This window comes from Pyrgilauda ruficollis, unplaced genomic scaffold, assembly GCF_017590135.1.
Source record: "Pyrgilauda ruficollis isolate IOZ18807 unplaced genomic scaffold, ASM1759013v1 scaffold16, whole genome shotgun sequence".
NCBI lineage: Eukaryota > Metazoa > Chordata > Aves > Passeriformes > Passeridae > Pyrgilauda > Pyrgilauda ruficollis.
Genome location: NW_024514764.1, coordinates 13,090,484 through 13,212,379, shown reverse-complemented (window position 1 = coordinate 13,212,379; position 121,896 = coordinate 13,090,484). Strand labels below are relative to the sequence as shown.

The following is a 121,896-nucleotide window of genomic DNA, read 5'->3' as shown; positions in this document are numbered from 1 at the left end:
CGTGCCCCTGGATGGGCTCCTGCAGCTCAGGCCATGCCAAGGCTGGGCCCGGAGCTCTGCCCTTCCCGATGCTGGGGACACGTGGCCAAACTCAGCTCTCTCTTCCTGGGGTGGCCAAGGAGCCAGGACAGCCCTGACAGGGCCCAAGTCACCTGGTCATGGTGGAACAGTGAAATCCACGGAGACTCCCAGAACAGGGCTGCAGGTCAGAGATGAGGCTGCAGCTGGGCAGAAGGGCCAACACAACCTTCTCCAGGAGAAAACACATCCTGTGAGCCAGCAAGAGGAATACTGCAGCCAGAGCCAAATCCCAAGAGCCCAGGCAAAGGATCCACCCAGATCCCAGCCCAAGCACAGCATCCCCATCCCCCTGAAGGGCTGAGCCTCTCACCAAAGCCCTCAGCACCTTCCCACCACCTCTGATGCTGGAACCACCTTCCCAGAGCCCTGGGGCTGAGGAGCTGGCAGCTACCCAAGCCCCGTGGCCTGGAGCACTGGGGCACCACAGAGCCAAGGACTGGAGCCACACGAGGCCCTGGCAGTGGGAGCAGTGGCTCTTCCCCTCCCTCAGTGCCCAGTCTGGACCAGTCAGCTGGGCAGGGCACTGGTGCTCATGCAGCAGAGAGAGGCATCACTGCTTCAGGGAGCAAGTTCTTTATTTGTGGCCTGGAGGAAGGAGTAAAATCTGGCAGTCTACAATCAAGTAGGAAACACAATTAAGTGGGAGAACAAGCTTCATTGAATCCAGGGTGAGCCTAAAAACTACAGCAGCAGCAGCAGGAGGGTGCACAGGAGCAGTGTGTGTCCCCCGGGACACCAGCACCAGGGACAGGGCTGGCTCCAGCAGCACCATCCGTGCAGCCCTGCTGTGGCTCCTGCAGCCCAGCAGGAGGAAAGGCCTGCATTCCAGTTCTAGCCCTTCACTTAGCCTCAGCCTGAGCATCTGGCAGGAGACAGTGTGACACTGGTGTGACAGATGGCTGTGGACAGACAACTAGACACCTGCAGTGCAGAGCAGGACCTGGGGGATCTGCCCTCACACCACCTCTGCTCCCAGGAGGGGCATCCCAGCTGTATCCCTGGCAGCTTCCCAGGACCACTGTGCCACCCAGGACCCCTCAGGGGACACAGCCACCTCCCCCTGGCAGTTTCCCCTCCAGGAGTTGCCAAGGCAGAACTGGGCCCACAATGTTGGGTGACCCCGACCAGGTGCGCTGAGCTGCTCCCCCTCCCAGAAAGGAGCTGCTGCTGCTGGGGCTCTTGTGCAGTTCTCAGGCTAAGACAGGGGAGAGGGGAGTAAGAGGATGGGTACCCATGGGTGGCACTGCTTGGGGCTTGGGAAAGGCCACAGGAGCAGCTTGGAGGGAGCCACAAAGGGCCAGTGACCATCTCAGCCCTCCAAGCTGTCTCTGCACCCACAGCCACACCAGCTCAGAAGGCAGCAATGGCACAGCACGGGGGTGGGCTTGGTCCCCACCCAGCACCCAGAGCTGTGTCCCCCAGGCAGACACGGGACTGGCAGTGTCACCACTACCACCAGTGGCCAAGGAGAGGCTGTGGCTGTCAGCTCTGGCTCTGGGAGATGTCCCCACTCGGTGTCCCAGGTCACGTCTGTCCATCGGTCAGTCCCAGGATGTCCATCAGTGGGGCTGGTTTGCTCCTGCAGCCCAGACATCTGCAAGAGAGGGTGGAGGTGGGGACAGAGCCCTGCTGGGGCTTGCCCAGCTCATGGAGGCTGCTGCCAGGTGGGACACAGGAAGGGAGGAGAGGAAGGCAGGAGACCCCTTCCCCTGCCAGGCTGCAGGAATCCATGAAAGGAAGAGGCTCTTGGGATTCTCTGTGCTGAATCCTGCTGCTGGGGCTCAGAAAATGGGCATCAGATTGATCTGGGGGAATCTCAGAGGTGTCTGGACAAGCGCCCAAAAGACACCATGTCACAAGCCAGGCTCAAAGGGAAAATCCAGCAGGTTCTGCTCGTCCCAAGGACTGTCCAGGAGGACACTGTACCCACTGCTCCAGCAGCCATGACCCAGGAGAATCATGGTTAAGAATCATTGTTTAAGCTGGAAAAGCCCTCTAGGACCATCAAATCCAACTGTTTCCCCAGCACTGCCAAGGCCACCACTAAAACATGTCCCCAAGTGCCACATCCACACGGCTTTTAAATCCCTGCAGGGATGTAGACACCATCACTGCCCTGGGCAGCTGTGCCAGTGCCTGATCACCCCTTCCACAAAGAAATTTTCTCTAATATCCAACCTAAACCTCCCCTGGCACAGCTTGAAGCTGTTTCCCCTTGTCCTGTCCCTGTTCCCTGGGAGCAGAACCTGACACCCCGGCTGTCCCCTCCTGTCAGGAGCTGTGCAGAGCCACAAGGTCCCCCCTGAGCCTCCCTCTCTCCAGGCTGAGCCCCTTTCCCAGCTCCCTGAGCCGCTCCTCACAGGACCTGTGCTCAGTGCCCCAGGGAAAAGCAGGGTTTCGCTGAGGAGCCCTGCTCCAATCCCACGAGGGGGAAATGCAGTCACCTAGAGTTTAGCAGAGGAGGAGGCAATACCCAGCAAGGCAGAGAAGCTGTTGGGGGAGGTGAGCCAGCTGCCACCATCCACGACCAGGGTGGTGCCGGTGACGTAGGACGAGAGGGGGCTGGCCAGGTACAGGGTGCTGTGCGCGATCTCCGTCTTGTTCCCCGCGCGCTGCAGCGGGATCACGGAGAACTGGTTGGATTGCTCAGCAAATTTCCCACCTAAAAGGAGCAGGAAAGAGTCAGTTTGGACCGTGGGAGGACTGTCCACCACCAGGGCTGGCCGGGCACTGCAGCACTGCCCATGGGGCTGGCTGAGTGCTCCAGGGAACTGGGAAGAGATCCTGGCACAGCCCTGGGATAAAAACCTGGGAAGATTTAAAGGAGGAGAGCTCAAACCTAGCAGGGATTTTGTACTGACACAGCGAGCTCAAGGACCTCAGAAAGCTTTAGAACCATGGATTGGTTGGAAGGGATCTCTCCTTCTCCTCCCCTGCCATGAGCAGGGACACCTTCCACCATCCCAGGTTGCTACGAGCCTTATCCAGTTTGGCCTTGGGCACTGCCAGGAATCCAGGGGCAGCCACAGCTGCTCTGGGCACCCTGTGCCAGGGCCTGCCCACCCTGCCAAGGAACAATTCCTTCCCAATATCCCATCCATCCCTGCCCTCTGGCAGTGGGAAGCCCTGTACAGCACTCCTGGAGCCCCTTTAGGCCCTGGAAGGGATTCTGAGGTCTCCATGGCTCCAGAGCAGAAGGGCTCCAGCCCTTGGAGCATCTCCATGGCCTCTGGACCTACTCTAAGAGCTCCAGGTATTTCCTATTCTCTGGTGCTGCACCAGCACTCTGCTGACGGACTACAAGAGCCAACCCCTCAGGCACGGCTGAGTTTTGGGAGAGCACATTCCATCATGGCATCAGAGAGCCCAAACTGCTGCCAAACCAGTGCCCTGGGAGGTACCAGAGCTGTGGGAAGGGCTGTTCCCACAGAGCTGTGCCAGCCAAGCCACAGCACAGCTGTGCCCAGCAGCAATCCCCACGAGCTGTGTGGCACTGGGGGTCCCTCCCAGCCCCCTCCCAGGCCCCTCCCAGCAGGGCAGTGCCACGGCAGGGCCGGGAGCCCAGGCTGCCTCACCCAGGCGTCGGAAGCCCTCGGTGCCCGAGATGGGGCCGGGGGCCAGGCTGTTCACACGGATGTTGTTGGGTCCCCACTCCACTGCGAGGTGACGGGTCATGGCATCTGGGGAAGGATTGCAACAGCAGTGAGAGACGGGGAGCAGAGCCATGCCAGCAACTTCTTTGGATGGGGAAAAAAAGCCACAGAAGAGTCTGGCTGAGAGCAAAGGACTCTGGAGGAGAGAAGATCCTCATCCCAAACCCAGACATGCAGTAACCACACCAATTCACATGCTTGCCCCTCCCCAAGGCATCTTCCATGCCAGTATTTAGGAAGAACTGGCTTCTTTCCTGGCCCCATGTGGCTCAGAGCCCCAGCAGGGTGTGTTGAGGTACCTATGGCAGCCTTGGCAGCCCCAGCGTGCACCTGCAGGGCCTGCCCTCGGTAGCTCAGGGTCGCCGTGATGTTAACGATGACCCCGCCATGGTCCTGGGGAAGGAAAGGAAACGTGGAGTTAGGCAGGGAGCAGCACAAAGGGTCACAGAGGGCTCTGAGGGACAGGAGAGCTGGGCTTGGAGGGACAGTCACCCACAGGCACTGTCAAGTCATCACTGGGGCAGCTCTACCCACTGAATCTCAGGGGAGGGGCAGCCAGCGGGGCCCTGCTGAGAGGTGGGACAAGCAGGGTACAAGGAAAGGCCAAGGGAAAGTGGCAGAGCTGGAAAGCGAGCAGGAGATCAGCTTCTCCAGGTGGCAGAGCATGGAAAGGTACTGCAACAACACAAAGCCCCAGGGCAAGGGACAGGAGGAGCTCCAGTTAAGGGCTGGGATCCCTGGAAGGGAACAGACTGGATCTGTGCAGGGAGGCTCTGGGTCCTTGCACTTCGCTGATTTCCCCAGCAGCACAGTGTGGTTTGACACTACCCCTTGCCTACAAGAGCCTCTCCTCAGAGTCCCCTGGCTCTGTGCCACTTACCCGAAAATATTTCTCAAAGAGGACTTTGGAGGTGTTGAAGGTGCCCATGGTGTCGATGTCTATCACTGTCTTGAAGGCGTTGAAGGACAGGGCACTGGCTGGGCACAGGAAGTTCCCTGCAGCACCTGAACCACAGGGACAGGCAAGACAGGTTTGGGAGAGATGTCAGGGCCCTTCTGAGACAGGGAGAGTGAGGAACAATGTCTGCATGCTGGGGAGCACATGGAGACAGCCCTGCTAAGGGCTAAACTGGTGGCTCTGGGTGCCCAGCAGCACAGTCAGCACGAGGGGAGCAGGGATGATCCACACCTAGACAAACAGGGATGGCCATGTACCACACACAGATCTCTGCTTCCTCTGTGCTCCCAGGAAAACACCCTGCCCAGCAGTGAGCCCAAACCCTGCCCCTGCCCTCTGCAGCCTCACCATTGATGAGGATGTCAATCCTCTTGAACTGCTGCAGCGCCTCGTCCACCGCTGCCGCGATGGTCTGCGGCTGCCGCACGTCGATGCACAGGGGCAGGCACTGCTGCCCTGTGGCTGCCACCAGCTTCTTCGAGGCCTGAAAGAACAAAAAGACCCTTGAGAGAGCCTGGCTGCACCCTGCTAGCCCTGGGGTAGCCAGGGAAAGCTCCTGCATGGTGTATCCCAGCCACACTGCATGCTGGGCTGGCTAAGCCCAGGTACCTGCATGGGCTGCTGTGGACACAGCACAGGCAACAGCCCAATCTCTGCAGGGAAAGTACAAAGGTTGGACCCCAGCAAAGCATTTTTGGCATGAGCCCAGGCATAATCGCCCTTTAGATCCAAAAAGTCAGTGGGCAAAAGGGCAAGGACAGAGCAGCCAGGTGTCAGGCTGTGAGACAGACCAGCTCTGCAGCTCAGGGTTTGTCACAAGCCACTCCTGTGGCTCATTAAGAACAAGATTTTCCCCAGCAAATTAAGCACAGGGGACACACAAGCTCAGCAGCAACTCCACACAATACCCAGAGCTGTTCCAACTCCTTTTTTGGGCTCTGTGAGAGGTCTTGAGCCCCAGCAACACACAGGTGCATGAGCAGCTGGAGTCTTGGACTGCAGATTCTGTGGCCTCAGAAGACTCAGGCCCCTGAGGACTAAAAACCTGCTGAGCCAGCTTCTTCTGGCACATGAGCATGAGGGGGTGGGAAATGACAGGCGACCACACTTGCACCCTCCCCTCTGCCCCAAAACACAGGATACCTGTGCAACCCACAAGCCACACAGCCCCTGGGTCTGCTCCTACTCCACACTGAGCTTTCAGTCCAACCTTGGGCTCTGCCCTGCTGACAAACCTCCCCCACAGAAAGCCATCATGATCGTGGAATAGCCCCCACAACGCAGGTTAACAGAGCTGCGCTGGAGGTGCGCTGGGTGCAGCCCCACACCCGCACCCACCCTGCCCAGCGCCACCGGAGTGCCCGGGGCTGGCAGGCTGGGAGGCACTGGGAGGCACTGGGAAGCCATTCCTCCTACTGCACTATTCCCAGGGCTCCCGGCTCTACCGGGAGAGAGCAGAAGGACTTCGGGGCTCGCAGGCTGCTGGAGGCCGGACTCACCTCGGACACCCGCTGCAGGTTCCTGCTGGCAATGACGGTGCGGCAGCCGTGCCTGCAGGGAAGGGGCAGGTGAGACGGGCCGGGCTCCTCAGCAGCACCTCGGGATCACCGGGTGCTCCCTGCAGGAATTGCTGCTGCTCCAGCCCGCAGGGCCCTGTCCCCGGAGCCTCCCTGAGCCGCCCTCGGCTTCACATCCCGGCTCTTCCAGGGCCTGGCAGCGCAGCGGGGAAAGGGATGGGACGGGGGAAAGAGAAGAGAAGGGGGTGAAGAGGAGGAAAGTGAGGGAAAAGGAGGGAAGAGCAGGGAAGAGAAGAAGGGAACGGGGGAAAGAAGAAGGGAAGGAAGGGGCAGCCCCGCCGCAAGGGCTCCCGCACCTCATGAAGATCTCGGCGATGCGGAAGCCGATGCCGGAGCCGCCGCCGGTGATGAAGGCCACCTGGCCCCTGTGGGACAGAGGCACGATCAGAGCCGGGCCCCGGGGAGGCGGCCCCGCGGGCCCCCCGGAGCGCCGGGACTCACGCGAGCAGGTCGGGGCTGAGCAGGTGCCGGTACTGGGGCAGACACTCGTCCCCGTCCTCGTCCGGGGGCACCCGCGCGGCCATGGCGGCCTCGGCCATGGCGGGGGCGGGCGCTGCTCACTGCGCCTGCGCGGGCGCCGCCGCCGTCGCCTGGCAACGGGGAGCGCTCCGGGACACAGCGACACCGAGCGGCCACGGCGGGAACTGCAGCGCGGGGCGACCAGAGCCGTCACAGTGAGATCCCAGTGAGATATCCCAGTGAGATATCCCAGAGAGATCCCAGAGAGATATCCCAGTGAGATATCCCAGAGAGAGATCCCAGTGAGAGATCCCAGTGAGAGATCCCAGAGAGAGATCCCAGTGAGATATCCCAGAGAGATATCCCAGAGATATCCCAGTGAGATATCCCAGTGAGATCTCCCAGAGATATCCCAGTGAGATATCCCAGAGAGATATCCCAGAGAGATCTCAGTGCTGTCCCAGTGGTCCCAGTGATGCCCACACACAGCGGTGTCCCAGTACCTCCCAGCGGTACTGCTGGGTATCCCACTGCTTTCCGAAGTGTCCCAGCGGCCCCCAGTGCCCCCCAGTGGTGTCTCAGCGCTTCACAGCGGCATCCCGGCGCCTCCCAGCGGTGTCCCACTGGTTCCCAGTGTCGCACGGAGCCCCCAGTTTTACAGCTCAGACCCCACCCTGATCTCCTGCAGAGCCCCTGCAGCCCCCCAGGCACAGTCCAGCCCTTCACAGGGCCTCCCATTACAGTTCCAGTGCTCCCAGGGACATCCCAGTTCATCCCAGAGCTTCTCAGCACTATCCCAGTTTCCCACAGAGCATCCCAGTACCGATCCAGTGCCCCCCAGGAACAGTCCATGGACACCCAGAGCTTCTCAGAGTCTCCCAGGGACATTCCAGTGCCTCAAAAGCCTTCCCAGTACCAACCAGTACCTTCCACGGATGTACCAGTGACACCGCAGAGCTTCCCAGGACAGCCCAGTACTCCCCAGGGACAGCCCAGGGTCTGCTGGGGTTCCTCAGTACCACCCCAGTGCCCTCTGGGGACATCCCAGTGCCTCCCAGAGCTTCCCGGTACCACCCCAGTGCCCTCTGGGGACATCCCAGTGCCTCCCAGTATTTCCCAGTACCATCCCAGCGCCCTCTGGGGACATCCGAGGGAGGAGACCGGAGTCAGAGCTGGGGACACCGGGGTTTATTGGGGCGGGGGTGCCCCCGGCCGGGCCCGACCCTAGAGCCCGTAGATGTTGTCCCTGTCCCTGCTGTCCCAGGCCACCAGCTCGTCCCGCTGGAACCAGAAGCCGATCTCCCTCTGGGCCGTCTCCGCGGAGTCGCTGGCATGGACCACGTTCCTGCGAGGGGACAGGGATGGGGACAGTGCCACGGCCCTGGGGTCCCGCCCCCGCGGCTCTACCTGGTGATGTGCACGCTGAGGTCCCCGCGGATTGTCCCCACGGCGCTGCTGTCCCCAACCATGGCCCGCGTGCACCGCACCACGTTGTAGCCCTCCCACACCTGCGGGACAGGGACAGGGACAGAGACAGGGACAGCTGAGTCCCCCGCGCCCCGCGGGACCCCCGGGCTGTCCCCTCACCATGGCCACCACCGGCCCCGAGGTCATGTAGGCGACGAGCGCGGGGTAGAAGGGCTTCAGCCGCAGCTGCTCGTAGTGCTGCTCCACGAGCCTCCGGTCCGCCTGGGACAGCGGCGGTGACAGTGACACCCGGGCCGTGTCCCCCGGCCACCCCCGCTCCGGGCTCCGGAGCAGCGCTCCCCGCGGGCCCGGCTACCTGGAGCAGCTTCATGGCCACCAGTTTGAAGCCGCGGCGCTCGAAGCGCTGGATGATGTCCCCGAGCAGCCGCCGCTGCACCGCGTCCGGCTTGGCCACCAGCAGCGTCCTCTCCTGCAGCGCCGCGGGGGCTGCGCGGGGCCCGCGGGTCGCTGTCACCACCGCAGGGGGACACAGGACACCCCCGGACACGGGCGCGGTGGCAGCAGGGCCCCGAGCTGTCCCCGCGGCACCACGGGCTGTACTCGGCCCCGAGGCTGCCGATGGGAACCCGCCCCATCCCTGTCCCCATCCCTGCTTCCATCCCTGTCCCCATCACTGTCCCCGTTCCTGTTTCCATCCATGTCCCCATCGCTGTCCCCACTCCCTGTCCCCATCCCATCCCGGGGCGTGTTCCCTGGCCAAGCTGTGCCTCTCAGGCTGCTGGGGTCCCAGGGGACGTGTCACAAAACCCTGACGGGTGTTGGGGACATGTCCGTGGCCAGGAAATAGCCTTTAAGCCAGGCACGTCTGTGCCGTGTCCCCGTGCTGGGGACTGTCCCCTGCCTGGCCCCGGGGCCTTCCCCCGGCCCAGTCACAGCGCTCCGCTGCTGGAGGGGAAAATCGGTGACCGAGGGACGGCAGGGTCCGGTCCCGGTCCCGCTGTCACCCGTGGGACGGCAGGGCCTCACCCCGCCGCTGGCCCTGCCGCGGCTGCGCCGCAGGAGGGGACAGAAGCCCCAGGGGACAGTGCATCCCGTCCGCTGGAGGGACAGAGGGGACAGGAAGGACGGGAAGGGAGAGGGAGAGAGGAGGAAGGGAGAGGACACTTCACTGCCAATCCCTTCGGGGACCGTCCTGGGCTGCGGGGCTGGGTGGCCCCGGTGCTGGCGGGGACAGAGCCGGACAAACCGAGCCCGTGAGCTCACCCGGGACTGCTGAGCACTGCTCGGCTCTGTCCCCCGCACCGGCGTCCCCCCAGCACCTCCCTGGGGACACTGAACCCCTTGGGACTTCCAGGGAGCGCCAGCTCCGGTCTCTGTCCCATCCCGGCACACGGGGACAGCAGAGCCTGGCACAGGCTCGCTCCACAAAGGGGCGACAGGCGCCCGTGAGCCGCCACCCGCCCGGCACGGAGGGACCGGGGACACTGCGAGGGGATGGGGCACCGAGGGGACAGGGTGGGAACAGGAGCGCTGAGGGGCAGCACAAGCAGGGGACTGGGGACAGGGCGGGGATGAGGAAAGGGTCCCCAGGGGCAGGACAGGGAAGGAGCTGAAGGCCCCCAGGGATGGGGACCGGGTTCTCTGGAGCAGGGGTGGGGACAAGGTCCCCAGGGGCAGGATGAGGGTGGGGACAGGGTCCCCGGGGGCAGGACAGGGACGGGGCCGTGTCTCACCCGAGCCGTAGCAGCGGGGCCCGGGGGGGCTCAGGCCCGGCTGCCCCCGCGGGAGGCTCCGGGCCAGGCAGCGCCCCAGGGAGCCCATGGCGGCCCCGGCGGGTCGGAGCCGGGCTCGGTCGGTCTGCGGAGGCTTTTAGAGCCCGGGGACGGGTCAGGCTTCCGTCCCTCCCCTTAAAGGCCGCCGCGCCTGCTCGGGACATCCCGGGACAGAGCATCCTCCCCATGCAGAGCGTTCCAGCACGGAGCATCCTGACACGGAACATCCCGGCTTGGAAGCCCAAGCCCTGCCAGGGTGGGAGCACAGCCCACACCCACCCCGAGGGGAGCCAGACCTTGCCAGGAACCAAAGGTGCCTCGTGCAGGGAGAGGCCGGGCCAGCCCATGCCAGGCTGAGCTGGGGCACAAGGGAAGCCCCAGCCCCGGAGCAGCCAGGGCAGTGCTCCCCTGTGGGGCACAGACCTGCCCTGGACACAGGGGGTGCTGGGGAAGGGGTGCAAGGCCCTGGGGGCAGAGGAACTGCCCAGGTGGGAGCCCTCTGATCACTCCCAGTTTGGGAAATTACTCTGTACTGCGCTTCCCTGCTCTCAGACACCTCATGGGAGAGCAGCCTGACAGGCTCATGGAAAAGCCTGGCTGCTTGGAGCCTGTTTCCCAAATCTGTGCTGATTTGAAGGACTGAGGAGTATCCTGAAAAAAAACAAGCTGAGGGCTGGGCTTGATCCCACTCTCCCTGTTACCACCCTGCCTTCCCAAGGCACAGGGAGTGGGGGGACAGAACCCCTGCCACAGCCTGGGGGCTCTGGGGACTGGCCGTGCTCAGCACCATGGCAAAAAACACCCCAGTGCCATCCCATGGGCAAATGGATTCAACTGGTTGTGGAAAAGACTTTTCTGGCCCCAAACAAGAGGCTGGGGGTGGGGAAAGGGCCCTCTGCAGGGCTTGCCACGCCAGGGGGAATGGGACAGAAGGGTGGCAAAGGGGAAGAGGTTTTAGGACAAGGGGTGGCAGATTGGAGCCTGGGCTTTGACCACCTAGCAGCTGCTGGCATTGACCAAGGGAAAATCTTCTACTTTCACCCTGTGTAAAACCAAGAAAGAGAAGCAGCATGAGCCTGGGGAGCTGTGCTGGGATGAAATCCCTTCAGCCCCAAGGGGAGCCACAGCCAGCAGGTGGTGGAGGAGGTGGCTGCCAGCTTCCCGTGCCCCCAGTGCCGGGCAGAGCTGCTGAGGGGGCCCAGGAGCAGCTCAGGAGCAGGGCCAGGTCTGGACCCTGCACTGGGTGCTCGTGCACCGCTACCAGCAGGAACAGCAAGGACTCCCAATCTCAGTGGAGACAGGGACACTCCAAGTGTTGTTCCAGGTGTGGCTGGCAGGGAGCTTGGGAAGGCTGGCCCCAGACCATCACCCCCCTTCTTCCCTTGTCTCTCACCCCTCTGGAGGCAGCTCAGCCCTCACCTGCACGGGCTGGAGCAGGTGAGGCACATCCTGGGCATCTGGACTCTGCTCCAGGGCAGGGAGCCCAAACATCCAGCTGGTGCCAGGTCAGAGCCTGGATGCAGGGATGGCACAGATAATCCAAAGAGCATCCCTCATCTCCCCATGGCAAATGGGCACAGGGAAGGGGCTTGTCCACAAAACTGAAACACAGGAACCATGGAGGAAGTGCTGCCCCACTCCAGCTCACCCGACACCTCCCAGCTGTCCAGGTGCAGCCACCGCACAGACGCATCTCCAAACATTCCCAGGAGAACATCTCCAGGAGTGCTCCCTTCCCAGAGCCTGCTGCTGCTCCTGCCACTGCAGCTGCCCACTTAAACATAGGGAATTAAGAATGATTCCACAGAGTCATGGAGTGGTTTGGGTTGGAAGGAACCTCAAGGCTCATCCCACCCCTGCCATGGCAGGGACACCTCCCACTGTCCCAGGCTGCTCCAATCCCCAATATCCAGCCTGGCCTTGGACACTGCCAGGGATCCAGGGGCAGCCACAGCTGCTCTGGGCACCCTGTGCCAGGGCCTGCCCACCCTCACAGGGAACAATTCCTTCCCAGTATCCCATCTAACCCTGTCCTCATTCAGCCTAAGGCCATTTCCCCTTGTCCTGTCACTCCATGCCTCTCAAATTTAATCTATTAAATATAAAAATTATATTAAATTATATTAAATATAAAAAATATAAAAATGATATAGTACTGCTTCCTGACCAGAGACCTCAAGGAAAAGAAATCATTCCCAGCTGCATGATCAGAGATCCACAAGCCCCACACAATTTGTCCCTGCCTGACTGGTGTCTGGCATTTTACCAGACAGATGCCACTACTGGGTCACTGGGCAGAGGGTGAACTTCAGCTCCAGGCTCCCTGGGAATGGGGGATTTCTTCCTGCAGGCACTTCATGTTCGATCCAGACACGTGTGCTGGAGGGGATGAATGGATCACCACAACATGTGACAGAAAACACAGGAGAACAATGAGGAGACAGCAGAAGAAGCCACCACTGATCTGCACCTTCCAGGAGCTGCTGGACTTGTTGGGATCCTTGTTGGCTGCTCCTCATTCCTGATCCTGGGAAAAGCTGTGGATCACTGCCTGTTCATTTCTACAAAATGACCTAGAGGGAAACAAACCCAGCCCCAAGTTATTTAAAACAACAAAGTAAGCACTTTATTCCCATTAAGCATGTTGTTTTAGTATCACAATGGAATGATGAGAAAACGTTTAAAAAAAAACCCAAAAAAAGTCTCTAAATCCCCGCCAACATCGGGGAGGTATTCAAGGCAATTTAAAAACAAAGGGAGTGACAGAAGTGCCAAACCAGTCCCAACGTCAGGAGACTCCTCCTCCGAGAGCTGGGCGGGGCAGGAAGGTGGAATGACACGAAGGTACGAATGTCTGAAGTGGTCTTTGGCGCTTCTGCCTCGTGTTTGATACGGACATGATGTCTCCAGACACCTCCAGATGCAACAAAGTGCTACAGGAGCAGAGGGAAAGCCCCGGGAGAGGGATTTCCCGACAGTCGGGATGCCCCGGGGTGGGCGTTAAGACACATCCTGCCGGCTCCAGCTGCGGCCTCGGGCTGGGCAGGGAGAACTCAAAGGAAGCGGTGGAGCGCGGTGAATCCAGGCCGGCTCCCGCAGCGCCGGCACGGCCCGGGAGGAGAGGGGCGGTGGCGAACCGGAACGCGGGGCTGTGCCCCGGGGAGGGGCAGTCCAGTGCAGTCACTATAACTTCACAGTCCCCGGGGGCAGGCTGTCGTTGCACAGTCTGTAATAGCGCAGGTCGTTCACCAGCCTGTGCACGTTCTGTGTGAACGAGGGCAGGTCCTGCAAGGGACACAACAACAACTGCTGGGAACGGACTCACAGCGGGCAGCAGGGAGGGGCAGGCACCCAGAGGGTGTTCACGGGTGAACAGATCCACCCTGACTCAGTCTGAGCCCGGGAACTGCAGGTTCTGGGGCAGAGATGGTTTCAGAGCCGACTGCAGGGATCCAGGCTCTGCTCCCATCTCCGACCTCTCACTGTGCAGCGAGGCCCAGAGCAATGGTCATGGAATCATGGAATGTTCTGGGCTGGGAAGGGCCTTAAAACTCATCCAGTGAGGGATGAGGCAGGGACACCTCCCACTGTCCCAGGCTGCTCCAAGCCCCATCCAGCCTGGCCTTGGACACTGTCAGGGATCCAGGGGCAGCCACAGCTGCTCTGGGCACCCTGTGCCAGGGCCTGCCCACCCTCACAGGGAACAATTCCTTCCCAATATCCCATCCCTCTGGCAGTGGGAAGCCATTCCCTGTGTCCTATCCCTCCATCCCTTGTCCCCAGTCCCTCTCCAGCTCTCCTGGAGCCCCTTTAGGCCCTGCAAGGGGCTTTGAGGTCTCCCTGGATCTGTCTCTCCCCCAGCTCTTCCAGCCTGGCTCCATGGCCAGATGCAGCACTAATTCCTTGCTGCCCTCCTGCCAAGGCTCCTGGGTGTCACACACTCCCTGACAAGGGCTGGTATTCCTGAAGAACAGTTACCTTCCAGAGCCAAGCAATTCCCCCAGGGCTCCATTTCTACCCTCACCCTTGGTCTCAAATTCCCATCCCCTCCCTCAGGACAGGGAGCACACAATGAACAACCCTCAGTAAATGGAAGCCAGAACCTGCTGCTCTGCCATGATATTCCACACATTTCCTTCCCACACACGAGAGGTTTGCAGGGACTGTGAGCCTGTGCAGGTACTCTGCTGTCCCTACTGTAACCCTCAAACATGTGGCCAGCAGCTGGAGCAAGATTCAAGCAAGGAGCTGAGCGTCCCACTTGGGAACACGTCAGGCCAGTCCAGTGAAACCTTCCTCCAGGAAACACCTTCCCTGACTCCCACAGCACTGTGCAGCCCGAGGGGTGATGGCAGCTCTGCTGCCTGCACTGAGAACTCCTTGGCTGGGGATTGCTGAGCACGGAAGTGCTGGGAGCAGAAGGCACTGCCTGGAGACATTGCCAGCGTGTTCTGGGGGAGCACTGTGCATCCTGGCAACACCACAGTGCTGCAGGCCCCTCCTTACCCTGTCCATTTTGAAGTTCCTCCCCAGCACGTTCTTCTGGTTGGAGTCCACGCCGTCGCAGCTGGCCAGGAACTCGGGCAGGAAGGCGGAGTAGAAGCCGTCGAAGTCCACCGAGGCCATGTTGTAGGTGGCGATGCCGATCTCCTCCTGCAGCAGGTCGTGGGACTTGTGCACCAGCACCTGCAGCAGCACGTTCACAAACTGGAACAGCATCGTGGTCCTGAAGATCTTCTGCACAGGGAGAGGGGCTCAGGGTTAGGGGACTTCACTTCTCCCACAGGAGGACAAACCCAGCAAGGACAGAGGAGCCACAGCTCCAGCAGCATCTGCACACCCTGGTGAGCACTGAGATGATTTTCTAAGCCAAGCCAGATCAAAAATGGCCAAAATAAGCTCAAATAGTATCAGCTTGAGAGTTAATGTTGAATTTGGCCACACTTACCTCATGGTTTGGGGCTTCAGGGAGAGCTCAGAGCCCCTGCCAGGGCCTAAAGGGGCTCCAGGAGAGCTGGAGAGGGACTGGGGACAAGGCATGCAGGGATAGGACACAGGGAATGGCTTCCCACTGCCAGAGGGCAGGGATGGATGGGATATTGGGAAGGAATTGTTCCCTGTGAGGGTGGGCAGGCCCTGGCACAGGGTGCCCAGAGCAGCTGTGGCTGCCCCTGGATCCCTGGAAGTATCCAAGGTCAGGCTGGGAAGGGTTTGGAGCACCCTGGGATAGTGGAAGGTGTCCCTGCCATGGCAGGGGGTTAAAAATAAATCATCTTTACAGTCCCACCCAGCCCAAACCATTCCATGATTCCATGCTCTGACCCAAGTTTTAAGCATTGGCAAAGCCACCAGTATCAAGTCCCACTCCAATTCCAGCCAGGTATTCCTGCACAGTGCTCTTGGGAGCCAGGGAATGTGGCCAGGGGCCTGAAATCTGCCCCAGGCACCTGTGAACACAACGGGCTGCCCTTCAGGTGTCACCACAGATGAGAAACTGCAAGCTCTGCTTTCAGGCTGACCAGATTCCCTGGATTCCAGATATAGTCCCCCATGACAGCAGCCAAGGATGGATTACAGGGCCTGGAGGATGGGTCCATGGAGATGGACACTCCCAGGGCAGTGAGCTGGGAACAGCAGACACCTGCAGCTGCCCAGCTGGGAATGCTGCAGGCACTCACTGTGCCACTGAGGGTCCCAGCTGCTGCTTCCCCAGACACACCTCACTGTCACTGGGTGTTCTCTGCTGTCCCTCACTGTCAGAGCAGGGAACACATCCAGCCTTTGCCTGACTGCAGCTGGGATCCCTCCCATTCCCAGTTCCCAGTATCAGGGGGGTGGTAACTCCATTCCAGCCACGCAAAGGCTGTGGCACCAAACCCCCTGGACTGACCTGGACTTCTGAGCAGTTTAAAAGCAGTCCCAGGACAGCTCCCACCTCTTCCCATGCCCAGAGAGCACAGGCCCAGGCAGGACCCACCTTGTGGTACAGCTTCTGCTTGGTGTTCAGTGTCTCCAGGTAGAAGAGATTCTGCTTGAACAGGTGAATGTCAGGCTGCAGGAAAGACTGGCCAAACGCCTGGGAACAAAGCACAGTGGGAGGAAGGGCATGGAGACCAGCACAAACATCAGAGCTGCCAGGCAAAACGACAGCATTTTCACCCTGACCCCAGCACAAACCCCTGGCAGCCTCAGTGCAGCAAGCTCACAAGAGACAGGCAGTTCAGATCACCTGTGCTGTCAGCAGACCCACGGGGATGACATTTTGGAGGGAACATGGGCATATCCCTGCAGAGCTGGCTCCACTGGGAACAGGCAGGCCAAGCTGGCACTGGAGAGGGCCAGGGATGCTGAGCCCAGCTCCCTGGGCAGCCAGGCTACTCAGGGAGGGTAGGGCTGCTCCTCTGGGGTGTCACCTAAGGCACCACAGCATGGGGGAACAGACCAGGACACAGCCCAGGTGGGCTCTCAGCCTCAGCCAGGAGCCCAAGCAGATGTCACTGCCCTGATTTAGGATTTGGAGACGGGCCCTGGGAGTGCAGTGAAGAGCCCAGAACAAAACCTGCTGGAGCCTGAGCTGGTCTGGCAGGGCTGCACAGTGTGTGATCACATATCTTTTCCACCCTGAACACCTCCAAAACACTGTACAAGGGATGAAGGTGGGTGAGGTCAGCTCTGCACAGAGACAGGCAGCAGGATTTTAACAGCTCCTCTTCAAGGCACTGTGAGCAGAAGAGTATATTCTCTCACATGACCTATTTATTGTCAAATGGACAAAAACGACCCAGATCCCATGAGCCAGTTCTGGCCTTAGATCTCAGGTGGAAATCAGCATACAAACTATTAATATCCCCCACATGAAGCCCTGGCTGTGGGAACATTACAGAGCATTAAATGGGAGTTTTGTATGAGAGCAACAAGAGCCAAGGAGTAAAACACACAGTGCTGTATTGTCACCCAGCCTGAACTGAGATGATTATTACATAATTATCTTCCAGAATGAGGCATTCAAGAGAGCTGGAAGTGTTACACAGCTACAGGTGAAAGAGATGCTTGGACAGCCCTGCACAGGAACCAGCCTGGGCTTCAGTAACACTAAAAGGTGGAAGGAGAAGGGAAGGCCAGAGAGAAACATGGTCCAGTTTATGTCAGTGCAAGAGCTCCCTCTCCACGTGAGCATCACAGGAGACCCAGTTTCTCCAGGCACTCCACCAGGGGGAAACTCTCCCAAAGTCCTCCCACCTGCAGTCTACGGTGATCTAGGAACTGCAAGGGAACTCCTCTGGCCAGCTCTGACTGAAGTAACACATGGAACAGTCTGTTATTCTCAAAAATTCCAATATCCCAACCTGAGAAGGTTGGAGCTGGCTCTGTGTGCATTCTGTCCCTGCCTTCCAGTGCCTGGAGGGGCTCCAGGAGAGCTGGAGAGGGACTGGGGACAAGGGATGGAGGGACAGGACACAGGGAATGGCTTCCCACTGCCAGAGGGCAGGGCTGGATGGGATATTGGGAAGGAATTGTTCCCTGTGAGGGTGGGCAGGCCCTGGCACAGGGTGCCCAGAGCAGCTGTGGCTGCCCCTGGATCCCTGGCAGTGCCCAAGGCCAGGCTGGATGGGGCTTGGAGCAGCCTGGGACAGTGGAAGGTGTCCCTGCCATGGCAGGGGTGGGATGGGATGAGCTTTCAAGTCCCTTCAACCCAAACCATTCCATGATTCTCTATTCCCCAGGGCAAAGCCTGTCAGGTGTTACCCCCTGACTCTTCCCTAACAGGGCCCGTGGTACAGCACTCAACAAGTCCATGGAAAGCAAAGGACACTCAGGAAAACCTCCCTGCACTGGCAGCTCTCCCCAGGGCCAATCACAACACTCAGAATTAAATGGGTCAGGGGCAGTAATGTATTTTTATTGCAGGATGAGGCTTGCAAAGGAATTAACATTCCTTCCTCATGCCTGCATGGCTCTGTGCCTTGTGAGCTCAGCAGCTGGGTCACTCCTCAGCAACTTCCATTTTCAACAGTTTGGGGAGGCAAAACCTCACTCAAGCTCATCTAAACCCATCACTCACAGGTACCCACGTGGGACCCTCACAAGAACAAAGACACTGAGGGGCTGGAGCGTGTCCAGGAAAGGGAACAGAGCTGGGAAGGGGCTGGAGCACCAGGAGGGCCTGAGGGAGCTGGGAAAGGGGCTGGAGCACCAGGAGGGGCTGAGGGAGCTGGAAAGGGGCTCAGCCTGGAGAAAAGGAGGCTCAGGGGGACCTTGTGGCTCTGCACAACTCCTGACAGGAGGGGACAGCTGGGGGGGGTCGGGCTCTGCTCCCAGGGAACAGGGACAGGACAAGGGAAAACAGCTTCAAGCTGGGCCAGGGGAGGTTTAGGTTGGATATTAGAGAAAATTTCTTTGTGGAAGGGGTGATCAGGCACTGGCACAGCTGCCCAGGGCAGTGGTGGAGTCCCCATCCCCGCAGGGATTTAAAACCATGTGGATGTGGCACTTGGGGACATGTTTTAGTGGTGGCCTTTGCAGTGCTGGGGGAATGATTGGACTCAATCTCAGAGGGCTTTTCCAACCCTGAGGATTCTGTGGTTCCATGATTAGTGCTCCCCTGCAGGACAGGTCCTGGGCAGTGGTGGGAAAGGTGAGTTACCTGCATGATGGCACTGAACTGGGCTTCGTTCTCCATCTGCTCCTCTGCCACTCCCCTCTGGACACTGGCCAGCACACTGGATTTGAAGAAGTACCTCCAGTTGTGGTGCAGCACCCGGAAGAGCAGCTCAAACAGCTCTGCCTTCACATCAGGGGATGAGCGCTGCCAGGAGAGGGGACAGAGCTCAGGGTGGCTCCTCTGCTGGGATCCCCCCCACCCCGGGGTCCCACCCCCAGTGCTGTGCAGCCAAGCATCAAAGCACTCCCAAGGGAGCACCAGAGCCAGCAGCTGCAGGATCATGCTGAACACACATCCCTGACTCTGAGCTGCACCTCCTGCTTTGACCTCCTCCCTAATTTTAGCTTCTCTTGAAACCCCTGACAAAATCCTTCACCCACCCTGCTTCCAATCCCAGCGGTCCCCCCCAGGGTGTTTTCTTTCCACATTTGCAGCTCTTGGAAAGTCAAAGCTTCACTGCTGCCACTGATACCTTGGGTTTAAGTTTTTCTGTTCTGTTTTGGTGTGCAGCTTTAGTTTTGTATTAAGTGTTACTAGGATTTTTACACAGGGTGGTGAAGACAAAACAATCCTATTCTAGCTGGAGACTCAAGGACAATCTCTTCAAACTTCAGGCCCAAAGCATAAACAACATGAAAAGAGGAGGGCAGGCAAGCAAGGAGGATGAAACTTCATAATTTGAAGCTATTAATTGGACAATTAACTCCTATATGCAAATGGACTAAACTTATAAAAATGTGAGATCTTGTGACCAAGCTCTTTTGCTTCCATCTTGGAGGCCCCCAGGCAGAGCCATGACTGTGGAGGATGGGTCCATGGAGATGGAGACTCCCAGGGCAGTGAGCTGGGAACAGCAGACACCTGCAGCTGTCCAGCTGGGAATGCTGCAGGCACTCACTGTGCCACTGAGGGTCCCAGCTGCTGCTTCCCCAGACACACCTCACTGTCACTGGGTGTTCTCTGCTGTCCCTCACTGTCAGAGCAGGGAACACATCCAGCCTTTGCCTGACTGCAGCTGGGATCCCTCCCATTCCCAGTTCCCAGTATCAGGGGGGTGGTAACTCCATTCCAGCCACCCAAAGGCTGTGGCACCAAACCCCCTGGACTGACCTGGACTTCTGAGCAGTTTAAAAGCAGTCCCAGGACAGCTCCCACCTCTTCCCATGCCCAGAGAGCACAGGCCCAGGCAGGACCTGAGCTCTGGTACTGCCAGGTTGCTGCTTTTGAAGGCACTTCAATAAACATCCATTTGATTCCTCTTAACTCCATCTAGCCTCCATTGCAGCTCCATAAGGCATCACCAACCCCCCAGCAACGCCTCCCCTGCCCTGCCCTGGGAGCTGAGTACCTCTGCAATGATGGGATACACCTGCTCCATGCACAGGGAGATCACACTGGGCAGGAAGGGTTTGAACACCTGGCCTGGCTCCTGCACCACCACCTGCAGGATCTTCAGGAACTTCTCCACCACCCGGCAGCCCGTGCTGCCCTCATGGAGGATGCTCTCTGCCAGCTGCTCCCTGGGACACAAACAGGCATTAGGAACATTCCCAGGGATCCAAAGGCTCAGCTGGTTTACTGGAAAAGAGGTGATCCCTCTCAAGTGCTCCATTACTACTGGCCAAGTACATGAAGGCACAGAAGGGAGGGAGGTTTGACTGAGGGTTGACAGACCTCCCTCCCCAACAAAAGATGAGTGAGGGGACACTCTCAGACCTTGGGCAGGAGCTAAGAGGGAATGTGAGAGTCCAGTCCAACACCCCACACAGCCAGGGAGTCTGTGGGAGAGCTGGGATTGCACAATGGCAGCTATGACTGATGGGCATGCACTGAGTCTCTCCAGGCTTGGAAGTGTTTTCCTCAGATTCAGCCCTAGGATGTGACAAAAGGCTGGAAACAGCCCACTTTAGGGACAGGGACCAGCTGGCAGCTCCTCAGATAAACCATCCTGAGGAGTAAGAAAGAAGTGACCAGGTTTGGGCAGTACCTGGTGAACATGTTCAGGAAGGTCTGTATGATTTGCTCAGTGAAAGGCACTCCCATCTGCACCCTCAGGCCTTGGAACAGGGTGAGGAAGAAGCTCAGCATCTCATCTGTCACATCTAAGAGAAGAGAAAAGCAACAAGAACATGTTAAGGAAACATCCAAGTGCATCAATAAGTCTTTTATGTTTAAGTCTAAAGTGTGCTCCTCCTGTTCAGGGAACCCCATTTACTCTTGGGAATTTACCAACAGGATTGTCTGAGAAACTGAAACCATCAGCTGGTTCCTACAGGGCTTCAGGATTGTTCATCCCCTTCCAAAACCTGGCAGGGATGACCAGCACAGGCAGCACCCAACCTCTCAGAACAACCAAAATCCTGCCAGCAAGGCCTCAGTGTGCTCAGAGTACTGGGACAAAACTCAGGGGCAGCTCCAGGCCCATCTTCAGTTCTCACTGCTCATACAGGGTTAACAGGAAACACCAGGAAATCCAAAGCATCCACAGATCTCGGGGTGGAAGAGACAGAATCCAGCTTGTTTTTTTGGCAGGAACTGAGAAGACCCTTCTATCCTCAGAAGTGAGCACGTGGTGGTGCAGTGAGCTGATCAGCACCCAGCTGATCCTTCACCCATCCCAATAAAGACTGGATAACCAAGCTGGAGCTGCTCAGCTCCTCCCTCATCACACAGCCTTTGATAGCCAATAAATTGCAATTGATGAGGCTGCCAGACTGTTCTGAAGACAACAGCTCCCTGGAGTCACAGCACCTTTCCTGCTGCCTTGGATCCTCTGCATTTCACTGCTTTTGTCTCCCCTCAACCCCCACTACTGAGAAAATCCCACCCAGCTCCAAGGAGAACAGGAGGAAGCACCTGATGTGACACAAAATGTAAGCTGCTGGCCAGCAGGCTGCCAAGTGACAGTCCTGGCTCCATCTCAGGGAAAAAAAATCCCCAAATCCCACATAATTTGACCCAATCTGATGACAACTATTCCTCTTACTCTTCAAGCTTCTACAGAGAAGGTAAATGGCAAATACAGCAAGAAAGGGTATTTTAAAGCTTTTTCTTGTGCTCAGGACCAGCTCCTCTTTGAAACTGTGACAATCCTGCCTGGATCCTGGCTGGCAGGGATGTCCCTTCAGCCCAGCTCTCCCAGCACACCCAGGCACAGCAAACCCACACACTCCACACCCACACCACGACTCTGCTGCTGCTCTGGGTGTCACCAGGAGCTCAGAAAGCTACTCACAGCATGACCCCTGGCCTGAGGTTATACCTGACTGATGAATGAAAGCTGGGAAGAGGGCTAGTGAGACCTGCACGGATTCTTGCAGCGACTGATAACAGATCTGCCGGGACTTGGTGGATTCTCCAGAGACACTTTCTACAATGTCTTCCAGAACGCTCAGTGTCTGGTGGATGATCACTTTGGCTGCAAAACAAGAGGAGTGATGCTTCTTGCATGTGCCAAAACTGCTCACAGGTAAGAGGAACAGAAATTAAGCTCACACACCGAGTAATTAAAACAACTGACGTGCGACACTGCAGGTTTCGGAATGATTTCTAAAGTGATCCTCAATGAAAAAAAACCCAAAATCACCCCAAACCAGGCCCAAAGAATATACAGCAGTATCCCTGCACCCCTACCAGGAGTTTCCTTGCATTCCTCCTATATAAACAAACCCTCTCCAGTACTTCCCAAGGAAGAAATTCTTACTGTCCCCCTTCACTTTTTACAACCACTATCTTTGTTAATGCTGCTTCCAGCCAGTTTTCTAATAGTACACAAGAGGCCGTTCAGTATTCCTAATGCAATCCTTACTACTTAATTTATCCCAACCCTAATCCCACCCTTCTTAGGAACACAGCACTCTACTGGAAGAGTTTACAGGTGACCTGGGATGGGAGTGCCCTGTACAGAGCAGAAAAGCCTCTAAAAGCAGAAAGAAAACCCAACCCGCTCCTTTCCCACCCTCCCCGTCTGCGAAACAGTTCCTCGGCCAAAATAATCACTGTCAAATCAGCTAAATGACACTCCCCAGTGCAGCAGGAGTGAGCAGGACACTGGTACTTACTGTCCTCCAGCTGCACCTTCCTCTGGGGCAGGCTGGCCGTGGCCTTGAGCTGGCGGTAGTCCCTGGTGAGGGCGGACACGAGGCTGGCGTGGTTGGTGGAGCGCACAGCCCACTGCTGCTCGCTCTCGGGCAGGTTGGGCCAGGGCAGCAGCAGCACGTTGGACAGAGCCCTGCACACCAGCACCTGGGCCTGGGAGGGACAGCAACCACAGCTGCAGAATGGCTTGGGTGGGAAGGGAGGGTAAAGCTCATCGTGTTCCACGCCTGCCTTGTGCATCTCTGATGTGTGGGAAGCCCTGCAGAGCTGCTTGGACACTGAGGATGGATTGTAGCTCCCAAAAACACCCACACAGGTGATATCAACCCTGAGATACTGGTACCCACAATGAGAGGTGGGAGCAGAAAGCCACCCACAAGAGCCCAGACAACAGCAGGGTTGGACTGACAGCAAAACCACTGAATCATGGAATGGTTTGGGTTGAAGGGGCCTTAAAGGTCACAAACTTCCAACCCCCTGCCCCAGGCAGGGACACCTTCCACCAGACCAGGCTGCTCCAAGTCCAGCCTGCCCTTGGACACTTCTAGGGATGGGGCAGCCACAACTTCTCTGGGCAACATTAATCAAAGAGACAGAGTTTTAACTTTTTTCCCAAGTTAACTTTTGCTAGAGCCCAAGACTGGAGTGAAGTGATATTTTATGGCTGTTGAAGACACCAGCAGTGCTCATTGTTCAACAGCAGAACATGAGCCCAAGTGAAAACTACCAGCCCTGCAAAGACACAGAGAAGCAAAGCTCCAAGATTTAAGGCCTGGAAGCAGCTCCCAGCTCTGTCAGCTCTTCCTTGCAGCAGTAAATCTCTGGTGTTTATAAAAATAAAGATGATTTTACTTTCATTACTCCTTGACTGGTTTACATGCTGAGCTTCTGCACTTGTGCAGCACTTTGTGCTTCCTTGCCAGTGTACAACACAACCATATCCCAGCACTGTGGCTTTTCAGTGCTATAAATGGAATACATTTATATTATTTACATTGCTTCTGCAATAAAAATACTCCAGTTTCACAAAAAACTCTTTGTGTAGCTCAGAATCAACGTGCCTGTACTACGAAGATGATACAGAACTGGGGATGGTGTCAACAAATGAGAAAAGAATCAGATCTAAGAGGTACAATTGTGTTTTTTCCTTGTGCTGTTCCTGAAAATAGATCATTAATTACATACAATATCACTGTCATTTGTGGATATCCACAATACAGAGATTGTTGCTGATTTTTGAGGTTATCCCTCACTACCTGAAGCACATCTTCCCAAGGACACCTGATTTCCATGTGGGACAGCTCTGGGCCAACTGACCTTGTCGGGGAGGCGCTGGGCAGAGGTGTCAGTGATCCTGTTGAACACCTTCTGCACGGCCGGGATGCTGATCAGGAACACCGGGCGCACCGTGGTGGCCAGGGACACCAGCAGGTGGCACGCAGAGAGCAGCAGCTTCTCCTGCACCTGAGAGAGACACGGGGGTCAGTCCCACCAGCACACACTGCCAGGGTCAGCTCACTGAGCTGCCAGGACCTGGCGGGTGCAGCCAGGGGGAACAGGGACAGGATGAGAGGAAATGGCCTCAGGCTGTGCAGGGGAAGGTTTAGATTGGATACTGGGAAAAGTTCTTCATGGAAAGGGTGATCAGGCATAGGGTGCTCAAGGCAGTGTGGAGTCCCCATCCCTGGAGGGATTTGAGAGCTGTGTGGATGTGGCATTTTTAGTGGTGGCCTTGGCAGTACTGGAGGAATGGCTGGACTTGATCTTAGAGAGCTTTTCCTAAACAATTCTATGATCTATTTGTCAACCAGAGCATAGCTGAGTTCCCTTAACACCACTAGAGAGAGACAGAGAGACACTTCCCTGCTTTCAAGCCATAAAATCATTAGACTAAGTTAAGTGGCTTATGCTTGTATTAGCCTGACCTGCAGGGCTGTTAGGACACTTCCCATGGCTCTGGGACACAGCCCAGCTCTCAGCCCACCCCAGCTGAGCAGAGTGCAGCCCCCAGCCCCCAGGGGGGCAGTACCTTGGAGCTGATGAGGGGGGTGATGGCCTCCAGTGCTGTGGACACCAGGGAGATGAACTGCTCGGGGTTCTGCCGGTGCACCTCGCTGTAGAACTGGGCCAGCCAGTGAGCGTAGGCCTGCAGGGCTGCCAGGGACTGGGCGTGCCTGGGGACAGCAGGGGACACAGTGAGCAGTGTAACAGGACACAGGGGTGGTGTTTCAGACAAATCTGGCAGCAGGGTTTGCAAAAAAATCCTTACTCTGTTTTGGTTTTGGTTCTGGACCCACCAAAGCAAAGGTGCAAATTAATAAAGTCAAGTTATCACCAACTGGTACCTGACTGTAACCACACCTGATAATCACACTTCTATCAGGTGAAGGTTGAGTCAGGGTGTCCCTCAGTTTCAGAGAGGTGCCTCCCAAATGTGGGACAGTGTTGCTTCCTCAGGCAAGCATTAAAAAATGGATCACAGGTTTCTTCAGGGACAGGGAAAAGGGTGAACCTGCTGACAGGTCATGGAAAACACCTCCCCAGTTACTGTAAAGCAGAAAAACCATTACAACAACATCCTCTGCACTAATTTCAGTATCACTAACTTGGGACTAATAGGATAAATCCCATTAGTAATACAGTGATATGATAAAATCTAGAGGGGGGCTTCAAGGAGCTGCTGAAAATGCAATAACAAACCAGAACAAGTGTTCAAACCTTAGATTCTGCTCACAGAACTCCAGCTGGCAGGGAACAGGTTTGTGTGCACAGCCTCAGCAAGGGAGGGTCCCTAGAAGTCTGTCACAGAGGGAGGAGATCTGTGACCAGCAGCACCAAGATTTCACACTGAATGGCAGTGCCTGGATGGCAGGCAGTTGTTTGTCCCAGAAATGGCTTGCACAGCTGCAAGGGTTATGTTTGTCTTGGAAGACAAGGATTTGAAACCCTCAACTGGGAAAAACCTCTTTTACCTGAGCCACAGATCTGACTTTGGTAGCAAAAAATCCATCAACTGGATTTATAAATAAACTATACAGTACACAGTAGATCCATTTCTTTAAAATATCCCTGTTATAACACTTATTTCCTCATTAATTACCCTGCTTTTACAGCCACCAGCACAAGGCACAATCTCAGTTTGCTCTCAGAGCTGATTTAAGGGACATTTTTCCTTCTCAGCACAAACATGTTTTCCCTTAAATGACCTGGGTACTTTCATTAGAGGAAAGACCGGTCCAAAATGCTGGCAGCAGCCTTGACTTTCATATGCTGAAAAAGGTGCTTTCCTGGGGAGCTGCCAACAGCTGGAGAGGATGAGGATCTGCCCAGGAGGGTCTGTGCAGCAGATCCAAGCCTTGCCCACCCCGTGAGTGCCCAGTTTGGGTGCAGCCCACACTCACACATCGATGAGGTCAGGTTTCAGCACGGAGGGAACGGCGGTTTCGATGTTGTACAGCTTGATTTGGGATCCATACAACGTCACTTTTACCAACCTGGAGGTGCAAACACACATGGCAGTGCAAAGGGATTGTACAAATCTGCTCCAGCACCTGAGATACTGCAGCTCTTCCCCAGTCTGGATCAATATTTAGCTGATACACAAACAAGATTTTGACCATTTAGCTTAAAATAATTCAGAGCCTACTGCACTGTCTGGGGTAAAATGGAACAAGTCAGATGCTCCTGCACAGAAATGAAAACACAAAACCTGTGTAAAGGCCTGAAATTCTGCCATTTGTAACTAAGTGATAATAAAGTTTCTTGGAGAGGAAGAGGAAAACATCTTCCCCTTCAGCTTTCACACATCTGTTCATTTAAGAGAAGAATCATGGAATCACTGAGGTTGGAAAAAACCTTGAAGTCCAACCATCAAAGGAGGTTTTGGTGATTTCGTTTTGGAAGGTATAATTCTAATCAAACTCTACATGTTATTTCATTGCCTCACAAATGCACATGCTGGAACACAAGTCCCTCAATGTTTCCAAGTGAGTTCCACCCCCTGCCATGGCAGGGACACCTCCCACTGTCCCAGGCTGCTCCAAGCCCTGCCCAACCTGGCCTTGGACACTGCCAGGGATCCAGGGGCAGCCACAGCTGCTCTGGGCACCCTGTGCCAGGGCCTGCCCACCCTCCCAGGGAACAGTTCAGTCCCAATATCCCATCCATCCCTGCTCTCTGCCAGTGGCAAGCCATGCCCCCCACCCTGGCACTCCAGGCCCTTGTAAATGATGCCTCCTTCAGTTACTGGAAGGAGTAATCAGGTCACCCCTGAGCTATTTCTTTCCCACGCTGAAACAATCCCTATTCTCTCAGCCTGGCTGCAGAGCAGAGGGGCTCCAGCCCTTGGAGCAGCACTGTGGCCTCCTCTGGACTCTCTCCACATCCATCCTGTGCTGCACCCCAGGGCTGGAGGCAGCTCTGCAGGTGAGGTCTCACCTGAGCACAGGGCCAGGGGCAGAACCCCAACCCCTGCAGCCCACCCCAGGAGCTCAGCCCAGCACACACTTTACAATTCACATTCTTGCCATCCAACTCCTTACACCTCCATCTCCTCAGGCCAGGGGGATGCAGAAGGAAGCCCTGTTTGTCCCTCTGCCGGCAGAGTGGCAGTGGCTATATGTGGGAATTGGAGAGGTATAAATCTTTACAGACTGAAGAGTTTGATTTACAGCCTTAGAAGAAGCCTAGATTGATGTGAAAGCAAGGTACAGACACTGAACAGAAAAATCATAAACTTATGTTTCTATAACTGTAAGTAAGAATATGCTTTAAGTAAGTAAGAAACTGTATTAGATAAGATGATGAAGGGTTTTATAGGGTAGTACTGTGATTGTACAGAATAAACTAAGAGTTTAGATGTTATAATAGAGACATATGAATGTACATGTAATCAGACCTTATTGGGCAGAAGTATCCACGTTGATAATGTGGATACACTGCAGTAGAAAGAAGTAAAGGTGACAGGTCAGAAAAGCCAAACACACTCTGTGGCAACTGTCCATTGGATTAGAAAGTTATAAACTGCCTGGCAACAAAGAACTTGGGACCATCTCAGACTATGGCTGACTATGCCGTCTTATAAACCTCACAGCCTCTGAGGTGATGCTCTCTAGGCAATAAACCCTTCTTAGTCTGATCCTAGTCCCATCCCTTTGATTAAAGCGACGACAGCCAGAGCTGCACCCACCTCTCCACCACGGTGAGCGCGTCGTTGAACCTGGCGGCGAACACGTCCCCGGTGAAGTACTCGGCCAGGCGGCCCACGGCCTGCAGCAGCGAGCTCAGGTCCCTCAGCGAGCAGTGCAGCCTCCTGCAGTCGTTCTCTGCTGTGATGTTCAGCCTGTGACCTGCAGGGACACCACAGCCCGTCAGCAACACAGCCACAAAGCTGAGTTTCTCTATCATCAGCCCCCGGAGCTGAAAATTCCAGCTTGCGCAAGGGGAGAGCCCCACAGCTCTGTGACTGATCCCTGCAGCTCCTGGGGATGGGAAACCTGGTGACAAAGTGACAGGAAGTGCCAAGTTTGTTCTAATTCCATTGTGAAAGTAGCTCAGCACTGGGTCACAGGTCAGATGGCAGCACTGGCCAAGGCCAGTGGCACTGCAGCACTTGAGCTCGGAAAGGAAGCTCAGCTCTTCTGACAACACTTCAAGGGCTGATAAAGATGTAAGTGACTATTTCAGCCTTTTACATCTTTGTTTCCCTCTGTATGGTGTTAATTCCTCCACAAATAGGAGCCCTTCTGTTTTCTGCTGCAATCAGGAGCATTCCCAGCTCTGGAGGAGGTAGTTTTCCACATGGACAAAGTGGCTTTCCACGTGGAGGTCGTGGCTTTCCACACGCCCTCTGTTGTTAATTCCTCCACAAATAGGAGCCCTTCTGTTTTCTGCTGCAATCAGGAGCATTCCCAGCTCTGGAGGAGGTAGTTTTCCACATGGACAAAGTGGCTTTCCACACGCCCTCTGCTGGCTGCAGTTCCAGTGATCTAGCAGCAGATTTGGGACATAATTTGTGACTTCCTTTCTGAGGTGAGGCGTGTTGTGCACTTCTATGTTTCTCAGGTACAAGAAACAATCTATTAATGAGGTTTTCCAGCGCCACACAATCCTCCTGCTGCTCAGGTGTGGACATCTGGGTTCAAACATTCCAGAGCTTCTACTAAAAAAGCAAGTATATTCTGCAACATTACCTTCTGCAACACCTGAGATTTTCTTTCCACTGACTGTGTCTAATCTCAGATCAAGCTTTCAGCAGCAACGTCTCCATTTTCTGCCATCAATACAAACACACAATCCTGTGCCACATGCCCTGGGATGAGCAGGAAGTTGGATCAGAGGCTCACTCTGGTCCCTTCCTGACCCATTCTGGGATTCTGTGCCACCACCCAGGGCTCAATCCAGAGCTGCATCCAAGCTGCTGCTGATCCAGCCCCCAGGACAGCTTCTAGCACAGGCTGGTGCCACAGCACTAAACCCCTACACATTGCTTATCCTAGGGCTGAAATGATCCTTAAACTGGGAATATTTTTTCTAGCACTGGCTATACAACAGTCACCATTCTGCCATGTCCAGCAGTATTGCAGATGTGACTGATTCCTTTCCTGGTCACACCAGGGAATTTCAGTATTACCTTAAACCTCTGGAGCTTCATTTCAAATACCAGAACAAGGCAAGAACCAAGCCAATAAGAATAAATCATAATATGAGATTTCAGTCTGCTGCTGGAGTTTAACTACTGAGCCATGAGACACCACACAGGTTTGGATCAACTGAATACAGAAAAAACAACACCAAAGCAGGTCTGGAGTGGTTTTGCAACGATGAAAGAGGGAGGAGCACAGTGTTAGAGGGTGGTTATTACCTGTTCCTGAAGTGACCACAAACTGCTGGAGCCCCAGATACACTTCCAGGTTATCCTGCAGAACGGGAAACTGGAAAAGAGAAGAATTGATTGTGATCCTGGGGCTTGGCAGACAGTAACACCCAATGACTGATTGCTCTGCCAGAGCAGAGTGCTCTCATTTCTCCCCAGTGCCTTCAGACAGACATTTGGAAGAAGGGCAGGATGGGCTCCGGGCTAATCCTGCATCCCACAACTTCCCAGGTACTGACAGCTGTCAGGAAAACAAAGATCACTCCCCAAAGGCACTTCCTGTGGCAGCTCTCCTTTGCCCCTAACCCCAGCAACCAGCCTGACAAGATAATGGTCTGACAGTGCAAGAGAGGGCACAGCACCAGGAATACACAGCTGGAGGCACAACCCAGACCAAGGAGCAGAGGAGTGGCAGAGTCTGAAGTGCAGGAGGTCTGTGCTCACCCACCTCACCTGCAAGTATCACTTTCTCAAAAGGTGATCCTTAAAAATCTCCCAAAATATTATGCAACCAGAAAGTTGAGTTCAGTGCCACTACCAGGGTACAGAAGGGAAGCAGTGCAGCACTCTGCCAGCAAGCTGCAGGCTGCAGCAGTGAAATTCCATGGGGAAAACAGCCAAAGGAATAAACACCACCGTCCTCATGCACCCTGGCGTGGGAGCAGAGTGTCAGCCCAGCTCCATCACTCAGCAGTGACAGCAAACATGCCAGATCCTGCTCATGCTCCAGCTGAAGAATTTTTCTCAACCCCTTCAGCCTGGCACAGCTCTGTTTAATTTCTCTTGGGGAAAATGGTTGAAATTGGTGGTTGGTTTGATGGAAGTTCTCTCGCCCATCAGCAGAAGGAGCTGCAGCCTTTCCTTGTCCATCATGGGATGGATCATGGCAGCTGCTGTCCACTGCTTTAATTATTTGCCACTGCTAAAACCCCTAAACTAACCACTGCACTCACCAGCCCTGCAGTCACTGGGAAAAGCACTGGGAGCTGCTGGAGAGCCTCCCACATTCCCCAGTCCAGCAGAAGGAACAATGCAGGGCTCAGGAAAGCACTCCCTACCCGGCTTCCAGCATGCTGTGCTTAATTAACAGTGCAGTGTCTTTGCATAAATGCCTGAGGGGAGTTTAAAAAACCACAGAGCCTTGCTCATGTGAATGTGTTACTCCAAGGAAGCCACATGCTCTGCTCCATCTGATCCATCTGCTCCCTGAAACACTGCTCTGCTCCTTGGTGCCTCCCGCTGACTCACAGCAGTCTCTGCTTTGTTCCCTCCTTCTAGTGACAGGCTTCTGCTTCCCTGCTTAAAGAAAAACAGCAACTGCAAAGGCACTTCAGGTCAGGCATCTTCTGCCTCTGCAGCAGCCCAGTTTTCTCTGCTTCTTGGGAATACAGTTCTGAGGTCGAGGTGTGCAGTGTTCCCAGCAGGATTAATGCACTTGCTGAGATCCCACTGCTGTTATTTCCCTTTCTCCTCACCCAGCAAAACCCCACCTGGGCTGCTCTGAATTCTGGGCCACACTTCCATCCTCAAGATCTCCTCCTCAAAATTGTTAGGATGCTACAAACCCAGACAATTTTTACACCACCAAAGGTAGTGACAGCAGCTGAACAGAAGCACTTATCCAGATCAGATCTGCTTCCCAATAGTCCAAGGCTTCTCTCCAGCATTTTTATCTAGCATTTAATTAAAATAAAGATTCCACTCTCTTTAAAGCCCTAATAATGACACTTATCTGCCCAATTCACAGCCCTGCCTCCGAGATAAAGGCCACGATAAACAGCCCAGAGGGGTTGCTGCCAAATGTTTACACTTTGAGAGGTGGGAATTTCTAGAGAGTGTCCATCAAGCTGGACTTAGACACTGAACCACTCTCTCCAAAACACACCAAGAAATGCAACAAAGCCAAAGAAACAATTCTTTCTCTTCAATTTCTCATCTCCCCTTGCCAAGTTTTGCATCCAACCCCAAATTTCCCCTTTTTTTTTTTTTTTTTTTGGCACTGAGGCATCTGTCAAAAAAAATCTACAGCAGTCGGTGCTGATTCCACGTGGCACTTGGGCCTGGGGCAGGACTTACGAGTGTGGAGAAGGCGTGAGTTGGCAGCAGCTCCATGACTTTGGCCACCACTTCCAAGCTCTGGCGCAAGTACCGCTGCCACTCCGTTTGCTGCTGCAAAACAAAGGACACTGGGGTGAGCACTGCCCTTCCCAGTGTCCCAAAAGCTCTGTGTTCCCCTGGGAATGCAGAGACAGGAGGGAGAAAGCCCCCCAAAGCAACACCTTAGAGAAATGCAACTTGCACACTCCACTCAAACTTATTCTCATATAGAATTCATTTTGTTTTCATACAGAATTGATAAATACAGGGGGACAGTGCAGGAGAAAGGAGGGGAAAGAGTGGCAATAACTTGATGGGTGAATGAAACAATTACATTAAATTTAAAGGTGAATGAAACAATTATTTTAACAGTTAAAGACTCTTTCCATGCTCAGCTACACAGGCGACTGAGAAAGAAGCTGCCTGCTACCATCATAGCCCAAACCTGCCATTAATATGAGAAGGGAAAAATGGAACAAGACACACACACAGCAACATGAGCAACAGAATCAATAGCACCATATCCTGACTTAATTTAAATAATGGACTAAAACCCTTTTCAAGTTTTATACCAAAAGCTTGCAGTCTTGCAAGTATCATCATTTGCCACCCTGTTTTGGAAGCATAAGGACAACTTCATCAGGACTGCTCTAGATAATTTATACCCTTATTTGTGACATTATTATCACCATGGAAAGGCATCCAAACATCAACATGGTCTTTACAGGGGTATGGCAGCTAATTATCCAGATGACACAAGTGTCAAATGAATTCAGAAAATAATTTACTTTGCTTATGAAATGGTGCTGCTATCAAGCTCGGAAGCTGTGATGTGACCAGCCCTCAACATCCCAGAATTTAAAAATCTATCTGATGCCATTTGTGATAAAATTCCCTCTGCTCCTTCACCAACCCTCTTGTGACAGCTGACCTGCCCTTCCAGGGCTCTGGCCCCACCCATTTTGGCCACCTACTCCACTTTGACATTTATCAGCTTCAAGGTGATTTTTATTAATACCAACTTAGGAGAAATAAGCTTAAACATAAGCACCAACAAGACACACCTTCAAGCTTTTGCTTCAGAGATATTTTAGCATTTAAATTCCCAAGTGACCAGCAAATTAATTCCAAACTAATTAAACACTTTAAATTCCAAAGGTGTTTAGACATGGACATCTAATACCTCTGACAATCAGAACACAAGGATCTAAATTTTTCCCGTCCAAAGGTGTTTAGACATGGACATCTAATACAGAACACAAGGATCTAAATTTTTCCCCCAATAAGAACCAAGTTAAACACAAAGGTTACATCTCCACTGTGACTTTTTGTAAAAAGCATTTGAAGCTGTTTTACAACTCAAACCCCACACAGAAGGGAGGGGAGAAGCAGCTGTTTAGCCCATACTCCAGAGTGCAAGCTCTGGAAAAGCCACTTGAGGTGGCAGCAGTGCAGGGGTTCACAGGTGCCCTGTCCTGTCCAGCTTACATCATCATCCAGGGTCTCGTCATCCAGCTCCTCCAGCTGTGCCTGGTTATACCTGAACTGGATCCGGTTCAACACCTCTGTCAGCAACAGAACCAAGGCATCTTCGTACCTGCAGCCACCAGGGAGACACACACAGAGGTGAGTAAAACCCTTCCAGCAAGGGAAATCTAAAACAGAGCAGTTACACCAAGCAGCTCCTGGGATTCAAGGTATCAGCTCACCTCAGGTCACAAGGTAGCTGTAAGGAAACAGCCTTGGCAAAACCCAATATCCCTCTGCCTCTGGAAGGGAAAGGGAGGACTGTCAGCAACAGAAACAGCCCCAGAGTTCAAAACAGGAAAAGCAGGAGCAGCTTGCCAGGAACAACATCAGGTGTCCACACACAGGAGGCACCAAGAGCCTCTTGCAGCCTGTGCTGTCCTCAGCAGCCTGTGCTGCTCTGCTCTGGGCACTGAACGAGGAACAGAGGAACCAGGGCGGTTGTTGCTGCCTCAGGTGGCACCTTGAGCCTGTCTGTGCTGCTGTCTCCTCCCCCACACTGAAATTCAGGCCCTTCTCCCCAGAAACAAAGCCAGCCCCTTTTCTGCTTGCCCTGTAACATGTCACTGAAACGTCCCTGCACCTCTGGGAGCCAGGGAGCTGGGACAGAGCACACCAGAGAGCCAACAGAAATAATGCCAAGCAGCAAACCCAGCAGAGCACGCAACCGCTCCTGGTCCCACAACACCAAAGTCCAGGGATTTCAAGCAGGGTTAGTCTGATTTCGCCTTGAAAAACCTCCTTCTCAAAACAGCTGGGGTCTCATTAAAAAATCCTGGGTTTTTTTCTAGGGAAAATCAGGTTGGAAAAACAGGCCTTAAAAAAGAGTAACAGACGCAGAGCATGACGCAAGCCAAGTGTCAGATGTGACAGTCAGCTGTGCCACCAGCCAGGCAGCTGCAAGCTCTGGGCAAGGTGGTGTAACCTTGCATTTGGCAACTTCTCCAGTGGTGGAAGTGGCACTGTGTACAAAATGCAAAGTTTCTGAAGCACAGAACAGGAAATGTCCTCTGTGCCCCTGCGGTGTCACCACTCCCAGACTGCCCAGCTCAGGGTTCCCACGGCTCAGGGTGTGCAGAGATGTGGAGATGTCAGAGCTGCCACTGAGGACAAACAGCACAGCCCCAACCACTCACAAGCTCTGTTTAGGATTTTGTAGTCTGACAGACCCAGAGACAGCTTTTTGTTACAATTTTCTCCATCATAAGCTGAGTAACACCAGGACAACATGCACAACATGCATGTTAGGGAGGGTACAGGAGCAAATCATAAAGTTCCAACCCAAAATCTACTTCTTGAGAAATTCAAACCCCACAGTTCCCATGCTGAAAGGAGGAGCTGTCTGCTCTACAAATTTCCACTTTTGCTTGTGGTTATGATGCCAGGCTGGCTTTACAAAACCAACTGCTGCTGTTCAGGGTGCTCAAGGGAAAGAATCTTCCTTCTGCACTCAGCAGAACTAAACATGGCACAAACCATGGTGCTTTTAAACCTCAAAAACCCAAACAACTCACCAGTATATTCGCCAGATTTTTAAAGTGGCAGCAAAGAGACTCTTCTTAAACAAAACCCACCCCTTTCAGGGTCAGCATCTGCCAAGAAAGAGCTGCCAACCACTGCTGTAACTAATACACACAGTAGCAAGCAAGTGCAACTTTTGAGTTCCAGTCTCATCTGCATTTCTCAGAAACACATCCTCAATTTAAAGAGGAAATTTAAAATCCTAATTAAATAAAATTTGTTTCCTAATTCATTAATTAGTTGTATGAGCTGTGTGAACACTAAGTAAACAACTTGTTTGGTAGTTTCCTCCTCTAATTTGTGCTAAAATGTGCTCCAGTTTTATTTTAGACTACAAAGCTTCCTTCCTCTGCCTGCAAGGTTCACACACAACATATGTAAGTGCCAGTTTGTCTACCCAAACCTGCTCAGTCTGAATTCTTGTGAATGAGTGTGAAACACTGAGGTTTATGCTTTTTATACTTCATGATTTTAGAAAAACAAAGAACTCAACCACACAGGAGGCTGCTGTAAGCAGTAGCTTATTTCTGACAGCTCTTCCATGATGACCACAAAGTCTCTTTGCTGTAGGAAAAAATCCTTCCCTGTGAGGGTGGGCAGGCCCTGGCACAGGGTGCCCACAGCAGCTGTGGCTGCCCCTGGATCCCTGGCGGTGCCCAAGGCCAGGCTGGACAGGGCTTGGAGCAACCTGGGACGGTGGCAGGTGTCCCTGCCCATGGCAGGGATGGAATGGGATGAGTTTTAAGGTCCCTCACCCCAACCCATGCCATGATTCCAGGCTGTCCCACCCTGGCAGCCCCCAGCCCTCACCTGTTGAGCACTGCTTCCTTGTCTGCCAGGCGACTTTTGATTTTGCTGGTCAGATAGTCCAAGAAGAGTGTCCAGATGTCCAAGCAAGAAAAGTAACCTTCATGTGTAGGCTGAAAGACACCAAAATTCCCAATGAGTACCATGAGCTATGGCAAGATGGATTTCACAGAGTGAAAACAGGAGTTAACATCCACTTCAGTCCATGGGAAGAGCTTCTTGCTTTACTGAAACAGTTCTAGGATGTCACTGGAGAGATTCAGAGCTGGTAGAAGAGGAACAAGAGCTTTTGTACAAGGGCAGGAACCCAGGAATTACAAGGCTGGTATCAGTGTTAACCCATCTCATGGCTTGCTACACCCGTTTCCAGAATTCCAGAGCCTAAAGGAGCTCCAGGAGAGCTGGAGAGGGACTGGGGACAAGGCATGGAGGGACAGGACCCAGGGAATGGCTTCCCACTGCCAGATGGCAGGGATGGATGGGATATTGGGAAGGAATTGTTTCCTGCAGGGTGGGCAGGCCCTGGCACAGGGTGCCCAGAGAAGCTGTGGCTGCCCCTGGATCCCTGGCAGTGTCCAAGGCCAGGCTGGGCAGGGCTTGGAGCAGCCTGGGACAGTGGGAGGTGTCCCTGCCATGGCAGGGGTGGCACTGGATGGGCTTTGAGGTCCCTTCCAACCCAAATCATTCCATGATTCTGTGATATTATAAAGCTGATTCCTTGTCATTGCTCCTGTGTAAATGGGGCTGAGTTGCACTGACAGCTTCTACAGCAAGGTAAAACCAACCTAAAGCCACAGGGCTTGGGGGTTTTAATACAAAAACTAAAAGCTACAAGAAAGCCACAGATTGAGGACAAAGAACAAAATCTCCAAACACAAACCAAGCAAGTCTGAGAGACTTCTCCACACATTGTCCATTCCAAATACCAGAAAAAATTAAAGCAGAAGCCAAGTTAAACATCTGACAAGTTGTTATTGCAGGGTGACCACCTGTGACCTCTAAATCCAAGAGCACATGAAGCCATCTCCAAGTCCCCAGCACCACGGGGAAGTGCCAGTAAGACCAGTTAAATGCTCTTTTTTTGGGTTGACTGGAGCAAACAAGCTAGTTCTGGACAACAGAACAGACTGGGAAAAACGAGGATGTGGGGCTGTACCTGATGAAAAGTGTATTTGAACAACAGGGCCAGGAATTCAACCACGGGGAACTGGGAGTAGGATTCGATCCTTCGCAGGTGGACGCTCACAAAGAGTCTGAGGAAATCTGTGAACTTCTCAATGTAGCTACAAGGGAAAGGAGAAAACACTGAGAAAAAAACAGCAAAGGTGACCCAAGGGAAAGCAATTGCATTGAAATGGTGGTAAAAGCCATTCAAAATCTTCTCATTCAAAGCAAAGTTACAATTAACCATCAGTTGAACAATTAAATATAAAGCCCTGCAACAATTACCTACAGGATGGGCAACCCTTCACTCCATTAACACCTGAAACAGCAGAAAAGACAATCTAGTCAAAAGCAACTTTAATATTCAGATAAATATTGAGTTAAACCAGGCCTGCAAATGAAAACACAACCCCCTCCACCCTGCAGAAATAATTTGATAGCAAAGGTCATTGTAGTGATGGAGATAGGATTAGTGAAATGAACTGTACCCCTGAGGAATTCAGCTGCAAGCAGGAGGTTAATGCAGCAATCAGCAACAGAGGGGTTACGTATACAGGAGGGAGCGGGACAGCCAGGGAACTGAGAGCTGGAAAGGAAAATTCCTCCTGCAGGGAAGATCAGCCATCCAAGAGTTTCTGAGCTGAGCCCAGGCTTGGGTCTGAACTGGGAAATGAAAGAGAAATCTTCCTGTAAAGCATGGGGCTCCTCAGGGAATGTACAAAGTGTAGTTCCCAAAAGGAATCTGCCACCAAATCTTCAGGGACTGCAGCAAGGGCATGACCTTGGTGCAGCAGGGAGAGTTCTTGGGGGGAAAATGGCAAAGCCCCCAGTGGGGTGAGCTTTTATTGGGGAACAAACACACCCTGCACAGCACGAGCTTCAGCAGGGCTAAAAATCATCTCCAGATCCATCAGTGCAGCAAGGGTTAAACACTCCATCAGCCACAGGAGGGATGGCAGCACCACACCAGGCAGTGCCAGCCTTCCCTCATGCCCAGACCACTGAAATGCATGAAACTACTTAAGTTTGCATTTTAAATAAAAAGTTGGGCTCAGCACAGTTTCACACAGGCATGAGCAGCCTGGTTTTACTCTACTGCCTGCTCTGCACTGCTGCAAACTCTGGGGATTTGGGTTTTTTTTGGGAATCCCCACTCTAACAAGAACTCCCTCACGACCAGCAGCACTGCCAACTGACAGAGCTGCAGCACTGGGGACTGTTGTGAGCCTTCAAAACCACACACTGCTTTGAACATGCGAAAAAGATGAAGTTCTTCTTTATTTGGCACTGCCTACATCACAGGAGATCACTGAGCACACGTGAGCACAGATCAAACACTTCAAAATCAAAGCCAGGGGGAAAAGAATTTTTAAAAAAGAATTCCAGACGCAAACATCTTCATCCTTTTAATTTTTATTTTCTAAACAGGTTCTGACCTGAGAGCAGTGAAATTCTTCCTTGGCCACCAGCCCCCTTCTCCAACACTGAGCCACTGCCTGGATCCTTACCAGCCACTTCCCATCTTTTGGGATCTTCAAAGCCAAGCACAGATGAAGCAAAAGGTAATCTCAACTTACTCTTTCCTGGACTTTCCAAAGTGTTCAGACTGACTTTTAACAGAACAAAAATAACCAGCAGCACAAGAGGAAGGCAAGGAAGGACTCCAGGGCATGAAGGTTCTGAGCACACCCCTCTACCGAAGGGGGTCTCTTCAGGGCCCCTTTCCTTCAGGATTTTGTTAGTCCAAGCCAGGATGACACCTCCATGCACTAAGTCCCTCAGTTTTGGACACAAATAGTACAGCTGTGCCCTTAAGTGACAACAGGAAAATCCTCATGGCCTTTTCCACAGAGAAGACAAGGAGAAAAGAAAGCTCCACTCCCCCAGAAGCCAGCTGGACTTTTCCAGTCTGCAGAACATATTGGTTCCATCCCCATTTCAGACCTCAGCAATGAATAAAGACATTCTCCCAACTCCAGCCACCAGCAGTCCCTGTGGATAAGAGGTCTAAGGAATGTCATGGAATGGCAGCACCACCTCTGCCCAGGCCAGCACAGCTCCACACCCTCCAATGAAGGCTGGCCCCAAAGGCTGCTGGATAGTGTCCACAAAAGAAAGAATAGTTAAAAAGGGGATTGTGTGTTTCCAGGAGAGCTTTTCTGAAATCCAGAGGGGAACTCCTGGCTCTCTGTGCCTTGCAGGCAAAGGTGTCACATTCCCACATGTCTCATTTCTAGGCAGAGTGTGACACAAGTCAAAGCTAGCAAAAAATGAGCAGCAGAATTCCCTGTGAGTCTGGATTTACCACCCCAAAGTTATGCCTTTATCTAAGGATACTGAAAAGGAGAATTCTGCAGCAGAAACGTGCAAGTCCCCTCTACAAACAGACACACAGCTTTTTTCCTAAGTGTTTTTTTCTCCTGAGTGGAAATTTACTCCTACCCTTGTGTACCCATAGTAAGATACTCAGCACTTTCACACAGTTACAACCTCTCTGCCACAGCCCTGTGACAAAAGGCAGCACCAAGTCACCACCCTGCCAACACCCAGGCTTAGCCACTCAACACAACAGCAGGAGGAGTCTCACTTTGTCCCCTACAAGTAGAAATATCTGACATAAGAGAGTGGAGCTGTTCCAGGGAACAAAAGGTGGCAGTAACAGCCCAGAAAAAGAACACACAGCTTCCCAAGGTGCTGCTGCTTCCCTGCTGCCTCCAGCCAAGCTTGTGGAGAGCCTTGGAAGTGGAGCCATTCACCACTGAACAGAGCTCCCCAAGCCGTGTTTGGTGCTGTTTAAAAATAAATTTAAAAAGCAAAAATAAAGAAGAACCAGAAATGGCCATGGCTCAATGAAAGGTAGGAAGTTCTGCTGTCTTCTCCCAGGTCATGACTCACAGGACGTGTCCCCACTCTGTGTGCTTTGGGCAGAATGGCAGATACTGACCAGAGGGGACAGAGAGAACACTGCAGTGCCTTTACCTCACTAAGCCTCTTCTGTGCTCTGTGACCACAGCTTCAGCTCTGGTGCCACCTCAGACCTGCAGTCAAACAGCAAGGAACGGGGACAGGGGAGGGAAGGGACAGCGAGGGACACAAACCTGGGCCAGCAGCTCCCTCAGCACTCAGCCCTTACCTGGGCACACCTACCTCTCTGCCCGGCTGCCCTGGCTCAGTGCTCTGAAAGAAAGGCCATCAGACACACCATGCAGGACCCCAAACCAAACCCCACAGTCCTTCAGAGGCAGCATGAGGCCCCCAGCTGCTCCTACCTCTCATCCAGCTCCTCGAGGCGGCTCTTCACCGTGTGCGCGTTGTTCTCCCTGGTGATCTTCTGCAGGAGGTAGAAGGTCTGCTGGAACATGCGGAGCAGGTACTCCTCAAACTCCATGGGCACGCAGTTCTTGGACATGAGCTCGTTGATGCAGGCCATGGCCAGCACGCCCAGGCGGCCCCGCTCCTGGCCCAGCAGCGCGCTGGGGCTGCTGCCGTTCACCGAGGACATTTTGCGGGCGCGCGTGTCGCAGCCGAAGCGCGCGAAGTGGAAGATGGTGGTGAGCAGGGACGGGGTGATGCTCGTGGACAAGGGGATCCAGCTGAAGAGGTGTGCCAGGCACTCCAGTGCCAGGGAGCAGATGTATTCACTGTCTGTGTCCAGGATGGGGATGGGCTGGTTCAGCAGTTTGGCCGCACTGGGGCTCTGCAGCAGGCTACTCAAGAGGTCACCTGGGGGAGAGGGGGGATAGTAAAAGTAGGTGACCCCTGATGCAGGAAATGATTGATATCTCACTCTAAGGCTTTGGAATGCTGAATGCTCACTTTATTAAAACTATACTCTATTACATTATATTATACTATAACACATCACACTTACTTCTAACTACAGAAAAACTCGTGGCTGTCTGCCAACCATCCCGACACACACACACGTCGATCTCGTTGGTCAATGAATCAAAACACCACCACCAGAATCCAATCAAGCAATCCCTTCAGGTAACTAATCTTCCAACACATTCCACATGTTTAAAAACACAGGAGCAGCAAATGAGTTAAGAATTGTTTTGATCATTCTTTTCTCTGCTTCTCTCACAGCTTCTCTCTGTTCAGAGAGCTTGTGAATACCACAGAGGGGTGTCAGGCAGGGCATGAACCCCCAGCTGCCCAGCCCAGGGCAGGGCCAGGGGCTGGACTCTGAGCATCCTTGTGGATCCCTTCCAACTCAGCACATCCTGTGATTCAGTGGGTTATTTGGCTGAGAGGAACTGGTGATTTCTGTACTTGGGAATTAGCCTCACACAGCCCTTCTGGCCTCACCAGACAGGGTATTTCAGGAAATACAATGCCATGGGGTGTATTTTAGGAATTTATTATAAGATTCTATCCCCCCACAAGGCTGAGTATCCTTGATGTAAGCTTGGCACATCCCTGTTACACTGAATACCACAAAGGCTTCTGCTGGCCTGTGACACTTGTGGTGATGTCCCCAAAAAGCTCACTCAGGCCAGCACCTCTTCCCAGGGATCAAATGCCACGGCAGGCACAGATCACACGCCCAAGCCTCCCAAGCACATGACAAAGGCTTCCCAAGAAAGTTGGACGCTGAAAAATTTGACACAGCCTCAGGATTTGTCTTCCATAACTTTCTCCAGCCTCCAACTGACGCCACAGAAAATTAATATTTGCAATATCTTGTGACATAGTACCACAGCTTTGTTTGGGGTATGCCAGCTGCTGGTTTCACCTTCTACCCAAACAGGAAACAGAAACAATCCCTGCTTTCACTTTCTTTGTGTCAATAGGATTCTAACGCAGTTCCTGCCCAGTTTCTTTGACAGAAAGAAGATTTTACTTCTGTTGCTACTTAGAGGGAAGCCACTCAAACCCCTCCATCACCTTTAGTGCCCTTCTACAAAGCCTTCACTGCTCCTCTGCACCTACTGATACTGAAAGAGCAGAACTGCAGCGACCACTCAGGGTGCAGATGAGCCTTAGTTCTGATACCTCAGGTTTTAGCTTTTTCTTTCTTTTATTTTTTTTTATTTTGTGCTGCTTTGGTGTGGGTCAGGGCTTCATATCAGGGGATGGTGAGCTCTCTTCACAGAGTAGGGAAACAAAACAATTCCTTCTCTAGCTGGGGACCAAGGACAAATGATCCAGATCTCAGGCCCAAGAGCACAAACAACGTGGGCTGAAGAGGGAAAACCAAGAAAGACGGGACTTCACGGGCTGGGGCTGCAATTGGACAATTAACTGCAATATGCAAATGGATCAAAACTTACAAAAATGTGAGATCTTGTGACCAAGCCCTCTTTTGCTTCCATCTTGGAGCCATCCAGGCACAGCCACACTGTGGTTCTGGTACTGCAAGGGCGTGGCCTTTGAAGGCTCTTCTAATAAATATCCTCTTTATTCCCCTTAACTCTGTTTAACCTCTGTTCCAGCTGCTTAAGGCATCAGTTCCACAGAGCAGCATGGCAGGGAATTATTCCTGACTGCTGCTGCTGTGAGTTCTCTGCAGAATGATGTGGAGAAGCTCTGAATCCTGCCTAGCCAAGGGTGAACTCCCCCTCACAGCAAGAGGGGCCACATGCACTCACCTTCCATGTGCCACCTCTAACCAAGCCACCAACAACCCAGAGACTCCCTTATCCCTGGTGGCCTTTGCTTCCTCAAAAGCTTCTGGAACCCAAGCCAGGCTGCCTTTCCCAGAGGTGCTGCCCACAATCTCCAGGCTTCCACCTGCTCAAAACTATTCACCTTCCCCAAGTTGCTCAACACACTTCTCTTCCTTGAGTACTTCATCTTTAATAACCTTTCCATCTTTAAAAATCTGGCACTTGCTGGGCTACAGAATCTGAAGTTCTTAGAGAATCTGAGTGATTTTTTATGGAAGTGAAACATCCTGACACCAGCAGTGCCAAAATAACAGCTATGATTTACTGAGCTACTTCCAAAGTACACAAGAGCCTGAGTGATGAACACATCCCTCCTTAGTCCTCATTTTTCACCAAGATTGATGTCTTACATCACTAAATTCATAATTCCCTGCCAAGCCTTATCATTGCTTCTTTCTCCTGTGCTCCAGAAACGGAAGGCATCACATGGCTCTGGCTGAGCAAGACAATCCTGCCCTTCAGTCTTAGCACTGAACCAACTGTGGGGACATTCACACCTGGACACATCTATACAGCTCATATTGTGCTTTTACAGACCCCCTGAAGCTCAGCCAGGCCAAGTGCACCAGGGCTGGGCAATCCCAAACACAAATCCAGGCTGGGCAGGGAACAGACTGAGAGCAGCCCTGGGGGAAGGATTTGGGGTGTTGGAGGATGAGAACTGCATATTCCCTGGCTGTGAGCACCCAGAAACACCCCTGGGCTGGGCTGAGCCCCAGTGTGGGATTCTGCCCCCTCAGGTGAGACCCCACCTGCAGAGCTGCTCCAGATCTGGGGCCCAGCACAGGAAGGACCTGGAGCTGCTGGAAACAGTCCAGGGGAGCCCAAGGAGATGCTCCAAGGGCTGGTGCCCCTCTGGATGAGCTTTAAGGTTCCTTCCAACCCTAACTTTTAAACATTCAGTTCAGCCAACTCCACAAAAAATCAATGAGAATTAAAGATTCTCATCTTTTAATCCATCCCCAGCAGAAACTCTCAATTACACTCCTGTAACTCACAGCAGCTGGTTCAAGTGCTTTGCACACAGTTCAATCACTGAAGCTCTGAGGTTCAGGGATTTTCAGTGTCTTTGCAAACAGGTGACAAATTCACAGCATCAGCTGCATTCATGCCAAAGCACAAAACTCCCAGTGACTGGCTCTGCAGCAGGAGAGCAGCCACAAATACTCCTGCTACTCATTTGTTTGCCATAGGTGAGGGAATATTCCTGAGGAAGGGATTCTTCAGGAAATGTGCTATAAATCATGCAAAGACAACATTTGGAGGCTAAGACTCTTGCTGAGTAAATCCTACACCATGGCAATAACTCAAATGTTGTCCAGCTTGAGACATTATCAGAGTCGCTTTGCTTAAGTGATATGAGAAATGAGTTTAATGTTGTCTTCAAGTGCTATTTAAAACCCATGCAAGACTTGCAAGTAACCATTTCACTCCACTTCCCTGTGCAAATGAAAAATAGGAAGCAGAGGTTTTCCAAGCTCCTAAAGAGAGTTGGGCTCTGATGGAAGATATTAAACATTTATGGGGACTCAGGAGCTGGTTTTGCCTCTTGGAACACCTTTAATCTCATCTGAATAGAAGGACCAAAGGGTGGTGGCCTCACTTAAGCAATGAAAACATTCAAGAGGCACCAGTACAAAGGAACTGAGTCTCAGGGAACACAAAATGAGCAAGTAGTGGATCACAGGGAAGCACCTGGTATTCCTTTTGGAAGTGGTGGAATCATCATCTCTGAAAGTGTCCAAAAGCCATGTGGATGTGGCACTTGGGGAAATGGTTTAGTGGTGGCTCTGGCAGTGCTGGTTAATGGTAGGACTCAGTCTTAGAGTCTTTTCCAGCCTTAGTGACTCTGACTTCAAGAAGTGGAAGCACAACCAATTTTAACACGGACACAGCAAAGACACAGCACAGAAAAACAAAACTGAGAGAGTTTCACACAAACAAGTTTGCACAGGCAAAATGAAACTTCTAAAGGCACTGCTTGTGTGGTCCTGGTTCTTAGCAATTGTCCTGACAAAACACTGTGTGAAAAGTTTGTTTGTTTTCCCTAAGAGGGGAGAAAGGAAAAGCCCAGCACAGAAGTGCAGCCGACTTCCAGTTTGGGAAACGCGATCCCGAGTCACGAGGGGAGCACACAGGTGGATGAAAGCTGCCTCAGCAAAGCCCCAGGGGACTGAGGGACATCTCCAAAAGTCTTCCATGACAGCCAGCCCAGAATTTGTTCCACCAGTGCCCTCCCCCAGCACCATTCTTAACAACTGACACCAGAAGCTTTGATCTTTTCTGTAAATATTTCCTGTCCAAACTCTTCCCAGCTCCAGTAAAATCCACTCTCCCCCTGCCAACCCAAAGGAATATTTCTTCCCTTTAAAGTTTGTGGTTTGTATATAAATACAGAAATATCTTAAGCTCCTCTACAGGAAAGGAGCACTCAAAATGCTGCTCAAGCTTCAATGTGAAAGGTTTAGCACCAAGCAAAACACTGCCAACAGCTTATCAGAGGCAGCAGTCTGGAGCTGCCTGCTGCAACCTGGCCACAAGGAAGTGATCTGCAGCTCCCAGGGAACTGCTCAAGGTCCCAGGGACAAGGAAATGTGTGCCAAGGACAAGGACACAAAAATGTGTTCTCCATTTCAGAGGTAACTGAGAAGTAGAGATGTCAATGGGTTAACATCAGATAAGCACTCACACGGAAGTCCAACAGGAACAGATAGAAAACAAACTTTCACAATCACAGAACAGTTTGGATTAGAAGGGACCTTAAAACCCACCCCCTGCCATGGACAGGGACACCTTCCAGTATCCCAGGTTGCTCCAAGCCCCTCCAGCCTGGCCTTGGACACTTCTGGGGTGGAGCAGCCACAGCTTCTCTGAACACCCTGTTCCATTTCACAGAGACTTGGCTACCTTTATTTTCCTTTTTCACAGGTAGGATTCAATTTTGCTCCACTGGCATTGATGTGCCAACAGCTGGAATTCAGGGGACAATGCCAACCCCATGCAAGGCCACAGGCTTGGGGAAGAGAGGCTGCAAAGTTGCTCAGTGGAAAAGTGTGCCCAGGTGGGCAAGAGGGCAATGGCACCTGGCCTGGACCAGCACTGGGGTGGCAACAGGACCAGGGCAGGGACTGTCCCCTGTGCTGGCACTGCTGAGGCACCCCCAGTCCTGTGTCCAGTTGTGGGCTACTTCCAACACTGAGGGGGCTGGAGCGTGTCCAGGAAAGGGAACAGGGCTGGGAAGGGGCTGGAGCACCAAGAGGGGCTGAGGGAGCTGGGAAAGGGGCTCAGCCTGGAGAAAAGGAGGCTCAGGGGGACCTTGTGGCTCTGCACAACTCCTGACAGGAGGGGACAGCCAGGGGGGTCGGGCTCTGCTCCCAGGGAACAGGGACAGGAGGAGAGGAAACAGCCTCAAGTTGTGCCAGGGGAGGGTCAGATTGGATATTAGGAATATTTCTGCATGGAAAGGGTGGTCAGGCTCTAGCACAGCTGCTCAGGGCAGTGGTGGAGTCACCATCCCTGAGAGGATTTAAAAGCCTTGCATATGTGGCACTTGGGGACATGGGCTAGTGGTGGCCTTGGCAGTGCTGGAATAACAGCTGCACTTGATGACTTTAGAGGGCTTTTCCAACCTTAACAATTCCATGATTTTAACTCACTGTCAATTAGAGCATTTTGCTGTGAAACTTCAGGGAGGTTTCTGCCATCTGAGGACAACAAGCAGCTTTGTGGGCACATTTTAATGACATTTGCAGTGAGGCATCCCCACAGTGCAATTTATTTCTTTGTGTAGGGCTTTTCTTTCCAGTCAGGAATTTGTTGGCTTGTGAAAAGCACTGGGAAAGGGTTATTAGGAGAGGTTAAGCAGAAAAGGAAGGAATCTGTGCCTGACACTGCAGGTTAAAGTACATGGAAATCCCATCTTGTAGCTTTTCCTTACCACTTTCTCCTGAAGTCGGGGACGGTGGTGGAGTGGCAGCAGTAGCACTGTGCTTATCCCAGATGCTCTCCAAAATACCTGGTCAAAGAGAGACCTTTCAGAAATGCCTTCTCAAAGACACACTGACCCCACAAACACAGCACAGACTGCAAGAGAGCTTTGGCAGTACACAGCTTGAGTGCTTTGGGAGGGACAGAAACACTCCATAACAGCTTTGGGCTCACTAAGAGCAGACAATCCCCATCCCTCTCCATGGAGGGAGCTCAGCAGCTGCTCTGCTGCACCAGTTGGTTCATATTAAGTTGACCCAAGTGCTGCAGGGCAGAGCTGAGCACTCACAGTGCAGCAGCAGCCACTGCATCACCCTCATTGTGCTCCACGGAGCCCCAGGAGTGGCAGCCCAGCTGTGAGTGCTGAGGGGACAGCCAGCTGAGTGGCACAAGGTGTGACTCATACCTGTGAGCAGCCCCAGCACCGTCTGCACCTGCTCCAGGAGCAGCTTGCGCAGCTCCTCCTTGCGGGCCACGCTCAGGTCCTCGCGGGGACACGCCAGCTCCTCCGACGTGGTTTTCAGCATGATCAGCCCCAGGGGAGTGGTCACAGGAGACTGGATCAGCTGAGGAGCACAGGAGAGCAGTGTGATGACAACACTCACTGACAGACAGGGATTAGCAACACTGCTCCGAGTTTACAACAGCTTCACCACTGCGGGCACTGCAGCTCCCACGGGCACGTTCCACTTCCCCAGACGTGAATCTCTCATGTTGCAACAGCTCGAGCCCCGTGGGAATCCTTGGGGCTTCAGGAGAGCTTTCATAATGTCATTGCACACGTTCTGTGTCCCAGCACAGTCACAGAACAGCCTGTCCCTTCTGCTTGCTGCATTCCCTGCCCAGCACCACCTCAGCAGAGCAGCTCACACCTCACAGCCCAGCCGTGTCCCCAAAAATCCCCACTTCCCACACGGCCCAAAGGCTGCAGCCAGGAGCAGAGGCCACCTGAGGGATCTGACTTCCCCTTGCACCTGCACTGGATCCCAGCCTGGAAATTGCATTTCCCCCAAAAAGAGTTAACTTCTGTCCCGTGCTGGAACAGGACTGGACAAAGAGCTGACTTGTGCCTTCATCAGCCACAGGGTTATTAAAGACTTTTTCAAGTGGGACAAAGTTCTGTTTCCAGCTGAAGGACAGCACTGCTCTCCACTGCTGCCTAGACACATCCAAAGTGATTCATGCACTGCTCCCTCTGGGAGAAAAAAGTCCAAAGCCAATCCCAGTTGCTACAAGTAATCCTTGAAGCCATAATTCTGCAATACAGGCTGACTTTGCACCTGAACCCCTGACTCTCCAAAGGAGGGCCAGGCTGAGTTAACACTGCTAAAAACACAGAGTTTGGTGAAATATTTGGGGAGAAAACAGCCCATCTAAGAGCTCTTCATCTTGGCTTTTGAAAAGGAAGTCCCAGACACAGGAGTAGATGGCAAAGAACTCAGTGAAATACCCAACTTGCTGGTAAATTGTGAAGGGACTGAAAATCATCTTTCAGGATATTTTCTGACAAACCCAGGGAGTTTTAGCAACGACCAGGACTGATACCTCAGTCAGGCTAACCAAATTTTAAACCTCTAAGGAAGCAGTACTTGATGTAGAATTACTGGCTCTTCACAATGACAATACACTACCCCAATTTACCCTTCTTCTTCACCCCTCCAGTGGTTCAGTAAAATGTTTAGAGACTACTCAGAGTACTGGGATACAATTTAATGCTGAAGAACAAAGAACATGCTGCAAATGATCTCAGAAAAAGTCCTGAGACAGGGCTTATCTGCAATTCTAAGAGCAAATCATTCTGCTCCTGTGCTACTCTGCCTTCTGTCAAGGCCCTGGAATTCAGCATTACTGGTTTTCTTCCACTTTCTCTGAACATTTTAGGAATGTGTCTGCCACATAAATTAATTTATGGAAACACTTCCCTCCACTGCAGAGCTCACAAGGAGAGGCTTAAGGGAAAATAGATTCCTCAAGTAAGCTCTGCAATGCCTTAAGATAACCCCAGACTGCTAGAAAGGCCAGGAGAGCCCAGGCTGCTTTTCAGTTCACATCCAGGTGAAATGAGAGGCAAAACTCCACATGGACACAGTTATCTCCAAGTATTTCTTGTCAAATTGACAACTGAGGGCAAAACTGCAGCAAGTCCCACTCCAGAACAGTCAGAAAAGTGATTATACCAGCCAGTGATGAGCTCTGCAGCCAAGACAGGATTTTTTTAAATATTGCAATTAATACTAGATCCACTTGCCTTAACAAATAAACTCCTGCCACTCAAGGACTTGGATTTCACTAACTGCCTTGTGGCTTGGCCGTGGGCTTTGCTGCATTCAAATCATGCAATTATGGCAGCAGAAAAAGCCTGTGCAGCACTTCAGTTTACACTCAGCCTCTTTAAGCCAATTAGGAGCAATTTTAAGGGAACTGGAGACAAAATAATCCAACAAAAAGAGGTTTGCACCAGCCTGGTGATGCTCCAGCAGCAGCCTGGCTCAGGATTCCCTGTAAGGACGCTGAGTTGCACCCAACATTCCAGCTAATAACATGGATTCAGTCAGGATCCCCAGTTCACAGCTGAGCCTTCCTGCAGGAGCCCCCCTAAACACCCCAACAACATCCCATTGGTGACCTTATTGATGAGGTACCAGAGATTTTGGGGTGTCTTTGGCTGTTGGGTGAAAAATCTGCACCAGCCCCATTGAGAAACTGCCCTTTCAGAATCAGTGACACATCCATAACTTTACTGACTTCTGTTTTGTTTAAAGAACAGCCCATACTCCTTGTATTTTCAAGAACTAGCCCATAATATTTAAAATTCAAAGTGAATACTTGTGGCACAGTATTGTTCCTTCCTCAAAACACTTTTAACACTGGAGAGAAACGTAACACGGAAAAAGCTGAGTTACAACATAATTAAAAAGGAATTTACTATTTAATTTTCACCAAAATCCCTAATCTGTAACGTGGAAAAAGCTGAGAGTTACAACATAACTAAAAAGGAATTTACTATTTAATTTTCACCAAAATCCCTAATCAAGGAAACAAAAAGATGCTTGTAAGGGAAAAGCTGGCTCCATGCATGGGCAGAGCTCTCACCTGCAGGATGTTGGTGAAGAAGTCGTGGTAGAACATGGGCCAGTCCTGGCGGCCGATGTCCACGATGACTTTGCAGAGCTTGTTCCTGATGAAGTAAGGCAGAGTTTTGTGGTGAGCCAGCAGCAGCTTGGGCAGGCAGCTCCTGATCTCCATCTTGTCCTGGGATGGGACCCCCAGCCACATCTTATTGATCAGGTTCTGCAAAAGCAATGGACATCCCAAATGAGCTCATCTTGGATATGAGAGAAACACTGAGAGAATCTGGAATCTCAGAACGGTTTGGGCCAGAAGGGACCTTAAAAATCATCCTGTTCCAGCCCTCTGCCATGGGCAGGGACACCTTCCACTGTCCCAGGCTGCTCCAAGCCCCATCCAGCCTGGTCTTGGACACTGCCAGGGATCCAGGGGCAGCCACAGCTGCTCTGGGCACCCTGTGCCAGGGCCTGCCCACCCTCACAGGGAACAATTCCTTCCCAACATCCCATCCATCCCTGCCCTCTGGCAGTGGGAAACCATTCTCCCTCATCCTGGCACTCCAGGCCCTCATCCCCAGTCCCTCTGCATCTCTCCTGGAGCCCCTTTAGGCGCTGGAAGGAGCTCTGAGGTCTCCTCAGAGACTTCTCTTCTCCAGGCTGAACAACATAAAGCAGGGACAGAGCATCTGGCAGAGCTGCTGCATCTCATGGCCCAGGACTGGCAGTGCCACAATGGAGCTGAAGTTACTGGTTTAACTGGTTTTGGGTTAAGCAGAGCTATAGTGACAGGCACAGAACAACTTCCTCCACCTTTTACCCCTGGGCACCAAGGGTTTCCCCTCTAAAGGGGGAAGTATAGCCTTGGATGAAGCCAGAAAAGAAAAACAGGGAAGGAGATTGGGTTTTCCAGGCCTCTGATCCACCCAGGTCTCCTGAAGCTGAGCTGGGAGGTCACTGCAGCAGGCACTGCCTGGCAGTGACAAGGCAGCACTGCACAGAAAGCTTTCAGTCCACTCAAAGCCAGACAAAATCCAAAGGAAAGCAGAGTTACAAATTGCTTCCCTGCCCTGATCCCATTTAGGGCTCTGGAGCATTAGGAGCTGAATCTCTTGGGATAACCCAGAGAGGAGGCTGAAGGTCCGTGCCCATCTGCAGCACCCAGCCCGCAGAAAGACAATGCTGAAGATCACAATCACAGCCTGGAAGAAACGTCAAATATCCAAAACTGGAAGATGATGTATGGTCAAAGGAGATGCTATCCTCAGCAGGATGCACTGCACACAGACACCAGCTCCCAGCGCAGAGCTACACAGGGATATTTATACAGAAATTCCTCAAAGAAGTTGTTTTTGGTGTTTCCTAGCAGAGAAAATCCACAACTACTACTTGAAAACAATGGCTCAACCAGCTGAGGGTTCCTTGATGCAAGCTCAGAATTCCAATAAAACTGGAAGATATTTTAGGTTCAATATCCATCCTTTCATGCCCACTGTGTTCTGTCCTACTCCTCCACCTGCCAGCAGCAGCTTTCTCCCTGTAAATGCTTTTGGGAAGATATTTTCATTTTCAAAAAGCAGGAGGTGAAAACCATTCATCTGGAAGTGGGTCAGGAGTTTTATTCCAAATCCACTGCTACCTTCCTAAGCAGTTTGGGAAGTCCACGTCCTTGGGCAGTTTTGGGAATGATCCTTGTGTTCACACCCCCCCTGATCCAATAGCCAAGGACAGCTGGGGAAGCTGCAGACTGGAACAGACTTTGGCTCTGAGCACTTAATGTCCAGCACTGCACCAGTTAATTTTGGGAATTCAAGCTCCTCCATGGAGAGATCCTGATCTCCCAGCTGGGCTGGGGGCTCCTGTCTCTCCCTCTGCACTTGCACAGTGATTTCTTTATTCTGGGCACAATTAGGTTTCTCAATGCTACTTTTTCCCCCTCCAGGGAAGCAGAGGCTCAGTAACCAAACTCCATGAAATATCCTGAGCTTGTAGGATGATCCCAAGGATCACTGAATCCACTTCCTGGCCCTGCACTTGTTTTGCTTGTCAGGAAAATCAGTGGAACACCATCCCCTGAGCAGGAATAAGTCCCACGGCACTTGCCATGATCACCCCTTTTTGAGGGGAAGGTAAAGCAGACTCAACTTGCAGATGGGGTCCAGACTCCCTCTGCAATCCTTAATAAGTAAAATGAATATTTAAGAGAATAAATCAACAATGATGTAGATAATTTGTAAAAACAACACAACTTTAAAAGCAGATTTTTTATCTAAACATGTATTTTATCTGAAAAGTGGCCCAGTGCAAAGGCTATAAACCTCTGATTTAGGGCACAGCTCAGAGTGCCCACCCAGCTAAGAACATGACACAGGCCACAAATGTCCCAGGCTGAGGAGTGACATTGACCAAACCCCAGGACATCCTCAAGGACAGACACTGCACTGGTCACTGAGAAATCAGTGACACACCAGTGCAGTCCACAGAATACCTTTGCTTATTCCAGAGGACACAGAGATCAATATCAAGCCTTTTAACCCAAATTTTCTTCTTTATCACTAGGTGAAGAGTGGGATGTGACTAAGAGAGACCTCACCTCTCCAGCCAGCACAAGTGTGCAGGATGCAGCTCAAGAGCAGCAACCACAACTACAAAATGTCAGAAGAATGAAAGCAGGTTTGCCTTCCCTCTCAGCACTCAAAGCCTGCAGGAGCCAGGAGCAGGTAATCACCCCCATATTTCTGATCATAAAAACAGCATAAAAGCAATAACACCCTTAAAAGCATCGTGCAGAAACTCAAGCAGCCTCTGAAACTGGAGGTAATTTGTGCTTAGAGATGCCAGGAAATGAATTCTTCAATTTGTGTACAAAGATTCATATTCTCCCACTCTGAGCCTGCTATTAAGCAACCTCTCTGGCAGAGAGCAATAAAAGCATCCTTCATTGCTGTACTTACCAGGGATGCCATTTCAGACAAACATCTCCCCCCAAAAAATCGATTGCCAGATAAAACTGCACCAGGCAGAGCAGTGGAGGAGCTGAGGCCTCACCTCAAACACTGTCAGGCTGTACATCATCACATAATCATTCCTTGTGCTGGACAGGAAGTACAGGCAGAATCTCCAGGCTCCTATCTGCTGGGCAAAGTTATTTAAAAGCTCCTCTGCAAAAAAAACCCAAAAAAAACAAAAAAACATAAAAGTACATAAATTACTTGAAAAAGTACTTCAGTTTTAATTTGACTTTTCAAGCCCTTGGAGCATCCCTGTGGCTGTTTGGGAATAGAAGGAATCTGCCTCTTTACAATCACCAGCAGCTCCCCTGGAGCACCTGGCAGGATCTGCTGCCTTTCAGGACATATTTAATAACCCCACCCAAAGGGAATTGCTGTTTTTCCTGCTTGCCATTCCACTAGAACTGGGACAGCCTTGCTTTGCATTCCTAATGCTGAAGGCTGTGCTCCGTCTCCAGGCAGAGGCTTCCCAGGACACACAACCCAACAATGTACAGAGGAACCTCACTGGCTTATCACCCACAGGAGCTGCCACAGATCCCCTGGAACCCCAGCTATGGAAAGCTGTCCCACCTAAGCAGGAGAGGGAAGATGCCAGTCGAGTGCAGGCACAGCTGTGTGGGACAGCACCAGTCCCCTCTGCTGGGCAGCAGCAGCACCAGGAGCAGCCCTGGAGGGGCAGGACTCACCTATCTCACGTTTCCTCTCATTTGTTGTGCAATTGTGGAAAAACTCCGTCATCAGACTCTCCAGAGCCCGCAGCGAGGCCTCCTCTGATGCCTGGGAAGGACATTGAAGGAAAGAGAGAAAACTCATTCCCACTCTGACACAGGAGGGTGGCATTAGAACAGCACAGGTGCACCAAAATCCAACACAAGCAGAACCAGTATGGGGCAAACTGGGAGCTCAAACTGCTCGCTGGTGGCAAGGAGCAGCAAGATTTGTGAACTGCAAGTGAAAGCTTTGACATGAAGGATCATTGCTCAGCTCCATTAATAAGGACAAGAACACAACAGAATTCTTTTATTCTGGTGGCATTCAGGAATTTTAAGGCAATAAATAATTCTCACAAAGACAGCAAGTTCAGGTCAAGATGTTTTCAGATGTTTAGAAATCGTAAATATCCTACCATGGGAAGCATAAAACTTCATAAAACTGAGAGGATTTCTCTTGGACATCAGGAAGAATTTCTTCCCAGAATGGGTGATCAGATATAGGAATGGGCTGCTTGGGTGGGTGGTGGAGTCCCCAGCTCTGGAGGTGTCCAAGGAAGGGCTGGAGGGGGCACTCAGTGCTCTGGGCTGGGGACAAGGTGGGGATGGGTCACAGGATGGACTTGATGATCCTGGAGGTCTTTTCTAACCTCAATCATTCCATGATCCTGTGACTCCTGACACCTCTTCCTGTCTTTGCCTTGGTGCCATCCTGCTGCTCAGGAAGCTTAAAAATTAAGGAATTTCCAGCACTCTAAGAAGCAATATACCAGTACATACCAATATTCAGCAATCTGACTCAAGAAGAACAGCACACCCCCACCCTCCCCCCATTTAGGTTTCATTCTTGGAAATCATTAGTTACAGTTTTAAGTCCTAATGAAATTATCAAGACTAGCATCCAGCTGTAGTTTTGGAGTGCTCTGGTGATGATGATTTTATTCTGGCAAGGTAACAGCCTCAGAAACAGTCCTGCTACAGCACAGATCATGCCACAGCTGTGCCCCCAATGTTTTCATCCCATGCTATCAATAATAAATGCATCAAGATTCAAGCCCAGATCTTCAAGTACAGGAACAAAGTAAACATTTAATAAAACTGATCTTTCTGCCTCAAAAAACACCCCCAAACTAGAAACAAAAGCTCTGCCTGGCAATCTCCTGCAGAGAAGAGCATGTGAGACATCCAGCAGAAACACTCTAGGCTGCTGCTAATTCCCATTTCCATGCACAGCAGTTTTCCCAAGGGCCAAGCAGGAGCCTCTCCTTACTGGATTAACCCCCAGGAGCACCAACAATTCCACAGCAGCTGGAAGTGGATGCTCTGCAGGATACTGAGCATTTCCATTTACAAAGGAATGATGAATTCCATCCTACCTTTCCTCTTCCTGCCCTGCTTGTTCCTTTTTTCTTGCCTTTTAAACCCTACTCTAGAAATGAAGGACTACTTTAGCAGGAGATGTTGGTAGTGGGAAATTGGCTTAAAACAACCAACAATCCAGACAGAGCAGTCCAACGTTTCCAATCCAATGTTTGCAGCTCAAGTTCCCAGCTTTAATCCATTTCTGCTTGGGCTGCAAACTTCCCTTGAGCCACAGATCAGCCTGCTGCCAGTCACCATTCCCAGGTAACAGCACCTCTGTGGAGAAGAGCCTCACTTTAAAAAGAAATATCTAAGTGGCATCCTTAATGACTTAGGATATGGCCACGCTGCCATTTGTGGGAGCTAAGTTGTCCTAAGCTCCTCCCAAGCAGATCCACAGATACAAATCCAGTATTTTCCTAAATCCCTGCACTTTCCTTCTCTGCTCTCAACACAGAGTGAGTCTCACCAGCAGTTTCTGGTGCCAAACCCCCAAAGATGAGTTTCCAATCTCAATTTGATGCAAATTCCTCCAAGAGCAGTACTGCTCTCCCCACTCCACCTTCTACCATCCAATACCAATAGCACCTCAATCCATGGAAAACTCTTGGTTCTTCACAGGGTGGAAGGGCTCAGATGTCTTTGGATACTTAATTCAGCACTTCTTCAGCAAGAGAAGTTGACATAAGTGCATTTCTTCCAAGATTCATGATTTATATCCTGTTTTTGGAAATAAATTATGGAGTTCTTATAAATCTTGAGCATCTGTCTTGTCCTCCACTGCCTTCAGCACTGAGATTTGAAGATCCCATTCCTTAGGAACACAGTTAATCTTCCAAAGCAGAACACCATGATCACGATGTTCAACATGTCAAAAGCAGGAAAAAAACAAACCAGAAAGGACAACACGAGGATTTCAGGCAGAAAAGCCCAGGCTGGAGAGACCCAAGGCCACCAAGACACAGTGGGACCTCCAAGATGGTTCTGTGCTCTTGTTTGACTTCTTGCAGCGCTTTGGGAGGTCTGGCCAAAGGAAGGTTGGGAAAGAAAAATTGTCTGAGGTAACCAAAGCCCAGCTCAGGATCCTCTTCTAACTCCAAGCTGGACTTACCAAGGACCTGCATTTGCTGATGCCTTTGGGTATCCCTAAAGTTCCCCCGGCTGCACCTGGACCCAGACACCTGGGAAGCTGATCAGTGAGACTCCAATAAAAGTCCAGCTGTTTGGAGCACCTGGGGCTGTACTTGGGATATTTCCTAGCCTTATTCCCACCTTAACAAGCTGTTTGCTCTGCATTGAAGAGAAGGACAGGCAGAACCAGCAGTGCTGGGTTCAGGTTCTGGTCTGAAATTCTGGGTCATGCACAGATTTCATATTCCAAGGTTTTTCAAGGAAAGTGTGGAGCATCAGTAACAGAATCTACCCCAGTTTTCTATGTCAGGGCTGGCAGTTTGCCTCACCTCCATGAGGCATTACTAAATATGCAACCACTGAAACAGAAATACTTCCCACTCTCTCAGAAGTCAAACCTGACCCCTCTCACCCCTAGTGCCTCCCAGGGCTGGATCAAACATCAGAAAATACCATTTCTCTCCTTTGCCAACAATGAGAGGAAAATATATTCAGTTCTCCAAGTCCTGCTTGCAGAGCAGGTAACGTGAGCTTTTCCCCATGCAGAGATAACTCTGCAGCTCCCAAAAAGCAGGGGAGATAAGATGTGCCACGTCACCATCCACCCATGCTCCACTGCCTCAACACCATGGCTCAGTTCTGACCCACAGGGAGGGTCCTGGCTGCCAAATTCAGCAGATCTTGGGGCCAAAGGTGATGTCCTTGTCACAGGTCCCTTAGGGGAACAAGGCAGTGAGAGGTGAAAGCAAGGAGAGCTAAATCCAGCACAGCCACAGCTGCAGATTCCCATGTTCCAGCAGCACATCCATACTTTGACCTGGAATTTGGGTCAAAACAGCATCTCTGGGACGTGTGTCACAGGTGACTGTCCCCAGAACAGGTGCCTCTAAGTGCTGAGCTGGGTCCACACCACACAGACCAGGCAAGCAGCAGCTCTGCTCTTCCTGGAAGTGTCCCCTCTGATCCGAGCAGGACTTGCTGTGGATCAGGGTGGGAGAGCCACTGTCAGCCTGTGTCCTTCCCATCCCTTTCCCCTCATTAGTTTGCTAAAGGTGTTCCACACCACTATCAGATGAGGGGTGGAGCTGCTTACTCATTCCAGTTACCTCTGGACTCCAACCCTCTGTGCCCTCCTCCCACCAGGAAAATGAGCTCCAACATTGAGCTCTTCCTGACAGAAAATACAAGATTTGCTACCAAGAACCTGCATATCCAACAACATTCTCCATCCATCAAAGCACCACAAGAAGGACCCATCCCACCAACTGATTTCAGGGCTATCCTCCAGTTACATTTTCAACTGTATGAGTCATTAACTGATTTCTGCTGATTAAGGGGAAAATAAAGCTGCCAACCTCCTGCATTTCAGCCTGTTCAATATTGCAGCTGCACCTCAGTGAGGCTCTGGAGAAGCAAAATCTTTGTACCCTACTGCTGACTCCATCACAAGCTCAGATGTAGACTATGACTAAAGCACTGGGGTAGAACGAGTTACTCATGCAGCTCCAGCAAACATCAGAGCAGCCATCCTTGGGTTGCACTTTAGACACTGCACATGCACTTGAAGAGCAGATACAATGCTAATTTTAGTTTGCATATCACCAAACACAACCACAGCCCTTAAAGAAGCACCTGCTCATTCTGCAAGACATGGAAGCGCTTTCTAAAGCCATTTTCTCCACAAGCACTTTCATTTAGAGTTCACTTCCTCTTTTTTTTTTTTTTTAATTTCATTTTATGCTCTCTGAAGGATTTTTTTTGTTGAGGGGAAAGATTTTCTCTACTGCTTTGCCATAAAAACACAAGCTGTTAACCTTGTAATGTTTGCCATTAGAGCATCCATCACACAAACGATGCTCTAAATACAGCAACTCGGGCTAATGACAACTGAGAGAAGGGTTAGGTCTGTTCACTTTTTCCCTAATGTGTTTGCAAATGGATACCACTCCAAGACAAATTTAAGGCATTCCCTCTCCAGAGCTTTTTTTAGTAAGATGTTAATTGCAGCTGCAATGTTACAGAGGTGACTTCATCCTTCAGGCAGCATCTTCCTGATGTGGAAGGATGGATTTTCCACCACACAAGCTCCCAACGCCTCCTCCAGGGGCAGGGAGGAAAAGCCCAGGCTCTTCTGTACCCCAGGAGCCCCCAGAGCACATCAAACTCCCCTTCTGCATCTCTACTCTTTATTTACAGCTGGGAGTTGTGCTGGGGAGCTGTTCCCACCCCCTGCACCCATCCTGGTTTGGGTCTGATGCCCTCCCAGCCCACCAAGCCCCCACACCCTGCACTGAGCACACACAGATCCCTCTGCAGCTTCCTCACCTTCTGGAGCCTGCCCCTCCATCCCAATCCCAACACACCCACCCTCCTCTCCTGCCATTTCCAGTGCAAGACACACAGCCCAGCATGGCCCAGCCTCCTCCCAGCTATCAGGATTCAGTTTTTATCACATTTAGCTGCTAAAATCACTATCAGCTACGTCTACCAGCTGGTGGGCAGCTCTTCCAGGAGAGATGGGACTGCAGGGGAGCACACAAGGAGAATCCTGGCTGATGGAAAAATTCCCAGCTGGAATTGCTATATTGCCACCAACAAGCCAATGCACAGGGTTAAAAAAAACAGACAAGAAACAAGACATTTCAGCCACAGCACCTGTATAAAATAACTCATCATCACCCTGTCGTTGCTAATTGCAATGTCCCATCCTCTTCCACCTCGGAGCCTTCTGCTCCCAGTATTGTGCAGTTAATTAACAGCACAGTCACAGGTCTAAAAATACAAACAACCACACTCCAGCTGCTGAATTTTCTTCTTTCTCTATTATTTATTGTCAAGCCCAACTTAATGACGCACGTATGTATGGTGAGTATTAACAACACTAGCATCTCCAGGTACTGAGGTAGTAATTTACTCATTGAAGGATTACCAGGGTGTCTTTCAGAGCCCCTCCCTGCCCCAGCCCTAACACAACATAGTAATGAACATGTAAATTAGAAATCACACTCTCAGAAAGCTTGTGGGTCATTTCAAGCCTGCTCACATAACCCTGGAGAACCCCTGGGACAGCCCAGGGTCAGTCAGGGCAGTAAAATTCATGGAAGAAGCACACTATTATTTTTAGCAAGAAAAGCAGAATTATTAAGTGTTTTAAAAAAAGTTGTAGGACACCCAACACATTCTCCAGAAAAGACAAACATGCTACAGGGAGGCAGAGCTGGGAACTCAAAAGCAGTTTTACTAATTATATTTAATCCCTCCCACCAAAATTGCAGAATGTGGGGGTTCACCTTCATTCCAGGGTCTCTCACCAGAGCTCTGACACGAGGAGCCCACAGCATACGTGCTCCCCAGCAGTGCTCTGCTGATGCTATCAGGACAGGGCTCAGCCTTCATTCTCAGTTTCCTTGTTGCACTTCAGAGATGTTTTTGTGGTTTCCAGAACCGAAAGCAGACTGGGCCCTCTCTGTGCTCCCAGCACAGCTCAGCTCCTGGGGCCGTGGCAAGGCAACTCTGCCTGCAGAGCTCCCCCCTCCCACCTCAGAGACCACCACTTCAGCACATCACTAACAACATGGAGATTCTGCAATCTCCTTGTAGTAGATTTTCTGCTTCAATTGTGGGATAAAAGTCACAGATTGCTGTTGTACCTCAAGGCAACTGGCAGAGGAGCAAAGGCAGCACGTTTCTCTCCGTGTCCCTGAGGTCCCAAAGCTCAGGGCGAGCTCCAGAGCTGCTCAAAGCCCTCCTGCCTGGACAACTCCCCCCTTCAGGAACCTGGCTGCACTTTGGGAACCAGAGTGTTTAATTTAAATATCACCTAAGGACTCAGTAGGACCCCAGGTTTAGCAGAGCTGTGTGGAACAAGCCATGGAGAGCCAGCAGTGTCAGCCTGATTTCTGCACCAGAGATCATCTTACCTGGAACACTGCCAGCTCCACAAGTAATCAGCACCTTTTTCAATACCCAAGGGATCTGATTTCTTAAACCCTCTTGGACAGGCAGATTCACTTAACCAGGCATCAGGTTTTGAAGGTTGAACTTTGATTAACAGGCTCAAGTGTCTGAGTCTGATTCTTTCTAACCCAGTAACTCTTAACCCACATAACCAAGCCCAGCAGGCAGTGAGTGTGTCCTCCACCCAGCAGTTCCCAGGAACTCTCTTAGAAACCCAGCAAAGTACTAAAACAATTCCAGCAGGCTGGAAACAGCAAAGGGTGGTTCAGACACAGTGCTGTTTCAAGCCACGCTTGCTGAAGATGAGCCCAAGAGCAATTTCTGAGTCCCTGACACCCAGGAAAGGCAGCTGGTCACGTGCTGCTGACTTCCTAATTGATTTCTTGTGGTTTAGCTGCTGGAAAGTGCTCAGCAACACAGTATTTTCCCAAACAAGCAGTTGCTAAAATGACAATACACAGCTGAGAAGTCCAAAAGCAATCAAAGCAGATTCCTCAAGATCAATACCCTACACATCACCAAAGAACAGCAGGCAGAGGTGGCTCTGGAGCCACTTTTTGGACTTGCAACTTAAACGTGACAATGCAGCCACAGCCATCAGCCCTTCCTCAGCAGACACTTGGCTCAGTCAGTTCTCAGCTGCTGGCCATCACTTTTTAAGCCATCAATGATAATAACTTCTCATTTTGTGGGTTATCAGCAAAACCAGCCACACAAAATCTGCTCTTCAGACAGACACAGCTGAGCATCTGCCAAGGGTGCTTGGCTGGGCAGGAGCTACTTCCAGAAGTGAAAACACTGCAAGGTGACTCTGGTTGTCTCAGTTCAGAATTCACTTAAATTCCCCCAGTGAAGTCTAGAAACTCACACCTCTGAAGCTGCATCGTTCCTTTCACTTGACACTCTCCCTCTGCTGGGTTCCTCAGGATGCCCCACACTCCAACCCAGCCTGTGACTCCTTGCAGGGAGATCCCATCCTTCCCTGAGAGGCAGTGCTTGTGCAGGAGCCTCAGGAGCACGGGCACAAGGAACAAATCTCTTCCCTTTTCTCTACATAAACAAACCAGGCAGGACCACAGGGCTGCCCCAAATGCAATTTCACTCACTTTGAGACAACACTTCCTCCAGAGGTTTAGGGGAAGTAACCCAACTTCTAACCAGGCAGATGGAAAAAAGATCCCAAGGAATCCTTTGAAAACAAGTAGGTTGGTGAGGAAAGTATTTGTGAAGGGAATAAAAAAAATCCTTATAAAAGGTATTTGTAAAAGGTGTTGAGAAAAATGCCCTCATCATCTCACTCCAATGGTGCAGAAACCAAGAGATGAGCAGCAGTGGCAAATGAACTCACACTGTACCCAGCACAGCCTTCTGAGCTGAAGTCTGTTTAAAAACCCCACACCCATGACAGGATCATGGAATGGTTTGGCCCAGAAGGACCTTAAAGCTCATCCAGTTACACCCTCCAGGAGCTCCACATCCTTCCTGTGGTTATAATGACTCTTCCTACAGAGAACACTCTTCATGCTCTTACAGGTGAAAATCTGACACTTAAAAATGCCAAACCCTTGCTCCTCTCCACTTGTACAAACGTAGCAGCTCCTCTGACCAGAGAGAAGCCAAGGAAAGATGCCCAAGTGACAGGAGTGGAGAACCTGGCGTGGTTGTGTAGCAGCTCTAAGGAGTCCAAGATGCATGAAGAGATTTTTAAATACACTTCTCAAATCCTTCACTGTCAGCAGAGCCACAAATAAACCCTTATTTATCTCAGCCTCCAGACAAGTCCCAATAATACCCAGGGAAGGCTCTGAATCACAGTTGTGTGTAGCCCCAAGTGAAGGAGTCTCTGGAATTATGCACATATGCAGAGTTGGAAATGGGAAGCACCAGGGCAAGCAAAAAAAGAAAGTAAATGTAAGAAAAAAGCAATTATTCAGCATATTTCTTAAAGGGGTACCTCTACTCAGATTCAACTCCAGCTCCAGCAAGCAAATCCTGCTGATTTTTCTCCAACATCCACTTCTGCCTGGCAGAATTAAGCCCATTACCATGGGGAAAAGCTGTCCCAACACCTGGCTACACAAAGTGCAAGGTTTAGGGCAAACTTGGGGGCAAGATTATACCTGATCCAATACATTACAGCAGCCAGACCTGGTTTCCAAGGAGATGTGATTATATTACATAAAAATATGGAATTTTCAGATCCTCAACCCCTGTCAGAGAAAATTTAAAAATATTGTGAAACTCTAAATTTTATTCCTGGCAAGAGCATTAAAACTTATGTTGGGCATTTAAGAGTGTATAATGAACCCACCATGGGAAACACCATGGGAATAACTAAGATTTTTGTTAATTAAAATGTTTTCAAAGGACAGCTCACGCAGGGAGAACATCCAGTCCAATTAAAGAAAAACAAGATGTTGACATCTGCAGTGCCGCTGCACTTTGGGGGATTTCACAACTGCCCTCTGCTGCTCACCCCTGCAGCTCTGGGTGTCCCACCCCTGGGGGGTTCCAGCTCCCTACCCACAACAGGGGCCTCTGCTGGGCCAGTGGGGGGATATTTGTCCTGGGGGACCCAGAGTGTCACCATGACCCACCCAGCTCCTTCAAACACCAACAGAACACAGGAAAAAGCAACTTTTGAAAGCCAAAGCTGCCCTTTCCCCATGCAGCTTTCCCCAGCCCCAAAGCCAGCAGCTCCTGGGAGCAGAGGAAGGGCTGGGAGCAGGAACTGCCTCCTGAGCACTGACCTCACACTTCCACATCTGAGACTACAGGTCATGGAGCACTTTGTCCTCCTCTTGGTTTCCCTTCACACTTGCAAAAAGAAAACCAAGGAACTGTAAAAAATACAGGTTTATCCCACATAACCCAAGGGTCAGGGAATGGGATGAGGAACAACAAATGCTGCCATGCCCAGGAGCTGGTGTTGCTGTATCCTCTCCAGACCCTGATTTTGAACACCAGGGAAATGAGCTCTGAGCCAGACTTCCATGGAAGAAACTGCTCTTCATCCCAAAGAAAATGTAGAATTGCCATGGAGAAGAAACCTACTCTGTTCTTACTCAATGAAGCAGCAGGGAACCAGCTGAGCACAACACAGATTTTTCAGGCAAAACATCTCTCCAAAGGCAAAAAAAAACCCCTCATTCCCCTCTAGAAAGCTGCATCCAGTGCTGGCTTTGGCATCCTGACAAGCCAGTACACAAAACAGATGAGCACACTCCTTTCTCCAAAGAGGGGACAAAAAGGAACCAGGACAATCCCTCTTGGGAAGAACTCCACACTGCAATTAAAGCCCTAATAAAATATTAAGTCAAAATGCTAAAAATACACACAGAGATCCAGCCACAAGCTTGGAGATGCTGGAACAAATAAAAGATAATTTGGAGCGTGAATGCAAAGGGTTGGAAATGGGAAAAGAAATGGAATTCTGGGCATGATCCACATAGGAGAAGGGTCAGGGCAGATTGGAGGAGGAAAAAAAAAAAAAGGAATTTGTGGTGTTGCTAGAAGAGCCTGGAATAGTTCTGGTAGAGTGAAAGTATCCTGAGTGTAAACAGAAAAGAGAAACACGGATAAAGGAAAGAATCAAATGTGTGTGGAGGGAAGGTAAGATTGGAAAAGAGCTGCTTCACCTTAAGAAGCTGTAGGAGCTTCTTAGCCCAGGAGAAGCTGCATCATCCCAAAATTCCAGAGAACAGAGAACCCACAAATAAACCCCAGGGGGTGCCTGGATGAGTAACAAAGTCCTTGACCATCAGAATCAGTAGGGGAAAAGCCAATTGCTTTTCCTCCACCAAAATATCAATATTTACATTTTGGTTGGAACAACAAGGCCTACAAGAGAGAACAGGCACATGCTGCACACTTCATAAATGCTGGAAATGGGATTCCAAAAATTATTCTATATAAGTGGGAGCCTGAACATTTGATTTTGATAAAACAAAGCAGCGAACACCTTCTTTTCTCTCTCTCAGAGAAGAAGGTTGTCATGTTGACACCTGGGATGCAGGGAGAGCCAAGGCAGCAGTGACCCAAATATCAATGTAGTTCCTAAGAGGAAATATCTGCTGTCTGACAGAGGATAATGATTTGGAAGGATTTTAGGGCACATTCTACAGGCAGATATCAGCCTATCCACCTCAAAGCTACATTTCCTTCTACTTTGCATACACTAATGTATAAATCCAACATGAACAGCAGCTAGCTGCTTCCTAAATGACACCACCTAACAATGTGCAATTAATTCATCCAACTGAACCCAAAGTTCTTTGAGTTTTTGGGTATGGAATGATCTCTGCACAGGACTGAACCCCATGGCAGGAGCTTTGTGGTACCTGCCAGATTTTAATGCTTTTCTGCTGAAATAATTACAGCCACCACCACCCATCCATCAGCAACAGCCAGTGGAAATGAGCTTTTCAAGCCCATTTAGTGAACCTGGAGGCTCAACAATTTTGCCTTGATAGCTTTTAGTCCTCCTAGAGCCTACATTTAGCTACCCAGGTCTTTGAAATATGGATGTGTTGGAATTATTATAGGTCCTGAAAGGGATTATGTGCAACCATTCTGCTAAATGAGCTGTTTTCTTCTGAGAAAAAGCTCTGCTTTTGGAGGAAGCATCTGAGCAGAGATCAGCTCTCCTGCTACAGTTCCCACTCCTGCTTCATCTCCCGAGCTACCCAGGCCTTGCTGCGGAGCTGGGAAAGTTCATCAGCATTAATCAGCATCTCCAGTTTGATGGTTTAATAGAGGGGAGATAACTGGGGGGCACACAAAGTCACAATATGACTTGCTGGCCAAAAAAGGAAGCCAGATGTTGGAGCTGAGGCCGGAACTTCCGAGTTCCTACTCTCTGGTTTGAGTCAGAAGGGTTCTACAGAGAGCTTGCTTTTATTTTAACTGCTCATGAAGGGGATGCACTGAGAGCAGACAGAACCTCACGCTTAGGGGTGTGGTTGTGATGCTGCACCTCAGCTGGCACTGCTGGGGGACAGAGGGAGGGGACAACACCCTCAGCTCCCTCTTCATCCCAAAACCCTGCGGTGATGCTGAGCCCACCTGGCCGTGTGCCGGCACTTCCTGCCTGGGACAGCAGGAGCAGCATCCCCATCTCCTGACAGCACAGCACCCCTGAGCTCACCTGGGCCTGGGACAGGGAGCACAGCATCCCTGAGCTCACCTGGGCCAGGGAGCACAGCATCCCTGAGCTCACCACAGCACCCCTGAACTCAGCTGGGCCAAGGACAGCAGCACAGCCCACACAGGGCCCAAGTGTCCCCAGGGGGATGGGACAGCCATGCCAAGGGGCTCTGCAGGAGCAAGAAGCTGCTGCTCCCTCCTGTCACAACATCCTGGGTCACCTGCAAAGAGCAGGAGTGCCTCCCAAAGCAGCTCTGGTTCGCAGGCACAGCCTGAGCCAGCCTCAGGGCCACCAGCTCAGCAGGGCTGACACAGAACAAACAGGAGCTATTCCGGCAGTTGAGCAGCAGCTCCTTGGCAACCACGAGCTCCAGGATAACCCAGGGCTCACCAGCCTCACCTGGCAGGACAAGCTGCAATCCACACACACTCCACTCCTTCCTGAATGGAAGGCTGCAACCACCAGGCAGCTTCAGGCACAAGAAAACAACAACACTCACTGCTAAAAAACGGGAAGGTGGGAAGAGAGGCTGTGGAATGAAAGGCAGGATGCTGCTGTGGGAAACTCAGGAACATCCAAGCTGCAGACGCCCACTGCCTGCTCCCATTTCAGAGTGCCTCACACACCACAGGGACACGAGACTCCCTGGAGCTGGGAACTTCCATTGGCTGCTCGCCTGGAGGCCCAGGGACAACCTGGGGGAAGAGGGATTTGTTCTGGGAGAAGCTGGCTGCAGCTCTCCAGCATCTCTGCATCCCAAACCTCACACAGCAGCATTTCCTGGAAGTCCCTGCTCCTGAGCTGTTTTGGTTGCTGGCAGGATATAGATCCCACAGAAGTGAAGAACGTATTTCCCAGGAGGCAATCACTGAAATTCCAGCCTCACATGTGAGGAGCAAATGCAATTCCCAAATGAGGGGCTTGCTCAGGAGGCCCCAGCTGAGCTCCCAGGGCTTCACAGATGGTTCACCTTCACCAGTGGAAGAAACAAAGGTGAAGGAAAGGGTGATGAGACAGACATGGTTAATTTGGACAGAAAATAAATCCCTCCCAGGATAGCTCCATCAACAATATTTACTTTGAAGCTGTTAGTAAAATCCTCTAAAAGGATCCTCAAAGGTGAGGAGAAAACAATGCAATAATTTGTGGTGTGTGGAAGCAAAGCCTGAAGGTGGATGTGCTCTGTGTGTCCAGAGAAACCCAGCTGGATTTTGCAGTATCCTCTTTTCCCTACAGACACAACACAGCACCACCACCTTTCTTTTCCCTCAGGAAGCCCCAAACTGGAGTTTGGGGCCCCAAAACAGTGCACAAGCACTATTTACACACACTGCAGGCAGGAGCAGCCCCAAGAACTCCCACATAGAGCTCTCTGCAAACCCCTCTCAAAGCAAAGAAACACTACAGCTTCCTCTGAAGCCAACTTTTGAGTGGCATTAAGATTTGTGAGCCATGAGTGGCAACCAAGCCCAGCAAACAGGAGTTTGTTCCACAACATTTGCAGTGCCTGAGCTCACTGTGCATCACTGCATTCCCTCCTGCCTTCCCAACTTCCTCCCAAAATCCCTGCCCAGTGAATCAAGCTCTAATTCATCCCTGCTCATTACCTTCCACATCAACCCAGTTCAGCCCCACTGAGGCAAACCTGCTCCCAGCAGCCTGCTCTTCTGCAGAAGAGTTTAATTCTGTTTTCTTTGTTCCCTGTGTGCCTTCCAGCAGCTCCTCTTCACACTTTCCCAACTGTTTCCGGGAAGGAGGCTGCTCTAGCAGCAGAACATGCCCATCTGTAGGCTCCAGGGAAATGGGAACAGAAGGAAAATCTTGCCCAGGAGTCACATGATGAGTTACAACAGTAAACCCTGCAGCACAGCCCAGGGACTGCTGCTCAACTTCCACAGGCAGCCAAACAGTGAACGTTGAAGGGGAAAAAAGAAGAAAACAAGGTATAATTCAGGAGGATAAATGTGTGTGTCCAGGGAAGCAAGGGGAGAACTAAGGAGTTCTTCTGTCAGCTGCACTGTGAAGTGCACACCCTGGCCTGCCAAACCTTGCAACCATTTATTCACCTTTTTGAACCTGGGCTGGTCACTAAGAATCCACCTCAAAAATCCCCCTTTGCCTGAAGGTAAAGCCACAAAGAGCTGGGACATGTGGCAGGCATGTCAGGAGCCCACCCTGAGCACCCTCAGGCTACTGCCATAAAATACTACCAGTACTTATATACCTAAATATTATATCTATATATCTTTTACTGAGAAGACCGTGTTGCACCCCAGCACATCCCAGAGAGAGCAGCAAAGCCTCTCCAAGGGCCTAATGGAGCTCACCAAAGGGGCTACAGAGACCAAAGTTTCAATAAAACACCAATCTCACACAGCAAGCAGTGTGATTACCTCAGCTCTTGGGTGAAGAAATTCACAACCAGGATCCCAAATTCTGGAAGAAAAGGGGTGCTACATCCCCAAAGGCAGGTTAAGCTAGAGTGGGGTAAGAACCAGGCCAGGAACTCCAGCCTGAGCTCAGTGGGGCTGTCTGGGTGAGCCAGGACAGAGACCCAGGAGCAGATCCAGGGCTGCTGGAAGCACCTCCCCACCGTGCCCACCTGCAAAGGGCTCCTTTGTGCCTGCCCTTGTCACCCCAAGAAACGCTGGGATGCAGGGTGGGACACCAGTGCTGGGACAGCAGGTGTCCCTGTGGCCAGAGCAAGAGCAGCAGCTGCGGGTGGTGGCAGCGAGCAGCGCCCCGATGCCCCGGGGGCAATCCCCGCCTGGCAGCCCTGCCCTGTGGGCACCCACCCGATCAGAGACCGCTCCCGAGACCTTTCCTCGGGATCTTATCCAGGGGAGGAGAGGCTCGTGCAGATCCCAGCGGGCCGGCTCTGTCGCTGTGCCCGTCCCTGCGGCTGGCACTGCGGGGACAGCTGAAGGCCGATGTCCCCAGCACAGAACAGATCCAGGTCACTCCCCCGGCTTACCCAAGGCTCCGTTGGAGGCCGTGAGGGCAAGCCCACAGCTGGCGCCGGAGAATTTAATCACGAAATGGTTTGGGTGTGAAGGGACCTTGAGGCTCATCCAGTGCCACCCCTGCCACGTCCAGGGCCACCGTCCGCCGTCCCAGCCCGGGCACCGCCACTTTCCAGGGCGGCCACGGCTGCTCGGGCACCCCTCAGCTTTAACGCCACAAAACCCGGAATTCCCAACTGCCGCGGGCACCAGCGCTCCCAGGAGGAATCAGTGCCCTCCCGGCCTTTCACATCCTGCCAGGGCGGGGGCTCGGGGGCGCCGCCGCCCCTCGGCCCCTCAGGCTCCGCTGCCCGGGCCCCGCGGGACAATCCCCCTTCCTTCCAGCCCTCCCGTCCCCGTTCCCCCAGCTCACCATGGCCGCGTTGGCCCCGGGGCGGCTCTAGGCAGGGCGCCGCGCTCTGCTCATCTCATGGCCGGCGGTGGCCCGGCGGGGCCCCCCCGCCCATGCACCGGCGAGCCCCCGCCGGCCGCGCCACGGGCACCGGAGAGCTGCCGGCACCCAGCCCCCGGGCCTCCCCAAGCGGCGGGATGGGGAGCCCCGGGGCGCCGGGCAGGGCCGCGGGAGGACGGGCGGGAGCGGCGGGCGGCGCGGCCCGCGCGGTGCGGGGCCGGTGTCGGTGCCGGGGCTACGCCAGGCGCATCCCGGGCCCGCCCCGCCCTCCCACCGGAAGCGCTCACCGGCGCGGGCAGCCAATCAGAGCCGTGCAACGGCTCTGCGCATGCGCAACTCGCCACAGAGACCTGCCCGCCGCCATCTTGGAGAAGGGCGCGGCCCTTTGCCGGGCGCTGAGGGAAGGGCACGCCCGGAGCGGCGCCTGGCCCCGCCTCCGCAGCACTGCGCATGCTCTAAGGGATCTTTCCCGCGCGGCAGGAAATAGGAGGCGATCGGGCTGTACCGTGGTGGGCGTGGCTATGGCTGGGCACGCCTGGTGTGGGCGGGGCTTGGGTGGGATTGGGATTGGGGAGGGGGATTGGGTTGGATTGGATTGGAGATGGGATGGGATGGGATGGATTGGAGATGGGATGGGATGGGATTGAGGATAGGATGGGATGGGATTGGGGATGGGGTTAGGAATAGAGAGGGGGATGGACCCGGGCCTGGGCCTGGCCCTGACCCTGCAGCTGGAGCCGGAGCTGTCCCTGGATCCAGCCCTGGGCCTCGACCCCCGCCATCCCCCAGGGCTGCCTCCTGGCTCCTGCCCCAGGAAGAGCTCCCAGCGCTCTGGATGTGGCTCCTGGCTTTGTGCCCGTGCAACTAATTAAGTAATTAAGCAATTAAGCAAACCAGGGAGAGGCAAACCCCCCGACCCTTCCAGCCCTCCCCAGCAAGGACAGCAAAGCTCCGTGGCAGGGAATCCTCTGGCTGTTCCATGTCCTGGGGTTGCCTCAGCCTGGAGCTCCTTGTGGCCGCTTTTCCATTGCTTTCCATCACTTTTCCATCACTTTTCCACTGCCTGACCTGGCCAGGAGCGAGGACATCCCAGATCATTAATCCAGGGGATTAATGTCAGGAAAACATTAATCACGACATTGAAACCCAGGCCCCAACTGCTGCCCCCCAAAATCAAGGAGCTGGGAACCACTGGTGACATGAGGGTGTCTGAGTTAGGTTTTATGAGCTTTTGGAGATCTATATTACACTTGAGATAGTTTAGCTACTTCAGATGGCATAAAATTAGCAGGATGGCTTTTGTGGTAGTGTTGGAAACAGAAAAGTTTTAATAAAAGGCAAAATAATAAAGTTTTTTACAGAAAACTGAACTAGGGTAAAAAGTTCTTACTCTTAGTAAAACACGTCACAAAAGCCATTAGTTTCTTTGTTCTCTTCTTTGTCTAATAAATTACTTAAACAAAATTTTTCACTTTTATCTAATTAGCTATCTTTAAAGTAAAGTTTCTAAAGTCTTATGAAATGTCTTTTTACCTAATTAAAGAAAAAAAAAAAAAACAACTTTTGAGCCTTTTTCTTTTTTAAAGAACCAAAAGATAATTTTGCTGCTCCATCACCAAAAACACATTCCTACCCACTGGAACTCCAGACCTGTGAGGCTGATGCAGATCAAAGCATTCCTCATGGCTCCCAAATTCCTGTGGCACCTGCAGTGACAAGAGGTGGCTCAGCTTAAGAGGCTTTAGAGGGGACAACAGCCCTGTGGGGACATTGCAAAGGCTGGCACTTCCCTCAGAGGATTAAACACCGGGAGGAGGGGGAATGATCCCTCCGTGGGGCTGGAGCTGGAGCTCGGGGCTGAGCGGCCCCGTGGGTCTCCGGAGGATTTTCCGTCATGGAGGATTTTATTTGCGCTCTCTCCGCAGAGCACTGAGCCCAGGAGCCCCAGTCCTGCTCGTCCCTGCGGGAAACGCTGCTCCTGGGCCTGGCAGGGAGGAGAGCTGAGGAGACACGGCCCGGAGGTGCCCATGGATCCTCCAGGGCACCCCAGGCAGAGCCCCGGCTCCAAACCCTGCCTCGGCATCACCTCCAACCCTCCCCGACCTCCAAAATACCCTGCAACCCCTCCAACCCCTCCAGAGCCCCTCCAAGCCCTCCAGAGCCCCTCCAAGCCCTCCAAAACTTCTCCAATTCCTTCAAAACCTCTCAATCACCTCCACAACCCCTTCACCCTCTCCAAAACTTCTCTAACCCCTCCAAAACCTGTCCATCTCTCCCAAAACCTCCACAACCCCTCTAACCCCTCCAAAGCTTCTCCAATTCCTTCAAAACCTCTCCATCACCTCCAAAACCTCTCAATCACCCCCAAAACTTCTCAATCACCCCCAAAACCTCTCCAACCCCTCCAGAACCTCCCCATCACCTCCAAAACCTCTCCAACACCTCCTCAGCCCTTCCAACACTCCCAGAACCTCTCCATCACCTTCAGAAACTCTCCAAAACCCCTGCAACCTCCCCAAAATCTCTCCGACCTCTCCAAAACTTCTCCAGCATTTTCAAACCCCTCCGAACTCTCCAAAATCTCTCCAATGTCTCCAGTACCTCTGCAAATCCTCTCTGATATTTTCAACCCCTCCATGCCTCCAAAAGTTCTCTGACTCCCCCAAAACTCTCCAATGCCCTCAAAATTTCTCTGATATCTCCAAAACTCCTTCAAGACCTTCAAAACCCCTGGAGCACCTGCAAAACCCCTCCAGCCTTCCCCAAATCTCTCCAACATCTCTAAAACCTCACTGAAACTTTCCAAGTCCCTCCAACACCCTCTAAAATCTCCCACCTTCAAAATCCCTCAAACACCTCCGAATATCTCCCTGCATTTCCAAAATATCTTCAGCATCTCCAAACTTCTGAAAAATTCCCCCAAAATCTTCTGTTGCCTCCAAAACTCCTCCAACACCTTCAAACCCCTGTGACTCCTCCAGAATTTTTGATAAACACTTCCAAAACCCCTCTGAAACCTCCAAAACACCTGCAACCTCTCCAAATCCTCTTCAACATTCCCAACACCTCCAAAACCCCTCCAGCACCTCCAAAACCTCTCCAAAATCCCCAAAACTCCTCCAAAACCCTTCCAAACACCACTCCAGCGTCTCCAGAACCTCTCCAAAATCTCTGCAATATTTCCTTCCCCACCAAAACACTACGATGCCTCCAAGACCTCTCCAACACTCCAAAATCTCTCCAACACCTCCAAATCCTCTCCAACACCTCCAGAACTCCTCTGACACCTCCAAACCCACTCCAAAACTTCCCCAATATTCCCAACACCACCAAAAGCCTCAGATGCCTCCAAAAGCTCTCCAACACTTCCAAAACCATCACATCTCCAAAATCTCCAGAACACCTCTGACTTCTCCAAAACTCTTCTGACACTTCCAAACCCCCTTCAAAACTTCCCCAATGTTCCCAGCGCCACCAAAACCTCTCCCACACTTCCAAAACCATTACAACACCTCCAAAAGCTCTCCAACACTTCCAAAGCCATTACAACACCTCCAAAATCTCCCTAACACCTCCAAAGCTCCTCTGCCTGCTCCAAACCCACTCCAAGACCTGTGCACCCCCCGGCTGAGCCGAGGGTGTCCGTGTGGGTCCGGGCTGGAGCTGGCCCCTCGGCAGGGCTCCCATGGGATGTGCAGCTGGGCGGGCTCGTTGCCATGGTGATCATTAAAGGATAATCCCATTACCAGCGTTTGTCATCCCGGCAGGGCTGTGTGGACACGTGCTCTGAGGAGCTGGGGACAGCAGGGACAGGGATCTCCCGAGCCTCCCCAGCCAGGGACCTGCTGCTCCCACCACTGTGGGGTGGGGATGGGCTTTTTGGGGTCCCTGAAAGAGAAGCAGCTCAGATGCTTGGGATGAGGAGGGAGGGATGGAGCAGCTGATGGGAATCTAAAGAAGGAACCTCCTGCCAATCTCCTGCATCCCTACAGGGAGACTTCTCCTCTATCCCATTTGTCCCTGCAAAGGCCAAGGATGTGGAACAGGGATGTGAGGCTGCTTTTGCAAGCCTTTGATTTAGAAACATCTGTCCCAAGGTAAAGGAATCATAAATCATGGAAAGGTTTGGGTTCAAGGGACATCTAAACTCATCCAGTTCCACCCCCCTGCCAGCCTTATTAAAGGTCTGTGCCCATCTTCCTTCCAGGCCCCCTTTAGACACATCCAGGTGTCCCCAGTGTCCTTGGCCTCACACAGGAAACCCCAGGGCTCACATGGCCCTGTCAGGGACCCCCTGTTGTTGTTGATCCAAGAAAAAACAAGGTGGGAATTCCCCATCAGCCTCCAGCATCACTGGAGCATGAGGAGGAGCCTGTCCTGGGAGTGCGGCCATGCCAGGCCCCAGGCCTGCTTTTCCCATTGTTGGAAACGCCATTTCTCCAAGAAAATCAGCAGCCACCCAAAGCAGTGACTGTGCCAGCCCTCGCTTCAATTTGGGGCTCTTCCATCCCTGAAGAGGGAGCAGCAGGGCTTGGACTGCACCTGGACCTGCCCCCAGGCTGGAGAAGCCATCCACCTTCTTTCTGAATTTATTTGCTAACTTTATGTTTTAAAAACACAGAAGGAATGGAAATGCCATGGAGCTGAACAGCTGTTTGGGGAGATGAAGGGAACAGGATTTGTGAAAATAATTTGTTACCACATGGTTTATCTCTCAATTTTTATTGCAAGCAGCCACTGAAATGCCTGTTCTCCAAGCCTCCTGCACTGCTCCAGCCTTGATTCCAGCCCCTTCAATCCTACGTTCAAATACTCATCTCATTTAATTGCTTTATTCCCATTTTGCAGCATTTGGGTTTTGCCCTCAGGGTGAGTCTGAGCCTCACACAGCTGGCTGTGCTTCCCCTCACATCCCTCCCCTCTGCTCCCATCTCCTTTATTGTTCCTGCCACAAACCGAGCTGCAGCTCATTGGGAATGCCACGGAGAAATGAGCATTTTACTGCCCTGCCACCTCATGCAAAGCAATTTGATGAAAAGGGTTAAACTGTGTTTTATAAGTCCAATCAAGCAGCTTGGAAAAGTTTTGTCCACAAAGCCCCACGGCTCCCCATGGCTCCCAAGTTCCTTGGCAAGGAATTTGCTTATTTAGCAAGCAGTAAAAACCCAGCAGGTAAAAATTCCTGAGTCCAAATTCCTGAGGAAAGTACAGAAGTGGGTAATTAATGACATAAACCCAGCAGAGCCTGGGGACAGGGAGCTGTTCCCTGGGATGGGGCTGGGTCCTGCCTGGGTGTCCCAGGGGTGGAGGGTGCTCAGCTGGGCACACTGCTCGGGGTGGCCGTGGTGGCTGAGGAACCTCTGTGGCTTTGTGGCCACTGCTGGTCCTGGCCAGGTGCTCCTGCCATTCATCTGGGACTGTTCTGGGCTTCTGGCACTGATCCCACCCCTGGAAATGGCTTCCCAATGCCCTCTGGAGGGTGGCTGCTCCCAGCCTGGGGCTGAACAAGCCCACGGGGACTGGGCAGGTCCCCAAAGGACTCTTGGAGGGCAGCACAGCAAACACAGCTCCAGACAGGCTTTGTGGGTCTGATGGCTGGAGAGTATTGAAAGAGAGCCCTGGAAATTCAACCCAGCCCTCCCAGCAGCTCCAGAGGCAAGGAGCAGCTGGAACCAGGGCACGTCTCTCCCTCTGCTCTCTTGCAGGTGGGGAGAAAGGACTCGTTTAGGCTGTGGCTTCTTTTGAACCTACACCAAGTTCAGTCTGTCCCAGCCTTCTTCCCTGATCTCAAGTCCACCCAGACAGCACAGCAGGGTGTCCTGAGCTGCCCTTCTGTGCCTCTCCCTGCTCTCAGCATCCCACGGCTCTGGGGGACACCATGCCTTGATCTGAAAAGCCAGGAAGGCAGGAGCCTCCCCTGAGGGACACTCCCTGGCCATGGACAGCAGAGATCTCCTGGAGGGAGGATGGGCTGTGGGAAAGAAAGCTGCCCCATGAACAGAGGATAACTGCCCAGCTCTGACAGCTGGGAACAGAATACACACCCCAGCCACACCTTCCAGCTCAGGACACACCAGCAGAGCTGCAGGTGGTGCTGGAGGGGGATGATGGAACCGGGGTTCCCATGGGCAGGGTCTCATCCTGAGGGTCTGTCCCTCACCAGGAGCTCCTGTGGGGCTCCACCAGCAGCCACACGGATTTGTGACTGGCCCCTTGGTCCAACATTGTGGTGGATTTTATTTAGTGAGGCAGGAGTGTCCTGTAAGCCAAGAGGGGTGTCCTCTTTTTCCAGGAAGCAGAGGGTACAGGGGGAAGCCATGAGACACTGGGCAGTCTCATCCTCTTCCCTTTTTCTCCAGGTTTCTGCTCCACTCTGCTCAGCCCATTATCTAAGGCATTAAACTTTAACATTTTTGTTCCTCCTGCAGCGTGTTCCTGGTGAGTGGGTGCCTGGGTGGATGCCAGGCCCTGGCACCAGGGGACCAGGGGGCCTGGGGACCCGATCCCATGGACTCCCCCAGTGCTGCCTGGGGGATGCTGATGCTGCTTCTCCCAACACCCAAGGACCAGCATGGACAGAGGATCTTTGCAAACACCCTGCACAGCCCCAGGGGAGCCAGGCTGGGAGAGCTGGGGGTGCTCACCTGGAGGGGAGAAGGCTCCAGGGACACCTCAGAGCCCCTTGCAGGGCCTAAAGGGGCTCCAGGAGAGCTGGAGAGGGACTGGGGACAAGGCATGGAGGGACAGGACACAGGGAATGGCTTCCCACTGCCAAAGGGCAAGGATAGGTGGGATGTTGGGAGGGAATTGTTCCCTGTGAGGGTGGGCAGGCCCTGGCACAGGGTGCCCAGAGCAGCTGTGGCTGCCCCTGGATCCCTGGCAGTGCCCAAGGCCAGGCTGGATGGGGCTTGGAGCAGCCTGGGACAGTGGAAGGTGTCCCTGCCATGGCAGGGGCTGGGGTAGGATGAGATGAGCTTTTAAGTTTTTTCCAACCCAAACCATTCTGAGATTCCAAGATTCTGTGAGACAAAATTTGGATCATCAGAGTCTCCTGGGAGGACAGGACCCAGAGCAGCACAGCCAGGAGCTTTCTGGCCATGAGGAATTCAAAAGCCATCGATTTCTGCCATTAGCAGGGGTGTGGCTGGAGCAGACGCCACAGGCAGAGCCACTCACTGAATAATTCAGGGAGAGATGATGAAGCCCAAGGCCAGGCTGGGGAAGCCTCTCCCTGTTCTCCTGCTCACCTTCCCAAGGACGTGGCTTTTGCTCCTGGCCCAGGACACTGGGTACAGGCTGGGGTCAGCGACCAGGATTCGGTCCCAAGGACCTGGGGGACGCGTGTTGGTCCCAAAGGATGGGGAACAGTGACACATCAGGGCTGTGTGACTTTGGGGGTCCTGACCCAGCCTGGCCTGGTGTATCCCCATGGAGCAGCTGGACACTGCCCACAGCATCGGTCCATTTTGGGACAGGGACACTCATGTGGGGGCAAAGGGACACAGGGCAGGAACGCTCATCAGGGGACACAGGGGCACTCATCAAGGGGCAAAGGGACACTGCAGTGGGGCAGGGACACCCCTCAGCAGGCACCCTGGGGCTCCCGTGCTGTGCCCTGTCCCACCGTGCCCGTGCAGGGGGAACACCCAGGGGCGGCTCCCAGGGCACCTCTGCCACCGCCAGCAGGCACGGGCCACCCACGAGCACCGGGGCTAAGAGATTTCCCCCTGCTTGTGCCACGTCCCCCGTGCCAGGGCTGGCCAGAGCCTGGGGGTGTCGGGGGGACACAGCACGGGCTCCCCGGTGGCCCACGGTGCCCCGGGCGGGCGGGCTGGGTTTGCCCGGTCTCAGCCCGTGCTGGCGAGCCCGGAGGCAGCAGCGGGCACCGGGAGAGGGCGGCTGGAGCACGAGCAGACGGCATTGGAGGAGTTAATTTCCAGCCTCGCCGCGGGAGTCGGGAGCTATTAATACTCGCACGCTGCTTTAGCTGTCAGAGCGAGCGGCTGCTCTGCCGGTGAGACGGGCCCCGCGGAGCCGCCGCTCCACGACGGCACAACTTTCCCCCTCCGTCGGTGTGTTCGGCTGCCGGGCCCTGCCGGACCCTTCCAGACCTTTCCACACCGCGCTGGGTCCTGTCAGAGCCCGCCGGACCCCACCTGCTGCAGGGGACATTCCCCTCCCCGCGGCACGGCCGCTGTCCGGTGCCGAGAGGCAGCCGCTTCCCGCGGCCTCTGAAGCCCCGCAGGGCTCGGCCGGTGCCTCGGCCCACCCTGCCGGAGCCCTGGTGCCGCTGATGCCAGCCCAGGTCCCTGCTTGCACCCGCTGAGGGCTGGCAGTGCCGCCGGCCGGGCAGCGCCATGGGTGCCGGGGTGGCTCTGGGCATCACCGTGAGGGCGGCGCGGGACGCGGCACAGCCCGGAGCCGCCTCCGTGCCCGGGGAGCGGCCGGTCCCGGCGCTCAGCCCAGCCGTGTGACGGGCTCGCCGGCACCATGGCCCCGGGAGGGCCAGCGTGAGCCTTCGGGCACCGGCTGCACGGCGAGGAAGATGCCAACCCCCCTCCGGCACTGCTCGCCCTGCGGTCGCCCTCGCCCGGGCGCGGTGGCCACCGGACCTGAGCGATGGATTCCTTCTGCTTCGTTTGCTTCCAGAAAGAGGAGCTGCAGCCCCTGCACCTGCACAGGTCAGTGCCAGCCCGGGACAGCCCCGGCGGGGGCACAGTGCTGCTGGGACACGCCGTGAACGCGGGGAGGACACGGCTCGGAGCGGGCACCGAGCCGGGCCGTGCCAAAGTTTCCTCGGGAGCGGGCGCGTCCTCTCCCGGCAGAGGAGCCCGGAGCCGGTGCTGTGTGCGCGTGTGTCCTCCCGGGATGTGCTTCCCTGGCAGCAGGGAACCCGCTGGGCATGCCGTGCCGTGCCGTGCCGTGCCGTGCCGTGTCAGCTCAGCGGTGCTGCTGTGCCCATGGGAGCAGTGGGGCTGTGGGCAGCAGCGTGTGCACCCCAGGGCCTGCCGGAGCCATCCCAGAACCGCCCCCGATCCATCCCGGAGCTGTCCCAGCCATCGCCGCTCACCTGAGCAGGGCCTGGGCAGTCTCTGCTCCTCCTGCCTGGCCGGGCCCGGGGCCCAGTGCAGCTGAGGGGTCCGCAAGGAGAGCCGCAGGCTCCCCGAGGCCAGTCTCTCTGGGCAGCAGCACCGGCGCTCGCCTCCCCCTTTCCCGAAATCTCCTCTCCCATCGGCGCTGCTGAGCGACAGCCAAGGAGAATGTGCGGAGCCGGAACGAGCTGGGCAGCCGGCAGGATGCGAGGCGCGAGTGCTGGCACATGTTGTGCCCAACTGCTCCTCGGTGGCACTGAGCCACTGCCGGCTCCTGTCCCACGCTGCCAGCCCCGAGCACAGCCACTGCCTGCTCCCTCCAGGCACTGGCTGTCCCCAGCGCGGTCTGGGGGCCTCAGGGCCATCAGCTGGATCAGTCCAGGCAGTCTGGCCTTCCTGATGGGTGGCAGGAAGCTGTGAGGTTTGTTTTGGTCTAAATAATGAGGGTTTGAAGCCTCAGTTCCTGTGAGTCAGTGCCCAGGTGGAGAACAGGGGGTCGGGAGGGCCTGGCTGTGGGTGCTGCTGGCCAGGGCCGTGCACAGAACTCCCAGGGCTCCTGTCCCACAGCCCAGCCCGGGCTCAGAGCTGACCAGCGGCACCCAGCCTGTGTCAGGCCACAGGTGGCATGAGCCTGGCATCCTCAGCCAGGCAGGGAGCACCTGGGGTGGCAGTCTGGTGGCCCAAGGTCCCGTGTGGTGGCTGCAGGGACCGCCCCTCCCTGCTCAGGGCACGGCGAGGGATGGACACCCATGGCTTGTGCCAGAGGCTTCTCCCTGTGCTGCCCTGCTTCAAGGTGGGCTGCACAGGGGGGTGGGCTGTGTCCGGTTCCTGAGCACCCCCCTGGTTGTCACCAGCTTGTCCCCGAGTCTGTCTCCATCCCGTGGGGTCACAGCTGCCATCGCCTGTCACGTCCAGCAGAGCCCCACCGGAGTGGGCTCCCCGGCGTGACAGGAGGTGCTGCCAGAGGTGCTCCCTGCTCTGTCACCGCCCCTGACACTCCCTGACCCTGTCCCCAGTGCCAGGGGCGGTGCTGGGCCCCACGCGTGGGTGCTGTGGCAGTGTGTCTGTCCTCCATGTCTGTCCCCACGTGTTTGCCCCATCATGTTTGTCCCCCCGTGTCTGTCCCCCCATGTCTGTCCTCTCGTGTCTGTCCTCATGTCTTTTCACCTATGTCAGCCCGTGTCTGTTCCCGGCGCCCGTCCCCCCGTGTCTCTCCCCCCGTCCCCGCGTGTCCGTCCCCCCGTGCCCGTTCCCGCAGCCTCTAGATGGTGCCAGGAGAACGGGCAGCGAGCGGAGGCGGCGGCCGGGCGGTGCCGGGTGCTGTGGGGGTACCGGGGTACTGGGGGTGCCAGGACGGGCCCCGTGGCTCTGTCCGTGCCCCCAGCTCAGCCCCTCCTTCCCCTTGAAGAAACCCGTTGTGCTTCTTCCGCCCATCCCAAAGAGCCCCTGCGCTCCCGTTCCGTCCCGGTGGCTGAACAGCCGTCACCGTGCTCCGGGGCCAGCGCCATTCCCAAGGTCCCGCCTGCGGCCGGTGCTGCCCCGGCCCGGCCCGGGATCCATCCCTTGGGACGCTGTGTCCGCCGCGCTCGGTCCCTCGCAGCCCCGGGAGCACGGGACGGGCTCCGGGCCGGGGCAGCCCCCCGAGGGTCGGACCCCCTGGCAGGGGCTCGGCGTGTGCCCATCACCGCCGGGGCTGTCCCACGGCTCCGGGCCGCGGCCCCTCCCTGACCCTGAGGGCAGCCCCCGGGAATCCCCCCGGCTGTCACCGCCTGGGGTGGCAGCTCGCGCACGGGGGGACACCGAGCTGGGGGTTCCGAGCACTCGCCCCGCGCAGCTCCGCCGCCCCTTTCCCCTGGGAATCCCCGTGGGTGGGCTCTGTCCCCAGGGACCGAGGGGACACCCGGCGCCCCCGGCACGGGCGGTGCCCCCGGGCTGGGCGGGGGCTGCTGGCCCCGCGGGCGGGACACGCCGGAGCCCCCGGGGGAGCGGGTCCCCCCGCCCGGGCTGCGGCTCCCGGCGTGCTCCGCTCCCGCCTTCCCTCCCTCTTTCCTTCCCTCCTTCCCTCCGCTGCTCCTTCCCAGCATCCCCGCAGCATCCCCGGCAGCTTTGGCTCCTGTCACCGGAGCGCGACAGGCGCGGGTGGCCGTGGGACCCCGGCCCGCGGCCGTGTGGGGCTCAGCCCCTTGGCTCCCGCTCTGGCCGAGCCATGGCGAAGGGACAAGGGACCTTCTCGCTGAATTCCGAGGGGATTCGGCACGCTGGGAATATTTTGGGCTTTCCAGGTCATTTCCCGCTGCCCACCCTGTCCAAGCACATCCCACGGTGTGCACGAGCCGGATGTTCCCTTTCCGAGCACAAATCCCAGGGGCACTCGTGGTCCCTTGGGGAGGCGGGGGCTCTTCGCACGGTTTGGGATTGCACGAGGTGATAAACATGTTTGATCTGGCTCCTTTCATCTCGTTAATCTTAATTAGTTATTAATATTCCGGGAGTGCTTTGAAGGCCACGAGCTCAGTGCGGGCGCTCCCTGGTACAACTGGTGTTACTATGGCTCAGTGTGCGTGTCACCCATGAGCCACCGAGGGGCAGGGACGCCCCAGAGGGACCTGACTGCCCCCACGGAGCCCCGTGGAACCCCCTGGGGTCACATGGAGCCCTGCTGAGTCCCACGGAGCCCCACACAGCCCCGCTGAGCCCCATGGAGCCCACAGAGCTCCACAGAGCCCCGTGGAGTCCCAGAGAGCCCCACGGAGTCCCAAAGAGCTCTGCTGAGCCCTGCAAAGTCCCATGAGGACCTGCTGAATCCCGTGGGGTCCCACAGAGCCCCACAAAGCCCTGCCAAGCCCCACAGAGTCCCATGGCATGCCACAAAGCCCTGCCAGGCCCAGCTGGTCGCAGTGCCAGCTCAGCCCCTGTGTACCCAGGGCACAGCACCAGGATGGTGACACTGGGGGCTGACCCACGTGTGGGGCGTGTGACAGTGTCCCTGCAGCCTCCCCGTGGTCCCCGGGCTGGCTCCCCGGGCACCGGCACCTCCCGCCTGACCTAGAAACAGCCCCGAGCTATAAATAGGGAGAGAGCTGACAGAGAGCTCGGAGGAGCCGCGAGCGGGAGGCTGCGGAGCCAGGACGGCACCGCAAGGACAGGCAGGGGACACGGGGGGAGAGGGGCGAGGCTGGAGCCACCCCATCCCTAGCGGCCCATGGAGGGGGCGGGTGGCTGTGCCTTTCGCTGGCCCGTGTGCTGCTGCGGTGACACCGAGCGCAGCCCAGCTCTGCCCATCTCCCCGCTTTCCCTCTTTTGCGCACCTCCACTGCTCAGAGACTCTCCTGCCCCGTGCCAGCCCCGTGCCAGCCCCGCAGCGGCCGATCCGAGCAGCGCCAGCCCGCACCCAGCCCAGCCCGGCTGGCCGGGCACTGCGCTCCGGCATTTCTCCTCCCAGCGCCGTTCCGATGCCTCCACCCCGCTGGGAATCACCCACCCTTGGAGCGTCCCAGCCGCAGGAGCCGGGAGCTGTGGCAGGACCCGAGCGGAGGGGGATGGAGGGAGCGGCCCCGGGAGCCGCAGCCGCCCCCGCCGCCCTGCCCGGGGCTGGCCGTGCCCGTGCGCAGCTGCCGGGCGGGAAGAGGGTGACAGTGGCACAAATTAAAGCAGAGTGTGATTCAGCCTCTTGCCTTAAAGTCATTCATGAAAAGCTTTAATTGCTCTGCATCCTCAGCGCGAGCGGAGCGGAGCCATCCGTGAGTCAGAGCCGATGGCTCCCCAGCCCTCCCCGCTCCGTGCGGGCTCAGGGGGCAGTGGCACGGCTCGGTCCAGCGGGGGGCACAGCTGATGTGTGGGAACAGTCCTTGTCCCCCTCGGAGGTGGGGCAGCCCCACCTCTGTGGGTCCCTTTAAAGTGACAGTGCAGGAGCCAAGGGACCTGGCACCCAGCCGAGAGACACGGAAGTGCCAAAGCAAATCCTGGCCAGTGTTAAACATCCCTGCTTGGCCTTGGTGGGCACAGAAGGAAATCCGGGAAGATGAAGTGTGTCCAGGGATGCTCCAAGAGGGAACACAGTGCCAACCCCTCGCCTTCCTCCTGGAAAGCTGTCACTGTCCCCCAGGCTGGGGGTGCCTGGGAGCTCCTGGTGCCCAGCTCCGGCATCACTTGCTGAAAGTGTTGCCAAATTTAAGGCACCTGAAGGGAAGCCCCCGTGATATGTTTGCCTCATCTGGCATTCCCTGGGTTGGCCTGAACGTTCCCACCATTCATGAGCCACAGGGGAAGCCACATGTCCTGCACACATTGAGGAGCAGCATTTTGGGGGGCTGTCTGTGCCATGGTGGGCATCACCTGTGCCATGGTGGCTCAGGTTGCCAAGAGAAGCTGTGGCCACCCCATCCCTGGAGCTGTCCAAGGCCCTGTTGGATGGGGCTTGGAGCAGCGTGGAAGGGGTCCCGTAGCAGGAGTTGGAACGAGATGATCCTGAAGGTCCCTTCTAACCCAAACCATTCCCTGACCCAGGGTGGGCATCACCCACCTATGGGGGCATCACCTGTGCCAAAGGAGAGGGAACAGAGTCTGGGAGGGCTCAAGGACAGCAGGGCCCAGGGAAGCAAGACATGGTCCTGTGCTGGTGACCCCCGGATCAGCCTCGGGTGGGGTCGGGTGTGAAGCCCCCCCCCTGCGGAGCACCGCTCCCAGCCCCATTGTCCCCAGCGCCGCGCTCTGCTCCGAGCCGAGCCCGCGGTACCGGAGCTCCGCACCCGGCGGGGAGGGGGCGGCTCAGCCCCGACCCCCCTTTCCCGGGCTGCTCCCGCACCGACTCCCTCCGGCTACATCGGGGGGCGGGGACAGGCAGCGCCCCGCATCGCGCATCGCTCATTCCGCATCCCCCTATCCCCGCGGGGCCGGCGGCGGAGCCCCCCCGCGCCTCCCGCTCCTCCCGCTCCGCGCTCCCTCCCCGGGGCGGCGCCGGTGCCGGTGCGGGCGGAGCGCGGCGCGGGGGGGATGGGGGTGCGGGGGGCGCTGCCCGCCCGGTACCGAGGCCGCCCTTTGTTTGCCCGCACGGCGCGGGGTGGGGACAAACCCCCATCCCGGTACAACCGGCGCTCCGGGATGAATGGAGCGGGGTGGGCACCGCGCGGTGCGGGCGCTGTCCCCGGGATCGGTCGCCCCCCCCGCCCCGGGTCCCTCCTGCGGCCGGTGGCACCTGCGCCCCGGGCGGCCCCGGTACGGCGGGGGGGCGAGGGGGAGGGACGGGGACGGAGGGGCGTGAGTGACACAGTGCGGTGCTGGGGCCGCGGGGCTGGTCCCCGGGGGCTCCCGGCGGGTTTGGGGGTGTCTGGAAGGGTGCACTGAGCTGGAAGGCAGCTGGGAACAGGGGAAGGGGAGAGCAGGGAGAGGCGGCCTCGGGGGCAGCTCAGGCCGTGTCCCCTGGTGTCCCCTCATTGTGTCCCCTTGTGTACCCTCACCACCTCCCCATCTCATCTCCCCTTGTTTCCCCTCATGTTCCCTCACCTCCCCTTGTTTTCGCTGACCAGCTTCCTGTCTTCCCTGTTACCTCCCCTCATGTCCCCTCATGTCCTCTTGCCATCTCCCCTCATGCCCCGTCCATCATCTCCCCTCGTTTCCCCTCATTGTCTCCCCTCACTGTGTCCTCTCTTGTCCCCTCATCATCTCCCCGTGTCATCTCCTCTCGTCATCTCTCCTTGTCTCCCCTCGCATCCCTTCACCACGTCCCCTTCTGTCTCCTTGTGTCCCCTCACCACCTCCCCTAGCTCCCCTTTCACCTGCCCTGCTGTCCCCTGCTGTCCCCGGGCCGCGGGGCCGGCCTCCATCCCCCCCGGCGTCTCCCCGGCCGCAGCGGGGAAGGGGGAGCGTGACCCACTTTCCTCCCGGTCCGGCCTCGCTGCCGCCGTGGCCGCGGGCGGGCGACGCCAGCCGGGAGCCCCGGCACAGCTCGGGGACCGGGGACAGGGCGGCCCGGCCTCGGCACCCCTCTGTCCGGGACCCACGGGGCGGCAGCGGTCAGAGCTGGCTGTCCGTGTGCCAAGCCCCCGCGCTGCCCGGTGTCACCGCGCCCTGCCCGGGCTGCCGCGGGAGGGGACCACGGCAGAGGTGTGCGCATCCTCCTTCACGGGAGCATCCCGGCCGGCGGCAGGCTGAGCTGGGGGCACACAAAGCGCCCTGGAGCGGAGTCAGGGCTGGGTTTTCTGGCAGAGGGACGTGTCCCTGTTGTCGCCAGGAGCGAGCGGGGCCGAGGGCCGGCTGGCCCTGCCGTGGGGTCGGGCAGGTGCCGCTCGGGGCATTTGTCTTTGCAGATCCCAACCGTGCGGTGCTGTCGGCGCTGGCGGAAGAGTTTTTGGGAGGGAGATGATGACAGGCTGATGAAACCAATCAAACAATGAAGTAATCATAAGTCCCCGGTGCTGGCGGCGAAGGCGGGAGGAGCTGCAGGCTGGAGGAGCTGAGGTCCTAAGGAAGCCATCCTGCCCGGCAGCAAAAACCCCGCGAGGCCAGAAGCACTGAAAGGCAGCCAAGGTCCTGTCATCGGGGCCGATGGACAGAGACGGCCCCGTGTGCAGGAGGGCAGGGAAAATCAGGCTGGCAGCTCCGGGAGAGCAGTGCGGAGGGCGCAGGAGACGGTGGCAGGAAGGAGGAGCGGTGGCTCCCCGGGGAGCCGGCGGAGAGAGTACTGGCACGGCTTTGTTTGCTCTTCCCGAATCGGTCTGTGAAACCTGAATCCTGGGACCAAAGGCAGAGGAAGCTTGTCACAGGCTGCTGGCCAGGATGCGAGATGGTTCCTGCAGCGGGGGACATCACGGATGGCTGTGACAGGGCCTGACCCTGCCCTGCATCTGGAACATCTGCACTGGGAGAGCAGCTCCTGCCACTGGGAGCCCGTGCCTGGCTGGGCGTTCATTGGCTTTGCCGAAGAGAATCCTGCTGCCAGGCAGGCTGCTCTGCTCTGGGCAAGGAGCTGGTATGAGAATTGCTGGATCACCTGGAGTTTGGTGCCTGGCTGGGGCACTGGGGCGTCCCAGTAGCTGCAGGTTCCTCGGTGCAGGTTTGGGGCTGGTTCCCGTGGTGTCCGCAGTGCTCCAGCCTCTCCCGGAGCTGGCTCTGGAGCCAGTGCACATGGAGATCCCTGCTCCTCCTGGGCTGAGGGATGATGGCAAAGAGGCTGTCCCCAAACCACTGCCAGCAGCCAATGTCCCCATGCTGCGTGTGACCTCCCGGACGCACTTGGCTTGTCCTGAGAGGCTTTGCATGGCCCTGGGGTGGCACATGGATGCAGGAACCCTTTCCCTGTGGCTGTTCTGCTGCTTTGGGTGAGGTGGGAGGTGGTGGCCGGCCTGGCTGGAGGCTGCCTGGCCCTGGTGGGTGCCGGTGGCTCCAAGCCCCGGTGAGATTCCTGTCCTGCCCCCACAGCCACGTTGTCCCCGTTAGGCCAAGGTGCCTTTGCGAGCCCTCCCTGGGCTCCAGCGTGCCACAGCCCCCGGGAAGCACAGCTCATATCTGGTGTGCGGGTCCCAGGGGCACAGAGGAGAGGAGAGGATGTCACTGGAACGGGGTCAGGCAGGAATGGAGGTGGCAGGGGCTGGAAATCCAGTGGGGCTCTGGGAGGCAGCGGCTCAGCGTGGGGCACTGCAAAAGCACCGCTGGCCCCTCGTTCCAGTGACACCAGGGTGGTGCTGGCATGTGGAGAGCTGGGAGAGGGGATGGCTCTGGCAGGGCCCAGGGTGTGACTTTGCTGGCTCAGTGCATTGTTTAGGGGAAACAGGGCAGGTTTGGAAGCTGGTTGGGTGTGGAGGGAGGGAGGTCCCTCCTGAGTGATACCCTGGCCTCCAGCCTGCTGGGCTTGGATGGGAGTTGGTGTTACCTGCTCATAACTGAGAGTTTGGGGATGGGAAACAGGGAAATCAAATCTTTGCCAAGTGCAGGGACAGAGCAGCGTGGGCCTGTGCCCATCCCACTGCTGCATTTCACATTTCTCCCCTCTTTAAAGAGGAATCTGGGTTTTGCAGAGCCCCTGCCCTGCATAGATTTTCCCTTCATCGAGTCCCAGCCCCCAGTGCTCAACCGTGCATCAGGCTCAGCCCAAACCCTTTTCTTGTAACCTCCCTCAATAACTGGGTTGTTTTTCTGACAGTCTCTGATGTGGCCAGAGGGATTTTTTTCCCCCCTTTCCCTCTTAATTTCCAAGCAGCCGCTGCTCCAGCAGCCTTCTCTGCGGGAGCCTGGGGCAACTCTCCCGGGCGGCCTCTGCTCCTCTCAATGAGCTCCTAATGAGTTTGCAATTAGTTATCGGCAGAGCCGATGTGCCCAGGGCTGGGCGTGCGGTGGAGCGGGATGTGCAGCGGGATCCAGAGCAGGGCAAAGCATCCCCCGGCAGGGAACAGCGCTGGGGCAGCATTGTCGGTGCCAGCCTCGGCTGCTGGCAGGATGCTGTGGCTATGGGATAATGTCCTTCCGGGATGTGCTCCACGGTGCTGGGGATGGAGCCGGGAGGTTGGGGAAGAGGAGCGGCAGCTGCCGACGGGAGACGAGTGGCTGCCTATAAATACCTGCCAGGGAGCAAGGAAGAGGTGGGTGGATTATCCTCCTCACTCAATGAGATAAACGGTTCTGAAGCTTAAACACAGAACAATTTTAGTCTGAATAGTAGGAGAAATGGCTCAGGATGCAGAGATGACGGCAGGAACCGCCTGTGGCGAGCGGCAGGTCCCGGGGCCGCGTGGCAGCAGCTTCGCTGCCTCTTTGTCACTCCAGGACCTTGAGCCGTGGGGGGCTTTGCTGGGACTCGGCTGGGATGCTCATCCTTCCTTCTTGCTTGGGAAAGCTCCTTCAGGAACACCTGGAACTGAGCTGGAGAGGGTGTGTTTGTCCCCCTTCGGACATGGTGCTGACTCCCTTCCAGAGTTTTGGGGCGGGAGAGGAGCTGGTGTGCTGGGAAAGGCCCCGTTGTGGCTCTGGATTGACCCAATCTGGTGTGTGGCCGCACAGGTGCTCCTTGGTGGGACTGGCCTGGCTGCAGAAGGATAGGGGACCTTAACCCCAGCCCCTGCCAAGCTGGTGGCATCTCCTGCCACACTGGCACTGCCATCCCTCCGTGCCCTGCTATTCCCGCATCCCCGCTGTCCCTGGGAGTGCACGGAGCTGGAACGGAGCTCTCGCTGCCTCCTGCTGCCGCCCCGCTTCGCTGCTCACATCAAACCCAACATGCTTCCAAAAGCCTTTCAATTTTTAATGAAAACTTCTGTGTTTACGCTTTCCGTGGCCTCGGCGTGTCGGTGTTTTGGTCGCCGCCGCTCTTTGGCTCCTCCTGGGACCGGAGATGGCCCCGTGTTCCCGTTAGCCCTGAGCAGGCGGGGCTGCTGTTCGGGGCTGGCCGTGCCACTGCAGCAGGATCCCGGCACATCCCGTCCCTGGCAGCACATCCCGGTGCCAGCTGTGCCAGCCCATGCCAGCACGCGACCCGACTCGGCGGGATCCCTGCTTCCCGTGGATGCTCCTCTGTTTCTGGCTGGGAAGGAGACACCTGGAAACACCAACAGGCTGAGCCAAGGGGAAAAGCAAACAGCCCTTGACTTGGAGAGCACTTCCACAAGCTGCCAGCCCTCCCTCTCCTCTCTCCCATCCAACCAGCACGGTTTTTCCTCAAACCCAACCTTCCCGACTTGAATAATTGCATTTTGACGCCAGTTAATTAAGGGACATTGATGAACGCAGCCGTAAATCCAAGCGTAGCCGGAATTCTTCATGCAGGATGCTGGGGGCTGTTCTCAGTCCTGCCTCCAGCGAGCTGCTGCTGATCCACCTCCACCTCCAGCACCCAGACACTGAGATGGTGCTCCTCTGCCAGGGGGCCAATGAAACACTATGGAGATGAGCTGCTTCGGAGATCTTATGAGTCAAACTGTTACATTTTTGGAACATCATGATGTTGAAGTTCCTTTTCTATTTTTTCCCCAACTTCCCAGGGAAAAAATATAACTATAATGAGTGAAGAAGCTGAGCTTTGGTTTGGGATGACAGGCAGCAGGATGGGGGGAAGGAAGGAAGGAAGGAAAAGTTGGAGATCTGACTCAGCCTTATTGGGAAGGGGCTGGGAGGATCCCTGTGTGTGAACCTGACCGTGGGGTGCTGCAGGTGCTTTGTGCAGTGTCTGGCACCATTTGGGGTGGCTGTCACAGCCCCTGCATGGGGCTCAGCCCGTGGGCACCACCTGGGATCTCTGCCCATCCTCACCCACCAAGTGCCCTCCCCACATCCCTGGCTGCCCGGGGTTTGGGCTTCTGCAGTGATGGAGTGCTCTGAAGACATCAGAGATGCTGGAGTGGTTTCACTGCTGTGTTGCTGTAGTGGGTGACTCCGAGCTTGGATATTCATGTGGGAATGGTCAGAGTGAGGAGAAAACCATCCCTGGTTTGTTGGGAGTGAGGAATGTTGGTGCTGGTGTCCATGTGCAGCTGGCTGGGCCGGCCTCTGCTCTGCTTTGGTGAGATCCCACCCGGAATGCTGCATCCAGCTGTTGGTCCCCAGCACAGGAAAGACATGGATATGTTGGAGCAAGTCCAGAGGAGCTACAATGATGATTATTGTGATGGAACACCTCTGCTATGAGGAAAAGCTGAGAGAATTTGGATTGTTCAGAGAAGACTCTGGCGAGACCTTAAAGCCCATTTCAGTGCCCCGAGGGGCTCCAGGAGAGCTGCAGAGGAACCTGGGACAAGGGCCTGGAATGAAAGGCTTCCCACTGCCAGAGGGCAGGGATGGATGGGATATTGGGAAGGAATTGTTCCCTGTGAGGGTGGGCAGGCCCTGGCACAGGGTGCCCAGAGCAGCTGTGGCTGCCCATGGATCCCTGGCAGTGTCCAAGGCCAGACTGGATGGAGCTTGGAGCAGCCTGGGACAGTGGAAGGTGTCCCTTCCTGTGGAACAAGACTGGCTTTAAGGTCCCTTCCAACCCCAAAGCAGTCTGGGATTCTGGGATTCTCCACACCAGTCTGGCACCCTGGCCGGCGAAGGCCAGGAGTTGGTGCTGATGGATGGTCAGAGATGGGAGGGAGGGATTTGCTGCAGAGCCATTGTGTCCCTCTTGGTGCCAGGGCATGGCCCTGGTTCCACTCTGGAACTTCCCCAGCTGGGGTGAGGCTCAGCTCTGGAAGGGCTCAGTACTGGAGCAGACAGAGCTGGCTCTTGGGGTCTCCACTGGGGACACAGCAGGAGAGGGGACCCCCAAAGGGCCTTGGCTCCTGTCCTGCAGAGTGGCTGGGAACACAGCAGTCCTGAGAAAATGTGTCTATGTGTGTGTCCCTGCTTGAATGCATGTGTGTCCTTGTCCCTGTCTCTGCCATGCCTGGACTCCTCCCTTTGCCCCAAACATCCACATGGCTGCAGCCCCTGTGGAGGCTGGAGCATCCCCTCCAGCGCCATTGGGTTGGTGGCCCTTGGGGACAGAGGGGTGGCACCCAGTGGGGGCTGCTCAGCACCACCCTGGCAGCCCAATCCCCCTTTGCCATGGCTGGAGCTCTGGAGAAGGGACAGGACAGGGTGGGGATGGATGGGATATTGGGAAGGAATTGTTCCCTGTGAGGGTGGGCAGGCCCTGGCACAGGGTGCCCAGAGCAGCTGTGGCTGCCCATGGATCCCTGGCAGTGTCCAAGGCCAGACTGGATGGAGCTTGGAGCAGCCTGGGACAGTGGAAGGTGTCCCTTCCTGTGGAACAAGACTGGCTTTAAGGTCCCTTCCAACCCCAAAGCAGTCTGGGATTCTGGGATTCTCCACACCAGTCTGGCACCCTGGCCGGCGAAGGCCAGGAGTTGGTGCTGATGGATGGTCAGAGATGGGAGGGAGGGATTTGCTGCAGAGCCATTGTGTCCCTCTTGGTGCCAGGGCATGGCCCTGGTTCCACTCTGGAACTTCCCCAGCTGGGGTGAGGCTCAGCTCTGGAAGGGCTCAGTACTGGAGCAGACAGAGCTGGCTCTTGGGGTCTCCACTGGGGACACAGCAGGAGAGGGGACCCCCAAAGGGCCTTGGCTCCTGTCCTGCAGAGTGGCTGGGAACACAGCAGTCCTGAGAAAATGTGTCTATGTGTGTGTCCCTGCTTGAATGCATGTGTGTCCTTGTCCCTGTCTCTGCCATGCCTGGACTCCTCCCTTTGCCCCAAACATCCACATGGCTGCAGCCCCTGTGGAGGCTGGAGCATCCCCTCCAGCGCCATTGGGTTGGTGGCCCTTGGGGACAGAGGGGTGGCACCCAGTGGGGGCTGCTCAGCACCACCCTGGCAGCCCAATCCCCCTTTGCCATGGCTGGAGCTCTGGAGAAGGGACAGGACAGGGTGGGATGGGATGGGATGGGATGGGATGGGATGGGATGGGATGGGATGGGATGGGGTGGGATGGGACACAGTGGCCCTGCAGCCCTGACGGAAGCAGTGCCACCTCTGCCTTGCAGCGCAACCATGAGCGCGGGCTCGATTGAGCAGGAGCCGTCGCGCAAGCTGGGCTGCTGCGGGGTGCCCCTCATCACCGAGGACATGCAGTCCCTGGCCATCCGCACCCTCTCGGGCACCGACATCACCAAGCACTATGACCTCATCCGCGAGCTCGGCAAGGGCACCTACGGCAAGGTGGACCTGGTGTCCCACAAAAGCACAGGTGAGGGCAGCGGGGCGTGTGCTGGGAGCGGGGTGCTGGGTCTGTCCCAGCCGAGGGCTCACTCCTGTCCCCTGCCCTCCACAGGCACCAAGATGGCCCTGAAGTTCGTCAACAAGAGCAAGACGAAGCTGAAGAACTTCCTGCGGGAATTCAGCATCACCAACACGCTCTCCTCCAGCCCCTTCATCATCAAGGTCTTTGACGTGGTCTTCGAGACCGAGGACTGCTACGTCTTCGCTCAGGAGTACGCCCCCGGCGGCGACCTCTTTGACATCATCCCGCCTCAGGTGGGACCCCCGGCACCTCCTGTGGGAGCCTCTGTGGGATGTGGGGGCTCAGGGGGTGCTGAGCAAAGCTGCCCCTGTGCTTTGTGCCCATGTGGGAGGGCGCAGGTGCAGGGACTGGGCACCCCCATCTAGGCTGGGCTTGACCACAAGCACCTACAGACAAGTGTGGGACCCATCACCCATCCTCTGGGTGGCCTAAGATCCATCATCCGTCCCTAGGGTGGCCTGAGACCCATCACCCTTCTCCTGGGGAAGCTGTGGTTGCTCAATCCCTGGAAGTGTCCAGGGCCAGGCTGGATGGGGCTTGGAGCAACGTGGGCTAGTGGAAGGTGTCCCTGCCCAGGGCAGGGGGTGGAACTGATGATCCTTAAGGTCCCTTCCAACTCAAACCATCCTATGGGGACCCTGAGACTCATCACCCATCTCTTGGGTGGCCCAGGACCCACCACCCTCCCCTGCCTCAGAGCACGCAGATAAAAGCACCCACGACCATCAGACTATGGAGGTGTGGGTGCCCGGGCTGGGTGGGTCCCCCCAGGGCTGACGCCGTGTCCCCCCCGCAGGTGGGGCTCCCCGAGGAGCTGGTGAAGCGCTGCGTGCAGCAGCTGGGCCTGGCCCTCGACTACATGCACAGCAAGAGCCTGGTGCACAGGGACATCAAACCGGAGAACGTGCTGCTCTTCGACCGCGACTGCCGCCGCGTCAAACTGGCCGACTTCGGCATGACCCGCAAGGTGGGCTGCCGGGTCAAGCGCATCAGCGGCACCATCCCCTACACGGCGCCCGAGGTGTGCCAGGCCGGCCGGGCCGAGGGCTTCGCCGTGGACACCAGCATCGACGTCTGGGCTTTCGGGGTGCTCATCTTCTGCGTGCTCACCGGGAACTTCCCCTGGGAGGCAGCGGTGGCGTCCGACGCCTTCTTCGAGGAGTTTGTGCGGTGGCAGAAGGGGCGGCTGGCGGGGCTGCCCTCGCAGTGGCGGCGGTTCACGGACAGCGCCCTGCGCATGTTCCAGCGCCTGCTGGCCCTCGACCCCGAGAAGCGCTGCCCCGTCAAGGAGGTTTTCTACTTCATCAAGTGCGACCTCATGGCCGAGGTGCGGTGCCGGCCCTCGTACCGCTCCCGCAAGCACGCCAGGGACAAGCTCCCGGCCGGGCCGCACTGCCACGAGGCCAGCGGCTCCTGCACCCCCGCCCCGCTCAAGAGGACCGTCCTGACCGAGGGGAGCGGAGCGCGCGGCCCCGAGCCCGGCGCAGCCACCCCAGGCACGGCGAGCAGGACAGATGGACGGCAGGACAAGGGCAAGGGGCAGATGGTCCTGGCCACAGCAATAGAGATCTGCGTGTGACCCGCCCCGTCCCCCCGCCCCGGGACAGGGATGGGGGAGCACATCGTAGTGGTGGTGGCACGAGCCGGGCCCGGTTCTGGGTTTCCCAAAGGAAAAAAAAAAGGAAAAGAATCACGATGGAAGAGGAAAAGGACAGAACTGCTTGCGCTCTGTAGCGCCGAGGATGCCGATCCCCCCGCCCCGCCTGGGCGAGGCCAGCGGCCGGAGCCCGGCCGAGGGCACCGCTCACTGCTGGGGAGGTGGGGGCACCCACAGCCCTGCCACGGCTGTGCTGCCCCCTTAAGGCTCCCCCGGGGGGCATGGGGAGGGGTCTCCCAGTGCGGGGAGGAAGAGTCGGGGGCAGAGGGCAGCGGGTGACCCAGCGGCTCTGCCCCACCCCGTGCTCGACCCCGCCCGGGGAGCGGGAAGGCCGATGACCCTGCACCGTGGAGGAGGCCTTTGGGGAGGTTTGGGTGGGTGGTGATTTGCCCTCTTCCACGGGTCCCTGCCGCACTGCTGGGGACTGGGAGGGCATGGGGAGGTGGGTGACGGGGAGCCGGGGGGCTGCCAGCAGCCCCGGACCGCCGGCAGCCCCGGCTGCCTCCCTGCCGTGGGAGGTGCTGGCAGCCATTGATGTAGCAAGTGTCCCTGTCTGTGTGTCATTGTGTGTCCCAGCCGCTGCCACTGGCAGCCCCTGTCCCTGCCCTGCCCCACAGGGCTCAGGCCCCGCCGGAGGGACGGGTCCCCTCTGGCCATGCCGGCCATCCAGCAGCTTGGATGCTCGGCCCGGGCCGGCTCTGCCGTGCCGGCGCCCCTCTGCAGACCCTCTGTACCCAGGGACTGGAGGCGGTGGCAGCGGCGCACCCCAGGCTGGCCTGCAGAGCCCGGGAGCAGGGGAGGGAGCTCCGAGCGGCCTCCCGCGGGCCCGCCTGCTTCTCTGTGCTGTCCCCGTCACCCCTCGTTGCTGTCACCCCTTCCCAAACCTGTCACCCTCCCCTGGGGCTGGCGGGGAAGCGGCAGCGGGCTAGACCCTGCCGGGGCTGGCTGCGGCGAGGCAGGGCGTGGTGGCAGCAGCCACTGGTGGCCCCTTAGTGACAAGGTCCTGGGTGTGCGTGGAGGTCACACCTTCCCTCCTGGATTTGGGCACCCAGCAGAGCGGGGAGCTCACCCCACCGCCGCGGTGGGGAAGCCGTGGGGGCACCCCAAGAGCACCCTGCTGTGGTTCGGGCTTCCCTCCCATGGGGCGGGTGCCGTGGGGCAGCCCCGGTGCCCCAATTCCCCACAAAGGGCTATAACGCTTTCCAGCAGCAGCAGCAGCAGTTTACAGAGCAGGGGCCGCCCCCGCCCCCGCCGTGCCCCGTCCCCGGCACCCCCGGGCCCGGCGTTAGACGTAGCATTGCCCCACGTAGAGAGCTAGGCACCGGTTTTACTCCTCTTTGCCTTAGGTCCCTCGATGTCCTCGATCTTTCGTGCAATAATGTAGATAAGGGATCCCGGCCGCCCGGGAGGGCTCGGTGGCACCGCCCGGGGTGTGTCCCAGGGGGTGCCCGGTGTGATTTCTGTCCCCGTCGAGGTCGCTGTGTCCGTAGGTTGTCAGGTTTTTATTTCCAGTTCCCTCAGCTGTCGGGTTTCGGACCTTCTTCCCGTAGGAGAGGCTGTAGTGTCACAGACGTTACCTCAGTTTGTCACTGTTGAAAAGGATTTAAAAAAACCACAACTGAAACCATAAAAAAATGACAAAATACATAGTTATAAAAGCAACAAAAAATTTCTCAGTGGCAGTGAAGATTTTTTTTTTTTCAGTTATTGACTAAAGGAAGCGTGATGCTGCTCATGAGGGGGTGGGGGGCATGGCCTGTGCCCTGCCGTGGCCTCAGCAGTGGCTGTCCCTCCACTTCCACCCTGTAGACACGGCCACCCCGGGGAGGGAGGGAAGGGATGAGGCAGCAGCACCGGGGGGCACCTGGGGGTGGGGGGCACCCAGCAGCCCTCGGTGCAGCCCCCACCAAACAGCCAGGGCTGCCAGATGCCAGTTGTATTCCAGCCACGTCCGCGGGCTAATTTCAATTTCCTGGTAATTATGCAAATGAATGTGGATTTAATTAAGGGCAGATTTCATTAAAGTCTTCTTGGGGAAATGAGAGCAGGGTGGGGGAGAGCGAGGAGGAGGGGGCGGTGGCAGGGAAGCAGAGATGAAGGCAGCGCCTGCCCCGGAAGATAAACGGCCACAGGGGATGCGGAGGGGCCGGCCGGGATCCTTTGGGAGCGGGGAGGAGGCCGGAGCTGTGTGGGGCACGGCTGGGGCAGCGCCGGGGATGGATCCTCGGTGCATCCCCAGCCCCGCTCCGGGGACCGGGCAGCGAGTCCTGCCCATCCCCTGCTCCAGCAGCGGCGGCTCCCGGCTCCTTCCCTCCCACCAGGGCACGGAAAGCATTGCTCTGACACGTGATTCGTATTTTTCTCTTCCCCGGCTAAAAATACAGATTTGGCCACGCCGAGAGGTCTAGGAAATCAATGTCATTGTCACCAGGCGCTGGCTGGCAGGACTCTCCCCTCCCCTACCCGACAAGAAAGGGATCGCTGCCATTTGACGTCTCGGAGCCGAAGCGCTCGCGCGGCTCCAGCGGAGCTGCCTTTAATCCAAAGGGAAACGGGGATAATTTTATCCCGGCAAGGTCGGGGTGCTGCGAGCCCTGCGGCGCCGGCGGGGCAGGAGCTGCTTGTCTCCAGGCAAAAGCTCCAGCCACAAAAAACCGAGCTAAACTTTGCCAAGGCACATCCTGCACGGCAGAGGTGTCACCTGCCCGGCAGGGCCACAACCTCCCCGGTTTGGCCGGGAGGGCGGCCGGACGTTCCGGGGACACGGCCCTGACCTTGGGCAGTGCCCGGGGGAAGCATGAGCAGCACAGTCGCTGCTCTGAAAGGAAAATAATCCTCCATTTGGGCAGGTCCTGGAGGAGCGGAGGGAAGGGGATGGGGTGGCAGGTGTGGAATGGTGTGGGTGCAGCATCCCGTAAAACCAGATCCTTCCGAGATGGGAAGGCCAGGAAGGCCCGCTCGGATTTCATCCACCCCTCGATTCCGGAGCTGGATTGTGCCCGGTTTTCCTCACAGACACTTTGTGAGGCACTGCAGCCCCAGCTAAAACATTGGGGGTTGGGAGTAAAAATAACCGGGAATGATCCGCTCGTTGGGAGCACAACGATCAACGCCAAGCTGGCATTGCACGAAGTCCCACCCCAATCGCAAACAATCCCTTTAAAAGGTAATATTTTGCCACTAGGATGGTGCTTCAGCTCGCTGCTGACTCAGGAGGGGCCGTGGGATGAGGAGGGAGTTCCCACGCATCCCGAGCAGCGCGGGCAGCGCAGGGTCCGGGCTGCCGGGGGCTTCCCCAGCCCGGCTCGGGGACACGGGGGGACGCCAGCCCGGCGTGGGGGCATCCACGAGCTGCGCTTCTCGGGGCTGATCCGCTTTCCAAAACTTCCAAAAATAGCGGCGGCACCGCGCTGGAACGGGCGTAGGGAGGAAGTGTGACTCATGTGCCACCCGGCGCCCCGGCGGAACCGGGCGGGCGCCCGGGCAGGAATGCGGGAATGCGGGAATGCGGCAGGAGGGGAGCGGGCACGGGGGCATCCCGAGACTCTTTCTGTGGCAGTAAGACTGCCCACAGAGGGGACGCAGCTCGGGCTCGTCCCTGCCTGTCCTTCCCGCGGGGACCCGCTGCTGTGTGCGGTTCCAGCTGCCAGGGATGATGGACAGATGTCAGTCAAGGCTTGGCAGCGGCCGAGGGCCCCAGCGGGAATGAGCTGCCGGAGACAGACAGCAAAAACTGTCCCGAGGTGGGGGAAAACGCAGCCTGTGCCGCCTGGCAAGGCTCAGCAGGCTGGGAGGGAGAGGTGACCTTGCGTGATGACCCAGCCACCTTTGGGAGCAGGGAGAGCAGAGCTGGCTGCGCCTCCAGCCCCGTCCCAGCCCAGCTCCCAGCACAGCCGTGCCGGCCGGGAAGAGCCCTGGAGCATCCCACGGGGAACGGCTGATGGTGGCCGGACCCTGCCGGGGGCTGGCCGCCCTTGCTGCAGCCTCGGCCCGCCGGGGCTCTCGGCTCGGGGCCCAGGGGAGCAGGAAACGCCGCGGGAATCTCCGCCGGGATCTCCCCCGAGCGCTGCGCTCCCCACAGCACCTCGGGCACGTTTTCCCACCCAAAGGTGTTTTCCCCATGGAACAGGCAGTGTTTTCAGCGGGGTCCTTTGGCTGAGGGAAGGGTGGGGGTGCCAGCTTTGGGAGGAGGGGGTTGAGGGCAGGTTTGGGTGCGGGGAGGTGCCGGGGCTCAGAGGGGAGCTGGGAGCACCCCCAGAGGGGTGGGCTGTGGGCTCCAGCTCGCAGGCCTCCCACGTTGCCATGGCAACTGCAGCATCCCAGCTTGGCAGGGATGGGAAATCTCCTCCATCCCATCAGCACCTCGCCCGGCCCTGGCTCTGGATCTGGCACAGGCAGCATCCCAAACCCACGGAGGAGCACGAGGTGCAATTCCTGCTAGCTCTGAGGGCTGGGCCACGCTCCTCCTTCCTGCACAGCCCTCCCAGAGCCACACGGCTGCCAGGGCAGGGGCAGGAGAGATTTCTGCTTTTCAGATGTGGATCTTCCCATTCCAAACCCCTCCACCTGCTCTGGATTTGTGGGGTCCTGGCAAGCAGAGCATCCATCCCCCAGGCTGCCCCCACACCTTCCTGTCTTCTCTGGGGGGGACACAGTGGGCAGTGGGCTCCCAGATCACGGACCCTGCTCCCCCAGTTGCCCCGGATTTGGGGGCAGAAGATCCAGGGGTGTCTCTGGGCTGGTGTTACCCCATTAATCAGAGCATCCTCACGGGCATCCTCATCATTGCTCTCTGCAGCCTCCCAACCCTTCAGCTCCGAGCCTGGAGAGATCCCGAGCTAATTCCTCGCTGACAGCAGTGGCACAGGGCTGGGGAGAAGTTTAGCTCGTCTCAGAGGCTGCTGCACCTCCACAAAAGTCGCATTTGAAAAGCATTAATACAAGATTAATCGAGGTTTTAATAAACAGCGAATGGAGCGCTAATGGAGCCCAACTTGTAAGCCATGTGTAACACCCCGGGGGCTTAAGGGCATCCAGAACACGGCTGGAACACGCTGAAAGGGGATGTTAATCACCTTGTAGCCCTGAAGACACCGCAGGGGAAGGGAATCTTAGGGGGAAGGCTGCAGGTGAGCCTGGGCACGACCTCACCCCTCCCACTGCTTCAGGATATGGGGGATTTACAAGAGTTTCCCCCACCCCAGCCCTGGCACGAAGGCAGGCAGAGGAATTTGGGACACCTGAGTGCCCCCGGGGCACAATGAAGCAAGGCCAGTTTACAAGGGAGGGCCAGATGTGCAGATGTGCCCTGTCCATTCCCAGTCACGAAGCACGGGGTGGGAACTGGGGACCATTTGGAGGGGGCAAAGCCTGCAGCTGGCCTGGGGTCCCTCTCCTGGGGCTACCCCACCCTCCTGGGCAGGAGCCCACCAGCAGCTCCCTGGCTGAGGCTGCTCCCAGATCTGATAATCCCAGACAGGGATTTCAATTCCCTCCATCCCAAGGGAGCTCCAGCTCCCTCACTCCAGTTTGTGACACCTCTGCAGACACTGGAGGGCCAGGCCTGGCTTGTGGAGCAGTGCCAGGAGCCATTTCCAAGGACCAAGGTCTAGTTCCAAAGTCCCCCTGGACTCTGTGAGCGTGGCTGGCTCTGCAGAGCTCCTGGGTCACGTCTGCCCCACAAGGCTGGCCAGGATAACTGGTGTGTGCCAGGGCTGGCTGCCCCCAGCCTGCCCAGACAAGTGGCTTGGCTTCAGGGCCAGGGGCACTCCAATATTTGGAGGCTGCCAGCTGTGCTGGCCGTGGCTGTGGCTGGACATGGACTCTGGCTGGGGCTGTGTGGGAGCTCAGCAGCTCAGCATGGACGGACTGTGGTGCTTTAGTGGTCAGGAGCTTCTCGGGGTGTTCAGTTTGCTCCAGAGCACCTCAATCACTTCCATGTGTTTGGATAGTCCCCTGTGGGGGAAGGAGCAGCTCTGCAGGACCACAGGGCTGACAGCAGGGTTGAAGCAGCCCAGGATTCTCTGTCAGGAGCTGAACACCATCCAGGCTTCCCAAGGAGGCTGGGTCCTGGGGAAGGACAGGCCTGGGGACCAGCCCAACAATCCCATTTGTGTCACAGTGACCTCCCTGCAGGATGAGGCCTCCAGCCCCGAGTCACGGCCCAGCTTCCCACCATTCCTCGGAGCCCCTTGCTCCTGCTGCTCCACAGCCCTCAGGGGGCATTCACTGGCCAGTCTGCTGCGAGAGGGAATCAGGCACCACCAGCTCAGGATCTTCTGCCAGAGCTCAGGAGAGGAGGAGCCCCACACCCAGAGCCACCCCTCAGACCTGGGACTGCAGCTGTGGCTGTCATGGGCTCTGGAGCCCCACGAGCTCCTGTGAGCTCTGTGAGTTCCTGGGAGCCAGAAGCACTCTCCAGTCTCCAAGCAGTGGCTGCCAGCTGAGGGACAATGGCCAGCTGAGGCAGAGGAGCAGGGACATCCTACCCCACCCTGCTCCCTCCTTCCCTCTGTCACTTGAAGTCTCCCAGGTGTCAGTGCCAGGTAGGTCAGCTGGTACATCACAGCATCCAGATCACAATTCCAGAATAGTTCTGTTTGGATGAGACCATTGGAGCTCAGCTGGTCCCACCCTGCTCCAGCAGGGTCCCCCAGAGCATGTGCTCAGGATTGTGGACAGATGGCTCTGGAATATCTTCAGGGAAGGAGCCTCGAGAGCCCCTCTGGGCCATGCTCGGTCACTGGAAGTTCTTCCCCATGTTGATGGTTTAGTGGGAATGCTCAGAGCTTGGCCTCACTGATCTTGGAGGTCTTTTCCATCCCTAATGATTCCATGTCCAAGTAGAACTCCTGGGATCAGTTCCTGCCCATTGCTGGGCCTGGAGCAGATCCTGGGCCCTGCCCTGCCCCTCCCTGCACCCAGGGACACCCAGGGCTCAGGGTCCCTCTCAGCTGGGGCTCCTCTCCAGGCTGAGCAGCCCCAGCTCCCTCAGCCTTTCCTCACAAGGAGATGCTCCAGGCCCCTCACCATTCTTTTGGGCTAACCAGTCACAAACAGGCCCATTGGAGCCACCTGGGGGTCTTGAGCACCTGCAGCATCTTGGTGATCTTGCTGGACACACATTTTCATCTTCAGAATCATCTCTGAAAGCTCACAAAGATGTCAGGAGGCTCCTGATGGCCAGGAAATGGCCAACATCCCACAGGTGTGCAAGGAGGAGACTCCAGGGGTCAGATCCATTGGTTCACCTGGCAGAGCAGCCAAGCACAGCCTCAGGACAGGGATCAGCAGAGCCCCAGCTGAGGCTTAAATATCCCCACAGTGATGGATGGATGGATGGATGGATGGATGGATGGATGGATGGATGGATGGATGGATGGATGGATGGATGGATGGATGGATGGATGGATGGATGGATGGATGGATGGATGGATGGATGGATGGATGGATGGATGGATGGATGGATGGATGGATGGATGGATGGATGGATGGAGACAGACAGACAGACAGGCCCTCCATCCCCTCAGCTGAGTTCCCCAGGAGTTTTTGTAGGCCCATCAGCCCCAGCTGACCCCACGCTGTGTGAAACTGTCCTGGCAGAGCTTCTGCCTTGGTTGACTGGATCAAACTGGTCACTTTTGGGGACGGGCAGTGGTGTTGCTGCTGGGCCATGGCCGTGGCCATGCCAGGAGGGCCCAGACAAGGCACTTCCAGCCCAGGTCTCCCGTGTGACGCAGTCAGAGCCTGCAGTGAGCTCCTGTGCCTGTTCTGGCTGAGCATCCCCTCCCCGGGTTAATTCCCCGCAGTGACTCATCCCGGCCCCTTTATCACACAAAGCGCCCTTTGTGCTCCTCCAGCCCGGCCCGGGGGAGTGCCAGGGACCAATTAATCACCAGCTCCTGCTGCCACAGGCCTGGAGATGGTGCCTTGGGAAGGGGGAGGTCAGGGATTGGAGAAGGGCCACTGCCTGTCCCATGGGACAGAACTGGGACTGAAGCCCAGGTCCTGGTCCCCCCCCAGGGAGACAGTGGTGAGGCAAGGACCAGCCACCACCCTGTGGTATCACAGTCATGGAAGGAGAGTTGGGCTGGGTGTGAAGGGACCTTAAAGATCACCCACATCCCCTGCCATGGGCAGGGACACCTCCCACTGTCCCAGGCTGCTCCAAGCCCTGTCCAGCCTGGCCTTGGGCACTGCCAGGGATCCAGGGGCAGCCACAGCTGCTCTGGGCACCCTGTGCCAGGGTCTGCCCACCCTGCCAGGGAACAATTCCTTCCCAATATCCCATCCATCCCTGCCCTCTGGCAGTGGAAAGCCATTCCCTGGGTCCTGTCCCTCCATGCCTTGTCCCCAGTCCCTCTCCAGCTCTCCTGGAGCCCCTTTAGGCCCTGCAAGGGGCTCTGAGGTGTCCCTGGAGATCAGTAGTGGCTCTTGGCCAAGAGAGGTGCTTTTGGCTCTGTCAGCCAGAGCAAGGCAGATATTTGTGGGCATGGGAGGTGCATGGCACAGGATGATCGAGTTTGGTGAGTCTGGATGATCCAAGGACAGCTCCAGCAGATCCATCAACTCCTCCTGCTTCCTGAGCCAGCCATGGACCTCAGGAGATGAAACCCAAGTGCCCAATTTCGAGTTTGCTGGGAGGGCAGCAAATCCTGCTGGCTGTGCAGTCATTCCCAGGCTGGTGGCTCTGGGAGGTGACACAGGACATTCCCAGGGCTCAGCAGGGCTCATGGGCACAGGGCTGAAGCAGAACATTTTTTGGGGTGAAAGAGTCAGTTTGGCCAGGCTGGGAGTGCTGAGCAGTCGATGTGGCTGCAGAGGGTCAGCAGAGCTGGCACCCAGCTCCCCCAGCAGTGGCCGGGCACTGGCCCTGGTCACAGCCACCCAGAGGAGGGCATGGCCAGGCGTGCCCAGTGGGGATGAGCTGCTCCTGCAGCTCCTGCCAGCTCTGCCCCTGCCCTGCTCAGGCTGGCAAGGGCAGTGATCTGGTCCCCTCGATCACCTGTGGGGTGTCAGTGTCCCTCTGCCGCTGGGGACAGCCAGGCAGCAATTACCAGGGTGCTAATCAATTAAATCTGTCCTCAGCACAGGGGAGCTACAAAGCTACAGCAGGAGTGAGGCTCTGCCTGTGCCCTCGACAGGGGAGAGCATCCAGCACCTGCACATCCCTGGGACACCAATCCTTCCTGAGGAGGCACAAAGGGCTCCCCTGAGAGCTCCCAGTGTGTGAATGAACACAATGTGCCCACCCCAGGGCACAGCAGGAGCTGCTCTGCCCCCAACACCTGCCCCTAAAGGGAGCTGGGAGAATGGGATTTCAGCACCAGGCACTGTGTTCCCACTCTTGCCATGGCAGGACCCTAAGGAGTTAACAGCAAATGCCACCTCCTGTATTTTATCTCTCCTCCATTGAGGCAGCTCTGACACTGGCAGCAGAACAATGCACAATTCTGATTAGCTCTGGTTTTCCAGCAAGAGGGGAGGCACAAGAGGGTGGGGATTTAATACTATTCTGCATAATTTTTAATCTAAATTCCATTTCTTTTCTTTTCTTTCTCCAGGAAGCAAACAATCTAGGGGGTTTTGTACTCAATTTCTTGCTTTCATAATCTAAATGAATTGTTTGCAAGTAGGAGCCAGCTGCAAAGCTGGCAATCTCGGATCAAATCTGCCTTTCTCCTAGTTCTTTCAATCATTAATTTGCTCCTCAACTCTGATTAGCTAATCCTGGCTGCCTTGTGGCAGTTTCCAGGGAAAAACGGTGCAAGAGATGCAGCTCCCATCCATGGAGGGATTGAGTCCTGGTGGCTCATGGTGCTCCTGGTTGTCACTTCTCCAGAGACAAGTGGGGTATTCTCTAGGAGAAAAGGCTGGCGGGGTTATTTCTGGCATGCTGGCATTTTGGAAATACCAGAGGATGATGCTTTCCCCTGCTCTGCGCAGGGTGTGCGAGTTTGTTACGCTGAGATTAATTAGCTGGGCTTTAAAATAGGAATCCAAAGCACTGCAGCAGTTCCTTGCTCAGAGATATCTGGGTGCTGCCCCATTTTTGGGATGGTGCTGCTGTGCCTGGGGGATGTGGCAGAGCTGCCACCTCCATTTCCTAGGTGGGAAACTGAGGCACAGGGTTTTGCTTGCTGGTGGATGGAGCTCACAGAGCTCAAGCCTCAGCAGGGATGTCTGCAAGGGGATGGGAAACGGGATGTGTTTCGTGCCAGGCCCTGGTTTGTTACACAGTGAATTGATTTTTACTCAGAAGGTGGGCAGGCCCTGGCACAGGGTGCCCAGAGCAGCTGTGGCTGCCCCTGGATCCCTGGCAGTGTCCAAGGCCAGGCTGGGCAGGGCTTGGAGCAGCCTGGGACAGTGGAAGGTGTCCCTGCCCATGGCAGGGGGTGGGATGGGCTTTAAGGTCCCTTCACACCCAAACCAGCCATAATTCTCTGATTTCATTAATTAATTATACGAATGAATGAATTAATTGGTCTCAGCTCCTGGGAGTGCTCCTGCCAAGCCCAGGTGGGCTGGGGGTGTCCCACTGAGATGTCACCTCCCCAGGCTGACTGCTGGCACTCACCAGAGCATCTCCTCACGATGTCCAGCTCCAGCCCCACAGGGCTGAGGGCCCAGGTGAGAGGGACAGGGCTCTGTGACCCTTGTGGCACCAGGCTGGCCAGGTCAGGGCTGCTGTTGCCTTGTGTGCCCCCTCCTCACGTGCAGCTCCACAGGGCTGCTCCCTCAGCTGCTCTCTTTATTCCATTCCTTTTCCAGATAAATTCCCCGAGTGCTGGGGGTGGATCCTTTTAATTTCCATTTGTTTCAAAGCCATACAGGCTTACAAGCATGACAGAAATGTGCCTGGAGTGCAGGAAATGGCCTACTTAGCTGCAGGAGCAGAGCAGGCTCCTCCAGCACCGTGACTCCCAGGACCTCGTGGTCCCCAGGGACCAGGGCAGCTGCCTGCTCCCCTCTCCAGCTCCTGTCTGCAGATGTTTGGTCCCACTACAGAGCCCATGCAGGCAGAACAGGGCTGGGGGGCAGAGGTTGGGAGAAACTTCCAGGGTTGGACAGGGCTTGGGAGCAACCTGGGATAGTGGAAGGTATCCCTGCCCACAGCAGGGGGTGGGATGGGATGAGTTTTAAGGTTTCTTCCAACACAAACCAGGCTGGGTTTCTGTGATTGTGACTGAAATGCTGTGTGAGGTCAGGCCAGGTCACTGTCCCCCTCACACCTGGCTGGCTGTGACAATCTCTGTTGGCTGTTTCAGGATTAGAGAGGGACAGGCTGGTTTAGGACTGGTACCTGCTGAGGAAGCAGAGCTTGCAGGGCCACACCTCTGACAACTCTGGGACTTACTGGGCACTTCTGCCTCATCTGCAAAGGGACAGATCTCAGAGGTGTCACTCTCACAGCTGGTGAGAGCTGGGAAGGAGGAGGCTCACCCAGGCTCACCCACAGCACCCAGAGCTGGGCTGGCCACACTGCTCTGCCTTCACCTCTGGGACACTCACAGGGACTGTCCCTGCCACCTCTGCCATGGCTGGAACTAGAAGCATGCACAGAATGACAGAATGTCCTGAGCTGGAAGGCACCAAAAGGATCATGGATCCAGCCCCAGGCCCTGCACAGACCCCCCAACAACCCCACCCTGTGCCTGGCATTGTCCAAGCACTCCTGGAGCTCTGGCAGCCTCGGGCTGTGCCCATTCCCTGGGGAGCCTGGGCAGTGCCCAGCACCCTCTGGGGAAGATCCTTTCCCAAACTCCAGCCTGACCCTGCCCTGGCACAGCTCCAGCCATTCCCTGTCCCTGTCCCAGAGATTGGAGCTGCCCTCGGGAGGAGCTGCAGCCCCCCCTGAGCTCTGCCCTCAGTCTCCTCCTCCAGCTGAGCAATCCAAGTGCCCTCAGCTGCTCCTCAGCCCCTTCCTGTGCCCAGGTCCCTCCTCTGGACACTCCAACAGCTTCATATGCTTCTGATATTGTGGCACCCACAACTCCCCCAGACCAGGGGTGAGGTCACACCGGGGCAGAGTCTAAGTCTCTGTGCCTTAGCAGGGCAGGTGGGAACAGGAGGCTTCCTGGGCAGGCTCAGAAGAGTCTTTCCCAAAGGAAAAGGACCCCAGAGTGTCCCAGGAAGGCTGTGGGTTTGTATTAACAGCAGCTTCCTTTCCTCTGGGCTCCCAGAAAGGACAACAGGACCAGCAGCTGCTGCAGGAGGAGGAAGAGGAGGCAGGGCCATGTGCCCATGGCAGGGAGCAGGATGTGGGCTGGCACAGCCCATGACAGGGCTGCTGGAGCAGAGGCAGCTGAACATTGAGCTGTCCAGCCTTTAATCTTATTGAACAGCTCAGCCTGGTGTTCTGAACCTGCAGGGATGCAGCTTTCCCTCTATTTCCATTTCTTTTGCTGGGCGTTTGTCTTTGGCTCAGAGGAGCAGCAGCAAGCAGAGTCTCCATGAAGTCTCTGAGGCTTGGGGGAGGTGGAGTCCCCAGGCACCTGAGAGACACAGCAGTGAGCACCTGGCCCTGTGTTTGCTTCCTGAGGTGTTCCCAGCCAGAGTGGTGCTCCAAGCCTTGCTCCATGCACACAAGCAGATTGTCTCTGGATGGGCTCCACTGGGAAGCACAGCCACAGTTCCCAGGGGTTTGTTTTGGGGCACTGAGCCTTCCTCCACTACTCTCATTTCTCTGACCCATGCTAACACCTCAGACTCTGTGTTTAATTCCAAACAAACAGTGCTCTTAGGGCTGCTTGTGCCTGTGTGTCCATCTCCACAGTGGCATCCAAGGCTGCCTGGAGGCCTTGCCCATCTCTGCTAGCAACGCTGGGCTTCAATTTGGTGGATGCTCTCTGATGTCAGGGAGTCAAAAAAGCAGCAGAGCAGCTCCTGGGCCTGGGGAGAAACCAAGGAAAGGGTTGGAAGAGAGCTGTGACTTCCATGAGTGGCAAAGAAACCTTTTTCCAGAGGCAGGTTTCTTGTGCGGAGGCTGCTTCTGGGCTGGATTAATCCCAGCACAGAGGTGGCTGTGAGTGTCCCACAGCAGGGGACACTGCTCCTTGTGATGCTCAGGAGTTATGGTTGCAAGGAACTGAAGAGAAGCAGCAACAAGCAAGGTGCTACATGGGCAATCCCCTCCCTCCCTGCTGCTCTACCTGTCCTTCCCAAGCCCAGCCCCTGGCACGGCTGTTTGTGAGCTGGAGAGGCCAATGTGGTGCCAGGGGCTGCAGCCCAGCCTGCCATCCTGCCTGTGCTAATGGGCACCGGGCCCCAAAGCACTGGGGATGCTGTGCTGCCACCCACCCACACAGCCCTCGGGCCCTCCTGCCAGCCCTGCCTCTCCTCACAGCTTTTCAGGGGACTGCAGCCCCTCTGCCTGCTGCTCAAGGGAGAGGATCCTGCCAGGAGGGGCTGGGAGGTGTTTTCCCTGTGTTGCTCTGCTCCAGTTCCACATTTCAGGTGTCTGCAGGTGGCTCCAGGCAGAGCGCAGGGATTGCTGCTGCCAGGGGAGGCAGAGGGACAGAGACTGTGTCACCCCACTGCTCTGACAGCTGATGGTGGCAGGTCAGTGATGTCACCGAGGGACAGCCACTCTGTCCCCACAGTCCCATCCCAGCCAGTCACTGCTGCAGGTGAGGGGGAGTGTCCAGCCCCAGGATATCCCAGTCCCCAGGCTGAGCACAGCACTCCCTGACCACTCCATCAGCACTGGAGATATCCCAGTTTGGTCATGGACCAGCTGCAGGGATACCTGGGACACCCCTGAGGAAGGTCACCAGCCCCTAATGGTGGCACCAACAAACCATGGCTCTGTCACTTCCAAATGTGAGCTGTGCTGAGTGTGCCTGGCACCTGCAGGGTCACTGTGGGCAACAAGGAACTCCAAAAGCCTGGATTTGTCTGCTCCTCAGGGCAGCTGAAGGTGCTCCAGGAATGCAGCAGAAGCAGGCACAGATGTCAGCACTGCACCAGGCCACATTTGGAAAGCTGATTTCTCATCCTGCTGCCTAATCCCAAATCACACTGGGAGTGAGGATGATATTCCATTTCACTTCCACGGCTTGACTCCACCAGGAAAGGCTGCAGCTCTGCTCAGACCATGAGGATTTGAAACCCATGTTCATTTAACCCTCCTGAACTTTGCCTGATATCGTGTTGTTGCTCATTAGCTTTGCCCTGCAAAGCCTGGCTGACATTTCACAAACTCATTAGCAGGAGATCAGAGGCTCAAACATCATTCCTGGGGCCATCCTTTGAGGAACAGATTCCCCGGTGGGTTTGCACCACAGATCTCACTGTGATTCCAGAACCTGCCCTGAACTTGGGAGCAAAAGGCCCATTGGAGACCCAGCAGGAGCTGCTGCCGTGCTTTGGTACCCCCAGGGAGATGCGCTGCTGCCCCAGGACTGCATTCCTGCTGGAAACTCCGAGCTCCCTGCTTCCAGAGGGATTAGCCTGCACATCCCAGGCTGCCAGGAGCAGAGAGAAGGGCTGAGCACATTTGCTTTTTCTCCTCCCTAGCACAAAAAGCCCTCCAAGCCTCTCCCTGATAGGCTCGTTCCCCAGCGCCGGCAAGCAGCAGGGATTTTATGTCAGGCATAGAGATGTAATGTCCTTTCAAAGCAAATCAGGAGACAGCCTGGACTTGCTGGCCTGTCACATTCCTTGGCAACAGCCTGGCACCCTGGCAGCAGGCAGGCAGGGCTGGGCGAGCCCCGCAGAGCCGTGCGGGCAGCGCTGCCCGGGCCCTGCAGCGCCGGGACCCGCTGTGCCCTCGGGAAAGGGCCGGGAACGGGCTCAGCCCGCCGGGAACCCGGGGAGTTCTGTCTGCGTTAAAAGCAGGAATGCACGCTTCAAAAAGGCTCGGTGCCTTTTAAGGCTCAGTCCTTAGAGCACTGGTGCTTGAAGGCAGCGGCTCTGATGTGTTAGATGAGGTTACAAACGCATCTCACTCTCCTGCTGGGCTTTTATTGGGGAAAAAAAAGGGATCCAGAGGGGAGGTTTGTCCACTTGCTAGCGTTTCTCACTCTCCACAAGTCTTTTGTCACAGAATCACAGAATGGTTTGGGCTGGAAGGGACCTTAAAGCCAGTGTCACTCCACCCCCCTGGCATGGGCAGGGACACCTCCGCCAGGACTTCACATCTCCTGATCCCAACTCCTCAGGCTCTGCCTCCTCTCTCCAAATCTCTCATTTGTTTGAGCTAAACTTTGATGATTACAGCCCGAATTTTGAATGTATTTATGCAGTTTATTCCCATTAGCTGCCCACATGTCTGGAGCTCGGTGTTTCCTTTCTTGGGCTGAATTACTGAGAAAATATTCAGCTAGACCATCCCTGGAATGGCTAATGGCTTCACTCCTCCTCTTCCACTTGGATTTGGGCTTCTGAAATGCAACTTTCAGAACACAGGACCTGTGCCAGCTTGGCCATAGGGCTGAATGAACATTTCTTGTCACTATTTTTGACAAATATCACAGACACTTGAAATTCTGCCCTGTGAGGGCAGGCAGGCCCTGGCACAGGGTGCCCAGAGCAGCTGTGGCTGCCCCTGGATCCCTGGCAGTGTCCAAGGCCAGGCTGGATGGGGCTTGGAGCAGCCTGGGACAGTGGAAGTTGTCCCTGCCATGGCAGGGGTGGCACTGGTTGGGTTTTAAGGTCCTTTCCAACCCAAACCATTCCACAATTCTGTGATATTTTTCTCAGTGTTGATTTTTCACAAAAACTAACACAATTTCTATGGAAAATATAGAACCTTTGTCAATATCTCCAAATGTTTTGATTCAAAACTGTGTCACCACTGTAATGTGGGAGACAGTTTGACAGGATTTTGGTCCTACCTTCCCCATGTTCTGGGCTCTCAGCCTAAGCCAAGGCTTGGGGCTGTCACCACCTCTGACTCACAAAAGTTATCATTTTCTTTGAAATTTCAACCAATATTAACAACTCTCCTACATCACAGGAGCACAAAGAACACATATCCATACCACAAACTTCTCTACTTGCCTGATTCTCATTCTGGGGATAAAGGAGATGCTCTGCAGTGTCCAGGACTGACTGGTTCTGCCAGCAGGCACTGGGGGCAAAGAGAAAGGGAAGCAGGGTTATTTTGCCATGTCAGCTGGGAGGGAGGGAGATAACCCAGTCCTGGGCAGGTCTGAGCTCTGTGCCAGCAGCTTCAGCCACAGGCATCTGCTGCTGCTCCTCTTTACACAGCTAAATCCTGGGTTTTACAAAGCTTTGTGTAAATGGCTTTGCACTATTTAAATACAAACCTTCAAAGAAACTTTAAATACCAATTGGACAAGCCATGTCCAGTTGCATAAGGGTGGTTCTGTGGGAAATGCACATAAATGTGGGTACCTGGCCCTGGGCAAGGAGCTTTTTCTCCACTGAGCTAATCTGGGTGTTTTCCCCCAGTGCCAGGATTACTGAACTGCCTGGAGCAGCAGGCACTGCCTCACCAGTCCTGGTTTTGCTCTGGCTCTCCTCAAGCCACACATGACCTGACCTCAAAATGTATTCCAGAGAAATGGAAAGGCAAGGTACCAAGTTCAGAAGTGCCTTTTAAAGGGACTCTGTGCACACTCGGAGCCTCAGGCTTGAAAACCCCCAGGCTTTGGAAAGCACTCCCTGCTCCCTCCCCCAGAGCCAGGTATTGTGCTTGGCAACAGTTTTCCCTTCACTGGTTTTCAACAGCTCCGAGATTTTACACCCCATGTGTTCTTTTTTTTTTTTAATTTCTACACCTCCTTCCCCTCCAAAGCTCCCCGGGATGAGCTTCCTATAGGGATAACATCGCTCCCTGCTAGCAGCAATTAGCACTTGGTAAGAATGTTTCATCAGAGAGAAAAACATCCAGCTAAGTTCCTCAGCTCTTGCCTTCTGCTCTGATTGCAGTCCCTCGTTTCAAGGCAGGAAGGCACAAAGCCTGGCCTAAACTCTAATTTTTTTCCTGCTGCAGCTCGGTTTTGGGGGTGCTTTAGCCAAACCCTGCCTACTGAGCTGAGTTATCCAGGTGAGCTGCTAACTCTGTGCACAACACAGGTCCTGACAATCTTAAAGTACTTTTTAAATGCTTAAACCATAGAGGAGTAATCACTGTGGAACCAGCATCACCTCTTAAGGCACTTAAATCTGGTTTGTCATGCATAAAAAGCAGAGCATGCCTTCCTTCCAGGAGTTGCTTTGAATCTACTGCTGTAAATTCTTGCCTCTGCCACCCTGCAGCCAGGAAATGTGGCTGTGAAAACAAGTTATGACAGGGAAAATTCAGATGCTTTATCCTGAGCCATCCAGGCAGCCAGATGCTGACAGAACAAGAAAGGTGAGTACCACATGGTCTTCCCTTGTCTGTGGATAGGATGGGGTCACTTCCCTCTCTGGGGTCCCCACTGCTCCCTCACCTGTTCCAAACACCCCCTCTGCCCTGTCAGCTCCCCTTGGCACACTCCCAGATTCCAACCAACCTGCCAGGCTGCTTTTGTGCCCACACCTGCATTGTTCTGTCCCTTTTTCTGTGCTCAGTGGTTTTTGGTGCAGAAATGATGCCCTGGATGTCCAGGGAGCAGCCAGAGCGGGCCCTGCTGCTGAACAGCCACAGCAAGGAGGGTCCGGGGCTGCCTCCAAACTCCCAGGAGGTGAATGGCTGTCCTTGACAGAGCTGCCTTAGGAAAGCTTTAACAGGCTCAGGACTAGGAGCAGTTTCACCGGCAGAGCCCACATCGTTCCTCTCAGAGACACCTGATTCCTCTTTATCCCAGCCCATCTCTGACATCACAGCCGGGCTTCCATACACATGGGAACGTGGCACAAAGCCAGAGAAATGTGGCTCAGCTGGGACTCAGGGGCTGGAAAATAATCCCTTCACGGCGGTGAGGCTCCAGCAGTGCAGCTGAACCGCAGGGACCCGGCAGGTGTTGGAATGCTGGGTCCTGGCAGAGCCAGGGAGATAAATATCCAGTGATTTATCCGGGACGGAAAGGGCTGATGGAGCTGTGGGAGTAATTAACCTCTGGTGTTATTTAAAGGGAAGATGTCTTGGCATGAAGTGTCCTTGGGAGGCACCAGTGAAGTCAGGCTCATTTTAAAGCGTTCGACAGCTTGAGAGACAAAAAGGGTGTGAGCTCCTGATCTCCCTGAGGATCAGAGCCCTCCCTCCTCCCGCCCTCGGAGCTGGTTTGAAAAGGCTCTGTGATCACTGGTTCTGGCACTGGGGGGAGAGGCAGAGTGGACTCTGCTGTTTGGGGGGGTGGATCCATTCCTTTGAGAGTGGATGCTGCTGCTTGGGGCAGATCCTGCCCTTTGGAAGTGCCTCCTGACGCCGTTCGACAGCTTGAGAGACAAAAAGGGTGTGAGCTCCTGATCTCCCTGAGGATCAGAGCCCTCCCTCCTCCCGCCCTCGGGCACACCTGCTGCCCCTCCCTTCCACATGGCATTTTCCATCATGAAGACAAAAATTTTGGGGTTTTTTTGGTTGGTGTTTTTTTTGTTTTGTTTTGTTTTTGTTTTTTGGGTTTTTTTTTTGGTTTTTTTTTTTTTCTTTGTTGTTGTTTGGTGTTTTTTTTGGTGTTGTTGTTTGTTTTGGAGGGTTTTTTTTGTTTGTTTGTTTTTTGTTTTGTTTTGTTTTTTCTTTTCTTTCTAGAGCTGGTTTGAAAAGGCTCTGTGATCACTGGTTCTGGCACTGGGGGGAGAGGCAGAGTGGACTCTGCTGTTTGGGGGGGTGGATCCATTCCTTTGAGAGTGGATGCTGCTGCTTGGGGCAGCCCTTTGGCTGGGATCCTGCCCTTTGGAAGTGCCTCCTGATGCCCAGGAGGTCACAAATGGATATTTTGGGGCTCAGCACAGAAGTCCATCCTTTGTACAGAGCAGGAGGGGGGTGAAGGTGCAGAGATTGGCAGCGATCCCTGCTCAGCCCCTCGGGGCTCTGGAAGCCTGGAGAAGCCACGGGAGGTGTCTCTGGAGGGGCTGCCTTGGCACTGGCCCCTGGAATCACAGCCAGCCTGAAGGACAGGGGAGTGCTGGGCTGTTAAGCAGCACCCATGACTGTGGTGCTGAAGAAAATACAGATATTGGGATCTTTAGTGACTCTCTCAGAACTACCTCCAGCAGTGACCTCCAGGGTTCCCAAAAGTTCACTTTTTTTCATTGTAAATCAGAGAAAGCTGGGAGAAATCTCACCACAAAGGCCTTGGCTAACTTGCTGTTTGTCTCCCCTTGCAGAGCAGAAGGTTTGGGATGTGGCTCCCAAGGGTGTGATTTTAAATGAATGGAAGTAAAGTCAAAATGCTATCTAGCTTAAAAACATTTTTGAAAAGTTACCAATGGAATCTGTTCCAACCATTCCTCCCAGGTGTGGCCCTGGGAACATTTCTGCACAGTGAGAACTCTAAGGTGCAGCCACATGGATATTCTCTCACCGTCATATTTTCTGGAAAAATCTCCTTGCCCAGGATTTCTCTCCTGGGAAGCTGAGAAGTCTCAGAGAAAAATGAAAACAATAATTATCTGATTTGCTTCTCCTGTGTTTTGCTGCTGTGGAATGTGTTTGGACATTATTTACCAACAGGTGGTTGTTTCATTGGTTGCATGTGAATTATTTCTACTTTTTGACCAATTATGGGCCAGCTGTGTCGAGGCTCTGGAGAGAGTCACGAGTTTTCATTAGTATCTTTCTAACTTTCTGTCTGTATCCTTTCTGTATTTTTTACTATAGTTTAGTATAGTTTTAGTGTAGCATTCCTTAATATAATATAATATCATAAAATAATAAAATAGCCTTGTAAGAACATGAAGTCAGACTCCTTCCTTTCTTCGCCTTCGTTGGGGCTCCCAGAAAATACAACAATGTTCAGCTTTGATCCCTTGGAGCCTGCAAACTCCAGCATCCCTGAATCCACTGACAGCACTTTCTGGAAGCCCTCCAGAGGGCACAGCCAAAGTCAGGACGGGGTTTTTGGCGTGGCTGCTGGCGCTCCACATGGGATGTGGCACAGGCCTGACTCTTGCTTCCTGTGCCAGAGGAGCCATGTGTGAGAGCTGCACATGCCAGTGCCAAATAGCAGCCCCGTGCAGGGAGCCCTTCCCTCTGGGGAGCACAGGGTTAATTGCCCTGCTAATCACTCTCTTTCACTAATCAGTCCCTGCAGAGGGGTTCTGTTTGTTTTTCCAGGCTTATACATCCTCTACCCAGCATTTCTGGTGATTTATTTAAGAGGCTAATTGTTTGATTTTGCTTTCTGGTGTTTATTTTAAGGTTTGGTTTTCTGTGTGTGTGTTTTTTTGGCTTTTTTTTTTTTTTCTTCTTCACAGCAAACATAAAATCTGCTAAGATATTTCTCCTAGGACTTTTGTTGATTCAGCAGGTCTATTCCCAATGTGAGTCCTAATTTCAGAGAATTCCCTGTATTCATGGAACCAGGCTGCTGAACCTTATGGACACTGCAGCTCCTTAACAAAGGACACAACTTGGTTTTTAAAGTCCTGAGTAGAGGATACATGACTTGGAAACTGGGGGACACTCTCAGGTATTGGGCCACTCATGACAAGAGACATTGGAGGGCATGTCCAGGGAAGGGAACAGAGCTGGGAAGGGTCAGGAGCACCAGGAGCAGCTGAGGGAGCTGGAAAGGGGCTCAGCCTGGAGAAAAGGAGGCTCAGGGGGACCTTGTGGCTCTGCACAACTCCTGACAGGAGGGGACAGCCAGGGGGGTCGGGCTGTGCTCCCAGGGAACAGGGACAGGAGGAGAGGGAACGGCCTCAGGCTGGGCCAGGGGAGGTTTAGGTTGGATGTTGGGAGAATTTCTTCGAGGGAAGGGTGATCAGGCACTGGCACAGCTGCCCAGGGCAGTGGTGGGGTCACCATCCCTAGGAGAGTTAAAATGTGTGGATGTGGCACTCGGGGCCTGGTTTAATGGTGAATGTGCTGGTTCCTGGCTGGACTTCATCTTTCCCAGCCTTAACAATTCCATGACCAGTGACCATGAGCAAGGTGACTGTGCAGAACAGGCTGCCCTTGAGTGAGAAGCACAGAAGAGAGGTGCCCCACCTCAAGGCAGCAGCTCCTCCTTACCTGTCCAGCAGGGAGCCCAGGGAGGTGACAGCGCTGTCCCACTGTGCTGCCAGCACCAGGCACAGCCCATCCTTCAGCAGGGAGCACTGCAAGAGAGGGAGGAACAGAGCTTTGGTGCTGCTCTGCACCTGGAACAAGTCTCTAAGTCTGGCTGATGGGTGAGGAACAGGAGCCACAGAACAACAGATCCCCCCAGGCAGAGGCAGTGCCATGTCTGAGCTGTGATCCTCACAACCCTCCAGCCCTCCAGTATTCCTGTTGCCCTCTCTGAGTGAAAGCCAGCAGAGTGTCTGGGTGTGTTATTCATTCCCCACCTCTGCTGGAAGCAGGAACACCAAGACAGGTAAATATTGAGATATACTAGCAGAAACACTCAGTACTTGAAGCAGCCCATCTCTCTCCTAGAGAGAGAGAGCAAAGGCTGTGACATTCACCTTTGGCTCAGCAGTGCCAGATCCATTTGGAAACACACCAGCTCTGCCCAGGGCCATTTATCTCTAACAGGAGGAGAGAGGGATGGCTCTGCTCCCCCAGTGCTGATTTGTCCTTCCTAGAGAGCTGTGCACATTCCCTGTGCAGAGGGACGGATCCTCGGGGGACTCAGGGCACAGGCAAGCAGTGCTTACACTAATTGGCTGCTAGATGTAATTGCTGTTCCATACAGATGTACTTCAAAGGGATGTTGTCAGTTTAAAAAAGCACAACCTGAAAAGATCTTACATGCTCCTATTACAGATAACACCCAAGACTTAGAACTGAGAGCTGGAAGCCCAAATGTTTTGTGAAGGGGCTGCTGTGGTCTGAGAGCCCTTGGGTAATTGTTGGTTTGCTACTGCCACTGTAATTACTGTCTCCCCTTGCTTACTCTCTGCTGCTGACAGCATTTCCTGCACATTCAACCTTCCAGCTCTGCCCAGGCAAGGTTCCTGACTGGGTGGGCTTCTCCTACACTAAGAGGAAAACAGTCTGGGCCTGATTTTCTGCTGCTGTGGAGCAATGTCAGCTCAGCCCAGCAGCACATCCTGTGCCCAAACCCCAGGCTGGGCTGCACCTGCTGAGAGCCACAGAATGGCCTGGGTTGGAAGGGACCTCAAAGCCCATCTTGTCCCACCCCTGCCATGGGCAGGGACACCTTCCACTATCCCAGGTTCCCCATCCAACCTGGCCCTGGACACTGCCAGGGATCCAGGGTCACTTCTCTGGGCACCCTGTGCCAGGGCCTTCCCACCTTCAACGGGAACAATTCCTTCCCAACATCCCATCCAGCCCTGCCCTCTGGCAGTGGGAAGCCATTCCCTGTGTCCTGTCCCTCCAGGCCCTTGTAAATTGTCTCTCTCCATCTTTCTTGTAGCTCCTTCACACACTGGAAGGCCACAGTTAGGTCACCCCAAAGCCTTTTCTTCTCCAGGTGAACAATCCCAATTCCCTTTCCTCCCAGCAGAGCTGCTCCACCCCTCTGACTATCCTGGTGCCTCCTCTGCACTGGCTCCAGCAGCTCCAGGTCCTTCCTGTGCTGGGAGCCCCAGAGCTGGAGGCAACACTCCAGGTGGGAAAACCTCTGACTCAGGCTCCAAGTCACAGTCCAAGAAGAAGAAGAAGGGTTTTTTAACATTGTAGAGGAGGATTAATGGGGTGGGATTAGAGAGAGGGAAATAGAAACTATTTATATGGAGAAACAAGAGAAGAGATAGCAGCAGAGCACACAGAACACGGTGATGGCTGACTGGAATGAAACATTCTATAAATGACTCGTGGATAGACCATTCCCATGAGGGCTCCCAGGGATGTGGGACCATCAGGAAGTGTCCCCAGTGCCCACATTACTCACCAGAGGTGCCAGGGCTCAGAGGCAGTGCTGCAGCAGTGCCACCAAAGCCTCGGGGCAGCACACCAGAGCAAGGCATTACAAGGCTCTTCTTTTGTGCCAAGGAAGTAAAGCCCAGCTCCAGCTGTTCCATACCTTTGCTGCAACACTGCCCTTGGCCCTGCTGAGCATCTGGGAGATGCAGAGAGCCTGGGGTGAGTCCAGCACAGCCAGGCGAGCTCCAGTCACCACGAAGCCTCTGCCCACGAGCTCCTCCAGCAGCGCCACGTACGGGGGCGGCTCCGAGCCCCGCAGGATTATCCCGGGCAGCACCAGGCAGGTGCTGTGGCAGAGCTGCTCCAGCAATGCCTGACCTGATGGAAAAGAGCAGAACATTTATTTGGTCTCTCCCCCCAGCACCTCTGAGCCCTCTCAGTGCCTCTGCCCTGGCACAGATGCGTCCGTGGCAGTCGGGGGCACCACGGCGCTGGGATGTCCTAGGATGTGCCCTGGGAGGTGCCCAGGGGATAAGCCCTGGGCTGAGCCCTGGGAGGTGCCTGGGGATGTCCTGGGATGTGCCCAGGGAGGTGCCTGGGGATGTCCTGGGATGAGTCCTGGGCTGAGCCCTGGGAGGTGCCTGGGGATGTCCTGGGATGAGCCCTGGGAGGTGCCCATCCCGAGCTGCTGCATGCCTTTGTGTCCCTGTCTGGAGATCACAAGACAGCAGGAGTGACCCCATTTCAGGAGTCAGACAAGGACAACTGCTGGTTTGCTACAGGAGCTACTACTCCATTTTCATTTTTGCCAAGCAGAGAAAGCTGCTAATCCAGTGCTTTTATAATCCCAAATGTAATTCTGCTCAGCATACGTGAGGCTTAATGTATTTCATATTTTCCTCATGATAAATCTGTCTGTCCATTAGGCAGCAGCTTGGTGATAATTATTTGCTGGAAGGAGCTTTCCTTGTGTGCAAGAGCTTCCTCTAGTGTCCAAGATGAGCCCAGAACGTGAGTGATGTGTCTGCTTTGCTGGAGGCACTTATGAGATCGTGCCTGACAGTTCAGAGATCACGTGGACTTGCTTTTCCAGGGCAGTAACTCTTTGAAATACATTTTCTGAGACACAAACACATCAGGCTGTACACTGTTTTCTTTTTCACTCTGCTTAGGCATCTTCAAAGCTGAGATATCCTTGTGTAGCAGGAAATTAGGGGCATGTATTTTGAGATTAGCTCCCGCCACTGAGCTGTGCAAAGCCTGCAGAATACCTGTGCTCTCTCCACAACAAGCTGTTTTATTATTTTATTTTGTTTTATGCAATCTCTTCTACAAATCAAGTGATTTGGTCACAGCGAATCTGCACTAAGATGATGGGGAAAACACCCTTCCCAAATATCTTGGGACAAATCCTCCTTCAGAGACCCCTTGCACACAAGTGACTTGGTGTTCACCTCAGGAGCAGAGGACTTGATTTACCACCCCCCACTTGCACTTCTGCACCTACTGGTAAGTGACCAATGCCCCCAAAAGTCCTGTGTCAGGCAGGACTGGGCTGTGATTCTGTCACTTTTTTATCCTGCTCCTCTTCCATCCACAGCAATCCTGAGGTTCCACTGCTGGGATTAAGGACTGCAGTGATCAGGTGTAGCACAGGAACATTTTCTGAGCTGCCTACATCAGTCACATCAGAACTGAAGCTACAGGAATGGGAATAATTGTTCTAAACAATTCTGTTCCCCAGGGACCACCACAGGGATGCTTCACGTGGTCCCAGCTTGTTTAGAAAGGCTTGGGATCAATCCACAACATCCCAAGGTGGGAGCATCCCCTCGTGTCAGAGCCATCTCCTGCCCCTGCAGCACAGCTGTGTTTACACATGTCCATCAAGCCAAATCAGCAAGAAAGGCCCTGAGGAGCTGCTGCATCCCAGGAAGTGTCAGCCTGGCTGAGGCTTCAGCTCCCAATCAAAGTCAGCCTGGCCATAGCTGGGAGTCATCTGGAGCTGGCAGCTGCTCAGCAGCAGTGGGAGCTGAATGAGCTCTCAGCTGAGCTCAGGAGAGGCCTCTGGCCACGCTGCCAGCAGCACTCCCTGCACCAACTGATATTTATCTACTCACAGAACAGCTCACCCTGCCCAGCCCTGCTGCCTCCCCAGGGGGGGCTCTGAATGGACACAAACCACCAGGCTTGTGCTGAGACACCTGGGAAGGGTTCAGAGAGGAACGTGTGCTGCTCTGACACCAGCTGTGTTGTCAGTGTTTGTTCTGCTGCTGCTGTTAAGGTCAGCCCTCGTGGACAGCTCTGTCTAAAGCCCTGAAGTGCTGGCAGGTGAACAGTTAAAGGCTGGACTCCCCTGGAGCTGTTCTCTGCAGCTCAGAGCTGTCTCTCTCCCTTCTGAAAGGACATCAATACCCAATCTTGCTGCCACCAGATGGTTTGTCTTGCTGTCCAATTAATCAATAGCAGTTCCAATCCATAAGAGGAGTTACATTTCCTTACCAGGACTGCCTGGCTGCTCAGAGCCCAGGACACTGGGATGTCTTGCTGGGTCATGGGTTAGGATCTTGTGCTGCTTCCTGATTCCCAGGCTGAGGATGGGGTCATGTTTCAGGTTATGGATCTGCAGGAGGGAAGACAGGGAGGGAGGGAGAAGCAAGTCATGTGAACACATTACCTAATGAGGAGGGATAACACTCTTCAAGTATTGATTCAGGCAAGCTGTGAAGCTTTTGTTGTTGTGGTGTACTTCTGTAATTGCCAGCCTAGAAAACACCTGCTTGTCTGGAGATACAAGAACATTTTGCATGTATTCTTCCTTTTAGTTGAGGTTTAATTCAGTACAGCGTCTCATCATCCTTTTCAAGGTCCCATATCCAGCCATCATTCTAAAGTCTCCACTCCCAGGTATTCAAGGCCAGGAGCTCAAACAAAGCCTGTGAGAGTGTGACAGCTTTACCCAGTGCCACACTGGGGTGTAGCAGCTCCCTCTGTCCCTGAAAGAACTGGCACAGTCAGGATGCCCTGCACTGAGCTGCACACCCACACAACTGAAGCCTGTTACAGATGTGGCCATTTCCAGAGCTAATCTCCTGGGAGGACCATCTCAGCTGGGTCACCTGAGCCACAGCAAAGCTCAAACCTTTCCATCTGTTGGCTAAGCACATCCCAATCATTTTCACATCATCAGCCATCCCATCCCTGAATGATACAAAGCTTGTAAAAAACCAGCTCCTGGGTCAAGTGTGCTCAGCAGCCAGGGTGAGGCTGCTGTCCCTGCTTCCAAAGCAGTGTTGACCTGAGCCCTCCCAAATTCACAGCAGAGCTTGCTGAACAAACAGATCTGCAGCAGCTCTTCTTCACCGAGGCTGCTGGGCTCAGTGCAGGGGGAGGAACATCCCCAGGACCAGGGGAGCCTGGAAGCTCAGGAAACACACCCAGAGCTGCATTATCTACAGCATAATAGCAGAGAAGGCACAGGATAGCAGGGCCAAAGCTGCTGCTGTGGCACAGCAGGATAAGCTCAGGAAGGGGCAGATTCCTACCTCTTGCTCCTGCACTGGCTGGCGCTGGGCACAGCACAGCCCTTCTGGGAAAAACAGCTTCACATCCCGCCCTGCCATTGCATAGGATCTGGAGCCTGAGAGAGAAACACAATGAGAAGATTCTCTCAGGCCATGAATTAAACATTCTCTAGACTCACACTCATCTTTTGGAGAGATTGATGATGTGCAACTCACTGCAGTAATTGCTTTAAAGGCCAGCTGTTCTGTACAGTAATAGCAAACATTTTAAACCATTATATTTAGAATAGTTCCATTGCCTCCTTGGTATTTTGGTTCTGTCCTACTATCACTCAGCAGCTTCCTCATGTAAACAAGATTCCTTCTATTTCCTAACAGTGGAGCTGAGGGAATCATGTTAAGGAGACTGTGAAACCTTTCAATTCCAGCTCTAAATCCTGTTGTTCCCTTGCTTCTGGATCACACCAGGCTGCCCTTACTGAAGGGGAAGAGCTCCTGGTTAGTAAAACAAATGTACTTAGTAACAATAATGTAGGACCCAAATACACTGGCAACTCTGACTGGCCAAGGACATCAGAATTAGCACAGGGCACTGCTGATGGAAGAACATTTTTCTGTTCACCTCTGGTCAAGAAAGGTAAATTGAGCCTGCAACAGTCAGAAGAATGACATGAGGATGGACTGTGGAAATGGAGAATCCTCTCAAGAGTTAAACCAGACCTTGGCTTGTTTGGCCCAACACGACCCAAAGCTGAGAAACAAATCTGATTTCTGATAAACACTTCAGGGTAGGAAAGGTCAGAGGTGTAAAAAGAGCTACTTAAAATAAAGTCCAGATAATGGCACAGGAATAAATGGGCACAAAGTGTATATGGCTATATTTAAGTTTGAAAATGTAAGAAGATTTTTAGCTCTCAAGGCTCTGTGACATCCATCCAGTTGGGGTGGGTGCTTATGGAAGGGAAAACGTGATGGGGCTGTCTGTGAGGGAATTAACTGAACTCAGTGACTCGAGAGGTGCCCCAGGCTTAGCAGCTGAATATTTCCCTATAAAGCAACAGTGTTATAAAGCATTACTCAGAATGTTTGGAGATTTGTGGATGGAAAATATTAGAGAGGGTAAAGCTATTTCTATGGGAGTTTAGCTAGATTGTCAGTGTGCTGGCACAGATCCATGCTCCTGGGATACAAATATCCTCTGAAATATTCCCACCTTTGAGGCTGCCCATTCAAAGGATCCCACCTGAGAGCACTCAGCCCTGTTGGAGCAGCATAATTCCAGGTTTTGTATAGCCAGAGCCCTTAAGGCAGCAGTTTACAATCCTGAGGTTGTGTAAGTCCCAGTGTATGAGCTGGGCTGGATCCTTTCCATACCTCCACACCAAACCTCCTCTGCTTCCATCATTGGTGGCATTACAGAGAACACAAATGCTTCCAAATGAGCCTTTTACTCTCACTTTGCTCAGGGTACAAGACAGTGTAGGGTGCACATGTAAGAGCTCTTTGGATGCAAGAAAAAGCACAAAAAGCACAGTCCAATGACTTCCCAAGCCCAGAGGAGATGGGAGGGTGCAGCTTCACCTCTGCAGCTGAGCCCTACAGGATTAAAGCTGCATTTCTTGGTCCACCAGTCTCCCTGGTACCCCATCTTCATCTCAATTGCATCTCTTTTGTCACTTCGGGAGGAAATAGTAGGAGTTTACTCTGCTTCAGGCATTAACTGAAGTTCTTCCTCAGCTGGAGCAAAACTAGGAGAGCCTAGAATTCCCACCTAGGAAAGGAGCATGGGCTTGCACAGTGCCCCAGTTACTCACTGAAGGTTCTTCCAGCTTAACTGTGTTGGAGGAAAAGCTCTGGGAGGTGCAGGGGGTTGGGAACACTCCTTTCCTCATGGATAGATGAGATGCTACAGCTGCATCCCTGCTCCTGGAAGGAGTGCAGGGAGGGCTCTGTGGGCCAGCCCTACAGCTGGGTCCTGCTCAGTGCACCAGGCACAGAGGGCAGGGCCAGCTCTGGGCTCAGCCCACAGCTGAAGAGCAACCTATGATCCCAGCCTAGGGGTCTGAAGGGATCACAGCATCCAAGGATCTCTCTCCCACAGGGAGCTCCCTGTAACTCCCAACAGAAATGACATGAGACTCAGCTCCCCTTGCTTGTTTTCACTGAGTTATGCTGGGGATGCTCCAGCTGTAGCAAACATCTGAAATTTGGGATGTATATTACCCATTCTTAGCCATGCCTGAGGAGTTTCAGAGCAATCTGGATACACAATCCATTCATTCATCTCAAGAGCAAGAGAAGCAGGTGCTGGCAATGGAAAAGTATTGGCTGGAGAGCCCTGATCACTTTTTTTTTTTTTTTTTTTAAATATAAGTAGATCCTGCTCTTCAGTCACTCCCACAAATCCTGTGGGATCTCTCCTGGCTGAGTCCAAGTCCTCAGGTTCTGCAGCACGTGCTTGGATCTCTCTCCTAAACTGTGGCTCCTTCACTCCCTGCCAGTTCTCAGCAGCCCACTTGACATGGATGGAAAGAGAGAGTGACTTCACAGCCCAGATACAATGGGAAAGCCAAATAATCTAATGGATCTTGTCAGGAAAGTTCCTCTGGGACTCTGGGCACACAGCTCACCTGAGTTTACAGAAATTATTGCTTTATTTTTTTATATTCCTTTAAGTATTACAACAAAATCAGTGCAACACTGAGGAGAAACACAGGCAGGGAGCTAACCACCCTTAATTCCCTTTGAATTTTGGAATGACATCCTTCCCTCCATGTGGCAATGATGTTGGGCTCTCCACAGGCTGCTCTCTCCAGAGACACTTCCCATTTTCCCATCCTTTACCACCCCCCACACATCCCAGTGCCTCCCTGCTGGCAGAGGAGCTGGGATGGGGCAGCATTCCAAGGATGCTGACTTGCCCTCTGCCTCTGCCCATGTGCCAGCTGGAAAGAGCCTTTCCAGAAGGGAAGCAGCTGAGTTTCCCTGCTTGCCTCAGCAGGTTTGGGTCACCTCTCTCCTGCCAGCCATCAGCATTGTGAGATGCTACAGGATGTCCTGCAGACTTTGTGAAATCTTGGAGCTGGCCAATGGGTAATGGAGACATCAGGAAGGGACACACAAGCAGGGAAGACAGATGGGTTCTTGGGATTAATTCCAAAATAACCAAGCTAAAAGTACAAAATGACCAAGCAAGGAAGAGATCAAAGGAAATCTGTTCTGATAAAGCCAGAGCTGGGCTGCTCTGGGAGGAAGCCTTTTGGAATATATCTTCTGGGAGAATATTTCATTGCTTGAGACACACTCAGCTCAGCCACCAAGAACACTGGGCAATTTTTCTGGGGAATAATGGCCTGCAGTGCCTGCCAAGGCTGGATCTGTAGTGAGAGATCTAGTGACAGGAGGGAACAAACATAACATATTTGTATATCTGAGTCTTTGGAATTTCTTTTACAAAAACCTACCATAAAATCCATTCTGGACTGTGCTGGTGCCATACTGAGCCCTCCAGAGGCGTGGATCCAGTGCTTGGGCCAGCTGAGGATCCTCTGGTCCCAGGAGATCCATCAGCTTCTTCACAGCATTGGGCCTCTGCAGGCACAGCACAAGGGCAGTGCCCGAGGTCAGGTAGCTGCAGTGAGCTTCCACAGCAGCTGGATCCTGAGAAGAAATCAGAGATGAACAGGTCATGAGGAGCTGGTGAGCACTGGGAACATCCCAGCTTTCCTTTAGCTAGGAGGGAAAGTTGTGAGTAAGCAAATCTGCTGTTGCTCCTTGTTTTCTCTCCTCTTTAATATACTGCTGGTGTACTAAAGATTCCAAAATCTAAAGCTCAGACACCAAGCAGTGCCCATTTTGTGCCCATTTGTTCCTGTGCCATTATCTGGACTTTATTTTAAGTAGCTCTTTTTACACCTCT

General features: G+C 54.6%; 4 protein-coding genes across 13 annotated transcripts; 1 reads left to right on the top strand and 3 right to left on the bottom strand.

Moving 5' to 3' along the window:
- Nucleotides 1–638: 638 nt before the first annotated feature.
- DECR2 (2,4-dienoyl-CoA reductase 2) lies at nt 639–6,822 on the bottom strand. 2 transcript variants are annotated; one of them, XM_041462171.1, is made up of 9 exons: nt 6,711–6,822; nt 6,566–6,634; nt 6,192–6,243; nt 5,041–5,176; nt 4,615–4,739; nt 4,034–4,127; nt 3,657–3,761; nt 2,526–2,743; nt 639–1,675 (listed from the first exon to the last, which is right to left on the bottom strand). In XM_041462171.1, the coding sequence occupies exons 1-8, from the start codon at nt 6,806–6,808 to the stop codon at nt 2,526–2,528; spliced, it is 897 nt and encodes a 298-aa protein (XP_041318105.1). In that variant the 5' UTR covers nt 6,809–6,822; the 3' UTR covers nt 639–1,675. The 2 variants fall into 2 exon arrangements, with proteins under 2 accessions (XP_041318105.1, XP_041318104.1); XM_041462170.1 differs by having other exon boundaries at nt 2,555–2,743.
- Nucleotides 6,823–7,901: 1,079 nt separating this feature from the next.
- Nucleotides 7,902–10,154, bottom strand: LOC121350665 (nucleoside diphosphate kinase, mitochondrial-like). Of its 2 annotated transcripts, XM_041462181.1 has the most exons (5): nt 9,890–10,154; nt 8,512–8,642; nt 8,316–8,417; nt 8,136–8,236; nt 7,902–8,073 (listed from the first exon to the last, which is right to left on the bottom strand). In XM_041462181.1, the coding sequence occupies exons 1-5, from the start codon at nt 9,975–9,977 to the stop codon at nt 7,953–7,955; spliced, it is 543 nt and encodes a 180-aa protein (XP_041318115.1). In that variant the 5' UTR covers nt 9,978–10,154; the 3' UTR covers nt 7,902–7,952. The 2 variants fall into 2 exon arrangements, with proteins under 2 accessions (XP_041318115.1, XP_041318114.1); XM_041462180.1 differs by having other exon boundaries at nt 7,902–8,417.
- Nucleotides 10,155–12,531: 2,377 nt separating this feature from the next.
- Nucleotides 12,532–68,385, bottom strand: XPO6 (exportin 6). 7 transcript variants are annotated; one of them, XM_041462123.1, is made up of 26 exons: nt 68,098–68,385; nt 53,103–53,193; nt 52,451–52,563; nt 49,431–49,628; nt 46,744–46,903; nt 46,288–46,365; nt 39,948–40,401; nt 39,826–39,855; nt 36,671–36,797; nt 35,518–35,627; nt 33,369–33,428; nt 33,148–33,256; nt 31,639–31,731; nt 29,551–29,620; nt 27,877–28,036; nt 26,090–26,182; nt 24,718–24,862; nt 24,006–24,152; nt 22,652–22,841; nt 21,853–22,008; nt 20,578–20,692; nt 19,939–20,110; nt 18,573–18,734; nt 15,906–16,004; nt 14,435–14,665; nt 12,532–13,213 (listed from the first exon to the last, which is right to left on the bottom strand). In XM_041462123.1, the coding sequence occupies exons 1-26, from the start codon at nt 68,098–68,100 to the stop codon at nt 13,112–13,114; spliced, it is 3,468 nt and encodes a 1,155-aa protein (XP_041318057.1). In that variant the 5' UTR covers nt 68,101–68,385; the 3' UTR covers nt 12,532–13,111. The 7 variants fall into 7 exon arrangements, with proteins under 7 accessions (XP_041318057.1, XP_041318058.1, XP_041318060.1 ...); XM_041462124.1 differs by having other exon boundaries at nt 31,639–31,728; XM_041462126.1 differs by lacking the exon at nt 33,369–33,428.
- Nucleotides 68,386–75,853: 7,468 nt separating this feature from the next.
- Nucleotides 75,854–93,259, top strand: SBK1 (SH3 domain binding kinase 1). Of its 2 annotated transcripts, none has more exons than XM_041462147.1 (4): nt 75,854–76,817; nt 89,673–89,875; nt 89,960–90,162; nt 90,726–93,259. In XM_041462147.1, the coding sequence occupies exons 1-4, from the start codon at nt 76,756–76,758 to the stop codon at nt 91,506–91,508; spliced, it is 1,251 nt and encodes a 416-aa protein (XP_041318081.1). In that variant the 5' UTR covers nt 75,854–76,755; the 3' UTR covers nt 91,509–93,259. The 2 variants fall into 2 exon arrangements, with proteins under 2 accessions (XP_041318081.1, XP_041318080.1); XM_041462146.1 differs by lacking the exon at nt 75,854–76,817 and adding an exon at nt 83,604–84,195.
- Nucleotides 93,260–121,896: the final 28,637 nt, after the last annotated feature.

Bases quoted from the DNA above. Each gene is read 5' to 3' on its own strand.
- XPO6 (XM_041462123.1), bottom strand. The intron at 29,621-31,638 runs GTAAGTCCTGCC...TCTCTTTTCCAG, and splicing joins CTCACGCCTTCTCCACACTC to TTTCCCGTTCTGCAGGATAA. The intron at 14,666-15,905 runs GTGGGTCCTGCC...CTCCCTGTGCAG, and splicing joins AGCAGAAGCTGTACCACAAG to AAGATCTTCAGGACCACGAT.
- DECR2 (XM_041462170.1), bottom strand. From the start codon at position 6,808: ATGGCCGAGGCCGCCATGGCCGCGCGGGTGCCCCCGGACGAGGACGGG. The intron at 4,740-5,040 runs GTGAGGCTGCAG...CCTGTGGTTCAG, and splicing joins GATTGACATCCTCATCAATG to GTGCTGCAGGGAACTTCCTG. The intron at 4,128-4,614 runs GTAAGTGGCACA...TTCCTTCCCCAG, and splicing joins TCTTTGAGAAATATTTTCGG to GACCATGGCGGGGTCATCGT.
- LOC121350665 (XM_041462180.1), bottom strand. From the start codon at position 9,977: ATGGGCTCCCTGGGGCGCTGCCTGGCCCGGAGCCTCCCGCGGGGGCAG. The intron at 8,643-9,889 runs GTGAGACACGGC...GGCCCCGCGCAG, and splicing joins GCCCCGCTGCTACGGCTCGG to CCCCCGCGGCGCTGCAGGAG. The intron at 8,418-8,511 runs GTAGCCGGGCCC...CCGCTGTCCCAG, and splicing joins TGGCCATGAAGCTGCTCCAG to GCGGACCGGAGGCTCGTGGA.
- SBK1 (XM_041462146.1), top strand. From the start codon at position 84,038: ATGGCTGTGACAGGGCCTGACCCTGCCCTGCATCTGGAACATCTGCAC. The intron at 84,196-89,672 runs GTATGAGAATTG...TCTGCCTTGCAG, and splicing joins CTGCTCTGGGCAAGGAGCTG to CGCAACCATGAGCGCGGGCT. The intron at 89,876-89,959 runs GTGAGGGCAGCG...TGCCCTCCACAG, and splicing joins GGTGTCCCACAAAAGCACAG to GCACCAAGATGGCCCTGAAG.